The sequence below is a fragment of the Schistosoma haematobium genome, chromosome 3 (genome assembly GCF_000699445.3).
Source record: "Schistosoma haematobium chromosome 3, whole genome shotgun sequence".
In the NCBI taxonomy this organism is placed as follows: Eukaryota; Metazoa; Platyhelminthes; class Trematoda; order Strigeidida; family Schistosomatidae; genus Schistosoma; species Schistosoma haematobium.
Window position 1 is genome coordinate 19,083,513 of NC_067198.1, and position 144,179 is coordinate 19,227,691.

Sequence of the window (144,179 nt, forward strand, 5' to 3'; positions counted from 1 at the left end):
GTACAGCGGTATTATATTTAAAATATCTCAGCAGAAAATATCCTCAGTTGAAAGTGAATGGAATAAATATAATACATCACTAAGATTTTTAGGCTTTGTTAGTTCATTAATACTAAAAATCACTCTATGTACAACATTATTAAAGTAGCTGTTGATACTGATTGTATTTGACCAAACATAAGTTTTTTTATCTGTCCAAGGTTTGTTAATCTGGGCTATAACTTGACAAGTTGGTTTCTATTTTATAGTGAGTCTTTAAATATATAGTTTTATTCTGCATTAAACATATATATACCAGTTACGAAAAAAATATATCGAAATATACATAATTAAACTAAATTACTGAACAAATTGTTGAGTTTACTGATTAAGAAAGCCTAAATTTTACTGGAAAAAAGGAATTATGCCAATTGTTACAGGCAAGTCTTATAAGAGCATAACTAAATTTGAGGATGTATGGAATAATTATCTTGTTACTTAAAAGCGTAACCATAAAAAAACTCTATCAGCTACTCGTGAATTAGATCTAAATCGAAAAATAGTCGTAAAAGTTTACAGAAAAATAAATATTTACGAAACTTACTAAAAGGAAAGTAAATAAATAAGCAATAACCCATTCTGTTAAAGAATGTAAATAAAAATTATCCTTAAATAGTATGTAAATGTATCTGTTCATTGTTCATTTGATAATATTGACATTGTGATGTACAATATGATGTATGATATTAAAAATACTTAAGTGAATAGACTAAAGTCATTTGCAAAAATAATATTACGGAAAACTGTCTCAACCATATGATGGCTAATGTAAAATAGGTTACTACTATGAACTTCTGCTTACATTTCAAGGTAGTGTAGTCATGTTGTTCGAAACAATTTTACAATTCACTTTCAGATAATTATCTATAGCTAGTGTTTCAACTTTGATCTGGTATGAATCATTCATATCCAAGTGTTTAAGTATAGATTTAACATAAATGGTCATTATTTTATTAACTCAATATATATCTTAAGGCTTCTGAAATATTTTCAGTAACTATAATTAACTTGAGTTTATTTTACATATAAATGGTTGATTTTTCTTAACAGACTAAACTTTTAGAGTTTACTTTCATTTGATTTTAAGTTAAAATATCAGGGTAAATGAGTAAAGGTAACTGAAAATATCCTAGTTACAATTTAATACATTTTATTTTTTACTAATAATAAAGAAATATAATACTGCAAAATCTTGTAAAATTCAATGATTCAAACATAGGACTAATAAACTTCTCAATAGTTGAAATCATGAATCATTTGAAGCTAGAACACCATGGAAAACCTGGAAGCAGTGGACGGCCATTTCGTCCTAATATAGAACTCCTCAAAACTCCTGGTAATAATTATCTGCTCAAGAGGCATTTCCTGGAGTTCTAGTGACAAGCTCTGACCAGTGGAGTTCAATCAGGTCTGTTGTGAGGTAGTGACTCACTGATGACAATGGTGTATGGTGGCACAACTTCATGGATTGATTGAGATTAGGTGTTAACACCATTGGGTGCTGGATCAGTGGTCTAGAGATTAAGTGTTCGTATGCGAGACTGATAGGTCCTGGGTTGGAGTTTTGCGGGGAGCGAGATCATGGATGTGCACTGCTGAGGAGTCCCATACTAGGACGAAACGCCATCCAGTGCTTCCAGGTTTCTCATGGTGGTCTAGCTTCAATTGGCTCATGAATTCAACTACTGAAATTGCTAAAATCTCCACAAAACCCCATACGATTATAAACTTTTAATAATTAAGTAAGAAATTTACCTTTCATTAATAATTTTAATGTAGAAATACGCCTTATTCCAGTGAAACTTGAATTTCATTTTCATAAAATAAATCATGGTAAAATATTTAAACTATTCATTATACATTTGAACAAAAGAAAAAAATAAAGTTTTCTATTTGTTTAATGAACTTTCTTAATAAAAACGTTAATTTACTTCTACATTATTATTTCTGATAGTAATTCGAGTTTAGGTTAGGCTAATTATATTATCCATATTTACTATTTTATGAGAAAACAATAAAGAGAAGTATTTATAGTTTTTTTGTATTTTAAATAAATAGTTGTCTACTATAGAGAAAAAGAAGGTAATGAATAGAAATTTGCTGACCAATAATCTTATGGTGAACAGTGAATTCAGAAGCTATTTATAAATTCAGCTTAACACCTGTATGTTTATTATAATATTATCTAATTCAGTGTTTATAACAGTTTTGTTTTAGCTATTTATATCACTGAAGTATTACAGTGAGATATGATCGGAAATAATGTCCAAATGATGTTTATAAATGATTTTTAACTTATTAATGTCTTAATAATGCAGATAAATAAGACTGTTTGGTCAAAGTGTTTGATTGATAAGACGATATTTATTTTGCAATAATAGTTCAAGAAAATTAATCAAGTATTCAACGAATTATACTAGCTGACGGTATTTTGCATATTCAATCCTAAGTGAACAAACTTACTCAATTATACTAGTTGGATTTCATATATGAAGTGGATTAGATAGATTTAAGTACTTAAGTGAAGTCTATTAACGTTTTTTTTCAAGCTCAATGAAAGTGAAAATGAATAGCATCAGTTAATACCTATCAAAAGTTATCGGCTATGGTAGTATTCAAAGCGAAAATAAAGTTTAAAAACATGATACTTGAGTTAAGGAAGAACAGTATAATTTCACTTGTATACGATGTTTAGTAATGCTCAAATCAATTCTGTAGTTGATATAAAGTCGATTTCAGTGTTTTCTTACCAAATATACAGTATTCTATAATAACTTAGCCTTCATTTATCACGTTTAAGTCTTATCTTGTTTTCCTAACTAGCGAACTGTGAAATGTTATTGGAATCACCTTTGTTAATTGAATGTAAATCTGATTAAACAATTTTTTCTTAAGTTTGGTGATCATCTAGAAGGACCAGCGAAATCTTAGAGAACGCTATATTTTAACAGCGTTTTGTCCCTCAGTCACAACTTCCTTCAATTGTGATTATTTTTTATATTATGATTAAACATTTTTGACACGAAATAAGATTCATGTGGGTTGATTGTGTCCTGTAATGATTTTATTTATTTAATCAGAAAAAATTTCATCAAAATACTAAACAACTACAACGTACTAAGTTTGAAATGAATGTGCTTAGTGAACACTTGACTTCAGCAAATGATACCAGTAATCGGTCATTGGGACGTGACTGATTATCTAGTTCATGGTACTTGTGAAATTCACCCTATCAAATTAGAATATGTTCAGTAATTTAAATATCTAACTCAGTGTTGTGCAATATTGACTGATATTACATTGGTAGGTAGTTTTCTAAAATTTCATAAGTAACAAAAAAATTCTCTAAATTTTAACATTTTGATTTAAATTTATCCCGTTTGGATACTGAATAGTCCATGTGACCGATTCTATCGCTTTGCAAAATTCATGATCTTTCGACAGTACTTATGGTCTTACTCTCCTTATTGGTAAAATTAGTCATTGATAAATGAGTTTATTAGTTTTCCTATTTTTTTACCCGTGATATTAAATTTCGAAAGAAAAACTAATGAAAGAAATCTTAGAGAATGTTTCATTTAGTTTTGAAAAAAAGAGATAAAATGCGAAAAACGTCTGTTATATAAGTGACAATTATTTCCACTTGACTTATTTCTTTTTACCTCATTTCTTCTGCATTCATTAGGATTTTGTCTTTGAATGAAATTGTAGCCAAATTTTACCCAGTCTTATGTAACAAAAAAACTGTACGTTGAAAATACGTTGCAGTAAAAAAAATTATAAATCTATAATTGGATGTATATTTATCGAATAAGTGTCAATGTAATTACACAAAAATGCTTTATATTACTGAAATTTTTATAACTTAGTCGAATAATATGCCTATTGTTCATTGCAGTGAACTAACATTAACATCATGAACTATACAGACTATGTGGAATAATATAGGAAATAAATCGGTCCTACGTTTAGCAACCCAATTGATAATAAACAGTAAAATAATTGGAGTTATAAGAAAAGATTGACAATCTGAAAATCATACATCGTCCAAACGATAAGTTCTTGTCACTCATGAGGATGACATCGTTTCGTAGAAACTAAAACACAAGCTGTTGGTTGGACACGTGGCTCAAATCTCCAAAGGACATATATATATATATATATATATGAGTGTACAGACATCTCTCAATTCGGTTTAGCTTATAAACCTTTCTTCTCACTCTTCATCTTCTCGCTCAAGTACCTGGTTGAGCTTCTCTATAGGAAACATGTTTATGCCTATCGGAACTGAACACTATAAAACATAACATGGTTGCGTGACAGAATGAAATGAAATGTTGAAATTAGAAGGAAACGAATCAAGTATGGATTTGGAATCAAAATTAATTTAGTTATGGGTCAAATCTCAATAGGAAAGGGTAGGGGTAAGGTAAAGACTTTGGAAAACTAGAGGTTCATATCACAGTTATTACCCTAATACTTAATTAAGTTTTTAACTCCTAATTAACTTATTTCTGACTCCATACTCTGATTGCGATCCATTTTAGTCATAAAGCTTTATATTATTTATCATCAAAAAATCTACTTTTCCAAGAGATATTCAATTTTTTAAAATTTCGTTCTATGTATGTTACTAATCTTACTGCAATCACACTTCTTTTTTTATTCTTTAACTTCCTTTGACCTGTATTTAATGAACATTTTTTAATTTCCCCTAAAAAGGGCATCGACTGACGTTAATCTGGTGAAAATTTTTAGAAAATTCATGTCATCTGATCTGCGATCGCAATAATTTTCAACAAGTGATATTATTTGGTTCAGATATACGTTCCTAAATATTTTGATATATAAACCATAAGTTTTTTAAAAATTCCTATTCCTTTGGTTGTAAAAGCATTGAAAGGATTCCAAGAAGTATATTTATGAAAGTGGATCATAGAAGCAGAAATACTAGTTACATTGTGATTACTTATAAAAGTAAAGTAAAACAAATAAGAGACATTATTACTCTTAAAATATCAAACAAGTTAATTATTTCACCTCGAGATTAGTACATTATAAAGCTAAAAAAACAAATCCACGATTTTGGCCAGTGAAGTTTGAAAAATCTTAAGAGTTTTCTAGAATTATACCCTTTAGATCAAGCTGGGACCAGTAGACCTACTGAAATAGAGCAAGATTATAAATCTATGCTAAAAAAAGTCAATCATTCATGTGGCTAGAGGTCAATGAAACAAAACGATTAGCAACAGTTCAATGACAAATGAAGTCCAGATATCTGAGAAGACAACTTGTCACAAATAAAGCATAATGAAATGGTTTAGTGCACTCAGAATAAATTAAAAGCCTATTTATACCTGAAGTGGATGAAGTTAATTTTGTTCGGAACTAATTTGTGAATTCACATTTAGATCGTACAACTCAAAAAGTAACAACATAACATTGTGTAACGAAGTTAATGTGAGTCGAATCATTGTAGGGGTTTGTCTATAATTTTTCTATTAGTATTATGGAACAGAGCTTTATGAATGATAGCATGCTATATGGGTGAAATAGGTTCCAGTTATTACAGTATTTTGTCAAATATTTATAGCGAGGTTCCACAAAAATGGTGATTGATAACATTCAAATATTCTACATAAACTTTTGTTAAGTTACCTGATATCGAACTTTTATAAGAGCGTACCTTGAGTTTAAAGTATGTGACCAGTGGAGCTAAACCGTGTCTGTTGTGAGACAATTACTAACTGAAAATAATGGTGGATGGTCTCACAATATCGTGGATTAGTTGAAACTAGAAAGTGACACCATTGTATGACAGCCAGCTTAGTGGTCTAGAGGTTAGGAGTTCGCGCACGCGATAGAATGTCTTCAGTTCAAGCTCCACCTGTGCAATCATGAGTGCGCACTACTGGAGAATCCCATACTAGGACGAATCGACAGTTCAGTGCTTCCAAGTTTTCCATGATAGTCTAACATTGATCTATTCATGATATTAAATTATGTTTAGCAATCTCTAGAACAATATACTGATATTGTAGGTATCATTATAAAGGTTTGACCTGATCATTTCGAATAAAATGAGCATTGCGTAGATTGTTATAAATAAAATAATATATTTGTAATATATCAATGAATCACAAAACTTCGGAAAATCAAATTTTACTACTCATTGCGATATTACAAATATATTATTTTGTTTATAACTATGCTGATATTGTTTTAATACTTACTTGAAAAGGATCTATTTTTTAAATCTTTCCAAGTACAACATTTTTTGTTTCTTCATTTTGAAAAGTTGTGCATTATGAATTGACTATTTATTGCATAGTTGTTGTATATCTAGTTATGGATCGTAGGTATTAAAGTTATACACAAATAGATTACGAGTTAAAAATTTACAAATAAATATATATTCAATCAGTTTAATCAACATATTCTAAACCATGAAATGATATTTTTGAAATATAGGGAAGGTTTTTACAAAATCTTTGGTTTTCATAATAATAATGATATGTACTTAATATGAAAATTATTGATCCTAACGTAATAACTTTATAGACAATCCCATAGTGTCTGTAGTAAATATACCTATTGTTCAACTGACTTGTTCACATTTTACCAGTTAAATAATAGTTCCACGTATAATGTAAATAACAACTGAATTTATTGATTATAGTGGCGTCGGTATTAATTTCATTAAAACATTACTACTATGTTTTCAGTCAATGTTTAAACTGACTTTCAGTTAGAAAATTATAACATTATGTCTATTTCCATGTCTACTAGAAATAATTAGAAAACGTTTATCAATTTTACAGTTTTTAAGTTGCGGAATATTCCTTTATCTTTATTTAAAGATGGTACATAGAGTATGCTTCATATTTCTAATAATCTTAGTCTTTTGATCATTAATCTACCTTGTATAAATCAACAAAATTCAGTGTACTTTTTAGACAGATGTCTCTAATTCCAACAAGTTAAAACTAGTGTACATTGGTTTTTCTGTATGTTAATTTAATGGATGAAAATATTAGTAAGATATAATATTTGAAACTTTTTTCTCCCATTAATCCCACTCGTGAAAATCATTGTGGGTAGTCAAGGAAATTTCAAAAATTTCACAGTACTATCTTAATTTATTTATAAGCATTAATGGTTACCCGTAATTGTGTTTAGCTTTTTAGTTAGTTAACTTATATCACGAAATCATTTATGTAATTAACTTAATAGATATGCAAAATGTGGTCATGAACATTTAATTCACAAGATTTAATATCTATCAGTTCATAATATAACCTGTGCTAAAACGAAAAAAGTTGATGTTTTCATTTCAGCTTCCAAAACTATTTGTATTATATAAACATTATTGGCGTTAAGAAATGTAATTATGTATTTAGTTTTATTACCTCAAAGTATTTTAAGTTAAACTGTAAAGGTCTGAAAAGTAACTACAGTTTACATCAACTAGGAATAACTTTTACACAGCTATTATTTATAGATATCCTATTTTGTTGTTATGATTCTATTTGGTTTTGTCGAAAAAAACATTTTTCTTGAAGTACATCAAGTGAAAGTCTGTGAAACTGTTCATAGATATGAAGTGTTATAGCGTGGGAATTTACTTAAAATACAAAAAAAAACAAATATTACAATTAGGCGTCAAAAATAACTTTCTGTTGTTTAATCCAAGAAGACCATATGATAGAAATTAATACTAATCATAAACAGGAACATTTTTCTGTCTGCTAAAAGTTATAAATATCACATCATAAGATATCTGTTTAAAACAAAGTGTATGAAACTTTCTTAGATTATACAAAATCTTGATTCATACATTTTTTTTGCGAATGAAATTATCAGTATGGGGTTGTGATGATTATTAAATTTTTGATTGAGATTACGAATCGATCGATGTTAGACCACTACTGAAAATCTGGAAGCATTGGACGGCCGTTTCGTCCTATTGTGGGGGCTCCTCAGCAGTGCGCATCCACGATTCTGCTGGTGGGATTCGAATCGGTACATTATCCTAATCAAATGAAATTATAAGGACGGAGGTGTCATTCGTCCAGACAATTATAAATTTTAATATTTAAGTCAAATTACATTTATTACGTAATTTAGAAACTTGTTTAAATGTAAAATGTAGAAAAGTGATAGAAAATGCCCAAATGCATTTCAGTTAACATTTGCCATTAATTATAATCCCTATTCTTGACAGATTATTAAACTAGAGATGTCTGTAATAAAACCTACTTGCTTAAATAATATAAACTGATCTCCGGCAAGATGAGTGATTAGTAATAATAATATTTCATAGAAAGTGAATTTACAGAAGATTTGGTGTAATCTCTTTCGAAATAAAACATATAATGAAAATTTATTATTCCACAGTTTATTTACATTTTCATACAAAAGTAAAAATTCTATAGTTGCTCTTAAGGAATACTGCTATTATTGTTTTCAGAGATGATTTGATAATTAACCTTATTTGTTCAGTGGGGTATTTGAAGAGCCAACATAAATTTTGGACAGTAATCATTTAAATGTTGTATACAATGAGGAATAATAAACCTTTTACTTATAGACCCCAATTGATTATTAAAAGTCACTGGAATTGGCAAGGTGTTCTTCTGTGTGAAACGATGGGTAAATAATTGACTACAAGGACAACCAGTTGTTTTGGATTAGGGTTTTAAACTCGTCATTCCAAACTATGATTAAAATACTAAATAGATTGAATACTGTAGTGATAACTTATTGCAGAAATCAAGAGTATTTCAACCGATTGATATTATCCTTATTGTGGAAGTATACTTTGATGAGTTATCTTATAGACTACTTTTAAGATTGATAACGATTATTCAATACACTATCGAAAAACTTTTCGACTGAGATACACATAAAGGAATTCACAATTAGATCCAAGCAAAACATTTTTAATCAACTGGAATAGTGAAAAAAACAAAACAATTTTTTCTTACAAAATGAACGCTTTATGCTGCAGAAGCCGAATTATTTTTCCGTACACACGTTTTTCACAGGTGAATGATAAGTTTTCTCATATAAATAAGTTCTTTACAAAGTTTACGTATTTTGTCAGAGTATTATGAAACGGTCGTGGTAATTGAGCAATTTCGTTTCACTTAGTTTCACAGATAAGCGGATAAAACGTTTAGTACTTCATACTATGAATATATGATTATTTCTGTACCGATTGACCAGCGAGTAGTGATTAATGCTATGTTTGGTACGTTCATAATATTGACAGAAATAATGGCACTAGTCACATTTCAGTGATCAGTCAGTGCAAATATCTCAGTTTTAAAAGGTGTTAATTCTATCCAGAGTAGCTTAGTCATAAGTTATCCGATTTAAATACGGCTAGAGTGCTACCAAAAGACATTGATTCTCGCAAAATTGAAGGCATGCTATGTTCACGATTGCGATGTAGTGCGAAATATACGCCAGTGGTATTCTTTTGCCTTCAACCAACTGATTTGTAGTTTTTGGTAGTTCAGAGATCCGACAAACTAATTTGGTGCATCTGTCCCAAGTTCTACATGGTTTACAGATTGACTGACTATCATATCCTACTCAGTAGTCCTTACTCCATCGTTTTACTCAGTAATCATTTGTTGTTTAAAAATATTAACTACTAATTCATTTATCACACCTAGCTCTCAAATTATGAAAACTATTATCATAACTAGAATTTCGTGACCTTTACTTCCGAATTGAATAGCTTTTTTGTTAAGTTACTGTAATGGTGTATATTTTGAAAGTTAGTATTGTTGATTTAAAAATTCTATACCATATGTTCTACTGTTTTACGGATTGACGGAAGTCATTAATTCAAATAGTTAGTTTTAGTTATTCAGTGGTAATTGAATTTTATTATTGATTATTTAGTTATATGGAGAAATATTAGCTGATAAATTTATAAGCGTTATAAGCTGAGATGATGGTGGCTGGCGACTCGTCACCTGAATGTATATGCACCTCAAACTTGATGTTCATTCCAGGACTCAAACCCATTACCGTTCGCTTCAAACGACATCACATCATCCACTTAGCTACTGAGTTAGATAGCCACTAGCTTGTGTAATGAGGTGAAGTTTAATTCATTTTTGTATTAGTTGCCTGAAACTTTCCATTGATGCAGATCCAAACAACAGCTTTTAATCTTAAGTCTTCTAATTGCATAAAGATATAAAGAAATGTTATTTACAACCCACTGAAAAATGAATCATTTTAATCGATCATTTGCTATTGATATAATCTAGTATTCATATGTAATCCTGTATTGTTTCTTGAGTAGTTCACCCAAGAAAATGATGATTAATAAAATATTCAGAATTAGGAGAGGTATAGTGTAGAAGAAATTTAGACATGATAAGTTACACTACATACAACGAACAATACATATTTATTTGTGCAAAAGAATTAAGTATCTTCAAATGTCTAAAATTTAGCCATTTGAAACTGAAACTAGTCCGGTTATAAAAACAATTTCTATTACAAATTATGAAGATTATAATTTGTAAGCTTGGTAAAATAATGTAACTGTAGATTCAGAAGTCTAAAACCAAATGAATTTAATGAAAACTTCAGTAGAAACTAAGACACTGCTTCAAAAGCACATTTTAGATCGAGGTTTCAACTATGAACCAATATTTTCAAGCTTAGTGATTTGAGGATATCATGAATAATATGATTAGTAAATAAATTGGGTCCAATCCCATTTAGATTTTTAATTATACATAATTCATTATCTTCAAAATGGAACGAGATAATACTTTAGTACTATTATGTTTACAAAAACTTTTCATTTGCTGCCATTTCTTAGTGTATACTCTACAAGGTTCTCCATAAAATTAATCTAAATAAATTTCATGTATTATTATCCAAAGGTAATAATTAGTACATTTATAATAACTCAGTTAATGGGATGAATATTACTGAGATTCCAAAATTACATATATATACTGGTGTGAAATTTACTCACTCACTATATTCTTAGCGAAAAGTGGCTCAATATGAAAATTAAAAAAATATCTGTATTTTATTTTTAAGAAATTAGTAAAGGCATGAGGTCAGGAGTATCTTGTTTGTACTGTATGTATACTAACAGTTCTATTAAATTACTTTTCTTTTTTGTAATAACGCTAGTGCACCTGTTACAAAATAATACAATCTAGTATCATGAATTTTCTAGTTCATATTTAGGTCGTAAAAGTACAAGAAGTTCGAGTGACAAACATTTTTTTTCATTATTATTTCAAGTGTTCTGACTTTATGCAATAAGAAAAGACTGAATTTGAAATGATGTTTGTCTGATGTAACTATGAAATAGAATGTTATAAAATTTGTTCTTGTTTGTATGTTTTAATCAATTGATTTATCTATTCAATTATTTGTAAGAGAACTTTTCAGTATTCTGTTTTCTCTTTTTTTCTTCTATGGATAGTTTATAACAACTGTGGTTGCACTAATGATCTACCTGATGTCAGTATTTAACGTCTCCTTAACATTTTATCTCATTCCAACTTAGACATCAAGTGTTTGCATGTGTATGTAAATCCCTACACGATAACTTTGTTGAGTTAACATTTATATTATTCGTATAACTTTCTTTCGAAAATAGTTTATTTATAAACAAAATATTACTTGTGTTTAACACTAAGTAATATATACTTTGTAAACATACATTGCGTTGTAATTTTTTGTTAATAATTCATCAGATCCAAAAAAAGCTATCTGTTGCCACAATTTCATAACATATATAGGATATCTTACATTAAAAATTCACTAAAGTAAAATACTCTGAATTTATACAAAGATCTTGTGGTATATACAGATGATATTCAAAACTGATTGATCACTGGGTGCTGATCAATGTCATGTATGTCACAGACCCTTCTTAGTGCAGATCGAATCTTATCGACCAAGTTGCAACATAGCCAGCAGTCTAGGTGACTCGACATTGTGTGTACTATGTTGAGATAAGATGGTGGTTGGAGGTAGTCAACAGGCAACACTCTTCAGCAAGGTGTACCTGTAATCTTGAGGGAGCTGATGCTCCCTGACGGATTCGATTTCGTGTCACCTTGTTGACGAGTGCCAAGTAGTACGAAACCTAGGTCCAGGGTTTCCTGTTGATTACCTCTAACCACCATCATATCTTAATTAAGATGATATTTTCATATTTTCAGACCTAATTAATAAAATACACTTTGTAAAAAACGATGTCTTTCAAGATTTAACTAGGTGCATACTATATTATGATTTCACTAAGATTTTAGTAAATTAACATTTTTTCTTGTAAAGCTGTTATCCTATTGGTTATTATCTAGTATTATTGAGGAAATATTTGAAAAGGATTTTTAATTTTTCGAATATGATAATTGAACAACAAAAATAATGAGTGAAAATATTTTTTGTTCTGATAAGCAAAGTTAGGTGAAGGGAGAAGACAAATTTCGCAATTTAATATTTTTACTTAATATAACTATACATCTCTTTATTTTTTCTGGTTAGCGTTTTTTTAGTGAGTTGGTTTTCTACGGGATGGGGTCGCTAACCCCATACCTAACCCTCCTACTTTACCCGGACTTGGGACCGGCTGTAATTCTAGAAGAGCTACAGGCGGAGTTTTGAAGGACACTCCAAGTAAGGACCGGAATCAGACAAGGCTCTTTACTCTTTCCCTTCCTCTTTCTTCTGGTGGTCGACTGGATTATTAGTACTTCTGAGGGAAAACACGAAATACAATGGACAGCTCAGGACCAATTAAACGATTTGGACTTCACAGATGACCTAGCCCTCCTATCGTATACACATGAAAAAATGCAGATAAAGACAGCCAGTGTAGCAGCAGTCTCTGCATCAGTAGGCCTCAGCATACACAAGGGCAAAACCAAGGTCCTCAAATTCAAAGCAGAGAACAGCAATCCAATCACACTTGATGGAGGAACTCTGGAAGATGTAGAATCCTTCACATATCTGGGAAGCATCATCGGTGAACAAGGAGGTTCAGATGCAGATGTAAAGGCGAGTATTGGCAAAGCAAGGGCCGCATTTCGTACAATTGAAGGACATATCGAACTCAAAACTACTTTCAATCAATATCAAAGTGAGAATCTTCAATACGAACGACAAGGCAGTTCTACTGTATGGAGCTGAAACTTGGAGAGCTACAACAACCACCATCAAGAAAGTACAAGTATTTATAAATAGCTGTCTACGCAAAATACTCAACATTCATTGTCCGGCCACCATCAGCAACAGCCTTCTGTGGGAGAGAACACACCAGCTTCCAGCTGAAGAGGAAATTAGGAAAAGACGATGGAAATGAATAGGACATACATTACGCAAATCGTCAAACTGCATCACGAGGCAAGCTCTAACTTGGAATCCTGAAAGGAAGAGGAAAAGAGGAAGGCCAAAGAACACATTACATCGGGAAATAGAAGCAGACATCGAAAGGATGACTAAACAACTGGAAGGGGCTGGAAAGGATTGTCCAGGATAGGGTTGGACAGAGAATGCTGGTGAGCGGCCTATGCTCCTTCACGAGGAGTAACAGGCGTAAGTAACTAAGTAGGTAATAACTATGCATCACTTAGCTCTATAATGGTGTATATTCAACAAATGTATCGAATTCTATTTAGTCAACTGATTTTAGATTGATTTGATGATATAGAACAAAATACACCTAATGTTTATACTTCTACACTGTGGGACTATTAAATATCTTTACTTTTTTGCAAAATATGCCACTTGTTTATAACTGTACACAAAATGTTTATACATCCTATTGTTGAAAGTTGTACTTAACTTCCAATAATTACTGTGATTCAACCCTCAACTATTAAATGGTATTTTCAGGCATACGAATAGATTTGCTATTTTGTTTGTTTTCATGAATAAAACTGCTGGAGTAAAACTAACAAAATCGTATTTTTTAATTGAGAAAACAGTAAAAGATAAATTATTATATGTTTGAATTCTTCTCAGGAGTGAAATCCAGGGCACATTTCTCGTTTTATTTTATATTTCATTAGCTGGGTTTTTCAATATTCTGGTGTTGATATTTACATAAACATTCGAACCGAGTACCTATGGTTTGAAATATCAATGAGTTATCTACTGAGTGTAGATATTCCCTAATTTATTTAACGAGTAAGATATGTTTCGATTGTGAAAATGGAACAACAACGTATTATATTTGGTGCCTTACTGTTTGATAGTTATAAAATAGTATCTGTAATCTAGTTTCTTTGGAAATATCGGCCATTTTTCAGTTTTGTTTTTACTCTTAGATTATGAACAACGAACATTTGTTATGACTACTTATTTTGTTAGTTTCTGTTACCATATTAGATATTATCATTAACAAAATTATTATGCATTTTCGTTCCAGTAATATCGTGTAGTCGCGCTTAAATAGGCATGCGTTTGGAATTATCAAAAAGAGAATATTTGATTGAGCCACCTTTTGGCTTTATGTTCCCGTGGAAAGTGCAAAGAAAGATTTAAAAAGTATATTTCTGGCTTCGAATTAAGATTCTGTCATGATCATACATTTATTTTCCGTTAAGTTAAGCTATTATATGAGTAGTATCACTGAATGAATATATATATATATATATATATATATATATATATATATTCTAGGTAAAAATGACCTTGTCCTTGTTTTTGTTAATAAAATAATAATAGTTTTTTAGATCTTTTCAACAACATCTCGCAAGATTAGCGAATTTATTTTTTTGTTTTCAGTGGAAAACAAACCTTAGAAACTTTATGAAATTATGGTTAGAGAAGAAAAAGTTTCTTATGCATATTGAGGTCAATGAGAATGAACTAAAAAATTATAAGTTATTATTTTTTATTATTTGTAGACAATTTTCCAGTGAGTTTCTTATGGTTAGTGACATTCTAATATCCAGCTTAAAATATAATTAGAAACCTATTCTTAAAGATTATTGGATAAGTTCTCAAATGTATATAGAAATAATAGTTATATGCAAACAGGTTGTCGAATGGCTAGTGGAATGGACATTTATACCTAGTGGTCAAGGTATTTCAGTGAAGAATCAGAACTTTATTATACTTCTGGTTCGAAAAAAGCGAATGGACTATTTAATAATAAAAGTCTGGAAATTAATTGAACGTTTAATTAATGAAAGTATATGTTGTTACTCGATTTCTCCTAGTCAGACGAACTGATACATTGTTTCACGATCCCCGTGAAATCTATTACATTCTTGTTGGATTTAAACAAATATTTATTTACAAAAACTTCGAATAAATCAATATCGTAGAATATATCAAGCCGAATCGCTTAATGATATTCGCTCAATTTTACTAATGGAAGAGATAGCATGAAAATATTGCATCGATATAGATTAGATATACTACTTATTTCAGAATATCAGATACATCCTTCCCAAACTACTGGTTCAGCTCTTAATATCAAATTTTATTTGTTTATATCTTATATTTATACACTATTTTAGCTTTAAAATCGAGCAAATAACCGTTTTAATTATTCGATAGCTGAACTCATGAGTCCATTGAAGCTAGATCACCATGGAAAACCTGGAAGCACTGGATGGCCGTTTCGTCCTATCATGTGACTCTTCAGCAGTGCGCATCCCGTCTCGCAATATTCGAACCGATCCCTCACACAGACGCTTAGTCTCTAGACCACTCGGCCAGCATCCAATGGTGTTAATGTCTAACTTCAATTATTCAACAAAATTGAGCGACACATCCACCATTGTCTTCAGTGAGTTACTATCTCACAACAGACCTGGTTGAAATCCACTGGTCACGGCTTTTCATTAGAAATGCAGGAAATACACCTTGAAGACCGTCACTAGTGAACATATGCTGATTAATATCAGAAGGGGTTTTTTGTGGATATTATAGTGATTTCAATAGTTGAGATAATGAGTCAATTGGAGCTAGGCCACCATGATAGTCTAGCTTTTTCTCAAACATTTGAATTTAAATAGCGCTATCAAACACTATTTGTGCTTAAAAGCACGACTTACAGAAATTCGCATACCACAGGATTTGTCATTGATAGTAGAAGTTATGTTGGTTTGCAGGTGGATTTCATTTTAAAAAGATTTAACATTGTTGAAAATCTACTGGTTTCTGAGAAGGAGTTCTACTGGTCGGAAAATTGCAATTAGCAGGTGTTACCATTAATTAAACGGTGAGATGCAAAAAGCAGAACTTATTGATGAACTATATGCATACTATTCATATTTACTCAATAGAATTCGGGTGTATTAGCATTTTATAAACCTGAATTATACAACAGAGACGTTCGACAATGGCAGTTCTAGTTATGAGCACATTTGTATTAAAGCTTCAATAGATATGTCAAGAATTCAATCAACAGAACATTATGTAGTCAATGGTCGACTTTTTCTTCACAAATTTAGCAATAGTTGCTGTGATAAAAAATGGTAAACATGAAACATTCATAACTTCACTAGATATTTACCTTATGATTAAGTATGCAGTAACGGATTGTAAGAACTTGAACAAGCATATCCATGTAAAAAAGGTTTACGGAATATAACTATGGAGTTTTGTCAGAAATTTAATCTTTTTTACAATTATGTTACGTAATATTGTTTCTTAAAAACAGACCGATACAGCCTGAAAATGATTTAAAGCCATGAGGGTTCACACGCTTTCTGATTTCATTAGATATTCATATACACAATGAATGGAATTCGATTAGACTTCATTTACCCAAATTTTTAATATCATGTGTAATATTCTTGATACATTTACGCAATATGTTCGTCATCCAAAAAGTTTAGACTACAGTATTTTATATGTAATAACTTCTGTATTCCACCTTTCGATATTCAGGACTGAAATCGGTCAGTCTGTGTTAGCGTATTTGATTATTTATCGGACTGCCTCAATGTTATAAGTTTTAGTATACTTGGCATCTATCTAGTACTGGAGTCCAGGACGAGCTTTCGTCCTAATTTGGACCCTCCAGCTAGACGATCCTGCGTCCTAGTGGTAATGTTCAAACTAGAACTCAAAATCTGTATCTATTACTTCAAATGTCAGCAATAGAAAATCACAAACTGCTACTAATATCTTTATTCCGTTAGAACAAACAAGTGGCTACCTGAACTCCATAGCTCAGTGGACGATAGGTTAAGCGTTTGGAGTGAAAGGTGATGAGTTTATTTTTTAGCGCGAAAACCAGTAATAAAATTAATCCAAGTCCAACTAGCGTGCAACAAATAACATGAAACGCATCTACCGAGTTTCACTGATAGCTACAAAGAAATACATTAATACAGTTTTTTAAAAATTGATTTATTTATTTTACATAAGCATTTAATAAGTTTCCTTATTGTTTTATTTATATATTAAATAGACAAATAAGTTATTCTTTATGCAAATGTTTATTCAAGTATTAGTAAGAACAGCTATTAATCAACGTACGCATGCTTTTAATAAATACTTCGTTTTAAATAGCAAAGTACTTTTTCCTTCATTTACATAAATTTTTAACTGATGATAAACTGTAATCGATTCACTTGGTGTTATTTACTTGTCTCTTCCAATTGTTATTTAAGACTGCGATTGATCATTCTCTTGCTGGCATATGTGCATCCTGTGCGGACCGCCTTGATATTGCCTGAAGTCACAAGCTTTAGAAGCATAGATAGATAGTGGCTAGCCGCGGAATCCAGAACGCGCGTTTCGTTGTATTTTGGACTCATCAGCTGTATGTACCTACATCTCAGAGTTGGTGTTCACTAAGTGGATAACACGATGGCTTTTCAGACGAACGGTACTGGGTTCAAGTTCTAGAGTGAAAATCAACTCCAAGTTGGAGGTACATCCAGGTGACGAGTCTCAAATACGATAAATCATGCATCACGGATTCCACTGCTAGCCACTATCCATCTTTGCTTATGATGATAAATTGTTTTAAACTATTCAGCAGTTGGAAAAACATTTCTAATTCTTAAATGAAAACGTTATTTTTATGATAAAATAATGTTTGGTTAATAACAAAAAATTCTGGGTTTATACTTTTTCTGACATGAAATCTTTTCAATTTATTTGCATCATATTATCAGTAAAAGAATTTTACTTGAAGTAATCTTAGTCTGTAATGTTCTTATTAATTTCAATTTACAGTAATTTAAAGGATATTAGTTTGTAGAATAGAAAATACTGAAAATGAATACCTCCAGGTTTTATGTTTTAACTATAGGCTTTGTTTTTTGTATCATAATTCCTTTTAGATAATTACTAAGCATTATTATATCTCACTAAGGGGTATGTTTTTTGGTTACAGCCTTGTTTTGTATCATGTTATTCTATAGAAATATTAGCTGTTTTAAACAAAGTAGCTGCAGCAATGAAAACGGAGTTTCTTAAGTTCATGGTTAAATTAAATTGTCTTTTTAGAGATCTTAAGATTTGGTTAATAAGCACAAGGATATACTGAATTAAAAATTGGTTTCTAAAATATCACACAAATTTAATGTGTACATCATTTGTTTCATATAATTTACATATTGTTTTAAGGTTTCAAAACTAAACTACTTTTCAATAAGACAACTTCACATGACCAGAGATCAGTCTAACACCAGATGCTTCATAAGGCCGTAAACAACATTTAACATGACTATACTTAGCTCCTACATCATCTATGTGTACAATCGTTAATGAGGCAAGGAAATAAAGTTAGTGGATGACAATTTCAACTAATAATATTTATATGGATATCGAATTCACTAATATTATATAATGTTTTTGTCTAAATATACAAGGTTTGTCAATTTTCTTCGAGAATAATTCTCATGGTTACACAATTGTACTAATATGTTTGCTGTCAATTATCAACCAAGTTAATAATACTTACAGCTGAAATAAACCAGATATAGCATAGTTAAACTTAAAGGTGTTTTTAAAGACTATTTAAATAAGACCCGGGAGAAGACTATTTTTCTTTATAATAAATGGCGTTTTTGTTGAAAAAGACTGAACATTAAAGATATTGAGTCATCATGGTGTAATCTTGGTCATGAATACTTGACACTTCAACAAATTGTATACTTAAAGTAGAACAATATCCTGAGTACTATTTTTAAAAAAATCAAACATTTAAATTGGTAAAAATCTTCCTGTACAAGGAAATAAACTCGACATTTTAAAGAAAATGTAGAAAGCAGCCAAATTTAGTTCAGAAACCAATTCCAATTAAGTATCTACAAAATTGTTCCTAATGTTCAACGCTAAACTACTATTCCAAGTATTTATTATAAACTTAAATAAAATATTTTCTCATTAGAACAACTTTATTTTGTAATCGTTACTTTAAAGATGTCATGATTACTTTGATTCTCATCATTATATATATTTACTTTATTTGTTACAGTGTAGAAAAGACAAACAAAAAAAATTACATAAATCACACAACATGAAACTATACTCGATTGAAGAAGAAGAAGAAGAAAAAAGAATCATAAACATATAGACATTTCCAATTATTTGAGGTGAATTGGAGAAAACCCAACTACTTATAGAATTGACTAGAGAAAATCTAATATTTTATTTTCTTAAAATTTTCCATAACTTCAATCAATCTGTTTTATTAGGTCTTCTAAAAAGAAAAAAATGTTTTTTTAACCATAGATATTATGTCCAAATCATTGATGTGGAAAATGCAAAAAGCAAAAAAAAACAGAAAAAAATACATTTATGTAGTTAAACACGTATTTAATGACTATATATAAATTAATCTGAATATGTAGTTTGGAAATTAATTAAACCATTGTATATTATGTAATAAATTAACTAATTATTTTCATCAATCAACTTAGTTGATTAGTGACCTTAAAATTAAAAAAAAAGAAGTATACAAGGATTCATTTTCATATATGATCTTTTATTGTTTTTAATGTTTGCTAATAAATGGTTAATTGAAATCTGTTCAGAAAAATAATTGAATGTAGATTCTTATATATATATATATATATATATATATATATATATATATGGTAGCTATGTACATTCACTGTGTATATGAGGTAATTGATGAAGTAACAGTATTTCTTTATGATTACAATAATTAAAAATTAAATTAATAACCATGTTTTTACTAAATTTTGTGAAGTGAAATGAATTGAATGAATCAATAAAATGAACTATGAAGATGTAGTGTGATGTGAAACATATGTATGTATAATGAATCTGTCAATTTGAGTGTACGAAGAATAATGTTATATGCATATATATATGCACAAAATGAGTGATTATACATATTAGTGCTTACAAGAATCTACATCTGAAATATCACTTGAAGATAGTCTTTGATTAATATCTGTATTACTATTGATAATTTTATTATTACTATTATTATCAGTATCATCAGTATTATAATTAGTTATAGTGATAGTAGTACAGTTGGGATTTATATCACTAGACTTTAAATTTGTTACATTTGTATTTGAACTATTACATGGACTTATATCTTTTTCTGATGGTTGTAAATCTGACTTTTTGTATCTATTAATTTCACGTTCATTGGAATTGTCCGGTATAATTTTAGATTTTGATAAATTTGGTATGTTTTGTGTTAAAGTTGTAAAAACATTTGATGAACTACGTTTTTGTCGCATAAATTTAGGTAATTTCAATTTATCTACAGATGTAATTTCAACAAATGAAGATTTACGTTCAATATCTTGTAATGTTTCATCTTCTTCATTTGTTTGACCTAACTTTGTCACAGTGTTATCAAATAATTTATTACGATTAGATGGTTTGCGTTTACGAAATTTTAATAATTGTTTTAAATTTAAATGAGCTTGATTTTCTTCATTTTCTGTTTCAGGTCCACTAGAACTATCTTCTGGTGTAACAGCTGAACTGACAATTTCTTTAACTAAACTTAAATCTTCTTTTAAATCTTCACGATTACTAACAATCGACGGATTTTGACCAATTTTATTTAATCGTTCAGCTGCTACTGATTCCATAGTACGTCGCATTAATGGATAATTTTCTAATACTGATAGAAAACTTTCTCGATCCAAAGAATACAGATTGGAATAAACTACAGCTTTAACACTGGCTGTACGGCGTGTATTAGTTAATAATGTAATTTCTAAAGTAAATATATAGAAAAATAATTAAACGTAACATATATAAATTATATATCTACTGTTTTAAAAGAAGCAAGAAATGAGTCATGACCTGAAAAATAAACGAAGCACTTCGGATATATTATTATTTTATAAGGTGGATCACAGAATAAACATGTATTATAAAACTCTAGGGGATGTTAGTTTTTAAGCAGAGAATGATGGTTGCTAACAGTGGAATCCAGGATGGGTGTTTCGTCCTATTTGTGATTCGTCGTCTGGATGTGCCTGCATCTCAGAGTTGATGTTTACTCAGGGATTTGAACCCAGTACCGTTAGCTCCAAACGCAATAACATTATCCATTTAGCTATCCGCAATCAGCGATTCGCATAGGATGCACATATACCAAAAAGAAACTGATCATTTGAAGTCCGAAATATCAATGGTAAGATCCAAGTATTAAAACACAATTGTATGAACGAAGAATATTCTTTTCAATAATTTCTCATCAGGTTCTACAATTATAAATCCAAATTAATAATCCATAAAACTGGCCAGATTTAAGGCAAAATACATCATTTGGAAATTGTAATATGTGAATCAGGAACTGTTTGTTATATAAATATAATCGTTAATGTTGGGATGATCAATATGAAGTGTTAACTTGAATCAGTTTATAAGCGAAATGAAATTGAGATAAATTATCAGAATAAATATGGTCAATATGGGGTAAGAAAGAGAGAGAGAATACTGTGATTACAATTATTATTATTATTACTATTATTGTCTTTACACTTGATAACCCCCTTTTTGAGGAATTTATTTAATATCCACCCCTGAATCTACTATATTTGACCTAATTATTTTAATAATAATAATAATTGTAATCACAGTATCTCTCTCTCTTTCTTACCCCATATTGACCATATTTATTCTGATAATTTATCTCAATTTCATTTCGCTTATAAACTGATTCAAGTTAACACTTCATATTGATCATCCCAACATTTACGATTTTATTTATATAACAAACAGTTCCTGATTCACATATTACAATTTCCAAATGATGTATTTTGCCTTAAATCTGGCCAGTTTTATGGATTATTAATTTGGATTTATAATTGTAGAACCTGATGAGAAATTATTGAAAAGAATATTCTTCGTTCATACAATTGTGTTTTAAGATCCAAGTAACTAATATATATGGATTAAAATATATTTTTAGTTTAATGTTACACACAATCATTCCTTTAAATTTAAAAATTGTAAAATTTAACTATCACAGTGACAAATGTTAACGTTCGTTTACTGCATGAAGATGGAAAATTTTGATATCTCAGTTTATACATCATTTCATTATTATGTTGCACTCCTAATATCAAGGATTAGTGAAGATTAGTCGTACCAGTTCTCTTTCTGGTTACCCATTTTTTAGATAGCCCGCAATTGGTCAGATTTATTTGTTGTAGAATATTGTTCTGAGAAATATTTATTCTTCAGAGTTCAAGACCACTTCTTCAGATATCCATAGAAATCTAAATAGTAGAATTAATTCGAATTCGGACAACTTATTTATTTATTTGTATCAGAAGGGTTATTTTGTGAATATTATAGAAGTTTCAATATTTGAGATAATGAGTCAGTTGGAGCTAGACCACCACGGAATACTTGGAAGCACTGTACGGCCGTTTTCCATAGTGGTCTAGCTCCAATTGACTCGTTATCTCAACTATTGAAATCACTATAATATCCACAAAAAACCCCTTCTGATATTAATCAGCATATGTTCACTAGTGACGGTCTTCAAGGTGTATTTCCTGCATTTCTAATGAAAAGCCGTGACCAGTGGATTTCAACCAGGTCTGTTGTGAGATAGTAACTCACTGAAGACAATGGTGGATGTGTCGCTCAGTTTTGTTGATTGATTAAAGTTATGCATTAATACGGTTGGATGCCATCTCAGCGGTCTGGAGATTAAGTGCTCGCACGCGAGACTGAAAGATTCTGGGTTCGAATTTCGCGAGGCGGAATCGTAGATACGCATCACTAAGGAATCTCATAATAGGACGAAACGGCTATCTGGTGCTTCCAGGTTTTCCATGGTGGTCTAGCTACAATCGACTATTGATCTCAACTATTACAATTATTTACCTATTTTAGTCAAACGACTACTTTTTTACAGTCCCATATACATAGTAAAAATTATTTGATATTTTTCTACAAGTATGCTTCACAAACATCAACCATTCTAGATAGGTTGAAGTATATGAACAATTTTTTTAATTTGCATTGACTGAAAATTAATTGTTCTCTGATTTGTCATATCACTTTGTATACATTAAGAATATTTTGTCTTTGTTAAGCGTTGTCTAATAGATAATGCTGTGAATCATCTGAATACAGTTTGCTAGTTCATATAAAAAAATATACACTTAGATCAACACTAATGAAACTTCTCAAAACAAAATATTCTTTAGAATATCTTTTAACTTGATTGGTTATTAATTAATATGAGATGGGTTTTGTGGATATTATAGTAATTTCAATGGTTAAGACCATGAGTCCAGATCATGAAACCAGTAGGTCCTGAGTTCGAATCTCGCACAGGGCGGGGTCGTGAATGCGCACTGTCGAGGGGCCCCACAATAGGGTGAAACGGCCATCCAGTGCTTCCAGGTTTTCCATGGTGGTTTTGCTTCAATGGACTCATGATCTTAACCGTTGAAATTGTTTATTCGAAGTTAGTTTCTCCTGTTTAGTATATTTGAAAAATATAACAAATACAAGGATTTAAACTAATAAATATTTTTCAATATGAGTTATAACTAAGTTTTGAGATGAAGAGAAATGAAACATTTCAATAGTACAAATTACAATATCCAAACAAGCATTTTGAATTCTAACACTCCTACCATTGAAAATGAGTATAAATTCTGTTTCAACTGACTGATCAAAAATTTAAGCAGATGAATCATATACGACAATTGCTCGATAATGAAAATGTTGAATCGATTGAAGATTGGAGAAATATGCATCGGATAACTATTAGGAAAAGTATGTTATTTGTATAAGGAAAAGTAATGCTTACTGATTAGTTGAACATTCAAGAAATGACAACGGGAGAGTATGAAGATTTCGCTTATAAAAAATATTATTCAATTAAATAGATGAACTATGGTTATCAGTGAAATTCAAAATGTGCATTTTAATCTACACGGAGCTCGCCAGCTCGATGTAACTATATCTCAGATTTGAAGTACATGCCACGAATCGAACGCAGTACCCTTCCTTCCTAACACTTAAATCGTTATCTACTGATCTATTAAGTTCAGATAGCCCCTTACTTGTGTAATGGTCTGGAATTCAATTTACATTTTAATAGTTTAGGGATTATCCCTTTACGTATATTTTTCTGAATTTTTACTCACTTTTTACTGCCATATGTGGATCATCTGAAAATTACCTATTTATATCAGTTATTTTTTAAAAGTTGTTTATTCACATAATTTAATATTTCACTTTTGGGTAGACTAAAACAAATATTTTCGTAATAAAAATTCAAGTTAAACATATAGTTTACCTCCAAAATATGATCCATCTGAAAGACTTGTTGCAACTTCACCATCTTTGGTTATAATATCAACAATGCCTTCTTGAATAAAATACATTTTATTACCGATTGTTCCTTCTTTAATTATTAGATCACCAGGTTGAAATACTTCAAATTTTAATTTTGTAACAACTTCTGAGACAAAATCTTGGTCAGCATATGTAAAAAATGGAACAGCTGCAACTAAGGCACGACAGTTATAATTGATAACTTGCTTTAAATAAAATAGAAAAGAAAGGACAACGAATGATGAGTTCATACGAAATTTTCTGTTATAGAAAATTAAATGGAAGATATTTGTTCAAATGATTGAATATAGTTTTGTGGGAAACAATGGTGACATCATATTTGTCATGAATTTTTATAATGAACAAAAACCTAGTAATAAAATAGACTGAAAAAAACCAAGATGATGACTTGTTTAGTGTGTTGTTATCTGACTATAACATTTACATATTATTTGTATTGTAACTAAGTGAATTCACAATGTTCTATTGATTTATCAACAGAAAAATCACTTACATGGTGGCGAAAATGTGCAAAATATCAATTACATTCTTTTGAATTTTTCAATAAACTTTGAAAGGAATTAAAATTTAGCAATCGTCTATAGAATCTCGTATTTTGTAAAGCGGAATGAAATAATGTATCCTGTTAACTACTCCACTTTGTACACCTCTAAACTCTAACAACTCTTTTTCTTTTTTGATGGCAAGACTGACCTTTTACGAAAGTGAAATGTTGATTATTAGACGACGACTTTACAATTAAAGGTTAAATCGCTGTTATGAAATCACAATGTTAAGTATGATAAGATAATAATAATATTTGAAAATATAGTATTCTGATATTATATACACAGTAGTAGTTCAGGTAGTTTCTATTTTGGGATCGGTTAACTCTCGAAATTTTCCTATTTAAATCCTCTTTTGTCAAAGTCGAGCATGGAGGACAGCTGACAGACGCATTTTAAGTGAGAACCAGAGTTAGAAAAGGCTACTTACTCTCCCTTTTCTCTTTCTTATAATGGTTGATTGGATTATATAGACTTTCATATCTGAGGGGACGCAGAAAATATAATGGACAGCTCAGAATCAGTCAGAAGATGCAGACTTCGCAGATGACCTAAATCTTCTATCCCATACACACCAACAAGTGCAGATGTAGACAACCAGTGCAGCAGTAGTCTTTGCATCAGTAGGTCTCAACATACACAAATGAAAAAGCAACACCGAGAATACCAACCCAATCACACTTGATAGAGAAACTTTGGGGGATATGCAAACTTTCATGTACCTGGTCGGCAGCGTCATCGATGAACATGGAGGATCTGATGCAAACACTAGCGCGATGAGTGGCAAATCGAGGACAACACTCCTACAGTTGAGGAACATATGAAACTCAAAACGCATGTCTTCAAGCAAATATCAAGGCCAGAATCTACAATACGGACGTCAAAACAGTTTGGGGATGAAATTTGGAAAACGACCACTATCATTAAAACAGTACAACTATTTATAAGCAGTTGTCTATGCAGGATACTCAATGTCAGTTGACCGGATGCCATGAGCAACAGCCTACTGTAGGAAAGAACAAACCAGCTTTCAAAAGAAGAGGAAATTAGGAGAAGACTGTAGAAATGGGTAGGACATACGTTGAGGAAATCATCGAACGATGTCATGAGTCAAGTGCTAACCTGGAATCTTGAAGGGAAGCGGAAAAGACGAAGGCCGACGAACACATTTCGCTGAGAATTCGAAGCAGATTTGAAAAGAATGAATAGCAATTGGAAAGAGTTGGAAATGATTGCCTAAGACAAAGTTAGATGGGGAGTGCTGGTGATTGGCCTGTGGTCCTTCATGAAAGGCAACTGGCGTAAGTAAGTTATTATTGTAATAAGACAAAGCCGAAACTTGTCTGTATTGCCTATAAAGCAACTGTGGGATTGTAAATTATGCTACATTTAACTAATGTGATGAAACATTCCTAAATTGCCTGGCAATTTCGGTATTTTAAAACGCCTTGGATAATTGACTCTTCTAATTTCTATTTGAGATTATTTAGGATAAGAAGAAACAGCACATTTAATTTTTTGCCGGTTCATTCATTCAATAATAAACAAAAAGAACAGACCCATAAGGAATTAACCATATAGAAAATCTTTTAGATGAGAAAGAAACTGAAAAACTTGGGAAAGAAAACACTCGGAATCCTAGAAAACCGGGCATTTTTATAATTTTCTCTGAATCTAGTGTACCATATAGTTAATGTTCAACATTTGTTGTGTGATAAAAGAATCTCGATTCTTATTGAGAAAAATGTCAACCTCAAAAAGTATGCTTTATGGGTTATACTTAACCTTCCAGACATTTGTTTGTGTGTAGATTGATAATTAATGTTGATTTGAACGAGATTTATAGCAGTAAGACTTCAAATATATTATGAGTCTACTCAATTAAATAATTTGTATGAGCGGTCAGATATAATTTGTTGAGAAATAACTATTATTTCTAATTATCTTTCATTAGTAATGTTGGACAAAGTTTAGTTTCAAAACTGATTTCAAAGAAAAAGACAAACAAATAATAATTAAGAACATCATTAGGCCAATGTAAAGTAAAAACGGATGAGAAATAGAACGTATCAAGATGAAAAAAAAGAAAACTTAATTTTCCTTTTCATTTGTTAAATTGTCCATTTCATCAAAGGGATTTACTCACATAAAGAATAAAAAGACATCGTTTCTTTTCCTAGTTCATTATTCAATTTCTATTCGTGTTATTTATTTTTTATAAGGAGATAAAACTGACATGAACTATTTTGTTGTGGTTTTGTTTTGTTTTGTTTCTTTCTTCAACAAAAACGCACACTCACATTTAAAGTATATATTCATTTCATTTAAAGGACTTAAGCAATATGTTCTGTCGTTCTAGTTTTTTCTCTAATAAGTAAGAGAAATTTACTGTTTACTAAGACTGAAAGTTAAGAACATTATTATTATTTATCATAGAACATTATCTATTATCTCATGACTTGATTAAGACACATACATGAATAAAGGAGAACAGTTTAAGGTGAAAGTTTCTTTTGTTAGTTTTATTAATAATAATAGTAATAATTCATTATTGTTTTTTTTGCCCCCCCCCCTAGAACTGTTTTGTTACTGTCCAGTGCTAATAGGATAGTTTTGTCTTAATGATTATTATTTTTAAGAAAAATATATAATCTTATCAAGTTAGATTTTATTCAAAAAACGGTTAAAAAAATTTTAATATTGTAGGGAAAAAAAATCAAATTACATGAATAATTATTATGAAAAGGAGTAAAATGATATTTTCCGTTCTTTTATGTTAGTTTATAAGTGAATTCTTTATTTGTTTTTTTTGTTCTAAAAATGATTAATAAATAGTTCAGTTCAAGATTATTTATGATCGGATACAATATCAATATTATTCATAATTATATGATTATATTAGATCAATTAAGTGCTTGATTAATTTTTAATAGTTATGTAATTTTTAAACAATTCACAATACGATTGGTGTACATTTGAATGATTGTTTTATAATGTATGCATTTTCTTTCTTCAAAATAATATTTATTGGTACTTATCATAGTGGATGTTATTTTTTTAAGCAATGATGGATAGTGGTTAGCAGTGGAATTCAGGACTCGTCAGCTGGATGTAACTGAATCTCAGAGTTGATGTTCACTCTGGAACTCGAACCCAGTACCATTCGCTTCAAACGCCATCGCGTTATCCACTCAGCTACTGAGTCGTGATAGCCACTTGCTTGTGCAATGGAGTGAATTTTAAATTCACCTGGTATTGTTTTGGCTTTTATCTTCTCATTGAGATATAAGGCTGCAATTGATCAGTCTGTTATTGGCATATGTGCATACTGTGCGTATGCCTCGATATTGCCTTAATTCAAAAGCTTTTTTAAGCAGTGATGCACATACGCCAATAACAGACTGATCAATTGCAGTCTTATATCTCAATGAGAAGACAAAAGCCAAAACAATACCAATTGAATAGTGAATGTTAGTTTAAAATCAATAAAATTAGAGTATTCAATATAAATTTGACTTATACTCTGTTTATTTTAATGAGTGATAGGAAGCTATTTTGTTCTACTTTAGAATTCTATAGTAATGTTCATACATGAATTTACATTGCATAGATATTACAATTATCAAATCGTCTAAAGAGAATAGTTCATTTGAATGATTATGCAGTTTTTGACTGAAACAGGATGCACGAATTTCTTTATTTTATAATGGTTGTGTCATTGAGTAATTCCGTCCAGTACCTATACTTATTCAGTATTATACTATTATGTCCATTTAGGAAGAGATAAACAGGCTTCTATATCCTGATTTAACGATTGTATCTTTTATGATGCACTTGACAGTTATAAAACTTAGTGATGAAACCATTTACGACCATAAGTAATTTTAATATGAAGCAGGATTTCAAATTCATTATCAGATTTCATTAAAGTCGTCAGTAATTTAATATCGAACTTTTGACAAGATATCTGGTGACTAAATGGAGCAATCGTTTGCAATAATCTATCGTGTCAACAGCAGTCTACCTAATTCCGTCAGACTGCGAATCCTACAGATGGCTGATGCAATTGCTATTCGGATCAAAATGCCAGAGCTTTCTATCCAAAAGAAGTATGTTCAGCCACTCCTTTTAGCCTGGCCAACTAGCTAATAATCAATCTTATAATGTGGTGACGTAATCTGATTAATGTTCATTTTATGTCCCAAACATATTATTATTATTACTGTTATTATTACTATTATTATTATTATCATCATTATTATTACTATTACTATTATTGTCTTTACACTTGATAACCCCCTTTTTGAGGAATTTATTCAATATCCACCCCTGAATCTACTATATTTGACCTAATTATTTTACATATTACGTAATTTCCCATTTTTAATCACAGTATTCTCTCTCTCTATTTCTCTCTTTCTTACCCCATGTTGACCATATTTATTCTGATAATTTATCTCACAATTTCATTTCGCTTATAAACTGATTCAAGTTAACACTTCATATTGATCATCCCAACATTAACGATTATATTTATATAACAAACAGTTCCTGATTCACATATTACAATTTCCAAATGATGTATTTTGCCTTAAATCTGGCCAGTTTTATGGATTATTAATTTGGATTTATAATTGTAGAACCTGATGAGAAATTATTGAAAAGAATATTCTTCGTTCATACAATTGTGTTTTAATATAATGGGAATTTTTCAGCGACTAAAATCTATGAAGCTTAAAGTTGATACATTAAAATAATGTGGTTATAGACGTCTCATCGGAATATAAGACAGTTTGTTATAAAAGTCGTTAAGTTGAAAAAATATATAACAAGAAATCCGATTGAGTATTCATTTTGTCTATCTAGTTTTGAATATCTTAGGTATTTAGTTGACGGTAATAGTTTTAAACCAGATATAAAGAGACTAGTTCCACTAACAAATGAACAATCTGCGAAAAATCTTACGGATTTACGTTCACTATTAGGTGCTCTTCAATACTATTCCCGTTTTATTCCTAATTTTTCTTGTCATGCCAATTATTTATTTAATATTTTGACATCCAATTCATTCAAATAAGGTGAGGAACAAGTCATACTTACGAAGTTTACTAAAGTTCCTTCAAATTGATGCTGTTCTTTGGACTTACTCGACTAGTGTGCATTCTATACTTATTACTGATGCATGACCTTTGGATATTGGCGCAGTTTTGAAGCAGGAAGGTAGACCAGTTACATGTGTTTCACACAAACTGACTGTTACTGAACAATGTTATTCATAAACTCAGCGAGAAGCATTAGCTGTGTTTTGGGTTGTTAAAAGACCATAAATATTTGTTCGGAAAGAAATTCACTATAGTAACTGATCATGAAGCTTTAAAGTTTTTTCATCATCCTGAAAGATCTTTAGCACGTCCCTCAGCTGCTATGGTTCAACAATGGAGAGTTGCTTTGAGTGCCTATGACTATACGGTTCAGCACATAAGTGCCAAACAAATTCAACACGTTGACTACATTTCTCGACAATCATTACAAGATAGACCTATTAATTCTTCAGACTGTTTGTTAGTGCAACCTTTGGGAGTGAGACGTCCAGATCTGATTAGAGAAACTCGTAGATACTTTGGATTTATACTCAGTGCTATATGGAAAGGCTGGAATGCTAATCTGAAACGTAGATTTCCTGTGTTTTTCAAAGCGTGATGAGTTATCCCCTACCCCTGATCGTGTTGTTATTTCTCCTTCATTGCGTAAATCTGTTCTTGAACATCTTCACAGTGGACATTTAAGTGTTGATGAAATGAAGTTCTTGGCAAGGCTCACTTGTTGGTGGCCAAAGATGAACGCAGACATATGACGTACAGCAAACAATTGTGGAAGATGTCATAAGTCGAAAAATCATGCATCAAAGTAGACTCTATGGCCAGTATCATCCGAGGTCTGGCAGAGAATTCGTGCAGACTATCGCGGTCTATTTCTTGGCAAATAATATGCACTTGCAGTCATTGATTCTTTTTCGAAGTGACTTGGAGTTCTTTCACAATTTCACTCAATTCTGACTTCACAATCCAATCATTAATTAGGGTGTTTAGTTGAGAAAGGGTACTCATGGTGTTATTGACTGATAATTGCTACCATTTTGCTTCAGAAGTAGTAACCACCTGATTGAAAGATATATGGTGCAGACATCTGTTCACTGCCCTTAGGCACTGTTGTTTTTATGGTCAGGCAGAAAACTTCATCGGGATGTTATAAACTGCTATTGGTTCCATCGCTTCTTCAACATTTGACGGATTCGAGAGCCTAGTAGACACATTTCTACTGTAATATATAGATGCAAAACATTTTGTAACAAGAGACTCCATCAAATTTATCAAAAGGAAGGATTCTCCGTTCGATTATGATGTGTTTAGAGTTTGCAAAAGTCACATATTATCGTGGAGATGATCTTCGACTTGCCATGGGGATTGTGGTAAAGAATGTTGAAAAATCTGTGGTGTGATTTCAGTACACACAACCGACGTGTCGATCAAATACCAATCCAGGGGTTAGGTGAGTCTGTTCCAATTTCAGTTGTTAATTCTAATGCTAATAAGTGCATTCGAGATCACACAGAGTCTACATCCAATACACAATAGGACGGACACATGAATTTAGTTCGTATGATAATTAGAAGTATTAGAATTAATGGAATAACTAGTGCAATTTGAGACAGAACTAAATGAGCACGAATGAACATATAATATTTGGAAATCGTAATCAGCGCGCGATCAAGTACAGAAGAATCATTAGTTCATGAAAATACCACAATAATATGGCTACAGTCATCATAAGCATAATCTTTAAAAATAATTATCGGTATCTCAGCCAAAAATACTCGAAATTTTAACTCATTATTACCCTTATTCATTTGAAGAGTATTATGCAATATAATTGTTATAAATCTTTAATTTTGACTTTAGGGTTACGATGAAGCATCTAACTTAAGTGACTCAACATCAAGTCGTTATTTGCTAACTATTGAAACATGAATACACCTTACTGCTAAATGTCGATTGATAACACTGGCAAGAATGATGATCAATAGAATAATACCATGAGTATTTTTGATGAATTAATGGGTAGAAATCTATATGAATTAATTCAGGGCAACAAAATGCACTGCTGATACACTTTAGTATATTTACATGTATTTGTGGTGAGATATCCGCCTATCAATAAAAGGACGAGTATACTGCGCGGCAGTCCGTTCTGTTTTAATTTACGACAGCGAAACATGGCCATTAAGAGTAGAAGACACTCGTAAGCTACTAGTATTTGACCACAGATGCCTCAGAAATATTGCTGGCATCTGCTGGGATCACCGGGTAAGTAATAGTGAGGTTAGACGCAGGGTATCAGGAAATGATGGTAAATCAGTTGATGAGGTTATGAATCTTCATCGACTGAGATGGTTGGGCCACGTGTTACGTCTGCCTGAACACCGATTACCACGTCGTGCAATGCTAACGGGTGTTAGAGATGGTTGGAAGAGAATTAGGGGCAGCCAAACCAAAACGTGGCATCAGTGCTTGAAGACACTAACCTCTAGTCTGAGCCATGTTGGTAGATGCAGACTACTTGGTTGGGGTCCACGTGACTTTCGTAACCAATGGTTGAAGACTCCTGGTGATATGGCTCAGAATAGATCACAATGGCGTAGGTGTATACACTCTCTGTCTTCGCTTAAACTAAGAGATTAAAATTGCTTCATGTCTTTCTCTCTACGAACTAATTCTTTCTTGCTGTACTGTATCCTTATTGCAATCTTTCTTTTATATATTGCCACCTCCGAATTAACTACTTTTATGAATCTGGTGTCCATCTTGTTGTGTTAATGAGGTATGGCAACTTGGACCGATGCATAAATGTGCTTGGTCCTACGTTGTAGCTGACTGACTGACTGACTGACTGACTGACTGATGTATTTGTGTTAATCTGAACTAAAAAAATTATTTTTTAAAGAGCAATTAATCTTTGTACTATTCATGAGCTAAAGCCATATAATTCAAAACACAGAATTTCTCATTTTTCCTAACATTAAATGACTAAATAAATTCATTTAAGTGAGGCATAGTCATCTTATAGAAAAATAATTGCAAGCACTCATTAACCACTTCAACCACATAATGTAGACAAAATTTTCGGTTGAAAATCGTCGATTCTATCTAACATTTAGTTACTGTTGAATGTAAAACAAAGTATGAGGTTCCATAGTTAAGTCTACTACAGGTAATATGAACCCATTTATACAGTTATTTTACCTTATATCTAATTTTCTAGGTATTTATATTTTAAATGATTTTCATTAACAGACTGACAAACAATTCCAAATGTGATGCTACCTGGTCAAAAGTTTGCAGTGACCAGATTTCAAAATCACATAAAGTAATTATTGTGATCTAGTGTGTCACAGGAGTTAAAGAGAATGTTTAAGTGAAAGTATAAACTAAAGCTTTAATAGACTAATCACCCTACCAAATCATAGTTTAATGTGATCAATGTAAATAGGTTGGTGTTTTGAAATATATAGATTGTGAATAGAAGTAGAATTCAAGATGCATGTTTTGTCTTATTTAGAACTCGTCAGCTCTGTGTACCAGCATCTCAGATTTGAAGTTCACTCCTGGAATGAAACATATTACCCTATGTTCCTAACAGTCGACTAGATGTCTACAATATAATGAGTTCAAATGGCCCCACTCACTCGTGTGGCGGAAATTAGTTCTTATCTAATTTTTAATCGCTTTTGAATTATCGTATTGTTGATGTTTTTGAGTGAATTCTCATCAACCATAAGTTGACATATATACATTCTGTAAAACTTGCCTTGATTTAATTATTTTGTGTGAATACCTACTCTGGGATTCATGTGCATTAACCTGATGAGTCCTAAATGACCTGAAACTCAAGTTCTGGATTCCACTACTAGCTACAATCCATTTATTTTATAAAAAATTGTAAATATTGACTTCATTGAGGTAATACGCACAGAATGTAAGTATGTCATCTAAGACTGATTGAAATTAGGCTAAGATTATTAGAAACTTGACACCTTTAGGTTATAACATCTAAAACGTTTCAATTGAACTTACTTCTCTAAGACATTCAGAAAACTCATTCAATATTTGTGCTTCATCAAACATTTTTCCCTGATATCGATGTTCATAATAATTTGCTATTCTTTGACGTAATGCTCTTGGAAGTTTACGATAAGCCATATATTCTTCAACTTGTTTAAACTAAATAAATAATTAAAAGAAGAAAAAAACGAGATGAACATAAAACAATCGGAACATTTTTTATAATAAATGATTAATTTCCATCAAAATAAACTTCTTAATCTTATGAACAATTAACACTTCTATGTAATATTCACTTGAACTAATCCCTACAATAGTAACTTAGTTGTATATGATGCTTTTCATAGTCCAAAGAAACTTAAGGGTTTACAAAGTATTAACAATAATTTGAAAAACAAACAAACAACAGATTAAAGAATTATGTAACCGTAATCTAACTACTTGAGGTAGATTTTTTGAAACATGATATTAAACAGTACAAAACGATATTATTGTTATTATTACTATTACTATTATTAGTATTATTATCTCAATTAATTAGAGAATTGAGATGGTGGAGAAGATTTGTAGCTCAGGCGGACGATTTTCGTGGAGATGAAAGCTTCACGACCAAACCATCCAGCTCAGAGAACAAAACTCCACCATATATAGAGAATTACATTACCTTATAAACCATTCATTTAATAAGATAATAAATTATCTGAATGTTTTTTAGATAACATGTAATAAGTGCTTTAGGTATTAATTATAAAGAAATTTACATTTATTTGAATATACATAAATATATATTCAGTTTTATTCTGTACTAAGAAATTAATCATTTTCAACTGTATCACAACATGATTATTAACAATAACATCAAAAAGAACCAGAATAATTTGGTATTTATAGAAAATCAGTTTTCGTTTAAGTATCCTTATTATTATTATTATCATTATATCAATATTATTACTATTATTATCATTACTAGTATTATTATTATTATTTAAAAGTAATTACATTGAATGAATTAACACATTAATAAAGACCTTTTAGTCATGTAGAAACTTTTTGATGAAAAAATTATTTTTTATTAATTGTCAAGATGTCATAGGAAATTTTGTTTATATGATGTAATTTAATGTAATTTGAGTGTCGGAAAGATAAACAAGGTAAGTAAATGTAGATTTAATAAAGTTATTTTTTCTAGATTTTGATTGAATGTTTTTTCTTTTTCTTGCTCTTCTTCTTCTTCTTTAAAATTATGTTTATAAGCGCAATCTCATAAGAGTATCATATTTAACAGTATTATTATTACTATTATTAATAGTACTAAATTTGAAAATAAATCTGATTCTTTATCAAGTTTGTTAGTTTAGGAGGAGAAAATTTTTACTGTTAGATTTAGTGGAGTAATTAACAAAAATAGTAAAATTGGGAATATAAATATTTGGGAAGACGATACACGTCTATCGAAATCACATCAACAGTATTTAAAGTGTGCTATACTAGTAAATTAAAGCCGAACCACTAATACTACTGATGTTTTATGAATATATATGTAGAAATCACTCATGACTGACCTATAAATCTCCAATATTACAACTTTACTAAATGAATATTGATAATGTTTGTCCAAGTCGTACTTGATAAATTGGACCAACACAATAAAAATTGACGGTTTTATTAAGAACATTTTGAGATCATTTCAGGTAACAAACTTTTAAGATCTTAACTCAGTATTTTTTTACACTAAGGAAAGTGGCGTAATGACAGTGAAAGTGTAAAATTTAGTTTTCTTTATAATCCGACGTAATGAAGGCTTAAAAAGCTTAGAGAATAAGAAAAATCTAGAAAAAAACTAGAAAAAAGAGTTCATTATTTATCAGATAATGTATTATATCGCGTTATGATGCGCATCGCAAATCAAGGTGAAAATAAATACACAATAATTAACCTAGTTACCTCATGACTAGATATACAGTGACCCCTTCTGATAATAAAAATCTGCTAACTAGTAACTGACTTCAAGAAGCATTTCCTGGAGTTCCAGTGAGAAGCCGTGACCAGTGGAGTCCAACCAGGTCTGTTGTAAGATATCAGCCCACTGCAGACTATGGTGTACGGTAATGCAGTTTCCTGGATTGTTTAAGGTTAGTAAGTAACATCTTTTGATGCCTGCCAGCTCAGCGCTCTAGTGGCTAGGCGCTCGCGCGCGATACTGATAGGTCCTGGGTTCGAATCTCGCGGGGAGTGGGATCGTGGATTTACACTGCCGAGGAGTCCCATACTAGGACGAAACGGCCATCCAGCTCTTCCAGGTTTCCCATGGTGGTCTAGCTTCAATTGACTCATGATGTCAACTATTGAAATTTCTAAAATCTCCACAAGGCCCCTTTTGATAATCATTAATCATCAAACAGAAACCACTATACATTGCACAGGCTCTAGCAATTATCACGATGTTCATGACAATATATTTAGTGTTTTTTAGCCCAGGATTGCATATAAGTATCCTGTTCGTAACTAAACAATGTGAGCTATTATAAAAGCTTAAGTTAAACCACAACTTAGTTGACTTCTGGGATTTCAGCATTTCTGTATGAGAAGAGACTGACTATACCTATTCGTCTATTTGCGATTCCAAAACCCATTGACAGTATAAATCTCAAACTCAAATTCAACATGATTCTTTATGTGTTTACATTCTGATATGGATTTAACTAAACTTATAATCACAAACCATCACATGTATTTGTAAGTTAAATAATTATTTTATAAAGTTGAGTATTAAAGTGAATGTCATTTTAACTCTGTTTTGATTTGAGCCTTCTTTTTTTTCTGTCAAAACCTTTTTATCGCTTTGAGTTATATAACGTGAAAGGAACAAATTTAAACGAATACTTGGTAACTGTCTGTTTCATTTGTAATAAATAGATTTTATGCCATATAATTCAATGAAAAATAATTGCCTTAATAAACTATTTCTGTTGGAAGGTATAATATGTATTTTAAATTTAATGGTAGACAAAATATTTGTGAACCATTAACACAATAGGGATAAACCGTTTGTTTAAGCTTCTGAAAAGAAAAAAAAAGAGATGTGTGATTTTATGTTTGTTATCTGGAATGTTTTTTAGTTTTAATTTTGTTAACACATATTGAAGAACATATGTTTGAAGAATGGTTATTTTTTTCTTTAATAATGGAATGAATTTTTAAATAAACACTTGGAAATAGTTCATCTAATCTCCTTTCAAGCATTTATCTTTGGGTAGTATACGCTGTATGATATACCTTTAAATAAAACAGTATATTTTTCAAATGATTCCCATATGTGTTTTTTTTCTAATGGTAATCTCAAAGATTAAAACAAAAAAGAAGTTGACTAATGTAGTTCTATTATTTCAAGTTAGGTTGTAAAATATCAGTAGTGTTTAATGTTTGGTACTACTGTATATAACATTTTAAATATGTTCAAAACATGTGATTAAAACATTACTTCACAATAAGATAATCGTAAATTTGATTTGAACCGCGAGTCTACTAGATGATAGTTAACCATTCAAATCTCAAGCTTCATAAAACTCATGCTAGTAGTGTTGTTTGTGCAAATCATAGAGGTGATGATTCACCTAAATTTCCTATATTAGCATCCATCATTTATAGTACTAACGTTCAAAACGTTTACTTTGTTAAGTAATAAGAAAAAAATTCGTGTAAAAAAAATTTAAGCAATAAGTCAGTCAATGAAGGATTCTCTGCGTACATTATTATTAAATTGTTGTAATTCAGTAATTGGATTTTAGTAAGCAAGTAAATCAACAAAATATCCTACATTGTATTTTAAACATCCAGTATTATTTAGTTGTTATTCATATGATCACTGAACTTTTTCCTGAATCTCCTGACCTATTTGGTACATTTCAATTTCTATTAATTTAGGTCGATTTTTAATTTTGGAGTTAAATCAGTACATTTATTGTGACTGACCTGGTTAGGAAGTTTATAAAAACTTTGCTCCTCTTTGTGTTATCCCTTTTTAAGATTTGACAATTTTCACTGTCAAACATATATCCACAGTTGTTTACATGTCTTATTACCTGAGTTAGAAAAACCAGAAAGAACTAAGCCAACAACTAATTCATTGAAGAAGTCAATCGGAATTGATGTGTAAAGGATGAAAAGACAATAACCGATTGAATTACATTTGACAAAACAAGCTTTCAGTGACTCGTGATGAAATTCCAGTTGCTTACTTCTATCTGACGTAAATCTCGATAACGTTGTCTAGGAACAGAATAATAACTTCATTGTTAAACTTTTTATCTCAGAGAAAGCATTTCCAAATTCCCTAAGTCGCACAATCTCTTGATTTTTTAAATGATTCCTAACGTTTCTACGATATACTATTATAGTTTCTGAGTTGCAACTTGTGACCCCGTATTATGACGTCAAATAGTTGAGTTTATAATATATATATATACAAAAGTCCTGTTGACTACCGAATCATTCGTGTGTTGGTAAATCTAACTTTTCTAATGTGAAGTCTGTTTACATAAATGTTATAGTAGTTCATTATTTCTTAATACTTTCATAAAGCATCATCTTAACTCAGGAAAAAAATAGTCATTACACTTTTATCATATCCAAAGCAAAATTCTAATCGATTCATCGTTTAGCTTATATTATTTCTGTTGTTAATTTTATCATTTCGTGATCAATTTACTCGATACAATAATTTAGATCATGCAAAACAACACTGTTATTTAGTTTTTAAGTTATATCATCTTACAGATTTTATATGTAGTTATTATGAAACTGTCGTTATTAATATATTTGTAATGATGGGTTGCGCATGATCATGGATCGATTGGAGTTAGACATTAACAACGTTGGATGCCAGCTAGCTCAGTGGTCTAGAGATTAAGCGTTTACACGTGAGACCGAAGGTTCTGGGTTAGAGTCCAACATGCTGGATCGAGGATATGCACTGCTGAAGAGTCACAATTTATTGATCACTGAGTGGTGATCAATGTCATGTTTGTCTAGTCCTTATTAATGCAGATCGAATGCTATCGGTCATGTTGCAATGTGGCCACCAGTCTAGGTGACATGACACTGCGGGCACTATGTATTGGGATTTTAGATGGTGGTTGGAGGTAGTCAACAGGAAACCCTGGACCCGAGTTCCGTGCTACTTGGCACTCGTCAGTAAGGTGTACCTGTAATCTTGAGGGAACTGGTGCTCCTTGACGGATTCGATCTCGTGTCACCCAGCTTCACAGTCAGAGACGTTACCACTGAGCTATCCGAGCCGTGACTAACCTCCTGTAGGACTGAGATGTAATCACAATTGATTGATCACCACCCAGTGATCAGTCAGTCGCGGCTCGGATAGCTCAGTGGTAACGTCTCTGACTGTGAAGCTGGGTGACACGAGATCGAATCCGTCAGGGAGCACCAGTTCCCTCAAGATTACAGGTACACCTTACTGACGAGTGCCAAGTAGCACGAAACTCGGGTCCAGGGTTTCCTGTTGACTACCTTCAACCACCATCTAAAACTGCTGAAGAGTCTCTTACTAGGATGAAACGGACATCCAGTCCTTTCAAGATTTCAATAGTGGTCTAGCTTAGATCAAATCATGAATTCAACTATTAAAATAGTATTTATAATTGTCAAATAAACTATGTAAAAGAAAAACAACTGAAATCTTATTAATGATGGAATATTTTTGCATCAAACGTGTTCATTTGTGTTCATTACCACAAGCCTGTTTGGTGGTTGTTTTCATCACAATGGAGTGTTGAAATCATGAAAATTAACGATATTTTTAAATGTAAATTAATTAAATGATTTATTTGTTGATTGTTTATAGAATTTTATCTCTCCATCCTTCTCTTTATTTCTTGTATAATTACAAAAAATTTCACAAATTCATTTCATCTCATTCGATCTGCGTAATTTTTATTGATCTTGAAAATTATAAATTACACTAATGCATTAAAAAAATTACAGTTTGATAATGAAATAACTAAATCTTTCTATTCTGTTCATTCAGATCGGCAATCTGTCCAATCATTTTCCTGTAAGTCTGTTTTAAGAATAATTATTTTATCAGTCAAGGATCATCTCACGTGAAATTTGTATCGACAGGATCGTAATTATATATATATATATATATATATATATATATATATATATATATAGACATTAGTATGTTTTGGAAAGAAGGCTTATTTAAGTGAACTATGGGTTCAATAACTTCACCACGATGCTCTACAATTATAAATTCATAACTGCCGTATTACAGTGACGAAAATAAAGCATACATATTTATATTGTGATTGAATTTAATTAGAACGTTTGTTTAGATAGTAAAATTTAGTATTGATTACGCCCAAAATAATATGTCCAAATATGTCATCTGTAAATTTAAAGGGTCATTTCAAAGGGAGTGGAAAAATGAGCTGTTAGGTATCGAGTTATAACAAATGTAGTGAAACAAATCATGTGAATATGATCCGAAATAGGCGAATTGCGATTATGATTATGCAGTTCGTTTTAACGACGTTTATCCTATATGATTGGTGATTATGTTGTAGGATAGTTGAGAAAAAATCTAGCATAATCAATAAATAGCGTTATTTGTTCTGAACTTGTAGTTAGCCAACACCTAATCAAAAAAACTAAACAATCTCAATTTTTAACTAATTGTATACCATCATGGTGAAGCTGTTGAACGCTTTGTTCTCACAAAAATATTTATTTCTAAGGACTACTTTATGAGAATTTTGAAATTACCAAAGTTATATAAAGTACATTATCCTTCAGTTCACAGATTTTGTTTTTTTCTTTATTTATCCTCAACGCGCAATAAAAATTTAATTGGTTATACAACAAGATACAAACATAACACACCTTCTCCCTATAAAGCCTTTTAGACGTATCGAATGACTGAATTAACGCTGCAGCATGACCAACAAATAATGCATAACAAGTTGCACCACTCATCATGCTAACAATTGTTATCCATGCTTCACCAATACTTGTAGGTGGAAAACGACCATAACCAATGGAAAGCATATGCGACATAGCTTTGAACAATGCCCATGTATACTGTTGGAACCAATCTGCATTCTAATATGAAAACAATAGAATTAAATAGGTTGCATTTTTATTTTAAATAAATCATGAGAGTAACAAGGTGATTAAATTTTGTTTTATTCAAGATAAATTTGTGTAAACATCTGAGAAATTACCCATGATATCTCAGTGAACACCTGAAGATAACTAAATGTTTATTTATAAAATGAATACTGTAAAGCTCTATACTTTTAAACTCGTTTAGACGAAACAGTAATGGAGTGACACAATTCAAAAATTTTAATCCTTTCTGTAGTTGATGACTCCATGATAACCTTCATCTAGTGTTGATATTATTTAGTTTTCAACCCACTATACGTTTCATCAGTTATTTTACCGTAATTTCCAACTATCCGGTAAAACAGATTATTTGCCTTTAAAATGATCTGATCTAAGATGATACTATGGTGTGTGTTACTGTTGTCAACAGATAAAAGTAATATGCGTTACCAATGGAGAGTAGATTGCCTGGCGGTAGAAGGTTGAGAAAATCGAAAAGAAGAGAACGATAACAGAGAGTGATTGGTATGGAAACGAATGAACAACAAAGTCTGAGACACTGAATGAAAATTTTGCAAATGAAGTATTTACAGCATGTTTCTCAGATTTTACAAAGATATTCTGTAATGTATTAAAATACACTCAGTTTCCCCCACAATACTGTCTCTGTCATACGTTTATTGGCATCAGCGAACTATTTTGTAACGAGCTTAGAAAATATACAGTTTTTTAATTGTATTTGATTATACATAAAAGATTTGGCTTGTAAATCGTCAGAACACATGGTTTGAAATGACATCTTAAAGCTCGATTTGTCTGTGACATCAGTAAAACTACATAACAGTGTAGGATCAATCAATTTAGAGGTTTATGGGCTTCTTAAGTCCGCAATTGACCAGTCTCTTGTTGGTATATATGCATCCACTATCCATCTTTGTTTATAAAGCTTGTGATAGAAGACAGTATAGAGGCAATCGGCACAGTATACAAATATTCCAACAACAGACTGATCAATTGCAGTGCAAAACAACAATCAGAAGATAAAAGAAAGCAACACCAAGTGATTTATTTATTGTTATCATCATTAATGTTTAAACGATAAAAAATAGATTCATTCTCAAGCAAATGCAATTTTTTTCAGACAGGTGTTTTGACACTTGATATTGGAGATATGTGTAAAAGAAATTTTATGTTCCAGTTTATTAGTATTAACTGCCTTATCAATCTATTTATACTTGATTACATGATTTGTAGTCTAAGACTAAAGTAGGAAAGCTCGTCCTTCATGTTGTGTCTTGAGGAGTGACTTTCAGTAAACTCATAGTTTTTCCACAGATCTTGATCCGCCCTATATTTATCAGATATTAATAAGTATTCACTATATTTTACTAGATTAGTCTTTATTTCAATATGTTGTTAAGCGGAGCATAAAATAGAACGTTCATCAAACGATGAACAATCTCCGCTTATAATGAGACATCGTGCTGATATGATTACTATTTATGTAAGTTACTCAAGTGTCTTAGAAAATGACTTGATGTTTATTATTATTTCCTTTGGAAAGATTAGTGTTGGAAGGTATTTAAAGTATGTATTAGTAACCTGGGGACAAACATAAATGTATATTTTTCTACAGAAAGTAGTCTGTGGAATTATGAACCTTAATTATGTCTCAAGAATGCAACGCAGTTTTTCAATGCTGGTTTAGAGATATGACTATCTCACAGCAATAACCGATGGAATAACATTTACGTAAGATCTAGCAAATTTGTATAATGAATATAGTGGATAAGTATTCACTTATAATGCACATGCATACAATTCGATTATTCAATTTCTTAGTTTTCAAATAATCAAGTCAGATGTTATAACCATAGAGTGAATCACAAGATATTTTAAGTTTTATTTAAACTAAAATATATATCTAAGCAATGAGTTTACTTTTCAAAATTCCCTAAGTTTATCAACGTTTACTGAATGACAGTGTTCTGAGCAGTTCATTTATAGAAGTGATAAAGTTTCCAATTAATCATATCTTACATTACATTACAGAAATAATAAGCGAATAGAACTTGATTATTATATTTGAAAAAAAGTTATGGTTATGTAGTTGACAAATAATCTGGCCTAAAACATGTTCAAATATTAGACTCAAATTGAAACTAATAATTAAAATTACAACATTAAGTGGATCAGTCATGTATAAAACTCCATATCAATACATTAGTCATATTGATTTTATAAAACTTCTATAAAGTAAACTATCCGACTGTCCAGACCTATGTGATTAGTTAGAAATTTACCGACAGTGATTTCCAGCTTTATATGAAAAAAAATATTGATTTTTTCTAAAAAAGTATATAAGTACTATATTGATGCCGAGATGTGATATTCACACTTCTTTCATCAAATCTCTTAATAATAATTTATAATACAATTTAAGAGTATTGACAAATTAAAAACAGTCTAAATAATGTCGGGTGGAAAAAAACATACATTTGAAGTGAATAAAAAAATGACTTTGAAATGTCCTAAATACATTTTATACTTCACTGATAAAACAAGACATACACACACACAAAAAGAAACAACATTATTTAATACTATTCCATATTCAGTAAACATTCACTTGAATTAACAAAAAAAATACGAAAACATTATATTACTCACTTCTAATTTACAACGTTTCACCCATGAATCTGGAGGAAAATCCATAAGCATTGGAATTAAATATTGTAAACATGCATTCCAATGTCCAAGTAATAACATTAATAAAACTAAATTAAATATTCCCATAAATTTGCTTGCAATATTTAAAAACTAAAAAAGAAAAAATAAATTTTTTTATATAAACATTTAATTAAATCAAATCATATTTCTATAATTTAAGCAAACATTCTTATGTATTTTTCTTGAAAAAAAAATACTGTGGTGTGTGCTACTTATATTGACATAAGTAGTATGTGACGCTACTCGTGAACGGAATGTCTGGTAGCAGAGAGACAAGAGGATCGAACAGTAAATAATGGAAACAGAATGCAATTTACATGAAAATGCAAAAACAATGAAATCTGAGTCATTTTGAGACAATTGATGGAGATTTTGCAAATTAAGCATTTACATTATGATTGTTAGATTTTATTAACGAGTCCTATAATTTTTTGTTAAACACATTTGATTGTCACCACCGGTGTTCTTGTTCACTACAATACTACTTATATAAATAGATTTCTTCTCCTAAGAATCTTTAAAAATTAATTCAGTAGATTTTTACAAATTTCATATGATTATTTAGTATATCTTTATATACTTACTATACATTAAAACATATATTCTATTGATGAATGTAAATTTTAAATATATTTTGAAAAAATATAAACAATTATTTAAATGTGAAATATATTTACAAATAATTGTAAAATATTTTATAATAAATACAAAGATGAACAGTGGCTAGTAGTGGAATTCAGGACGAGCGTTTCGTCCTATTTGAGATTCGTCAACTGGTTGTACCTGCATTTCAGAGTTCATTTTCACTCTTGGACTCAAGCCCAGTACCGATATCCACTTAGCTACTAGAGTCCTGATAGCCACTCGCATGTACAATCGGATGAAGTTTTATTTCACTTGATGTTGTTTTACTTGTATATTCCCATTGTTATTTGGGACTATAATTGGTCAGTCTCCTAATGACATATGTGCATACTGTGCGTATTGCCTCGATATTACCTTAATTCGCAAGCATTATATGCAAGGTTGGATAGTGGCTAACAGTGGAATCCGGAAAGAGCGTTTTGTCCTATTTGATTACCAGAACTCAATAGCTAAGGGAACAACGCGATGGCGTTTGAAGCGAACGGTGCCGGATTTGACTCACAGAGTGAACACCAACTCTCAGATGCAGGTACATCCAGCTAACGAGTTTGAAATACGACGAAACGCGTGTCCTGGATTCTACTGTTAGCCACCATCCATCTTTGCTTATAATGCTTGTGACTTAAGGCTATATCGAGTCAATCCACACAGGATGCATACATGCCAATAAGAGATTCATGAATAGTAGCTCTAAGCATCAATGGTAAAATTCAAACAAACAATACCAAGTGAATTTATTCCATATTAAATTGGATTTAAAAAGATTCTATGAAATCCAACTGACTTACATAATTGAAATAGTTATACAATTTTCTTTCAAGAGTAATTAAATTAAACCTTTTCTCTTACTATAAAATATAGTAAATTTTATAGAATACTTTCTCAACTAAAACGTTTTTAACTAGATTTTATTTTTTGAAATAGATAATTTCACTTAATATTTTATGCTTTGACTTTTCAAACGTTCATTTAATCTGATATAGTCTCTTTTCTTTATCTAATTTCTTTAGTTTTCATATTTATTAGTGAGATGGTAGGAAAGATTTCTAGTATAGGTCAATGATTTCAATGTAATTTCGTTCATTAAAAGTATTTATTAGTCTTTAATAAACATTGTTTTGTTTTCTATGTATTTATATTCGTTGGTCATACAATATTATTGGATTGTATAATAACAAGATCTTTAGAAAAAACGATAGTGGCTTGTTCTGAAAGAAAATTTTTATATATAAATACATATATCTAGCAAATTCCTTTCGTTTTATTTGAAATCATAAATAAACTGATTGTTATTATAGCTTTACTGAGTTTTTCAAAAAGATAATACAAATGACCATTCTTATAATTTTAAAATAACGGTAATGATAATACCGAGAAGGTTATATGTATGTTGTTTACTGGGGTGAAACAGTCGTCCGGTGCTTCCAGACTTTTATTGGTGGTCTAAGATTGATCGATTAATGATTTCAACGACATAAAGACGATAGTTTGATCTATTGAAATCCACTGCAGAATATAATTTTTCTCTCAGTACATTATATTTCTAATGAGAACTTTATTTCAGTGAATTGTGGTCATGATCATGATTTTTTATTTTAATATATAACTCGATTGAACAGTTATTAAGTATACAACAGTTGAAAGGTGATTAAGTTCTTGATTGCCTATGCGTTACTTATATGCAGATTTATTTAAATCTGATATTTATGGTTCTACAATGCACTTCAATCTTAATATGATGTATTGTTCCATTGAGATTATGAAATAGCCTAAATTAGGTCACAGACGGATACTTGGAAACAACAAACAGCTGTTTTGTCCTGGAATGGGGCTTCACATTGCTGATCATTCGAGACTTACTCATTGTGACTAGAAATAAAGTACTTCTTCTTGCGCACCAGCGCTTGTCCTATCAAGCATTGAAATGGTGTCCAAGACTGCAAATCCCTAATTTCAATCAGTTTGCGACAGTGAGTAACTATCTCTTTTTGTGATGTAACCCCTGACCACATGTAACATGGTTAAAATCTAGTCCCAGTTATTCCTTAGAACTCCGCGAGTTTCCTCCCGAAGTTAATGACTAGTGATTATATGATGATTTACAGTAAATGGTTTATGGAAATTATTGAATGCTATGAAGATCACGAAACAACCTAAACTAGACAATTATCCAAAGCCTGGAGGCATTGAGCAGCTATTTCAGTAATCGTCTAACTTATTTGGGTTTGTCATCTCAATAACATTCAATGTCAATTACACCCCCTTATGCTGATGTATTTTGCGTTACTCTAGACAAATGAGCCTAACTTCTAAAGTAATATAGCTTCGAAGGAAATTTCTATTTTTTCTTATGTTGCAACAGATTAGTTCGAAAATTTAATTCACGAAAACATGAAATACAATATCAAATACTCTTTACAGTAGTAAACAATTTATTTGCACATCAGATGTTGCATGATAGATAGAATAATGTTTTTAATCCGTTTATACAGTTATACTTTTTAATTGTTTTCATGTAAATAGTTTTAAAAGCTTAAACACGATTGATCATTCATAGAGTTTCTTTTAACCGGGATTTTTACATTAACTTCATTGAATTTATGATCACAGTAAAAACATATCGCTCAAAACAAAATCAAAGTATTGAAGATAATTGCTTAAACTACTAATACTCTTAAGCTATTATTAAGGCTTCTAAACATTTCTATTGTGTAGGTTGTTATGAAATCGAATTCCAAATGTTTATACAAATATTAATGGATATTTGTAATTTATATTTTTCGGTATATGACAGAAAACATTTTGTAATTTGTAAACATTTTTCATTTGGATATGTATATTCATAAAGTTTTATGAACAAATAACCAGATAACTAACGCCAAAGAATAATATACATAAACAGTTCATTGAACGTTTTTCTAACATTAACTGCTTATATTATCAATAAAGATTAACTAGTTGAATCGTGATTAAAAGTTGATAGTTACAACATCAAAACCTAATTATTCACTATACATATATGAATTTAAAGCAAAATTACATGATCGGATTAAATGGATCCATATATCCATCCAATTGATTATGTAATCTTATAAGTTTATTAAAATAAAGAAAATTTCTTTCAATCATTTTAATTCTTTCAATGTTAGAAATTTTTTTTAAAAAAATGCACTAATTACAATAACAGATAAATTAGAAATTTTTGAAAAAAAAATTTCTTACTTCTTCCCATTGACTGACATATCGTACTAAACGAGTAAGTCTTAATAAGCGTAACATGCTTAGTAATTTAGCCAAACGTAAAATTCTCAATGTACGCCCTATGATTTTATAATAAGGAAAATAAAAACAATACTTGTTTTAAACAAATAACAATTATATATATAAAGAAATAAACTATTAACCTATTCAAACTGTTTTAGATAATTGAATTAATTAAAAAAATGTTTTGTAATCCAATTTTATATAATCTGGATTGAATAGATGTTATGAAATTATAGAATAAACTATGGTTAGAAATTTAATTTCAATCATATAATTTGTTTGTTTGCTCAGTTAAAGTTATGATGTATATTTAATGTTTTATATGATTTGAATACATGTAATCTGTTATAGGTTTATTCAAGATATTGAATTTACTTCAATTACAAACATGGTGATATAAAATAACTAACAATAAAGAACAAACATTTGTGTAATGTTAAGTATCTGTTCTTTATGATGAGTAAGCAGTTGGTAAACAGTAGAGTAGTACTGGAAAAAACATAAGATATAATCATAAATCATGTAAAAATGTATTATACCATATTATGAATAAGTTCGTATGAAGATGACCAGAGAGTTGTTAGATGAGCGCCTTTGAATAATAAATCATCATATATTCAGAAGAGCCATGCAATTTTAGATTGGGTTTTTAATTTTATTTTCTCTAAATCTTGGTTGCTTGATTTGGTTAGCGTTCTTATTTTTTTTCATTTGTTCTAAATAAGTGGCCATTTTTTACCGTTTGTATAATTGAGAGACTGGGATACTTATTTTTACATATAATCTAATTTAAACGTGATATGATGAAAAGTCAATTCATGATGGATTTACTCATTACGAGTTTTGTTCAAGATTACATCCCCTTTTATTCAATGTAATGATTACTCAATGTAGTATTTGTTTCCTTTTCTCGTATGATATTTTATTCTGTATAATATATGTTATTCTTGTATTCCATTGACATGCACTATGCTCAGTATGTGATTTGTTATAACTCGAAGTATTTTTAATATATGTGATTTCATCCTAATTATTAATCAAAATGGGTGTACAATCAATATATAAATGAGTGTATTTTTTACTAGAGTTGTTGTCGTCGTCATATCTTGGGTTCAATAAATCATCACTTATACCAGTCTTTGTGTTCTTACTTGCGTGTCGTGGGAATTGCAGAGGTCCCTCGTTCGGAGTATAAGTGATAAGCGTTTCCGACATAACAATTAGCGACGACCAGATACGAAAAGTGGCATTAAAAGAGTCAATACAAAAAGCATTCAGACGACAAATTATAACATAACCATACACTTTATTATTATTGCTGTTGTTATAAACTTAAACTATGTTTAGTTTCATTTACAATTCAGTAATGTAGTCTGTTATATTATGAATGTATAGTCTAAAGTTGCTTATATTACTTATTTCAGTAGTTTTCCATTTTTTTTAAATTTAAAATAAGTATATGTGTAATTTAAATACTCATTTACTTTATACAATAGGAATACTTTATACAATGTGATTTAAATGAACAATATTGAGGATATACCTTCCAAAAATAATAAATAATGAATGATAAATAAACAATATAAACCTTACAGATAAATATCAAGATTAAGATCATTATGATACCATTTAAACTGATTTATTCTAAATAAATTTTAATTATTAATTATTGAATTTATTTTATAAAGTAGTAAACAATAAATATGCCTAAAAAATGATGAACTTTAACGGTGAAAAAAGTATTTTGAAAAGATATATAGTGATAGTCTTTTAACAGATTAACGATACAATTCACTTTTGCTATAGAAAAAAAGAACTATAAATATATATTCCAGTGCCAAGTGATATTATCCATATAGTTTATATTATTGATCAATATTTAATAAATCATGATCTCAATTAGATATTTTATTGTAACCTCTGGTTCATACTGTACACTTTCAATATGATTTATGGTTGAATGTTCAAACAAACTGTGCTGAATATAAGTGAGAACAGGAAACATAGATGAATAAAATGAATCTATTTTATTTGTTCATTCACTTCACAGACACATAATACTGAAATGATAGTAATAATAATTTAAAACTATTGTATATATTCTGTATAATTTTTCGATGTTTATTGTTCTCTTATTCATATTCATTGATACTATGATATGTAAGCTGATTTGAAATAAGTTTCATGAATTAAACACGATGAATTCATTGTATTTTATTGCTTTCTGCGAAAATCAATATGGTTATTCTCAATTAATAACATAATTACTAATAAGAAAAACAATGATTTAACTGTTGTGTCTTCCGACATAGCAGATCTTTGAACTATATTTAGGCTTGTGTTATTGAGATTTTTACTATGGAGGCAATTGTATTGTTTTATATGATTACTGGATTTTTCTACAATATATTATCTTTTACCAATGATGCCGTCACCAATATTCTAATGACGTAACAATAAGAAAATTTTAAGAGTTTATAAATATAATTGACATGTGAGTTTATACTCATGACTATTACAAATTTTATTTTACGTAGATATAAGTATTATATAATCTGGTAGTTTTTATATCTTAGAAGTTTAATTTTAGATTATATTTCAGTAATAAACTAAACAGAACAGTAATTATACTTTATGATCGCCCTAAAATTATATTTTTTTTGAAAAATTATTTGCAGTAGATTTATTATTTATTTTTCATTTAGAAAACTATTTTTCTTATCCATTATTGAAAACAAAAAACTCTATTGTAATCCGTTTTTGTTTCCAAGCATTAATGTGACAATTAATTAACCTATGAATATACTATAATGAATATATTATATAGTATTTCATCGATTTCATCACTGTATTCAATTTTGTTTCTTTATTTTTTTGTTTTTTTTGATGAAGCAGATGAAATAAATTCTGAAATTAGGTCAAGTGATCAAACGTTCGTGATATTATTAATTTATAATTTTTTTTCTTTCTTTTACTAGAAGCTGTCTTCATGTAACATTTAACTAGTATCACATTATTCATAGTAAATTAATCACTATGGAACAAAATGACAGAAATGACTACGATTCTGTTTGTTTTTTGTTCTTTCTAACTTACAAATAAACAATAATCTGATTTCAATGATCTAAAACAGTAAATATAGTCAAGTTAATTGTAGGATTACTATGTACTCTCTTGAATGCAGTAGTATGATTCAATGATAGAGAATCAATTGAATTCAAATAAGTTGGATTAAAAATCATAACTGCCAACATTCTTAAAGATGAAGAATGCATTTGTAAAATCTCAGCAAAAGAATTTGAAGTAAATCCAACGTTTCGCTTGGCAATCTGGTTCAAGCTTTTTCAAGGAAAATATATTTGACTTAAAATTCTTTCGCTGAGATTTTGCAAATAAATTCATCCTCTTTAATGACTCACATTAAATCGGCGCCCAAATATTGTGAAACTATTCGTTCAAATTGATAACATTCTTGCTTAGTAACTTCAAACTTTGTTCCCCTAAATAGTAACATTTTTACAATTTACTTTTAAACTTTTCTTATTTTCCACAAATGTTTATTATGAGAAACTTATTTTTTCTCTGACAATTGTTAAGAAATTTTTGTTTGAATTTTTTTACGATTTCTATTTACCGTTCAATGAAATTTTGCTCTTTTTTTGCTTCATTAAGCAGTTGTTTAAAATGTTTGTTCCCATGATGTATTTCAGTAGGTATCTGTGAGACATGTAATTAAGTGAATATAATAGTCTTTTTTCTATTATTTGATGCAATCAATAATAAACGGAAAAAAGAATTCAATCACAGCAGGTAATTGAAACAGTAGTAATACTATTAATCAAAAAGTAACGCCCACACAGTTATCAAATAGATGATCAATGTATGATGTTTAATTGGCAAAAACCGAAAACATTTAATTTATCTTTAAAAGTGATAGACTCTTAGATGCAAGTGATTTATAGCATTGAAGGAACTGATGACTTTGCATAAATCCACCTCTACATTACACTGATGAACAAGAAAAGAATACCTTTGAGATATATAAGTACATATTGATGAATTTTGTGATTTTACGAAGCGCATCTACTCCATGAAACATACAATATAATCTTATTTTTGAGCGTTGACTAGTCGTAGATATCGTATTAAGTTACATTAATTAGCTAGACACGTACTTGACTATAGATTGATGAACGAATATCGAGAGACTGATAAGACGGTAAAACAAGCAGATTTTGGAATATTTAATTTTTAAAGTCCTCACATTGATCTATTCCTTGACATACTGGGTTTGGTGTATGAAGTTTGTGTAATTACTTTGATTGAATGTTTTTGTAAGTTAAAAAATATCTGTGTTTGCAATCTAAGAGATCGATCCTGAAATATTCTATGTTAGTATTTGAATGGAAATCCAACACTTGTTTTATCAAATAAAATATGATAATGTTTAAGTGATGTTTATAGAACAGGACATCGTAAGTCACCTTCTTTCAGTGTTTTGGGGTGAATGTGAAAAACGCTGTCTAGACAAGTTAGTAACCATTCAGTTACAACATTAGCATTGCACAAAAAGCCGTTAGGGTTTTAATGCATATCTGCTGTCTGATTTTATTTCGTAAAAGGCATTCTTTGAATTTTTCTCACTAAACACATTGATCGTTTGATATGCACCATAGTTAAAACACATTGAACTAATCTAATTTTATCGTTTACCACAAAAGTTCCGTCACATACACTGCTAGTGAAAGTCATAAAACCCTGAATATATGTTTTGTATGATTTTAAAACGAATATTTATTAATATCATTCATTTGTAGAAAAACAATTTGACAAGATAATAAAACAGAAAACATTTGGATTATTATATTCTCATTGAACGATATCAGACTCAACATATGATCTTAACGTTATAGTTAAATAAATTATAAAGTAGAGGCTTTTCCTTTAAAATACATTTGTGCAAACAATCCTCATTTATGAAAAAAAACTCCTTTTTCCTCCTTCAACACAAATTAATTAGTCTGTTGATTTGATAATATCAGAATTTAAGTTCTTTTTAAAGAAAAAAAAACCATTTATTCCGTATGATAAAAATCATCCAAAAATAAAGTAAAAATTCAGTCAAGCATATTTAAACTTTGAACAATCCGTTTGTCATTAAACTTAAATATCATGCGATATCAATCAACCATTTATATAATTTAAGCATCATTTTTTTAAACTGGAAAAATGATGTTTATATAAGCGTAAACTAAATATTCGGATAAAATCTTTAATATTTCATATAAGTAAGAATGAAATGTTTGATTCTTTTTCAGAGTTGGGTTTATATAAGCTTGATATGAACACAATAATTATGATGGTCAAAGCTAGATGTTCTCCAATAAGGTATATGTTATGTGCTTGAAGGTAGCCGATGGAAATCATGGATCTAGAAATATGTTATTTAGCTTTACAGTTTGAAACGTAACCATTGAACTATTCAGGTAGTGGCTAATCTTTTCTAGGACCGAAATATCCGAATATGAATTCATCATTTGAAATAGTGCAGTAGATTGTAATTAAGAGAAGTCATATATATATATATATATATATATATTAAATTAATGAAGATAATTTCCGACATACTTCAAAACTACGTTTAAAATTGCTATTAATTTTACGGTAACGTTAATTATTACATTAATATTAGAATCGTTTTAAGGGGCTATATAAAATATGGTTATTATTTGACTATAAAAACGAGGAGATCTAGCTTTCTTTGTTGCTTTATAGATATCATTATATACATTGATTACGTGTTACGTTTATAAAAAATAAGTTCATTATTAATCGGTTTTAGTAAAACAAAAACAACTTACCAGCACTGAAAAATTGATTATAATGGTCTTTTTTATTAAATATTAAATACAAATAATCCATTGGAATTGAACTGATAAAATCTAATACAAACCATGATTTTAAATAATGACGTGCTATTTCTCTAGGATTTAAAATAATTTCATCAGCATAATCATTTGTGACAATGCCTGTAAACAGTTTAATAGAGAAAAGTATATATGTATACATATGTACATACACATGTATTGAATAGATGTAAAAGTCAATTTTTTAAATAAAGATCAAAAACTGACTGATCGGTTTATCATTTTGTAAGCTAAAGATATCAACTGGAATCGTGATAAAATTTGTAATTAAAGACGTCATGTTAGTAATTGTGGATCAAAAGAAACTAATTACCAAAACTATTTGTTTGATTGAATAACAGTGATCAGTCACTCATTTATTCTGCCATGGGTTACAAAATTCAAATTTTCATTGTGATAGATAATGGATGTGTCGTACTGATGAGTCTTGCGGCTTGAACTCTATGTTCGTTTCCTGAGCTATTCTGTAACCCCTAAGCTAGAACTATATAGCGACCTGAACAACGAGAGAGAAGACGCAAAGTATGCGAGTACTTTACTCCAAGGTTCATTCTAACACAGAAAATCTAGGGTTTTTATAATATTTTTAAATCTCCTTGGGTTGCTCGAAGATTCTGGAATGCTACTAAACATAGTAACAGTGTAGCAATCAAATAATCAGAACCTCTGCATATGACGTTTTACTTCCTTGATATTTTGACTAAAACTTCAAGTGAACGCCGATTGGACGAAACGCTTCTTAGTGTTTCCTGATGCTTGCTTGTCTTTTGCAAGCAATTTTCAGGATCACTCCAACACGCTCACTTTCGTGGACTGGTTGAAGTTAGACATTAATACCACTGGATGCCGAATCAGGGGTCTAGTGGTTAAGCACGACTCTGATAGGTCCTTGGCTCGAATCTCGCAAAGCGGGGTCGAGGATGCGCACTGCTGAGGAGTCCCACAATAAGCCTTTCAGTGTTTCTAGGTTTTTCATGGTGGTCTAGCTTCAATTGACTCATGATCTCAACCATGGAAGTAGATAAAATCGATTGTATTGTATAGTATACACTTTTAAAAATGCACTGACTCCTTTTATAACGTATCCGCTGACAAACCTACTTAGTTCACAGTGTTATATAGGTAACATTTCTGCTTCCCCCCCTCCGGCAAGTAAATTGTTATTTGATGTGCACTGATGTAACTGAAGATAAAACACATACGAAAAAAAATAATGGAAACCTTCAACTAAGGAAGTTTATTTATAACCTGTTTTATTTTTTTTTTTGCTTTTTAATAATCTATATTTCTATTGATTTACAATTTTGTTAAACGTTTGAAGAAAAACTTATAATCAAATTGATAAAAAAAGAAAGAAAAGATGTCACATTTATAGTCAACGATCAAATTTGTACTTTTACATTTTGATAAGAAATGATAATCAGTTAGGTTATTGTTTACTAAATCATCTTATTTTATACAAATATATTAAGTTCATAAGTTCAAATTTATAAATTCAAGAAAAGAAATTTCTATCATTTGTAATATTACGTTTTAATATGTTCATTTAGTTGATTTCTACTAATGGTAATATAGGCTTGAATTATTTATACATATGATAACAATAAAAGAATGGATAAAATATTGTTTATATTAAAATGATTTTGTATTAATGTATATGTCATATCTGTCAAAATCAAATAATAAATAGGGCAACATAGTGGTTGGTTATTAACTTTTGTTGTACTTTAAAGATGTTTAGATAAATTTGGTTATAATTTAACCTCAATTATTCATTTGAATATTGAATGAATAAATCAGTTGTTTCATCATTTGTTTTATTGTATTTGGTTGGTAGTTATTTCATACAATTCGGTCTTAATCACATAATTTGAGTAAATAAATACCATTGAAAACATGGAAGCATTATACAGCAGTTTCTTCAAGTGGTCTAGAGATTAAGCGTTTTGAATAGTGATCTAACTTAGATTGACTCATGATCTCAACTATTAAAATTACCATGATCTTCACACATCCTCTTTCTGATAAATAAATTTCATCAAATGTAACGTTGATAGGTAAGATCGATAAAATTTGAATAAAGGTGAAAGCGAAAATTCCTAATGTAATGACTACTTAAAAAAGGTTTGAAATGGTTGTGATGAATAGTCAAGAAGTTAACAGCTAACAATGACGATATGACATTTTCTTTGAATCAGTTTATTATCTATCAGTTCTACAAAGTTCTGACATTTCTTTTGTTAGTTAACTAACATAACATATTCTTCTGATACATTTGAAATCTATATCGTGCTTTTCGCTAAGAATATAAGTTAGTGCGTTTAAACTAAGGTTAATAGAGCTAAGCAAAACAAATCTGTTAAACCACTTGACAATGAACTTACCAGTTCGAAATTTTACAGCTATATCGGCAATAAATACAACATCGGATATAGAATTAAATATAATCCAATGTATACTGAGATCGTCGTTGAAAAATGATATGGCTACTGGCAAAATAATCAAATTTGCAATCAGTAACATGAGCATTAATAAATCCCAATAAAACCTGTTAAACACAAAAAGGAAATACAAAGTTAGTAGTTAAATATGATTGAATGTGAATTAAAGTTTATCGAAAATCATGAGCAAAATTTATGATCATTGTTTTACTATGTGACATTTCAAATTTATTGACTGAGTTTTCTACTTGTTTGTGAATGACTTGTAAATGTTAACTGTCAACCAGTATATCGACAATAAATACTTGAGGGTTTAGTACGTTGATCCCATATTGATTGGATTTTTGTCTTTGAATCACTAAAACCGACGTTGTGGTACAGTGATTATGTGATCTTGTAACCTTCAGGTTTCACTTTCAGATTATCGGTGATGATGACAGAAATTTCCTTATCCATGGTAAATGGCTCATCAGTGCATTCTGTTCCTAAAAAATTGCAAATTTCGATGAACCCATTCTGAAAAGTATCTTTCAATAAAAATACTTCTAATTAAATATGCGACAAACAAATGCTACTCGTCTAAGATAAAGATGAAAGCAGAAAGCACATCTAGTGGATGTTTAACACTACACTTCCCAAATAAGCTACAATTTATTCTTATAAATTCGTATGGATTTCCTATTTGATAAACTTGAAATTATTCTCATAAAGATAATATATTAGATAAAAATGCCAAAGGCAAAATCACATTATATTCCAAATTTCATTAATTTTCAGAATATTCAGCGAAATATTATTTCAATTTCATCGAAATCATGAACTGTTCAATGTTATACCACTATTGAAAAAGTGGACGGTTGTTTTGTTCTAGCATGTGACTCCTTAGCAATGATTATTCACGACCTCACATGCGGGATTCAAACCCTGAAGCTTTGATCTCTCACTCGAACGCTTAAAATCCAGACCATCGAGCTGGCATCCAACGGTGTTAATGTCAGGCTTTGACCTATTTATGATGTCATTGGCTATTTTCCGTTTTCTTCTGTGGGTAACTGTTGTCATCACTTGGACTTCGTAGTTTTGAAATAAAGAAGTTATTGAGCTTGTTTCAAAGGAAGAAATCATATGGAATACTTCTTGTGAAATACTTTTGTTGGATAAACTGTAAAACTAATTGGAGTAAGTTTTTATATAAATGAGGAACACTATCATGATTTTCGTCAATAACAGTTTTGAGTCAAAGCAAAATGCCTTAAAATCTCTGGTTCTATAATGTCTCAACAGCAGAAGGTGTGCAAAAAGACGCCTTTTTTGAAGATGTGGAACCGTGAAAATCCTTATGAATTGTTTTCAGTTATTTAAGTGTAATGGGTAACCTTTTGGCTTGAACATTATTCTGTTTTGTAATACAAGAAATATGGTACTGCAAATTCTTCCACTTAAAACCCATGAAGTTTTCAATTAGCAAGAAGAAGAGTAGCACTACAATATATCAAATAATTTCGTTACTGACATGTGCACTAATCGTAGTTAATTCCTCCCGATTTATTGTATTTGAGGATAGGTCATTACTTCTAAATTTATACCTCTTATCGGTAGATCTGTGTTTATTAGCCATGTATTTATGGTCTTGTATGTATAGTTTGTTATTTAAAATGCCAGGTTTTTTATAAAATATCTTGCGTTTTGTTGTTACTATCACTTTCATTATAACTATGATAGTAGATGGTGATTACGATCCCGTAAGACACTTGTAATACAAAAAGATTTCTCTGGAGAGCCATGAAAAGGATGTTTATTGATATTAGTTGAGTGAAATCCTTATAAACAATATTATATTTTGCTTATAAAACCATTAATAAAAACATTCCCAAAATGATTTCATAGCTATGCCCGTTCAAAGAACAAAAATTCCATCTTGAAAACAATTTAATAATTTAGTGAAACTTTTGAGGTCAAATATTTATCTATGAACGTTTAAATAATCTTTTTTAAATAGAAAAGCTTCAAAGTATTAATGATCGATTCCAAGTAATTGAAAGTTCATCAATAATGCAGAATTTTGTAGAATCAATAAGGTTGCTTAAAATCAAGAAATTCAGTCACGGAAATTGATTTTATTTGTAGAACAAAATTCCTCTTATCTGTCTTACACCTTCCGTTATTGTAGTGAAGTATGTAATTATAACCTTATATACATAATTTATTTAGGATACTTTTCCAACTCCTACAAAGCTTATTACACAAACTTCATGGATGATATGAGTTTATTGTTTAGAAATGGGAAAAAGCGAAATACAACGAAGAAAAATGCATCCTGGTAAACTTTTGATTAACTACAGTACTCTTGGTTTATGAAATTTACATGAACATTTAATGCATCAAATGGAAAAAAATCATCTCGTCATATATAACTTAAGGGAAGATAAAAATATTCAGGATAGCACTGACAGGTAGAAAAGAATCATCACATTTTACTTTGTCATTTATGATTATTGTCTTGAAAAAATAAGTAATCAAGAATGTCTCACTAAAGTGATACAGAACAGTTACGCTTTCTATGAAAATTAGAAATAACGATTGGCTGCTTTGATATATAGTAGTTGTTAACTTTACATTGCAGTGAATGGATAAAAAACCATGAGACATTATGTTCTCCAAAACAGGATATAACCGTAAACATCTAACATCAAATAAAGAACTCTAATGATAAATATAAGCTTTGATTAATACAAACACTAATATTGAAAATTCTACGACTGATAAACTCATAGTAAAGTACATGAGGAATGCATGTGGCATTACCTTCCCTGTGAAATAATTTGACGTGCTTTAAATCATCACAGCACTGGAAATCAATCACCTTTCATGTAAAGGCTCTATATTTCCATAACGGCAGTAACGGATTAGGTTTTCGAATTAAATTGTGGGTTTTTTAATAATTATCGGCTAGTCGTGAAATTTATCATCTCAGTTACTTAACTGCAATCTACTAGTTTATTACTTCATATTTATGCATAACTCATATTTAATAAAACATTACTTGTTATCTGTACTCAAAAGGATTACTTTACTGCTAAAAGCATACAAAAATTTAGAAATAATGCCTATCAGTAACTGGAATAATACCCAAAATCTGTATTATTAAGGTCACGTTCAAAGCATACAATTTCAGTCATTCATCTATAATACTCTCATATTATCTCATAGTCTATTTGTAACTAGATACTAATAATTTTGCTATTGGTTCAAAGTTGAGATAAGATTATTGTTTAATTGTCATATAATTGCCATATAATATAAACTATTTCAAATTCTTTTTGGTGAATACGCTATTGATAAAATTGGTGTTCATCAAGGATTTAGTATAATTACATAAAACTCCTGTTGTGGTCATTTACACATGATTAGTTCCGTAACATTCTGCTCAACTATTCATCACCGATAAATATACTCTAATGTCATATTTTATAACCAAAATAGAAAGAACAGAACGTACACTGAAATCCACAGAAATATCTAATTTATTTAAAATTGTTTACTCCTATGTGTTACTTGTGGATACATTCAGACGAAAGAAAATCGCAACAATGTTGATGCTTAACTTCAATTAATCCACAATATTGCGTGAATACATACAAAGACTTCAGTGAAATTCAACAATATCCATTATGTCAGATGGGTTTTGCGGAGATTGTAGTAATTTCAATGGCTAAGATCATGAGTCAGTTGAAGCTAGACCACCATGGAAAACCTGGAAGCACTGGACGGCCGTTTCATCCTATTATGGGACTCTCCAGCAGCGCGCATCCACGACCTCGCCCTCTGCGAGATTCGAACCCAGGACCTACTGGTTTTGCGCGCGAGCACTTAACCACTAGACCACTGAGCTGGCCGGCATCCAACGGCGTTAATGTCTAACTTCAACTAATCCACGAAATTGAGCGACGCATTCACCATCCATTATCCCATACTGAAAATTGTCATGTGCTCACTAGTGACTAACTTCTAAAGAAGCTGTGACCGGTGGGGTTAAAGCATGTAGACTGTGAGGCAGTTACTCACCGAAGATAATGGAAGATGGCTGTGCACCACTGTGAATTGTTTGAAGTCAAACATCAACACTGTTGCATGCCAACTTAATGGTTTAGGGTTTAAATGTTCAGGTGAGACAACAGAGTTGCAATACTTGTTTGTGATTCCATAGAATTTTGGTATTTTGGATAACATTGACAAGATATTTGTTGCATTTTGTCCGAATAGAGTATTAAAAGTCATAGTAAATGTTTAATGAGGATTAAAATGTCTCCCCAGTTTCTCATAGCATAGAATAATCAATATTTACGGTTGAAAACTAAGGTAAGATAAACTACTCTTTTGGAAATTCAAGAGAAAACCAGTTAAAACAGGCATATATTATTGGTCATCTAAAAAAGGTTTGCTTTAATGTTATCGTATGATTTACGGGCATTTTCATATCATTATATTTATTGAGCGCAACGCTTAATATACATCATTGTGTTATATCTGATAGAAGAACTTATAATAATAATAAAACCTAAATGAAAAATAATGACTAGTGTTGTTTATTTTTATAATTATTATAACAATAAACCTTTTTGAGATTATATATGATGGAATGAATTTTATGGAAAAAATTTATAGGGAGGAGTTAAAAGTCTTTCAATCAATGGTAAAGTTATCGATAGTCACGTCAGAAAAAATGTTGTTTTTCTACAGTTAATCGATATTTTTGCTAATGCAACAACTCATCTTAAACTGTGAAATATCTATATTCAATGAAGAAGTATACATTTAAAGCCTACGACTGTCTTCATTTTTATTTCTTTAATTCTAAGCATATTAAGCACTACAACAAGTATTTTCCTTTTCACCTTCCCCGGAATGCGCTAGTACAGCTGAGGGTGAAGAGAGTTCACTCCCCTCGGAATACTGTCACATGGCCACGCGAACACAGCCACTGCCCGGGAAGTCTTACCCACCACCTTCTAGTGGCGGGGGTGTTGATTACGAAATGGAAAGGATCAAAAGAAGATATCCAGTGCTCTAACCAAGTTGGTAGATAAGGAGGATCCACCTAGAAGAGTTGGAAAATCCTGATTCCAAATCAATAGTGTGCATGTGAATGGCGTATGAACCAATTACTGAACACCGGCTACCATAGAAGTGCATCTACTAACGTTGCACTACTGCTTCGTGGACTAGACATTTAGGTCGAAGATTTCGAATAAGGTCCACCTAAGATAACTACTTGCTTCAGTCTGGAGAGCCAGATAATATCACAGTTCACACATAAATCAAGTGACTTGTGTGGAGCATATGTTTTCAGTGCCCCTTTGTATTAACATTTATGTGTTCAAAATGCTTCATAAAAGAGATCAAAACTTATTTCATCATAATTATACGTGAATTTAATTAAAAATGATGAAAATCTTATTTCATTATTTGATTGATATTTATGTCAAATGACCTTATATTCCTTTTTTTGCTCAGTTATTTTTTATGATTGTTTATCTTTTATATCGAGTTATTTTAGTATTAAAACAATGTCATCATATTAAAGTATCTTAATTTATTTGTTTATTATTTGTCCAAGATTGTTTTGAAAGAATGTTCGATATATATTGGATTATCAAGACATTTTAATGTTTACTTTTAAGGACATATCGTGACAGATTTTATTGGATTTTAAGTTTCATCCTTTCTTTAATTATCACTATGTAAGCTAAATGATCATAAAATAAGCGTTAAAAAAATGTTTACTTTCATTATTAGTTTACATTTGCTTAGTATATAAGGCAATATGTTTAATTGAAGACATCTTCACTAATAAACAAAATCAGAGTTTTCTTAAAAAAAGTTTAATAACAGTAATAAATAATGACCATACAATTTTGGGAATGAGCTAAAATAGTAAACACAAACTAATCTATTTTAATATTTGTCTTCTACTTCCGGGACAAAAATATCCGACTGGGTTGGACGAAATCATTATAATGTTTTTTCCTGGTTCTCACTGGTTATATATTATGAGTTAAGCTTTACTGTAAAAATGAAAATTCTTTAAAACTCTGAATATATAGTTCTTTATCAATCATGCTTCTAGAAAAATGTACAATAAACAATAGTCACTGTATATCTACATTTTGGATGCTTTATTTGTAATTACTAAGTTTGTTTTTTTCAGATTAATTGATAGAATTTCCATTTAGTTAATTATTACTTTAATAAAATGACCAACTAATGCAACATATAAGATTTGTTTGAATGAAAAATGATACTTAATTAACCCATGCTGCAACATTTTCATGAGAAGAAAATAAACTGGACGAAAATCAATACAGTGATAATTCTTAAATAAAGTACTTAGATCCATTATACATCAATTGTATATTAATACCACATTCTGATGGATTGACTTCTGTCCCAGTGATTTTGATTTCTTTGGTATGCTTATATACAAGTCAATAAAAATATTTTCTTTTCTACAATGCTTTCTTTGTTATTTTGGACTGATCTTAATGAAAATGTAACTATGAAGTTCATTCATATGGATTTTATGCTTATAGATCGGACTCTATAGAGAACATGCAGCAACACGGAATTTATGTAATTATCAATCTTTACATTAAAAGAAGGTTGTTGTTCAGTCAATATTTAACTTTTACAATAACTGAATAAAAGTCCTGTATCTTGTGAAATGAAATCACTCAATAAATCAATCTTAAAGATAGGAAATAAAAAACAACCTGATTTTAATGATCTGTCAATGATAACTGTCATACAATTCAAAATTGAAAATAAAAAAATAATGATAAAAGATTACCTTTATTTTCCCCTAATTAAAACTGATTGTCGGTTAAAATGATCATTAGTTATTTATTCTCGAATACATTGTTGTGATGCAATCTTTCCTATCCTTCTATAGACATACATTTGCCATATAACTATGTATACTAATGTACAGCTTAAGTAAATGATTTCATCGAAAGGAAAGTTTTCTTCTCTAAATTCCCTTTTTTTGATTATATTATGTATGTGGATATATGTATTAATTCATTTCATTTCCTAGTTATCTTTACTTTGATGCAAATGTTTTGAAAATTTATTTTTATAAATGCTCTATTCTTATTGTTTGTTATGAAACATTAAGATTTATTTTATTTCATCTATCAATGTTTTTAAGTTCGTTAAATAAATCTTATAAGATTTATAAACAAACATACTTAATTATCTTCTTATGCTTGATAGTCCTCGTAGAGGAGTATAGGCTGCCCACCAACCCTCGCCATCCAACTCTGTCCTAGACAATCGTTTCCATACTCAATTTATATTTAAGTTTAATACTCAATAAACACCATAAAGAACTGCATATTTTTAAAAATAATTTTTGTGAATATCACTACTTAATTTTAATTAGTCAATTTCATTTTAAAACAAATAATTCAAATTAAATCATCAAGATATCTATATATATAATTTAGGAAACCACTTATAGAATAATCACTTCCGGTTTGTAATTCTTCAAAGTTCATTAATGTATTTATAAAGATTATAATTATAAAACAAAAAATTTAGAAAAAAAAAGAAAAATCAATTTTTTTTTCTAAACAGAAATAAAACTTTCAGAATTGTTTTGAATTAGTGATTAAATTTTTCGAAAATTGAAAGTAGATATTTTAGTTCAATCTTTTGTCAAAGTAAGACATTGTTTTAGTAACCATAGATTTAAACGAATAATAACTGAGAACAATTTTAACTAAATAAAGTTTAGTTAATTTTTATATGGTAGTCATTGAATCCATCTGTTCATTAATTATTTCTTTATCGATTTAAAGAGTTCGTTGATTATTGAGTCATTTGATCTGTTTATCTTATTATATAACATTTAACCGGTTCATTGATTTGTTTTATTGTTTTGGCAAGCTGAATAATTTAATTTTAAAATTAGTTATCAATGATCTGTGCGCGACTATTTTACAAACTCACCTAAGGCTGATAATTTAACTATAAGGGTTATAACTCTGTGGTTAACTGAATATCAGTCTTGGGTTCGTTGATTAAATAACTCAATAGTTATATCATATTACAATAATAAAATATCGTGATTATAGTTTGAGACTTCATTTGAAGAGAATATGAGAATTTCCAAACACTTACATATCTTTGCTGTTGATATTATTATATCAATTGATGAAAACAATTTAATCACAAAGAGGTTTTGCGGATATTATAGTAATTTTAATAGTTGGGTTCATGAGTCAATTGAAGCTAGACCACCATGGAGAACCTCGAAGTACTGGACGGATGTTTCGTTCTAGTGTGGGACTCCTCAGCAGTGCACATCCACGATCCCGCCCTCCACGAGATTCGATCCATGGTCTATCAGTCTCCTGCGCGAATGCCTAACCACTAGACCACTGAGCTGACCGGCATCCAACAATGTTAATGTCTAATTTCAAGTAATCTACGAATTCGAGCCACCGTCAACCATTATATTCAGTGAGTTACTACTTCACAACAGACCTGGTTGAACCCCATTAGTCACTGTTTCTCATTAGAACTCCAGGAAATACCTCTCGAAGCAGGTCACTAGTGATCATATGATGAATATTATCAGAAAGGATTTTTTTGGATACTATAGTAATTTAATAGTCGAGTTCATGGGAAAATCATTCGATTGCCAGTTCATTGAAAAATGTCCAGAAACCAGTTCGTTTCACGAATTCAAACAAAGGAAGAACAGTAATATTTGTTGAATACAGTGAATTCATTATATTTCATTCCCTTGCTAATTTGCATATAGCTTAATAGAATCTAATGAAATGAAATGAATTCATCATGTCTTTCAAATATTATCATTCATCCTTTATTTAGACAAATTACTTATATGTCCTTTCATCAAATAACTTTGCTCTCCAGTTTATATACATTTATTTTCTGAACAGGATGAATGGGTTAAAGAAAATGAAATAAATGATATATTTTGAGTGTAGTTAGCAAAATCGTAGCAGAAATAATGAATATACCATTTTCTTGTTACATTTGTTAACATTTACACTATTTGTCATTTTTGATAAACGACATCGTAAAAGGCAGCTTTATAATTATGATACGAAAATTCTTTGACATATTTATGTGAATACAGAAAACTCGGAGTGAAACGTACAAATATGCATATTTAACTAAAACCAATTATCTGAAACAATTAGTGTTTTAATAATATGCATGGTGTATCAAAATATCATGATGAACATACAGTTAGTGAAGTTGGACTGTAAATATTATTTACAGAATTTGACACATTATATTGCATTGTTTTATTTTTAACTGTCTAGATACCAATTAAGTAAATGATCAATTATATTTATTTGAAAGAAACTTAAATTTCATCTAAAATTTCATATCACAACTTTTTTTGGGTGTGTCAAGTAGTCGGAAGTGAGGATGGATTAATGAAATCAAGGATAATATATATATGAAGACATCGACTGTAGCATTATTTAAATGAGAAAAGACGTATGATAAGTTTTAAAACGTAGTTCATTGAAAAAATGTACTTTTTAAAATAGGAAAAAAAACATTCTGAAGTGCTGAAAATGTTCAATTTCGAAAGAAAATACCCACATATATATACGGATTTTATTAGCTGGAGAAATTTCTATAGCTTTCTGATTGTTGAATCACAACTGGTTTATGTTATCATTTTAACGTTGCAATTTATGGAAAATATTCTTTATTCTTAAATCAGTTCGAATAATTTAAAGAAAAACGTATTTCACAAATTTCAGTCTCTTGTGTATTACAATCATACAAGTCTGTATAACATTTCTTTGTAGAAATACAGTTTATTATGTGTGTTGAATTATTCGATAGTTTTAAAGCTATATTGATTGACATTGATCATTTAATTCAATTTGAAGTAGTTTTGACTATCCCGTTGTTGATAAATTTGACTGAAATTAGATCAGATTCTGTATATATTAACTCAATATAGCCATTATGATACAAGTTGATATAGACTTGATGCAACCAACCTTGATTAAGTTTCAGTCAAAATTATCAACAACGGTATAATCCAAACCTTTTGAATTAAATCGCATACCCATTGCACAAGTGTTTGGCTAACTGAACTCAGTAGTTAAATGAATAACGTGATGGCCTTTGAAGCGAACGGCACTAAGTCCGCGTTCCTCAGTGAACAATAATTCTTGGATGTAAGTACATACATCTGGTGAGTCTTAAATAGGATTAAACGTGTATCTTGCATCACACTACCAGCCCCATCCCATTTAATATATATCAGTTCTGTTCATTGATTTAATTCATAGAATGAATGTGATGTATGTCGAATTACATGGCCAAAAAAGCAACCGAATAGTAAGTTGCCATTGTTAAACCGTGTAAAATTTATCTAAGCGAAAAGGTTTATTGTTTATGTAATGTTTCTCATGCCAACATAAAATTATCTACAGATAACTTCTATGCCAGAGAATCATCTGAAATTTTGACGAGAATCGAAGTATTTCTAGTCTACTTAGCTTGACGTAAAAGTTAAGAGTCTTCAAATTTAATCAGTTGTAACAGTATATACTGTTTTAAGTAGCTATCAAGTCAATATTAGAAGTAGAAAAATAATACGTAAAGGTTTTTCCAACTGGAGTAAGAGACGTGTACCCGAAGCTTTTCATATATAACTAGACCCTGCTGCTCTCAGTCGAGTAGGAGGCCTTAGTATATATAAAATCTGGACCATTGATTAAAGCGATCCTATTAAATTTTGTCCACATCTCCTATTTATATAAATTTAACTTTATTCTTTCGCATGTAATGTGCAGGTTCACATTGAGTAGAATAGTATGACACTGACTTGACTAGATTTGTTTTGACTGTACTAACTATTTACCTTTGTTCACTTAGAACCATATAAGTTTGTGTTAATTTCCTTTCCTGTAGAAACTACTATCACTAAACAATAAAACATTGAAAATTCAATTTGTCACACACGGGGATATCAAAAATACATCATTATTTTTATTATGAACAATTTACCAACATGATTAATTTATTTGAAATAACCAAGTTTAACTTTGGTAATGATATCAAATTAGTATTTAATTTTTCTCATTACTATAAATAGCGAAATTATTTCTGTATAATTTTTATCCACTTATTTGGATGGTTTAATCAATCATATCATTCAGCTTAGAGAATAAAATTCTATCAGGATCATCTATCTGAGCTAAAATAAAAATCTTCATCATTTCAGTGAATCTAATTTAATAATCACTGTTTATTTTCTCATAGTGAACTCATGAAGGGACAAAACAAAAGGTTAACTTTTTTGGATCATAAGACAATTATTTATAAATTTAGAAAGTGATATTTCTATTAAACTGAAAGGGTTGTATTTTCGGAGGAATAATTTACAATGGACTTAAATAATAAGTGTCATTCAAAGAGTGTTTTTCTAGTTTCTACTGGATTTATTGCAGAAATAAAGTTTTAATCTTATGAACATAACTAGTTCACTTCACAAACACATGAACAAATAAATGCATGAATGGTTTGTATGTGAAATATTCATCTTTTTACTTATCATTTAAAATTCAATACATTTCTACTTCTGCCTTATTTATAAAAGTCACTATTATGCTTAAGATTATATTGTTGTCATGTGATTATTGCTAGGTGATGGAATCGGTATACTGGATTTTATAGTTATCTACTAACAAAGATGACTTTTTATCTTTGTATTATGTCTAGACAGAACGTTTTTTTACGTCATAAATTCTAAAAAGAATTTAAGGATAAACCTAACTGACAAATCTATCTTATTTTTAGATGAATAGTATTAGAATAATAGATTACATGGTGTACTTGAAAAAATTCAGCTGGCAAGTTTACCTTTGGTGAGTTTATCAACTACTTATTGATTTGTGAAGGTCAAAAGTTTACAAAACCAAACGTAATGTTTACGGTAGAAGTAACCATGTATTAAAATATACCAATGAAACGTAAAATAGATTTCTGACGGTTATATAACCTCTAATGTAATGATTCATTTTACTCATAGAGTTATAACAAATATGTCACCAATTCATTTTTTGTATCGGTTTTTTAAATCTCCCCATTGATGTTTAGGACTGCAGTTAATCAGTCAATTATTGGCATATGTGCATCTTGTGAGGATTGCCTTAATATTGCCTTAAGTCATACGCATTATAAGTAGAAATGGATGGTGGCTAGTAGTAGAATCCAGAACGGACGTTTCGTCATATTTGAGACTTTTTGGCTGAACGTACTTGCATCTCAAACTCGATGTTCACTCCAGAACTCGAACTGATTACCGTTCACCTCAAACACCATCACGTTAGCTACTGTGTGCCACTAGTTTGTTCAATGAAGTGAGGTTTTCTGGATTGATTGTTTGAATTTTTGCATTGATATTTAGGATTGCGAATGATCAATAGGTAAGTGGATGACGTGTTAGTGTTTGAAGCGAACAGTACAGGATTCTAGTCCTGGGGTAAACATCAACACTGGGATGCAGGCACATCTAGCTGACGAGTCGCAAATAGAACGTAAAGGGTGTCCTGGATTCTACTGATGATCACCATCATCTCTGCTAAAGATTTATCACTAATTTATCTATAAAAGATCTACCCAATACTCAATCTTTCTGAAGTTATCAAGTCAAACATTGGCAATAATACTTACAAAAGCATATTGTTCATAATTCAATGAACTACTGTACGTAAATTTAAGAAAATTATATTTCGTGATCATCAGTTCAAAACTAAATATTTTGGGGTATACTAAAATATATATTCTATTAATCTGTAGTGTATAACTCGATTAATCGACGCAATTTAATGCCGAGCGTAAACGGACTTATGTTTAACTTAAGTAAAATTTACTGAGGTAAATTTATACACATATCCAAAGAACGGATATTTTGTAGATGTGATACGTTTCATCAAGTTATAGAGGACAGTTAAAAGTTTGTATAGCAATATTTTACTACCTATTATCTATTTGGGAAAAAAATACTTAGAAATGTCTTGTTACACGATAACTCAAAAATGTGCCTCGGATAATACTGTATTAAGAAATGTGTTTATGGAGAAATTTGAAAAGGTGAACACCCACTTTTAATAAAAAAATGTTCATCCTTAAACAGGTAAACAGTTTTTGTGAAACAGGCTTTTCTGTAAAATAAAAAATGTCCAGTGACATTTTCAAATTAAATCAGTTAAGTGGTTAATTTTTCGTGCAAATGAAAAATAATTGTTTAAGCTGAGCGATTGATTTCCTTTTTAAAAACATTTATAGACAGAGTGAAGGGATATTTTAAAGTATCACATGCATAATATGAAACTACATAGTCTACATTTCATATGTAATTCACATTACAACCATTTGCCAATACATTAGACAAACCGATTCAATTATAAAATAAAAATACGAAATAATTATTTTTATCCTTAAACCAATCGAAGTAAAAAAAAAACAATAAGAACTGAACTCGTAACGTAATTTATGATGTCATAGTAATAATTCGCCATTTCAGAAATGACAAATGAGAAAATTCATGGTGGAAAAGTTTTACTTACAACTATCTTTGTATATAAACTGGTATTTAACATGTTTGGATGTATCATACTGATGACAAGAACTATTTTTATTTATCCTTCCTGTTAAAACAATGTTGTTGTTTATTGAAATATAGGAACGAACTTTAAATTGACCATATTTCATAGAAAAAAATGACAAATTGTTCAGAATAGATATGAATAAAATAATCATCATCTCAGTAGACAAGATCAAACCCATTTTAACAAAACTGAGATGTTGCTAAGTCATTTGAATGGTTCGATCCTATACTAAATAGTTAACCTGATGTTACTGTATTTCATTGAGTTTATTTTAAGAAAAAGAAAAAAAAGAAATAACACTTCATCAACATTTGTCATTAAACTTTAAAAGGAGTTCATATCTGTTCATAGTTATAAAGGTAAACAAATTGGTAGATAAACAAATCGATCAGTAAGAATTTAATGTTTCCATACTGTTTTTTTTTATTGTTTTTGAATCAAAAAAAAATAATGAACAGATAACTGCCTACACAATTATTGATTGAATTCATTATGATTATGATGATTATTGTTGTTCTTTAACAAACAAAATCTTAAATTATTTAACAGATCACGATTTAATTTTTTTTATAACTTATAAATATTTTCCAAGGAAACTTCTAATCAGAAAACAAAAAAATGTAGATAAAATGAAAAAAGGAATAGTCATACGTACAGTTTTGTATCCAAACAATTGTAGAAAAACTTTGGTCTTGTTTCGTGGAAAAAATTTGTTTTTTTAAATGGCAAAAAAACAGTGTGTTCTCTTGATGTATGTATGTATGTATGTATGTGTTCTTATGATTCAATCAAAATATAAGGTTGGCAAAATGAGATATGATTTTAAGTTGTATCTTTAGAAAAAAAATACAAAGCGATATTGGGATTGTGTTGTAGTCTGTTCTGTTGTGGTGTGTGCTACCTATATTGACATAAGTAGCATATGACGTTACTCATGAACAGAAGGTGTGGCAGCAGAGAAACAAGAGGATAGAACAGTAAAGAATGGGACCAGAATGTAATTTGTATGAAAATACAAGAACAATGAAGTCTGAGTCATTATCAGACAACTGATGGAGATTTTGCAAATTATGTATTTACTGTTTAATTGTTAGATTTTATTAACAAGCCCTGTAATTTTGTGTTAAATACATTCGATTGTGCTCACCCGTTTTCTGTTCAATACACTGTTGGCTATTTTATTATGACAATAACTGTATTGTAAAGTTTAATTATTGGGTTATTACACTGGATTACCTGTAGACCAGATACTTTCGTATGTTACCAATGACACAATCATCAATCTACAATAACCGAGATCTTAACGCCTATCAGTCCTCGAATTACTTTCAGTCAAGTATTCAATCATCAGATGAAGCTAGTACACAGAATAAATTTCTACTATACTCTTTTCGTTCATAACTCAAAAGTCATGAAATAATTTACTACATAGTAACACAAATAAGAAAATACACTGTATACACAGTTTTGCCGTAAGTGATACAAAACTAGATCAATCTCAAAATAATTATGAATAAATATGGAACAATAAGACACAACAACGGTTCATTATCAAACAGACGTTTGAAAACATGGAAATGTAAAAAATATAATAATCGAAGGATCTGTTAATATTACAATAGAAATGTGGACAATAGTCTCCTATAAAAAGATTTTAAAAGCTTATTCGTTCAGTCTTTGTTAATAAGTTAGTGTGATTTAGCAGATGATAAATGTTTGTGTTGCTTAATATTCAATGTTTTAAAAATCGTTTAAGATAATTAGTCCAACTTCTCTTAACAGTTAACTCAAGTTCTTGTTTTAATTGATGTATGTGGTTTCTACTTCGAATTTATATATTACGAAAAACATGATAACAAAAACATTTGATAAAAAACTCTTTTTAAACTGGTGACTACTTGTAATAACTGGTACTGATATAACTTGAATATTTTCAACTATCATAAATCATCTATCTAGTGGTCCACCGTTGTAATGAATCTCTTAAATGAAATCACCCCATAGTAAAACACAGTTTGAAACTAAAATATTTTTTCCAAACACCGAAACATTTGACAACGAAATCTAGAAAATAAACAATTTCATTTTAGTATCAGAAGACGTTTTGTGAAGATTGTAGTTATTTCAATAGATGAAATCATGAGTCAATTAAAGCTAGACCACCATGGAAAACCTGGAAGCACAAAATCCCTCCTGATACTAATTAACATATGATCACTAGTGATTGGCTTCAAGAAGTATATTCTGGAGTTCTAGTGAGAAGCGGTGACCAGTGGAGTTCAACCGAATCTGTTGTGAGATAGTAACTCAATGATGACAATGGTGAATGTGTCGCTCAATTTCGTAGATTAGTTGAAATTAAACATTGACTCCGTTAAATGCCGGCCAGCTCAGTGATCTAATGGTTGAGCGCTCGCAAGTTAGACTGATAGGTACTGGGTTCAGATCTCGCAAGGCTGGATCGTAGATGCACACAATAAGATGAAACGGCCGTCCAGTGCTTCGAGGTTTTCAATGGTGCTCTAGCTTCAACTGACTCACGACCTTAATTATTAAAATTTCATTTTAACTGGTATTTTTGTCCCTAACCCATGTTAGTTCTCCTTCATTGCTGTTTTGTGAAAAATAGCTATATTCAGTTAGGCGTAGTGAGTTGTTTATTGTCAATCCTGTTATATAGGTATATTAAATATTTTGTTTAAATAGTTTTTGATTATTATATAAACTTGAAGAAGATATTGACTAATTAAGTATTTTACAATAGCTATTGGTTGTACTTTGATATATTTTCTACCAATTTTAAGTAAATATGTCTGATTCTCAAGTACATCTCGGAATTCTCACAAGCACTGACTTATTCTATAATATGTCGATGACTTTTATAACCAAAATAAACCAAATAAGTCTTTGTTTTTTTAGTTATTGATAGATTTGGTTAGAGGCATTTTACGAGGAATGACAAAAAGTTGTTCTATTGGGTCAGATTTTGAAATAATGTAGCAGATCATTATGCATAACAATATTCATAAATTGGACCAGATAGAGAGTATACTTTTATTTAATAATAATGTGAAAAATGATTTATCCAATGATTCAGTAGTTTATTTCATATTTATAAATGAAACCAATCGTGACCTATTAGTTTTCGATAAAAGATACTTATCAAATATTTGATTCTTTTGTACCCGTTTAGTTAACTAAACAACTTGTCCATAGATCTGTTTACACAAACATGAACATATAAAGTTTTTATAAACCAAATTATCAATTTCGTTACTATTGAATTTTTTCCCACATATACAAATGTTTAAAAAAGTTGCTAAAAAACATGGTAGTTAGAGAAGGGTTTTTGTGGACATTGTAGTGATTTAGTAGTTGAGTTCATGAGTTCATTTAAGCTACATCATCATGGAAAACCTGTATGGCCGTTTCTCCCCATTGTGGGACTCCTCAGCAGTGAGCATACACGATCCTGCCTCGCGAGATTCGAACCCAGGATTTATCAGTCTCTCGCGCGAACGCCTAACCACTAGACCACTGAGCTGGCCGGCATCCAACAGTGTTACTATTTAACTTCAACTAATCCACGAAGTTGCGTAACCGTCCACTATTGTCTCTAGTCAGTTACTATCTCACAACAGAACCTGTTGAACCCCAGTAGTCCAGGTTTTCAATATTGGTCTAGTAACAACTAACTCATGAGTCCATTCATTAAATATGGTAGTGTGAAAGAAATGCTAAAATAGTAAAATCTGACTAGCTGGTAAGTTCATAAGACTAACTAAACGAGTTCTCTTTTATATTACTTGCCAAATTAATTAAAATTACTTTTTTCTTTGTAAAGACTCATTACTTTGATTATGTAATAGTGTATAAATTAAACTATACATGGAATAATTTTTTCACTTGTCGAATCCAAAATTATTTGGATCATAAATATTGAATGTTATAAATTATCCATCATAATTATATTTGATAAAATGAACTTATGATCAATTTCACAAAAAACTGATCATGAAAACTCATTTTCAACTTGAACTACACTTTTCTGAAAAAATGTTTTATTAGTTATAAAACAAAAAAGCCAACCATTTTTTAAGTATTTGTTACTAAGAAATAATACTGTATAAATTGAAATTTCGTAAATTATAAAAAATAAATTATTAGATAATGAAAGATATTTAGAAGAAATATAGACTTTGATATTCTTTTCATCTATACATTTATAGCTCACAAGGGATTCATGAGAATGCATGAATAAATAATTTCTTACTTAGCTATTTTAAAATGTGAACATTTTTATAATCTCATCAAGACTCTATATATCATAAGAAGTATTCCCAATGGAAATGTTAAATATGCCATCATTTTATATGAAATGATCAGAAATGTTTCCATTTAGAACAATGTGTAAATATATGCTTAAAATCAGTAATATTTTAGAGAGATATTAGAGTAAAAGTTCTTACTTGTGTAGTACATATTGAACACTTATAAATTAAATGTCGTTGTTCACATAAAAATAGATTTTAAAGACATGCAAATACAGTCTAATCAATGTCATTCTCTATATAATAAAAACTCATGACCGTTTACTAAAGTTTCATTAAAATTATGAACCGAACTAAGTTAGACCATCATTAAGAAACTTAATGCAGTGACGGCTATTTTTCCTGTATGGGACTCCTCAGGAGTTTGCATCTATGACTGCGTCGCAGTTATCGAAACCGAAATATTTGGTCTTACGCGAACTTTCAACTGCTAGTCTACTGAGCCAACACGAAAAGCCGTTTAATTTATGCCAGTTTATGAATATTTTGCTAAAGTTAATAAATCTCCACTATCCCCTATTGAAACTTATCATGTGCTCACTAATAACCAGCTTCGAGAGGAAGTTTTTGGAGTTCTAGTCAGATGTAACCAGTCAAATCCAACTGTGTCAAGTGTAAGTCAGTTATCCATTAAGGACAATGAAAGATGATCGCACATATTGTGGGTTGGTCAGTTAGAATTTAAGCAATAACAATGTTGGATGCAAGCTCAATGGTGCAGATTTTAAGCGTTCGGGTGCAAGACCAAAGGTCTTGGTTTGGTTGTCGCATACAGGGTTGTTCATGCGCACTGCTGAGAAGTTCCACAATAGAACAAAATGACCTCTCAATGCTTTAAGGTTGTGAATGAGAGTCTAACTTAGATTGTTCCATGATTTCAATGAAATTCAACAATCCTTACATCTCCATACTGAAAATTACCAATGTTCGTTTTGATATGACCGAAATCAAAACTGTGACTAATTTACATAGACAGTATTCATTGAAGACTACTGAAACGGATAGTCAAAGTTATCTCTCATCAACACAAATGTGCTTAAGGATATCTATCTAGATATGTTTAAATTTGTCAAGAACTGCACATTTTGACTGCTTGTTTTTTTAAAACACTGTTTATAGCATCCATACTTCTAGGACTGAAGAGATATTTCACTGAATAGTCACAAATAGTGTGAAACATACGTTTAAGGTTTTCTTATCTATTACCATCACTAAACTAATACCAAATAAATTGAGTCATCATATGATATTGATGAGATTAATGGACATATTTCAACTCAGCTAAATATTCTCGATAACTATATACAACTAAACTGTACAACAATTTGTTAAACGTCTGTTCACGAAAGTTTATAAATATAAAAAAAGATATAAAGAACTTTGTAACTCCTTATTTAATAAGTTGAAATATTTGTAATAAAATATAAAAAGTAAATTTCTTACTGTTTCAATTGTAAACAGAGATGGATAATGGCTAAAAGTAAGAACCATGTTGCCTACATCTCATTCGAGTCTCGGAATGAAAATCAACTCTGGAATGCAATTATATCTAGATGACAAGTCTTAAATATAACCAAACATTCGTTCTGGATTACATTACTATTATGTTCATGAACTAAATATTTTAAATCTATACGAATGATTTGTTTGAAATGATCAAAATTAATTTGACCTTAATGTATTGATTTCAATATAATATAAAACATTGAAAAGCTATTAAATTTTTGAACACTTTGTTTTTCCTTTTTATGTTTTAGTTAAAACTTAAATAGAAAAAAAACAACATGTTTATCATTGTTTTAATTGTTCATCTTTTCTTTTCTTTTTTTTCTCTCAGTCACAGTGAACTTTATTTAATTGAGTATGTTTCATCTTTATTTTTGTTTTTGATCTTTAATGAAGAAATATATCAATCAAATGCTTATCTCTTATTCTTACCATGTGGTATATAATTATTAATTTTTGTTGTTGTTGTTGTTATTGTTGTTGAATTCTTGACCTTAATTTCCACTCTTCTAGAAAGAAACTTAAATATTAAAAAAAAATTTTTCGAATTTCTACAGAACTGGTTATTTTATATTGAATTTTCATTTTACACGGTAATAATTTCATATTATACCGGCTGGAATTGATTCTTGGTCAAAATGTTTTAATCTATATCATATGAGCTTATGATGGATAGTATCTATGATTAAATTGAATTTTATAAACATCAGTCAGTGAAGTCATAAAATATTGAAGAAAGCTATTCTAGCAAATTCAGACAATCCTTAGTATGAGGTTGTGGAGACGGTTGAATGTGATTGTCTATATTAGATCAGTTCGGTATTTCAGATAAGTATGTTATGATCAATAGTTTGATAGCTGAAGTGACATAGATTTAGGTCGGTAGTAATCAAGTATATTTACTTGCTTTTAATATTATTCTATACTTTACTTCTATTGTTTTTTTAAATTCACCATATATAGTATTAATAGTCTGTCGGAATTCAATAACCTATGAAAGTATTATTCTAAGAGTTAATTAAAACTGAGTATCATGTGCATGATTTAATTTAGCTATTTGAAAAAATAATGAAATCACGTTTTAATCCTCTTACAATTATTTACATTAACTTTAAGAATGAACCCAGATCTAGCATAGGTATTGTTACTAGTGATTAATATTAATACTTTTATTTACTGTACAATTCTAGATTTAGGAGGTATCATTTTCTATCGTTGTTTGGTATTACTAATGAAGAAATATGGGGTGTTTTCAATAAGGTTACTAGTTAATGGTTGGTTGATGTAGCATTAATTGATATACACCTTGTGACATAACTATTAGATTTCATTTCCCTATTATCATTCACAAACATTTAAAGACGACTTCCGGTAACTGACGTAAGGAATAACATAAAATTTATTTCTGAGTTATTCCCACAAGATTACTGATCTTCCATATATTACAAACTTTTGGAGAGTATCTACCCACAGAAATATGCTTATTATTAGTTAAAGAAGAGACCTCCTGATCAATAGTAACAGTCATCTGTTCAATTAAGACTGAAGAATCTTTGTCACAGTTCGATGCGGAAAACACTGAGTAATGAGATATATAAAGAAAAAAATCATTGATAATCATATATATACTGCCAAACTCTTAAAGACCATAACCGATACGAATAGTTTTAGACAATTTTGTAAAAAAACATTCAAGACAGTTACTTCAGTCATAGTTTGGTCGAGCAGTTCCCTAATCTTTATACCATATTTGTCACTAACATAAACCATAAAACTGGATTACATAACATCCACTACGTTTACAAATTTAGTTTATCCGATGAAGCTCATCTATTTCCATGCTTAATTGCTTTTTTAATTAAGTGTTTAGAAAACTCGAAGTTATATATATATGACTTGATTCCCCAGGTCTTTAAATTGCTGCAAGAATTTTGCGCAAACTTTACATAAAAATGGAATAACATAAAGAAGGATTTTCGAGTATTTCAAAGTCCACAGTTAGTACTTATCATGTTGCATATAGAAATTATTCGTGATTTCATATGATATAAATGTTAGTATCCAATCTTATACACTGAGGTTTTACATTGTTTTCAAATTTTAATCGCTGATGAATTATATTCTGCATTCTAAACAAATATCAGATGACTGTACAATTTTATCTAAATTTAAAAGATCTTCATAACATTTGATTTATTTACACTCAATTAAACTTGCATAGTGGACTACATAAAATCATCAAAAAACGAGTTGATTTTGTCCTGATAAATATGAGTTTGTTAGTTTCATATGACACAATAGATTAAAAACAAAAAGGTTGATATTCTATGAAATAGATCATTCGCTGGCGTCATAATTTGTTTTTTTCCTTATAATAATCAGTTATATAAAAAAACAGTAAGATTCAATTGTGTTGAAGTATACACATACATGATCACTGTATTCTCACCTAGTCCTATGTTGTCAGAACGCATCTCATCTCTTATTGTATAACTTTCGTCAATAGTTCAATAACGACTTGTCATATGTTTATAAAACCTACTCTTGACATTAAGAAAAACTCAATATACCGATCGTAAGTTTTAATGAATTCTCGTATCATTGATTATCGATTATTACATTTTCATTGAAACGTGTTACTCCAACTTGAAAGTAGTATGATTGGTTGCAATACTAATACATTATGAAAAGTGAGAAAATGATTCAGTTGTTTATCATATTAACAAGAAGCGGCGATTACAAGAAAATACATTAAAAGAATTATTCTTTTTACAGATGAAATGATCACTATATTCAGATAATTGGAATTTTCAATAATAAACTAATTGAACAAATAAAAATATGTTATTTAACTTGTTTTCTAATATTCATTCAATCCATTAATACCACATACGTTGGAAAATGCAACTATCAAGAAGTTTTAATGAGCAATTATCCAATAAAATGTAATACAATAAACATTTCAGTGTAAAACCTATAAACTGTTCAGCTTATCTTTGTTATTTACAAATGTCTATATTATGAGAACTGAATTATGTAATTTCTTATACACTTGAATTCATATTTATGGATTGAAACGTGTCAAACATGCAGTTAAATTATATTCAATAAAAAAATTAAAATTTATGATATTGAATCAGTTGTAACACATTCTAATTAGTCTTTTAAATTTTATGTAGTTTTTTTCACAAGGTCCCCTTGTACTTCAAAAGAATACCTTTCTAATATTAATGTATCTATGAAAAGAAGACTATAACTGTAATATTCAATTTTATTATTTAAAAACCCTTAACTATTTGTTGTTACGAATTTTATTCCCATCTGGTAGAAATAATTCAATTTTTATTGAAACATAATGGAAATTGTCCAGTTCTATTCTTTTATTGTTAAACAATTAAAATTCAGTGTATAAAGCAATAAACTATACAAACAACACAAATTCATCTGGTTACATCCAGATGTTCATAAATAATTGTACATCAAGATCAAAAAAGTATTAAATGATGTATATTGCTAAATTTTTACATACAATTTGTTTGTAACTATTGCCACATGGCTTAAAACATTAGCTTATGCCAGTGATAGCTAGTTCGAACATATTACTCTTATATGTAAAGTGTTCACAAAATTTAATATATTATTTAATTAAAATGGTTGATGCATTACAATTTCTAAAGAAGTAATATCATAATAACAATGAAATGCAAACCAAGTGTTCATAGGTAGCTTGAAAAAGAGTTATATACAGTTAATTTATCTACAGTGACAATGAAATATAAAAGCTCTCTAAACAATCAAGCTACTAGGAAATAAAAAAAGATAAAACTATGTGCTTTACTTGAAGGAAATATATCTTCACTGCTTTCAATCTGAAAATGTTAATATGCTTATTAATCAGTAGTGAGAAAATGACACTTGTTTTTATCCTGAGTTTTTATTTTATTCCTTTTTCCTTCTAAAAACTTGGATAAAATATTCTGAAAAATGAACTGAAAATTTGGAGAGAATTTTCAAATTTTAATAGTTGAATTCATGAGTCAACCTAAGCTTGTTCACTATTGAGAAACTGCAAACATTGGACGACCATTTCGTTCTAGCATGCTACTCCTCAGGAGGGTGCATCCACGAATACACATGCGGGAGTCTAACCCAAGAATTCAGTAACGCGTGCGATCGCCCAACCTATATACTACTGAACCACTGGATGCCGGCTCAGTGGTTTAAAGGTTGTGCGTTTGCACGTGAAACCGAACGTTCTGGGTCAGATTCCCACATGCGTGATCTTGGATGTGTAATTTTGAAGAGTATCATGCTGGGACAATACGGCCGTCCACATTTTGCAGGTTATCAAAGTGGTCTAGCCTAGACCGACTCATGAAATCAACTACTAAAGTTACTACAATATCTACAAACACCTCTTCTGATAATAATTTTTAATTGTCCAATTTTTCGTGAATAATTTACCCGATTTCCTCACAATTTATTTAAAATGCATGATCTCAAACAGCTGCATATTACCCACCAATTGTATCTAGTTCTAAAAATCGTAAAAAAATATCTTATATTTTTTAATGAAAATTTGTTATAACCTATGAAAACAGAACACAGTAAAACATTTTGTAAAAACTGATAAACTCTGCTGTGAAGATTAGATGAATGTTTAATAAAAAATTGAAAGTAAATAAACCACTGCCTAGTTTACACTTAAAAATTTTTAGCTAGCCAAATAAGTGTAACAAGAAAGAATCAGTAGTAGTTTTTCATCGCGACTGAATGTTAGCAAAATTACCATTGATAAGATTGAAATACAAGGAAGTTTTTATAGATTGTCTACAACTGAAATATGAAATTTCAACTTAGCAGTGTGTCCGACTGAAATACAACAAGGATGAAACTCATAAACATTAACCAACTGAATACTAAAATTTTCTATAGCGAATCGCCTAAAAGATAAATAAGCATCCAGTAGTGACTGAGTTCCGATTTATACTTAAAGATCAAAACAATTATAGTCCAAATGATTTGACAATGATATAAGTAGAACGGATGAAGTTGACCCATAGAAATACTAATGATGAAATTTTAAGTAAAACACTCGTTATTATACCTGATTTTTTAAGTCTCACCTTCTTGGAAGATCATGAGTGTATCCTACAGAACAATTACTCAATCTTAAACCAAACAGAAACTAAGTGTTCGATAGTCAGTCCTCTTCATGAAGTTCATTTCTAAGTGAAAAAAAATCAACTATCCCATTTAAATTTCTCAGTATAATATACAAATCATTATCAGATGAATATATGTAGCTGATATGAGATAAGTTAACAGTTATTAAATTAATTTCAATTGTTATGAAAACAAAAATAAATAACAAAAAAAAAACTATATCTATATCCTATACGAATATTCGTCAAGATTTGGACGAATAGTTTAACAGAAATTGGGCGACGAGTATAGAGAAGTCATTATATGTGAAAATTATATTTGAACTAATCATTCCAACGTTTCGTCCATCTAACTTGTCTGAACTTCTTCAGGGTAACAATCAAAATTATTTAAATTTTTAATCGCTGAGATTATTTTAAATATAATTTTCACATATATTATATCTATATCCATTGATTATTTAAACCAACTTAATTTTACAGTTTTCACATAGTTTCTTTCTCATCTTTATACTTACTTTTAAAATGAAACACAATTTACATATATATGTTGATGCTTCTCTCTATCTCTCTCGCTCTCTCGAACAAATAAATAAATGAATAAATAACTTCGTTATTTGTATTTATTTTCTGAATTTTGACGAGTAAATAACTTTTTTCTTATTCACTTTTTCTTTTGTCTAAATATGGTGTTCTCATTTTAAGAAAACAAAAAAAACGAAAAAAAATTTTTTCTTTGGAAAGATTGAACATTTTTATAAAATATAAACAATTTTTTTTGTAGCTTTTATTTATTTATTTTCTCATTATTTGAAGCAGGTAGGTGTGTTACAGTTTTTTTTCCACTTTTGATATGTTTACAATAAATATGTATTTTTATTTATTTATTTAGCCTATCATAAACAAAATGATAAATAAATGAATGTTTACACCTGATCATCGAATATTGTTATTATTTATTTATTTTATTTTATTATAAAAACTATCATTTCTGTTCTGATCCATTTACATATTCTCCTTCAGTTTGTTAGGTTGAAAAGATAGTATAACTTTACGAAATTGTATTTTGTTTTATTAGTGCTTATTTAGCTATTTATTTATTGAAAATAATTGTTAAAATTATCATAAATTATTGTATTACTGGGCATCAAGATGGTGGAGATGGTGGTAAGCATCGGTAGATTTACAAAGTTTTAGAGATAAATATTGAATTCTAAATTGTTATGTCGACAATTATTGAGATTATGTTTAAGAACCATTTTTTATTTGTTATCATTTTCCATATAGATAACTATAATCATTGTAAATGGTTCGTAGAAACTGCTAGATTTTATAGTTTATTTCTCAAAAAAATGATGTTAATTAGGAAACCACTGATGCAAAATATGTATCATAAAACAAGGAAGTTATTGGATACTGTCTCAGTAGTTTAATTTCTAAGTGCTTGTCATGAGATCTGAAAGTCTTATGTTCGACCATAGGTGGACTTCAAAATACAGACTACCACATATCAAATATTTACTGTTTTTTTTACTTAAAACTTCAAATAGGTACCTAAATAAAGTAGGTATGTAATGTAAACTATAAATTAAAGCAATATGTTCTCTAAGATCTTCATTTCTATGACTATTCACCTTTAAAATATGAGACTTGTAATTGATTTAGTACAATATCCAATTGAAATTAAGTGTAAAGATATGCGCTAAACAAAATGCACATTTGTTAGTAAAATATAGAATTGAAAAATCAAACAGCATATATTCATCAGTAACTTAAAAATTGATTCACTTAAGAATAGATTGGAAAAATGGTTTCATGACAAAAGATAAATGTTTTGTTTAGTGTGTTCAGTAATTTGTCACAATTTTCTATTATAGGATCTGGAATACATTTGTATGGATTTTGATAGTTTTAAAAGTTTTCAACACATATTATTTCATTATTTGTTGATTAGTTAAAGGACAAATATTGATCAGTGATTATAGACTATACTTTCAATAAAATTCAATAAAACTAACAACTTGAAAATGTCCTTAAACAAGTAGGTTGTTTTGAGAAAGTATGTATTTGTATGAATAGTTTTGTTCAATTATGTTATTTGTATAGTTTATGACATATTCGCTTCAAATAAACAAAGATTAATGAATTTAAGTTTTTAAATTCGAAAATATTCAATTATTTTTTGAGAAAAGTTTGAACAATTCGCCATTTAATACGATGTTACTTTTACGATTAGATTCAGCCTTGAAAGTGTTACCTAACTAGAAAGTAGATATTGACTGTTCGTATGTTGTGAACATTCACAGGGTATTTAAAGGATAAGCTAGATTAAGAAAGTAAACGTTTATCTAAACGTTTATTATAAATAACACGGTGAATTTCAGGAATCCATGTAAAACATATAATGCTACAAATCTTTTTCACAAATTACATAGGTCCTTGTGCTCTATTATGTTGTGAGTTGCAGAAATTACTAAGCAAATTAAGAATACTACCAAAAGGGAAATCGGTTTGTATATATTTCTCAAACGACGTTTCGTCGTAAGTAGTTCAATACAAAGAAAAACATAGTAAAGAATAAGTTAATTAACATTGTCTTCATCAATATGTTTTGCATATATCATACACTTGGATGTAAATTATTTGAAAATGTTGAAATATCTTATAAAATAATCCTCAATCTCATTTGAGTACATAAAAAAATTAGCGAGTCTATTATTTATGGACGAACCAATCAGGTATAAGATATCAGGTCTAGGATTTTAGCGCGAAATTCATTCATCCACCTGGCTAAATAGCGTTTTGACATTTTAGTTCGTTATAAAAAAATCTAAATCTAGTTCCGAACATTAACCATCAACTGTAAATCATAATTCTAATTCCTCACATTGCTTTATAACTGTCATTTGGTTTTAGTTAATAGGTGGACATTCTCAGAGTCACTTTAGGGCCGCTCAAAGATCGTCCATACATTATGTCACAACAAAAAAGCTAATACTACTACTACCAATATTTGAATTGTATCATGACAATATTTTATTTTCAAACATAAGTCTTAGAAACTTAAATTTGAGGGTGCCTCCAAGAGTTAAAAAAGAAATATGAAGATAAATAACATCTCAGTTTATTGGACCATTTAAATTTTTATATTGTCCGAAAATTGTTATAATTTGTCGTTTGAATGCTTATTGTCTTTTCTCTTTTAATGCTACTTTTTGTATCTGGTCGTCGCTGATTATTACGTCGGAAACGCTTATCACTTATACTCTGAACGAAGGACCTCTGCAATTCTCACGACACGCAAGTAAGAACACAAAGACTGGTATAAGTGATGATTTATTAACCCCAAAATATGACGACGACAACTCTAATAGAAAATACACCCATCTATATATTGATTGTACACCCATTTTGATTAATAATTAGGATGAAATCACATATATGCAACATACTTAGAGTTATAACGAATCACATACTGAGCATAGTGCATGTCAATGGAATACAAGAATATCGTATATTATACAGTACAAAATATCATACGAGAAAAGGAAACAAATACTACATTGAGTAATCACTACACTGAATCAAGAGGGATGTAATCTTGAACAAAACTCATAATGAGTGAATCAGTCGAAAATTGACTTTTCTTTCCATCATATCAAAAATAAACATAACAAATATGAATTAAAACACCATACATAATAAATCGATTCAATTAAAACTGAATTATTGAATATTGATTATATACTTATATTTAAAACTATTTAATTGATATTTTATGGTTGATCAATACATTCATTTTGTTTAAAATATTTGTTGAACTCATTCTTATAGATAAATAGATGGAAAATGAAAAATAAAATCCTTTAATGTTATATTTGATAATAAAAATAGTGTGTACTTGAAATGAACAAATAATTTTACCTTCAAGAGATACTTCTTAGAGTTCTAGTGAGAAGCAGTGACCAGTGGACTTCAACCGAGTCTGTTGTGAGATGATATCTCAATGATGACAATGGTGAATATGTTGCTCAATTTCGTGGATTAGTTGGAATTAAACATTGACACTGTTGGATGCCGGCCTACTCAGTGGTTAAATAGTTGAGCGCTGGCACGAGAGACTGATAGGTACTGGGTTGAAATCTCGCGAGACGGGATCGTGGATGTGCACTACTGAGGAGTCTTATAATGGGACGAAATGGCTGTCCATTGTTTCCTGGTTGTCCATGGTGGTCTAGACTCAGTTGTCTCATGATGTCAACTATTAAAATAATCTTAATTGATTAAAAAGTTTAACGTAGTAAGTTTCAAAATAGCCTTTAAATTAGAAAATATTCACTTGAACACATAGTGAATAATATTATTCAAGAGTAATAGATATTGAGGTGAGACTATAATGTATGGACGACCTTTAAGCGGGGCTAGACTGACTTTGAGAGTGTCCATCTAATAACCAGGACAAAATGAAGGTTATCAACCAGTGTTATGAATTGAAATTGTGATTTACAATTGATGGTTAACGTTATGATCATGTGGAAAAATAATATTTGTAATTAAGGTTTCTCATTTGTTATTACTATGAATCCATTCTAGACTTGCTTAATCAGTAAACAAATCCACCATAACTGAACCATTTTACGCTAAACTTACACCCTTTTAGTCAGTAAGTTACAATTTCTTATATTTTGTTCATTTGTTAAAGTATACACTACAGTTAAGTCACTTAAATATTTATAAACTCGAACAGGCTATTGTATCCATAATCCTTAATTGATCTTCTGTATTTAAAAATAATGTAAATGTCTATGGACCGATCAATTTGTTTAAATCACTAGTTTAACTTTCAAACAGTTGAAAATAATACAAATTAATTGGCTTAAATTTTACTTATTTTTGCCAACTTCTTATAAGGTTTAAAATATTTGAAATATTTCATAGTTGAATTCATGAGTTAATTGAAGCTAGACCAGCATGGAAAACCTGAAAGCATTAGACGGCCGTTTCGTCCTAGTAGGAAACGCCTCAGCAGTGCTCATCCACGATCCTGCCCCGAGAGAATCGGACCCCGGATCTACCGGTCTCGCCAATGAAAGCTTAACCACTGTACAACTGAGCCGGTTCCCAACGGTGATAATATCTAACTTCAACCAAAGACGTATTTCGAAAAGATTTCGTTTTGTGATTTTTTCAGTTTTATATATTAATCTGTTCAATCAAGAACTTTCTAAATACAATAAACATTATCTTTACAAATTTGTCTAGGAAAAAAACATCTTTTTTAAAACGTCTCTTTCCAGTGCGTAACTCTACAGCAGTGCACATCCACGATCCCTTATTATTTAGACCACTAAGCTGACATCCAACAGTGCTAACGTCTAACTTTAATCGATTCATGATCTTGCTTAACCTTTCATCCATTGTCTGAGGTGGATAACTATCTCACACTCTACATGGATTGGACTTCACTAGTCACAGCTTCTCACAAGAATTTCGATTATTACCTCACGTTTAGTTTTAACCACTTTATCATTAGGTCATCTTTAGTTTCATACCCAATCTACTTGATTATCTTTGCATAAACTAATATTAACATCAAAATTTGATATTCAATCAACAATAAAACACTTCATATAACTCTGATATATTTCAGTTCATTTTAGCATCTTTAAATTATCCTATACATATTGTTCTCCTGTATAGTTGATTTCTATTAGCTCAAAATTAACTTACTTCAATTGAGAATAAAATACTTAACATTCACGGTAGATACTAACTATTAATGAAATTTTAAAAAAAATCTTTTGACAAAGTACGAATCACTGGTTACTAATGGCCTTTTTTTGATTATTTTATTCATCCAAGATGCAATAGATATATCCTTGGATTATTTGTGAATAAATAGTTTTGATTAATTGGATTAAGTGAAGGAGAAAATTTAACTCAATAAAATGCGAAAAACAAATTGATCCAATAACTTGAAGAATAGTAATGAAGAAGAAAAAGTTTTTTTTGGATTTTGAAGAGTTTGTTAGGTTATATCATACTTTTTATTCAATTGAATAATTGAATTGAATAATCTTCTATAATCAAAAAAACTTGTTGATTGTTTGTGAAATATTATTTTGTATGTTGTCAGTGATAACTAGCTAGTAGTCGAATAAATATGATAAACAATAATTGTTTTTCTAGTAATATTACCTCAATGTAGTAGTATTGTTGTGTGTACTACTGATGTTGAAAGATATAAGTAGTATGTATCACCAATCGAATATGGAATACCTGGTGGCAGATGGTTGAGAAATTCGAAGAGATGAGAACGAGAGTGATCAGTATGGAAACGAGGGGATAACAAAGTCTGAGACATACGATGGATATTTTGAAAATGAAATGTTTACTATGTAGTTCTCAGATGTTACTAAGAGCTTCCGTAATTTTGTATTAAATACATTGTTACCCCCAACTAGTGTTCTCGTTCACTACAATATAACCATTTAGTTTAATAAAAAAATAACAAAACATGTGTGGTAAACCCACTATTGCGTTGTAGTACTTGATTGCAAGTAAGACACAATCATAAAACTCAATCATTTTTGGCATTAACGTTTTAATGAATTAAATACTGTCATCATAAACGTTTTTGAAAAAAAATGATTAGCAAATACAAATTTATCCTAGTACATGATCTTTTCATTTTATTATGTTAAATTTATACTTGCCTGAAATTACTACAAGGATGTATTACCCATTTTCCCTGTTGTACTTGACGTCGTTTCTCTTTAAGTAGTGCATTTTTACTTCCAAATAATTTCATAGCTAATTTATTATCGGATGGTTGAAAAAAAGCTTGAAATTGTTCTTTTAAATAACTTGATGTACTTTGTTTTAATGGATCTACAGTTGATTCATTTACATTGCCATTAGCTAAAGCGGTAATAACTGTTGTTGTCGGTGTTGTGGATGTTGTATTGTTTTGTAGAATTATCATTGTAGAAGTATTAATACTCGATGTAAAAGTACTCTTATCAGCTAATGTTATAGGAGAGTTAGAAGCACCTACTCCTGTATTAATAAGCGTTTGTTCAACGCCAATATCATTTATGCATTCAGGATTACGTGTGCCACTTGAAGAAGAACGATAAAGAGTTGTTGCTGGCACCGGACGTGATTGCATAGAATCCGATCCCAATTCTATAGAAGAAGAATCTAAAAGTTTATATGCAGACGAATTGATATTATCCTGACTTAATGTTCCATGTGTGTATTTTTTATTAATACATGGATAGTTTTCATTTTTTGAGCCACTCGGTTGTTGTTTAGTCTGCTTTCTAAAATTAAATCGTTCATTATTACTGAACGGGTGATGCTGTTCCACTGCAGTTGTGTTCATTCGTCTAACTGCATTCAAACGATTAGATCTTTTAGGCACAGATTGTACTACAATATTTGTTTCATTATTATTTGTTATATTTTTATTCAAAAGTAAGTCTCTTTCTTTAAAAGTGTCACTAGACGTCATTTCATGTAATCTGCTTGAATGTATTGAATGTTCAGAATCTATTTGACTGAAATCACAAGAAGGCCAATTTTTTCTTGAAAATGCATCATCTGACATACTTTCACCATATATATCTACCGGAATCTCTAATATACTACTATCAAATTGTTGTGGAGTATTGTACACTTGTTCAAATGTATTTGTGAATTCATTTATTCTGTAAGGTTGTAGATATGGTTGGCTGGTAGCAGTATGATAATTTAAGGGTTGAGCAGAATGCTGGTGACTGCGTGATGCCGGATGGGATATTAATTTTTTATGATGAAACTGCTGTTGAAGATGACGATGTAATTTATTTTGAATCCGATGTGAATGATTTTGTTGTTGCTGTTGTAAATGCTTTTCAGTTAGTGAACCTTCTGTATTGTCTGGGTTATATACATCTTTTACCTCGGATATTGCTCGTCGTAAATTAGGACGAAATGTTTTATTAAATAATCCCCGTAACGATATATGATTATCATCATCAACATCAATACTTTTCGAAAAGGTGAAGTGGACTCTGTTAGGTGTATGTGTAAGAAAATTACGTGAATTATTCCACCTTGTTTGTGGCGGCTGAATTTCCTGATTACTATCACAGTTTATACAGCCACTATTATCCTGATCTGATTTATTTACATTGCAATGTTCATTATTACTAACATAAGTGAATAATTCCTGTGAAGTATTAATTAAGGGAGAATTAGTAGGAGTATTATTGTTGTTAATATCATCATCATTTTTATGCTTATTACTACTATAGTTTATTTGATTAGATGATAGTGAATGTTTTGGATAAGTTAATTGTTCAGATTCCATTCCTTCATTTTGATTGGCTATTGTTGTAGTCGTGTGGGAATGTGGAATATATTTGGATGGTTTTGATTGGTCAATACTACTTCTTGATTCAGATTTGATTAATTCATCGGATTTTGAGAAATGAGGTTCAGAACCTAGGTTATTATAAGCAAATAAGGCAAAAAAACAAAATTCATTTATATACATACATATATATTCGTTGAGAAAAAAGTTGATTATCTATTACTTAAAAACATCAGGAATATTTGTATTTCTGTTGTTCGAGTCACAAAGGGATAATAAAAAGTTTGATAAATCCGAAATTTTGTAACGTAATTTTCAAATTATAAAACATCATAACAGTGAGTAAAATGAACACTGAATAGGATTATTTTGTTAGATTTCATGGTGTATATTTTTTAGGTTAACATGGCCTGATATCTCAATGATTTAATTAAGCCTAATTGATTATGGTCTCACCGTACCATATATAATAATAACTCGTGAGAAGACTGATAATGAGAATAAACTTTTTCGATCATCAGTAGTGCATAATTTAATTTTATATGGATTTCAGATAGATTTTATCATAGGGTACTATGACATGGACTACCTTAAAACAGATAGTATTTAGTGTGTTCTGTTTCAAATACAGAGTTATACGTAGATTGAACAAAATAATAATTATCGACTAAAAGATAAGAAAGCAATTCTGTTTCCGAATTTAATAATTAACAAACATCAACTTGATAAAACCAAAGGCGTTTAAACAATTTTTGACAAAGACATATTTAAAAATTGCTACATTCACGTTTACGTGTTGTCGATTAAACGATTGAGGTAAGAAAAATCTATCAGTAAAGGGTTATGCAGACTAGTGAGTTTAATTTGATTTCACGAATGTATCAGTGTTAGGACACCAGTGAAAACCTAGAAGCACTGGACGGCCATTTCATCCTTGTACGGTACTCCTCAGAAGCGTGCACTCACGATCTCTCATGAGGGATTCGGATCGGGTAGTTCGATCTCGCATGCGAACTCCCACCATTTAACACACTGAGGCGGTACACAAGAGTGTTGATATCTAACTTCAGCCAATCCACAATATTAGGTGGCCGTCTACCATTGCCTTTAGTAAGTAACCACCTCACAACAGATACGATTAAACTCCACTATTCACTGCTTCCCAATATAATTCCAGGAAATAGATTTCCTGGTTAAGCGTTCGCGCGCGTTCGAAGGCCCTGAGTTTGAGTTTTGCGAGCGTAATCGTAGATGAGCACTGCTAAGAAGTCCCATACGCAGACGAAACGGCCATCCTGGTCTTACAGGTGTTCGATGGCGGTTTAAGATTGATCCATTCATGATATCAATCCAAATATTTATAATATATTTCAACTATTTGTGATTAAAAGCAATAAAATTTTCTACAACTTTTGATAGTTTTGCTGCAAATCTATTTTTAAAACTGACAGTAGTCAAACACGATTAAATACGAAAAGAAGGAAATTTAATTTCATTGCTGATAAGTAGATCAGTGAATAATTTCAAGTGAATGGGAAATTATAAACAAATGAATTTCTAATTCATCTTTCCAAAGCTAAATGAATACAAACCAAGTTGCAAAAAAGAACTGACTGAACATAAGTCATTCAAAATATACTGGTCCTAACTTTTAAATAATAAATCAACAGAACAACGGTAAAAACTCAAGATACGAAGAAGCAGTTGCAATTCGTTACCTTGAACAAGACTAATGTATACAGAAGAACATGTTTCTTACTTTATGAAAGGATGATAACTAATAACTTGTTCAGCTTCCCTTCCTTTAATTTCTCAGCTTCATTTGGTTAACTTCATCTTTATTTTATCACAACATTTTCATTGATCATTTTTGCGCAGTTTTCATGGTATTTCTAATTTATGATTACGATGTCCAGTCTTGTCATTTTAATAAAATATTTAACCCGTTGTCGATTTAAACTTCTAACTACTTCCATTTTCTTAGTAGTATTATAATCACATTATAATTGCCTCATTAATTTTTGTTGTTTATCATTTTTATCATTTTAACCACCGTAATCATAAAAGCTTAGAAATGTTTATTATAGTTGATTGCGTCATGGTCTTTATCTTATTTTATCTCTTCCCTTATAAATTGAACACTTATGATTATGGAAAGTAATTATAATTATCTCTTTTTTTGTAAACTAAGTGGGATTCTTACATGCTTCAAGTAAGAATGGTATTATGAGACACACAACTTATTTGTACGAATTAGTAAGTGAATGACGGATGAACTAGATGCTGATCTTCACAAATAATGTTTTGAGCTTATTTCAAAAATTATTTAAAATGAACATTCTCTTCAACAAACATGAATTTCTATATATATATGACCGATGCATTCAGTACCTCAAGATTATCCTTCGTTTTAGTGGAATCGAAAATGATGTGATTGATTCAATGAAACATACATCAGTTGGGTTAAACAGAAGTTGAACATCACTCATAGTGTTTACGATAAGGCTATTTCGTAAATACGTTACTTATCTGAATACATCTACTCATTATTCTTGAAAGCACATCCATTCAGTTAACATATTTTGTAACTCACAGTAATTGGGTGCCGAAGCTGTCGTTTGAAAATGAACGATTTAAATTTATTGCGTAACAATTTAATTTTTTCACCTACCCGTTGCATAGATATAGATGTCATTAGTTGTGCGATTTTTTTTATTGCTTGCTCAGGCTACTTTAGTATGTTAAGTAGTTTATCTTTGAAATTCTAATAAATACTTATTTCATTAGCAATATAGGGTGAAATGAACTATAATTGATAATGTAGGGGTAATATGTTCATTTTAACAATATGGTATAAAAACATAAAAACAGATTGCTTCGTGAGATGAAATGACGCATAGAAACATTATAAACACCACATTTTATTCTTTATGATCAAATTCTAAACTACATTTTGTGACTAGTGATGTAAACAAGCAATATTAATAAGGGGCATTATTTACGTTAACTTGTTACGTAACGCACCAACTATGATCTATGTTCAAATGTTTAACTCAGAAGAACTGGAGAAAATAGCAAAGTGAACTTAACAAGTAATGTTGAGTATTCATACCATTGGAAATAATGAATGTCACATCAGGTATCCATATAAAATTACAACGCTGAAATTGGATAAATGAAAAATTGTATTGAAAAACATGCGTTCATTAATGACTTTCTGGTTATGTATTATTTTGGTTAAAATGTGCAGTGGTAAAATATATATCTGTCTGTGTACTTAAACTAAATATCACTTGATTTTTCTCAGCTCCTAAAATTATGTGGCATGGCAATGAACTAGTTATTCTGGTTCATTTAAAAATGTTTTCTGTCTTAGTTATTGACTTCTGTTTTACTTAAAACGCCCTAGTTAGTATGAAAGGGTTGTAAAGGTACTCATTTTAGAATGAATGTTGGATGGAATCATTAATATAATAATTTGATTACCATATATTTCTTGTTACCGGTTTAAGAGGAATTACATATGAGATTTTGTTGATGAAAAAGTTACAAGCAAATTCACATTCAGATTGACCTATTTATATGTCCAATAGTATAATGAATATTCTATGAAGCATTCAACAAATTAAGTTTGGAAAAACAATGAAGTTACAGCGATTTCTATTACTAGAGAAACTTGGATTTCCTACGTTGAGATAGATATAATACGCCTTTATATAATCAATGGCCTTTCATTATTTTATAATTGTTCCTGAAAAATAATCAAATAAGACGTATTCCAAATGTATTTTCTGATAACAATATATTTTTTTACTCGGACATGTTTGTATTTCCAAATATTCAATATATCAGCCTTACTAGATACATTTGAAGAATTCATAGTCATGCCACTCTAAACAGATGTCTCGATAATTCCCAAAGCTACAAATTTAATTTCGTATTTTGCTAGGAAACAATCGAGTTTCACTGTAAAATCAACCCGGTTACATTTTCATCCAGATTTTAGGTCCAGCATAGCACGAAAATTGAATTTCGGATCCGAGTACTGGCTACATATAAAATAATTACCAATGTCCTTCTTCAAGTAAAGATAGTAATTTGAGAATAAGCAGAAACCATGGAGTTCCGAACACATTTGTGGTGATGAGGATTGCTAACTAAGACAAAAAAGAGTATCTCCTTGCTTGCCATGAGCCCGTAATGAGTGATTTCACGAACCACTCTATTTAAGTACAAAATATCTACTCCAAAAGTTACCCATTAAATTATTTCTAATTTATTATTCCTTTTTATATGTGGGAGTATAAAAATAAACTAAGAAATATTGTCCAGTTGACTTTATTTTCTAGAAAAAAAAATCTATGTAAATACTGATAACTATAATTCGTTTACATTGGATGCTATGTTGTTCATTGTAGCTTTGATTGACAACCAAACACGGTAACAGCTTATATCACTATATATGTATTCATGGTTTATCTCTTTTTAGATGAATATCGAAAATAATTTTATTTAGAATACTAAACTTAAAGTTTACCACTTCACATAAATAGATAGATTCAAATTGATTTGTATGTTTCCTTAGATACGATACATGTATCCAATAAATGATAAAAACATACACTGAATGTAGTAAATCCTGTCAATTTATTTAGTTTTCTACGTTTCTTTGGACTTTGTAATATTGTGAATTTCTAGGTTTTTTTCTTTCATTGTCTTATCTATTGAATATTATCAGTGACAGTTATAAATCTTATATATTAATTATATTAAGATATAAATCCAACAAACAAATCTCTTTTTTATATTTAAGATTGTCGAAAGTGACATATTTCAAAAGTGAACTGACGTAATTGATATTTGATATCAGGAGTATTTTGCAGATATTGTAATAATTTCAGTAGTTGAGATCATGTGTCAATTGAGGCTAAACGACCATGAAAAACCTGGAAGCACTGAATGGTCGTTCACTGCTGAGGAGTCCCACAATAGGACGAAACGGCCGTTCATTACTTTCAGGTTTTCCATAGTGATCTAGCTTCAATTGACTCATGATTTCAACTATTGAAATAATAAATATTTTTTATCTACATATCTCTAAGTGACTTGATAATATTTCAATTGTTCTATGATAATTATGTGTAGCCGAATATCGTATTCAATCAAAACAGAACAATAATTTCAAGTTGACTTTATTCCATTTTACCGAGACCAAATAGATCTTTCTTGAAAATGCCAAAAACATCTTTTTTTCCGAAAAATCTGGAATTATAATAAATTTTTTCAAATCTTTATTTACAATTGGAATATTTTCAATATGCTGTAAACTCTTTGAATGATTATGAAAATAGTTAATTATTCAGATGAATTGCCATTTGACTGACTTAAGAACAAGTAAATTTTATTTATTATGAAGTGTCATTTAGGAAACAACTAAGGAATAATTTTAACATCTATGGTAAGCAATGAGTAGACAGGAGGAAAGTATATTTGTTGTGTTGAATATACAAAATATTTACATAATACATATATATAGCTTTCAATTTTCTATTAGCATCTTTTGGTGTGTTCTGCCACCAGAACAGTTTTCTCGTCTGATACCCAAGTGTTCTACCAATACTGTGCTTTTGATGCATTAAAATTCTCCACCCCGTCTGACAATTCTTACAACTTCAACTCCAAGTCCAGTTCCATACTACTTACAAATGATTCAGTAAGTAGCGTCCACTACAGCATTTTGTTTTGGAGTATTGCGACCACTAGAAAACATTATACACTAGTTAAAATAAGTAGCAATTTTAACTAGATGGACCCAAGTTTTCCACATAAAAAGCTACTGACTATCAAATTACTTACTTTGTTTGCAAATATTTTTGTTCCCACCACTGTCAATTTGCTCAGATAAATTTATTAAATCACCAAGACTTCTGTCATGTTCTATGTTTGATGAATCTCTGTGGTTATCGCCAACTTCTTCATTTGTAATCATATAGAATGACGGGTTAGCGCGACGACTCCAATATTGTCTAGCTTTTGACATTTATCCTCTATTTCAATAATTAATTATCAGTGACAATCAAAAGTTGAAAAACACTAAGAACATAGTTGTTTAGCCAAATGACAAGACAAATTTCAGTTCCGATTCTTATTTCTCCTAAAAAAGTAAAAGAAAAAGTCGGATATATTGCTGTCTTGAAAAAGATATTAAGAAAATTACCTTTGTCGATAAATTTCAAAAGCTCAGACTCAATGTACCAATCAGCTGTTAAGCACTTTCTTTAATTCAATTATGCACAAAAGCGGCATGAAATATTGTTCAACCTAATTTGAACTTTTCAGGTTAAGTTTATGATTAATTGGTATTTGTTCCCCAACTTCTTTACACGATCACTCGAAACTATGCTAGTTGTGCAAAGATATAAATTAAATAATGCAACTTATTATGGTTCAAATATCAATCGTTATTTTTCAAAGTTAAGCATGTTTTCATACATAAACTCCGTTTACTCTTTCATACTCTCTATAATCTCATCATAAGTGTAACTTTTACTAGGAATTTATTGTTGACATATCTGAAAATACTGTCCAGTATACATCTATTTATGACCAAGCTGAGTTTACTGAGCTCCATTGTTTAATTTAAGCACTTTTATTGTTGTCATTTAGCGCCGTCAGGGCTTACATATTCTACTTATCCGTATTAATGCTGATTGAAGTAATCACTGTAAATATTGTCGATAAAGGAAAAGAAAGGTTAGTAATTAAGCCATTCAGCTCAGAGAGCTCAACAAAGCTATTAATTTCCTCCAGTGTACTAAAAATGATTCAGATAATTATTGCTGTGAATACATTTTAACTACGACTGACTGTGAAGATGATTCATTATACGTGACTCAGTATGGGCATGTAGTTATTTATTCATAAAATTTGGTTATCGAAAGAAAATGTAAATTATTTGTCATTAATAATTCAGACAATGTTCATTAAAGCAAAACATGATATGAGAATATATGGCTAATGGATTTCTAAAAATGATTACTCATATTAACAATTATCAATCCGTACTTTTTTAAATAAGTGTCTTTGTCGAAAGCGAGACTGGTTATACTAACCGCAGAATAAATATCACAAATTAGTGATTCCAAGTATAATGTTACATTCGCTGGATAAGAGTATGCTTTCGAAACACCATGGTTACGTAAAACTATTTACTAACCTTGTTCACTCACTTATTTAAGATTTACTTTGTTAGCTGTGAATCAGAAAAGAAGACCTTTTGTAATAAGAAACATTATACCTTGTACTCCACTTAACGTACAAAGAAATATATAGATGAAAATTAAATTTCCTAGATATAGAGAGATGATAAAAAGCTAGGCACTATGAATAACGCATTAAATCAGAATAACAATTGAGGTCATAATAGTGTTATTTGCTTCAAATGTTTTTAAAATGAGACATTTAGCTCAGTTTATATGATTTGATATAATAATGCTGTAAAAATTAATAACATTTATAATTCATAATCCTCATAGCTCTCTTATTTGAACATAAATAAATATCATTATGGGAATTTATGGAGGTTGTCGTATTTTAACGGATGAATTCACAAGTCGATCTAAGCTAGACCACCATTGCAAACCTTCAAGCAATGAACAGTTATTTCGTTTTAGTTTCGAGCTCCTCAGTTGTACAAATCCACAAATCTGCACGCACGAATTAAACTCACAACCTTCAGTCTCGCGTGCGAACATTTATCCTCTAGATAACTGAACTGGTATCCAACGATGCTCATGTCTAAATTCAATCGATCCATAATCTTTCACAACCCTTTACCTATTTTCTGAGATGAATAACTATCTCACATTTGAAACAGTTTAGTTTCCACTGGTTATGACTGCTCACTAGAACTCCAGGAGTTACACGTGCTCACTAGTGACTAGCTTTATGATGTTTATAATTTGTGTTTTACAATTCGTGTGATTTAAGATTTTTTTCCAGTGCAAAGTAAATGTAATCAACAACCAATCAAAATATTTGATTTCTTTTTATGAATAATAACAAATGGAACAATCTAAATTTATATATTCTTAAGCTACATGAATGGTGACAGATAATCTCGATAGTAACAATAAAAATTACATCAACCAAGTTAGGAGAAACGCATTTCTATCTTTTTTTAATAATAATTTAATCATTACTCAGTCAATATTAATCATGTAATCATTCCTACTTAAATCAAACGAAATATTCATATATTTTCACAATTGAGCATCTATGTAATATTGTAAAAACATTATCACCTTCATTATTCTAATGCATTCAATACTATTAGTTTGAGTCGAAATTGTTTCTAGGTAATTAAAAAAACACAAAAAAAACAAACAAACAACTATTAATTATACTAATGTGATTTTTTAAAAGTTTTTTCTTCCTCTTCTTGTTGTTGTGTCTGTTATTTTCTCATATGAGTATTCAGCTGATTTATTCCTTTTCATTTTATATTGTACGAAATCTAGATCATTCATGAAATGTCAAGAATAATTTCGTTCACTTTGTTTGTTTTTTCTCTCTTTCAACATGCATATGTTTTTTAAATAAAAAAATTATTATTATCAATAATAACTGTGACTTTTAGTGAATTAATTAAAATTAATTATTACTTTCTTTTAATACAACGAATATATACATTAGTTGCATAGTTTGTTTCTTTATATATTTATGAAATGGAACATTGTACACAGTATTCATTAGTTAAGAGAGATTTAGGATTTAAAATAACTACTTATATAAGTATATTGAACTCATAGTTCATAAAACGATCCTTTATTGTTTATTGATTATGTGTACCACTGTCTAAAATATTTTGTGATATACAGCTATAAACATGTGTTAGTAAACAGTTGATTAAATATTTGAATGAAAGTTAACCTTATATAAACATTGCTTGTTAACAATATGTGTGTATGTGTTAAAACGTGTTGGATAATGTTAAGTCAACACTGTTTATAGATTTATTTGTAAAAATAATAGTAATAATTAATGACTACTAACTAGATTCAAGAGATAATCATTGGAGTTCTAGTGAGAAGTCATAGTCAGTGGAAACTAAACTGTTTCAAATGTGAGATAGTTATTCATCTCAGAAAATAGGTAAAGGGTTGTGAAAGATCATGGATCGATTGAAGTTAGACATGAACACCGTTGGATAGCAGTTCAGTTATCTGGAAGTTGAACGTTCGCGCGCGAGACTGAAGGTTGTGAGTTTGATTCGTGCGTGTGGATTCGTGGATTTGTACAACTGAGGAGCTCGAAACTAAAACGAAATAACTGTTCATTGCTTGAAGGTTTGCAATGGTGGTCTAACATTGATCAGAACATGATCTCAATTAAAATAGCATTATATTCCACTTCAGTGACAAAATTTTTCATTTAGTAGACACTTGTTTACTCATGACTAACTTAGCACATTTTTATATTATTTTTGGAAAGTTTATATCACATGTGAATGTTGTTACCATCGGAACACGAAATAAAGCGTTTGGTATTTCTACATAAGTTTTCATGTGAATGGTTCAGTTTTATTTGTGGAACTCCTGTTGAAATTTATTTTTTTATTTTTTTATTAAAGTCAGCTGAATAACAAACCTACCGAATTAATATTAATAGTTAAATTACGTTTACGATTATTTTAATAAAGAAAACTGAAAGTGGGGGATCTTGTTGTCTAACTCATCGTTTATAATATTTTTATCGGTGGAATATTTTTATCTTAATTTAGAATCATATCAAGAAACAAATTGTAAAACAAAATACCATTTACCTCAATTTATTATCTGATAGATCTGCTACATACTAAGTTTTGTAATTTAGTTTAGGTATGGTTTACAAAGTGTCAGTGAAACTAGTTTTACTTCATATATGTGAACCCAGAATTTCGTGAGTTGCAGATGTTCAAAAACATATTGTGTTTGATTATAATTGCCTATGAACGACTACTTACATCCAGTGGCATCACCGTGTTAGTAACGAAGAGGTGTTGTGTTCGAATGCAGTGACGATAATTCAGTTGGTGTCATCATTTTGAAGCACCGAGTATAGTGTCGTCGACATGTATTACCAATGTCATTCTAGCCGTCTCCGCGATGTGGATTACTTGCTGAAACTGAAATTAGAAGGGCAATGCAGGGTGATGGTGTAGCGTCTAGTTTTATTTAAACTTTTCTCTTGAGGGTTTTTCTAACTTTCTGACCGACCAGTCTATTTATTCTTCTTGAATCACATCTTTATCCTTTCAATTATCCGCATATAAGTCTCACCGTTTTCATATGACTGTATGTGCATGTATCGTTTACCACACTCATTACATGACTTTAGCTTATTATTTTCTGTCTATGAATACTTAGTCGCATTATCAAACGAGTTAGCACACTTACCTTCTCTAGTCTGCTTTTTTGCTTCGCTTCCTTGCTTTTTTTCACGAATGTCTGTCCTGAAATAAATTCACCAAACTCAAACCGTTCCTGGCTTTTTATTACCACTTTCCCAAACAAAGGGTCAGCCTAGGTGTAATGCACTGGGTTAAATGGATGGTTTTTGTTCGTATCATGTTCACACCTTCGTCCAAGTTGGAGTCAGATGAGAGTGCTCAAAAGTGGTTGCCTCTACGTGCAAATGTCGCACACTTTCTACGGTACGATTTCAATTCCAAAACTCAACAAACTACTAACGTAGTCAGTTTAACACAATGTTTATATACCAAAACTAAACAGAGCTGGAAGCTGCTTGTCAAGCACAATGACTGGATTACAGTCCTGGAAGAGATCAAACCCAGTGGATTGAGGCTTTGCCATATATTCTTCACAATAGAAGCTAATGAAATAAGCTTCCTGAACTGAAAAAAATCTTCCTTGATAATATTTTTAACCAAAGTTTATCTCGTATTATGTATCATTCTCGTTCATTTACTCTTCTACTTACTGTGCTCTCATGTGTAAAACTAACATCAACACAATAAAGCTTTTCTTCAGAATAATTTATTCAATAGAACGTGTTTAACGTGATATACTATTGAATAATTCATGCCACAGTTTTTTTAAATTAAATTATGTTTAGATATTTACAGTGAATGTTACATAGTCGTTGCTCTTTCTGTTATATCTTATGTGATGAAAACTTTCTTATTTATTTATTGTTTAAGTCTTGCGTAGAAATTCAAATGATTAAACACATGGTTATAATAAAATTATATGTTCAGGTGTTATCAGAACATACTTTTGTTTCCATAGACAATCACTTACTGATTTATCAGAACATAAGCAATTACTCCTTATTCATCAATGAAATTAAAAGCAGTCATGTATTACCATGATTATTTGTTACTTTTGTATAGAGGAACGTTTACAGTGAATGTTATTATTAGCAATATGAACTTATCAGTCAGGTATAGATTTGTCTAATTACTTTGAGCTATACACCAAATATAGGTTTTAATGACACTGGGTACTTACACAAACATAAAACAAACGATAAAAATGTTCGAACCTGAGACTTTATGCCTAGAGATTGAAGTCTTTAACCACTAATTCCACACTCCACTATCAATAAGGGTCTATTATTCCATGGTTTAAAAATAAACTTGTAATATACTGATTATAATGGGCACGTGATTAAATCAAATATTATTCGAGCATGTTAAACTGAATTAATTCTACTTATATTAAATAACAAAATAAGAAACAATTGAGAACAATTATAAGTGACCTGAATAATAAATATTTATTCTTAAGCTCAAATAACCATGTCATCGATAGTAGTAGTATAATTGAAAATCATTTAATCTATACTTACATTTATTTACAAGGAAAAAAGAAAACATCTTTAGTAAATTTTTTAATGAATTTTTACTAGTTAGGGTTTATTAGTTGAATAGTATAGAAAAAATATTCAATTAAAATGATTCAGTTCATTATTACTTAAGCTTACCTGGAAAATTGTGTCATGAACTAATGATAATAATAATAATAATATTTGTATTTATATTTATAAGTAGTTTTAATTAAATTTAACATAATTAATAAACATAAAGTTATAACTCAATGAATAAACAATTCTTCATTGATAAACAACATTTGGAATGAAACAACAATTCATTAGACATACAAAGATTAAAGTAGTATATAAATATATATGAAAATAATTAAATATGACTAATAGATAAGTATCAGAAGGAGTTTTGTGGAGATTTCAGTAATTTCAATAGTTGAAATCATGAGTCAACTGAAGCTAGACCACTGTGGAAAAGATGGAAGCACTGGACGGCCATTTCGTCCTAGTATGGGACTCTTCAGCAGTGCGCATTCACGATCTCGGCCCCCGTGAAATTTGAACCCAGGACCTATCAGTTTGCGCGCGAGCGCTTAACCATTAGACCACTGAGCCGGCATAAGCGTTGAAATATATTGTCCGATTTTACAAATGTTCTATAATTATAACAATAACACTCAAATCTAACGTATATTCAACTGTTAATCTTTAATTTCATTTGAAATTACTAATATAGGTTGATAAAGTAATTGTTTGATTCCTAGTTTATACATCAGAGTTGATTTTAGTTAGATAACCGTTAAAAACCATAAAGTAATAGATATTTGTTTTAATCTAATGTAAAATATTTTGGTTTGTAGAAACCAGGATAAACTTTTTAGAATATATATATATATATATATATATATAATAGTTAAATTCATGAGTCGATTAAAGCTGGACCATCATGGACAACCTGGAAGCACTGGATGACTGTTTCGTCTTAGTATGGGATAACTCAGCAGGATGAAATGGCCGTCTAGCCTTAATTAACTCATGAATTCAACTATTATATATATATATATATATATGTTTAGACATTTTATCAACCTTATATGCACTTTTGTATAACAGACAAAAGTATACTGTATTCATATTGTTGATTGTCTAATTTACTTAAAACATTTATATTCAATTAAATCAATTGATTAAGCGATTTTGTTTAATAAAATCATTTTGTTGGAAATAATCAACCTTTTTTCCATAGATTTTATCAGACATATATTAACTCTTTCATAATAATGGCATTATAAATAATGATGGCATATATAACAATATATATATTTACTTGTCCATTCATAATGTTATAATAATAGAGACTTTATACAGAAATTATATAACAACTAAACAATTATTTGGATAGAATTAAGACATTCATATTCGTAATTATTATGTATAATATCAAGATTAATTAGGGTTATCTGTCTTGGTTCAAAATAAATAAAATAACTTCATGACACTGATTACCACCTAGTGATCAATCAATTGTAAATATATCTCTGTCCTACAGGAGGTCAGTCGTGGCTCGGATAGCTCAGTGGTAACGTCTCTAACTGTGACATGGGGTCGAATCCGTCAGGCAGCTTCAGTTCCCTCAAGATTACAGGTACACATTGCTGACGAGTGTCAAGTAGTTCGAAGCCTAGGTTCAGGGTTTCCTGTTAACTGCCTCTAACCACCATCTTATCTCGAAACAGTGCACACAATTTTGAGTCACCGAGACTGGTGGCCACATTGTTACTTGGTCGACAGGATTCAATCTGCATTAAGAAGGACCTTACATACATGACACTGACCACCACCCAGTGACAAATCAATTGTAAATAATGTCGGTCTATAATATTTTATTTTCTGAATCCTCTATTGATTAGTTTTCTACAAATGAAAGAAAAAATTACGTTTTCTTTAGAATAATAAATTTTGATTTAGTTTTTTAGATGAAATTTAGGCTTGATTGAATTTAAAAAATGTATATAGAGGAGATTAATATTCGCAGAATAGAAATGCATACTATATATGTTTGACTAAATTTTTATTTGATCTATATATTTGATGTAAATGTGTACAACAATACTGTTCACAGTTATTAGCCTTGCTTGATAATAAAATTTATATTCACTTGGTGTTGTTTACTTGTATCTTCCCATTTTTATTTAGGAGTGCAATTGATCTGTCTCTTGTTGGCATATGTGCATCCTGTGTGGAATGCTTCGATATTGCCTTAATTCACAATCTTTATAAATAAAGATGGATGGTGGCTAGCAGTGGAATCCAAGACTCGCGTTTCATCCTATTTGGTACTCGTCAGCTGGATGGGCTTGCATCTGAGTTGCTGTTCACTCTGGGACTCAAACCCAGTACCATCCGCTTCAAATGCCATCGCGTTATCCACTTAGCTACTGAGTCCTGATAGCCACCTGCTTGTGAAGTAGAGTGAAGTTATATACATTTGGTGTTGTTTACTTGCATCTTCCCATTATTGTTTGGGAGTGCAATGCACAAGCAGGTGGCTATCAGGATCCAGTAGCTAAGTGGACAACGCAATGGCGTCTGACGCGAATGGTACTGGGTTCGGGTCCCAGAGTGGACATTAACTCTGAGATGCAGGTACATCCAGCTGAACAGAATAAAATTTAGTTGTTCGTTCAATGAAAAGTTAAAGATTCAGCTTTCATTTTACCGTATAGTCTGATCGCAAATAAACAAACATGCTAGTAACAATATAGTATGTAAAATTAGATTAATACTGATTTTATATTTTCTGTGGTTATGAGTTGATATCGAAAACATAACAGTTTTCTTATAGATTAAATATTTCTTGATCTCCGTAAATAGTTTCACATATAGCCATTGGGTTTAAACAATGTCATATGAAGGCAAGTAGTTGGGCACAAGTGGTATTTTATTCTGTTTTGTTAAGTGAAGAAAATGTTTAATTTTGTGTCTTAAATAACTGTTCAATGAACATATGGATGCATTTTGCATACGCTACAATATAAATAAATAATAAAGCAAACATTTATATGATTTATATTGCTTTGATTGAAACAATAACACATCCGTGACAGCTTTTCATTTAGTAAAGCACATTATTCTTTATGGTTGTTCAGTATAATACAGTTTCACTTTTGTTCTGACTGATTTTCACAATGATTAGAACTCCAGACTTCTTAATTTTAGCTTACGTTGAGCCACATTAATAATGTATATGCATACTGTCTAATTATTTGCATAATTTATGTGAATCTTGAATAATTCCAGAGCAGCGCCTTATTAAAGATAATTCAGTGTATGTCAACTAGATGAAAGAAAAAACGATTATATCTAAAGGAATTGATAAATAGAGATATCAGTATAGGGTTTTAAAGATTGTTGAGTTTCGAATTGATATCATGAATGGATCAATGTTAGACCACAATTGAAAACTGCTAAGGAGTCCGGTAATAGGACGAGACGGCCTTCCAGTGCCTCTAGGTTTTCAATAGTGGTTTAAAATTGATCCACTCATGATATCAATCTAAAATTGAAATAGTTCAAATACAATGAGAATTAATGTCATTACACAAGAAAGATTCAAGGAAAATTTGCTTATTGAAACATAGATGACTTACAAAATGTAGTGATACAAGTAAGTTAAGTCTGGTGACATGATAGGATAGATTATAAGTACAACTTTCTGATTGCAGCAAAGTAAATTGGTTAAGCTAATTACCATCAAAACGTAACTTATAACCAATCCACAATGGAAGGTTCTGAGTTTTAACTACCTATCCAATTCGATAGTTTATCAGCAAAAAGCGATTATCTTAGTCTAAATAAACCAAATGTTTCATTAAAATACCCTACTGATTTGCTAAGCCTGAGAAACGTCTCAGTGTTGTCTTTATTAAATGTTAAACGTATTATTATTTCTCATGTTACAATTTAAAGGTAAAAGGCTTGCTCATTTTAATGGTGAGAATTCTGCTTTTAATGCAGACCGAATGGTCATTGGCAAGTAGATCAATAATTTGAATTCTAGTGAACATTGATAATTTGTTCAGAAAAAAGGTCAAATCATTATTCGTTTTTGATAAAATTAGTTTGTGGTCAACAAAGGACATCAAAGTATGGTTATAAAAATACAGTGAAAGTAAATGATAAAATAGCCTCATTTGTACAAACAAGATAGAATGTTAGATTAATTTCATCCAAATCAAAGTATACTACCCGCATTTAACGATACAATGCCTCCATCCAAGAAGAAATCAATAACCCAATCATGATTTCTTACAAAAGCAATTTTTCACATAGTATGCTCTGAAGTTTAGTTGGATAACTTCAACGTAACGGTAAAAAGAAATTTCAACATATTTACTCAATATATATTCGTAAGAAATTAGGTTTATTGTGAAAAATATGAAACCTAACTAGAAGATATGGATTGAAAAACCTTGCTTTATTTCAATTTTTAGACTAAAACAAATTGAAAAGAACCATGGATAACGAACAGTAAAAATTTATTTTAACTGACGAAATTAATTAAGATTATTTGAAGATGATTTCTAGAAGAAACTTTATTTTAAACCAATCGACTGTTCATTAGTTACTAGTCCTGGCTATGAATATGCATAACTGAATGATTAATACTATGATATGTGTTATTGTTATCGACAGATAATAAGTAGTATATATCATCAACAGGAGGTGAAATGTCTAGCGGCAGAAGTTTAAGAACATGAAAGAAAAGAGAATGAGATCAGAGAATAATTGATGTGGAAACGAAGATTAATGAAATATGAGACGATTGATTGGTATTTTGCAAATGAAGTATTAACTGTATGGTCCCCAGATTTTACTAAGTTGTTCTGTAATTTTGTGTTCAAATACATTTGATTGTCCAACTTGTGTTCTCGTTCACTACAACACCAGGTTAGATTCAAGTAACTATACATGATCTCAGATCACTTTTCTTGATTTACTTATTCGTAAAAAGTTGATTTACCGATAATAAATGAGCCTATAATAAATTATGAGTCGTCAATATCTAAGTTATTGTTATTGACTAGTAATAAATTCCTGAATAGTAACTTCAAACAGTCCAATAAATTTAATGGATAAATTAAGCATAGATTTATTTGTGATCAAATAAATTAGTTACTTGTAACATATTATTCAAATCAGTTGAAAAGATACTTCAAAATTCAAACAAACAATGTTTTGTACTGTATCTTCTCCAAGTCACTCTATGGTTTTAAGTTTCGCCTACTACTATCACCACAGTGGGACCATTAATAATTCACATAAATGAACCTGACTTTTGAATACAAAAACTGTTTGTGAAACCAATTCTTGTAATATAATCACCTAATTAGTTTCAAACTTATCAATTCGCCCGTTTACTGTTGTGTAATATTGAATAGATCATCAGTCAAAATTTATACATAAACACTTTTTAAATCTTTCTTTCATACATAATTTCTTTGAGTAACCATTTGATTTTCAAATACAATTTCTATCTTTTAAAGCAAAGTACTCGCTTAAGTTTGTTATCCTTTACTTTATAATGTTAGAGCAGTTAAGTGTTTAGTAAATATAAAAACCGAAGGCTGGATTTATCTAAAGCTTACATCAAATGGAAAATCAACAAAAAACAACAAGAATCAAATAACGCTTTCTTTTAATTCGATTTGACACTCGCTAGAACTGTAAAACCGTGTTCAATCTAACACATATGGGTTTCACAGTCAGTATGTTATTATCTTATCACTTTATTCAACATTACAATGATCAGAAAAACTGAACATTTTTATTTAATCCACACTAATGATGAAATAATAATTATTTTTCAGGTAAAATTCTAAACTAGAACTATCGAGTTATTCACAACCATATAATTTCATTCTTTCATTTCATGAAAAGTTCGATTTATTCTGTTTTAAATGAATGAAAAAGAACTATTGGATTAAAGGCTATCTATTTGCATGTCCAGTAATTTCTTTCAAGTTCATAGAATCAGTTTTATTTTGTTGAAATACTTTATTAAGTTGTACAAAAATCATAAAAGTAGGCAATATTGTATGCCAAATGTACATAATTATTCAAATGTCAATTTTCATAACCCATTCATTAAAAATTCGGATGTAACTAGCATTATGAAATGCTTTTTTTTGTTGAGTGAAAAATAGTATTCATTAAGCATTTAAGTATCAAATTATCATTTGAAATAAATCCCTATCTATTTCTATTCAAAGAATCCTTTGTTCTGTGTAAATATATATCTATATAATGTTAAATAATCGTTTATTATTATCCAGGAACGACAACAACAACAACAAAAAAGAGAATTCTGGAGCACCGACCATTTGAATAAATATAATGCTATTCAATTGTCTCATCTATTGAAAGCAAAACAAAAACAACCCAAAAAGCAAACGATTAATTATTCATTTAACTTTGATAAATTAATTATATTATTACCGAAAATTTAACATTTAATTATTTATTATTAATTAGCTTTATGATTAAAATTAAAATAAAATAAAATAATCAAATATATATTTATATTAAAGAAATCTATATACTATCAAATCAACCTGGATTCAACTGATTTGTTCATATTGAAAATGTTTATTGTATATTGAACTGTTTACATATAACTTTATGATTTTGAGAAGAAGAAAAAAGAAGAAACAAGTCTATTTGTAAAAAAGAACATAATCACTTATTACAATTGATTGATCACTAGGTGGTGATCAATGTCAAGTGGGTTATGTCCCTATTTAGTGTAGATCGAATGCTATCGACCATGTTGCAATGTGGCCACCAGTCTAGGTTACTCGACACTGCGGGCACGATATATTGAGATTAGATGGTGGTTGGAGGCAGTCAGTGGTAATGTCTCTGACTGTGAAGCTTGGTGACACGGGATCGAATCCGCCAGGGAGCACCAGTTCCCTCAATATTACGGGTACACCTTGCTGACAAGTGTTAATTAGCACGAAACCCGGGTCCAGGGTTTCCTATCGACTACCTCTAACCACCATCTAATCATAATCACTTATTATAAGAACAAATTGTTAATTTTTTAAGTTTTGGTTTATTCTAATGGAAAAGAATTGAACAGTTAAATGATTATTTAAACACCATTGGATGTTGGTTCAGTGGTCTAGTGGTTAAGTGCTCGCGCAAGAGACTGACAGGCCATGGGTTCGAATCCTACGTACGAGATCGTGGATGTGCACTGTTGAGGAGTCCCATAATAAGACGAAACGGCCATCTAGTGCTTTCAGGTTTTCCATGGTGGTCCAGCTTTAATTGACTCATGAATTCAACTATTGAGATTATTTAGACTTTTACTATCTATCTAATGTTAATTTTAAAAACACAATTAAAAAAAGTTTATGTGGTAGTGGTAATGTAATAAGTGAAGTATTTCACAATGTGTGTTGAAATATGGTTTAGACTGTTGCTTATCAAATGAAATTTGTATATATTCAGTTGTGATAACTGTGTATTATTTCTCGGCTGCGTGTGATACGAAAAAAAGGGTTATTATTCCATGAGTAAGGAATATTTGGTCTGTACTAACATTTACAGGAAAGTCGAAATTCATCGAATGTGGACACTTCATCACATAATTTCGTATGTAAGACGAATAGCTAGAAAGGAAACCAGAAATACTTAATTATACATCTTAAGCTCACTTTCCTATTATTTGTAAGCTAAGCTTTTGAACAGTACCCCCAGTTTTTTAGCTATTCAATTTGTCATTACCATTACTAGTTTTTTTAGTTATTGTTTAAGGTTTTAGATTGTTCATACAAAATCGTAGAAGATGCCCTTTACAAATAATTTTATCTTATTGAGTTCTAATGCCTGTTTTGTTAGTAATCTAGAAAAACGTATATTTACATTATTCAAACTTTTAAATATTTCAAATCTAGTTATATAATATATTCCCTTAAACCCCTCCTTCAGATTATTTTCAACAAACCAATAGATTTCTTTCCTTTTTTATGAACTTGAATGTGTATTCTTATAAAACAAGAAGAAAGTATACATCAATAATTTATTCAAACAAATAATGTAATGTATTGTTTGTCTAAATCTTCCCATTAATGTTTAGGACTATAATTAATTAGTCTCTTATTGGCCTGTTTGCTTCCCGTACAGATTGCCTCGATATTGCCTTGAGTCACAAGTAATATAAGCAAAGCTGGTTAGTGGCTAGCAGTGGAATAATATGATGTTTCCAGATAGGTGTAATATAAGCATTATTATATGAATTGAAACTGATATTTTAAGACTTACATTAGTAACTTACTATTTCCTCCTAATGTCAACAGGAAATACGACTTTGGTTAGTTTCGGTCAAACTACATTAATCGGTATTCAGGTTCTTATTAAAGTGAATATTTCTCATGATTCATTATTTCAAGGTCAGTATAATCTTAACATTTAATAAGCTAAATACGAAACATTTTGTAATGCGAGACCAAAAATTTCCATGTAATGAAATGGTTTTATTTCGCGAGCTGTTTCATTTCTGTGGTAATTCAATAAAAAACAAGATTTACAAACGTGATTTCATGTGGAAAACCAAAAAAATAAATTTATCTTGGCTTGCTGATTTATAATGATATTATATAATATGACGAGAGGACAATGGGATTTATATTTTCCTATTTATGTTTAATATTCTTATCTCATCATTCTTCTAGCTTAACTTTTCACATTCTCATTCAAACATCTTAACGTATCAATGTAATTAAGGTGTATGAAATGTACTTCGCTTATTTATGACGTATTATAACAAATCGTGGACCCCATGGACTTGTGGCACGTTTTGGTCTGGCCGCCTCTAGATTTCTTCCAACCTACTCCAATACCATTGAACATCGCACGTCGAGGCAGTTGGTGATCTGAGATACGTAACACATATCCCAGCCATCTCAACTGATGAAGTTTCATTACTTCATCAATTGATTTGCCATCCTTACATAGTACCCGTTTCCTAACAACTGCGTTACTTACTCGATGGTCCCACGATATACGAGCAATGTTTCGATGACACCTATGATCCAACACTAGTAACCTATGAATATCCTCTGTCTTACTGGCCATGTTTCACTGTCATAAAGTAGGACGGAGCGAACTGCTGCACAGTAAACACGTCCTTTGGTTGATAGACGGATATCCCGCCTACGCCACAAATGACGCAAGTTGGCAAAAGCTAGTCGAGTCTTCTATATCCGTGCTGAGATTTCGCCACACACCAGACCACAAGGGCTGATGAGACTTCCAAGATAAGTAAAGCGGTCGATACGCTCAACTACTTCAATCCCTATCATTAGTTCAAGTGTCGATGCAACCCAATCCTGAAGTAACATTTTGCATGTCGAGGGAGAGAATCGCATGCCGATCATGCTTGCATTGTTGCTTATGGTGGTCAGAAGACTGTGTATTTCGTCAGCGTCTTCACCAAATAGAACTATGTCATCGGTATATTGTAGGTCAAAAGTGAATCTCCCGGTAGAAGTTCAACCCCTGGAGATTTAGATGAGTAGAGTGTTATCTGTAAAAGCACGTCAACGACAAAGTTAAACAAGAATGGATAGAGTGGACAGCCCTGACGAACACCACTTGAGGTAATCAATTCTGATGACAGTTCGCCATAAATTCTCACTCGACCAGTTGTGTTCGAGTAGAGAGCCTTTACAAGGTTAATGTACTTTCTTAGTACTCCTTTCAGTGACAAACACTACCATGGAACCTCACGATCAATAGAGTCAAATGCTGCCTTAAGGTCGAGAAATACTACGATTGTGAGGAGTCCGAATGTGTGTCTGTGCTCTATAACCTGACGTAGTGTGAATATCTTGTCTATACAATCGTGTCCAGGTCGAAAACCAGTCTGATTTCCTCTAGTCTGTTCTTCACGAGCTTTAGTTAGGCGTCGAAGTATTATTGAAGCTAATATTTTAGACACTATATTAGTCAAACTAATTCCTCTGTGATTGCCGCTGCCTTTTCCATCCCTCTTGCTTTCGCTACTCACCACTGTACACGATCATTGCGTGGGCTTCTTGCCGGCCTGTGGTTAAGCTGACTCCGCTCTTCGTTATGTTCAGAGCCAGATGGGATGAGCTTTCGAGCACCTGTCAGTGCGGTAGATGTTACTGAGATTCAATGTTTCTCCCTAACCTTGTGATTTACCTTGCTAGCAGATATCACTGCTGTTTCCACAGCTTTTCGGATATCATTCCATGCTGCTTCGGAGTGGGCATCACATACACGGCTGCCTAACTGTTTTTCTAGTTGTTTCTGAAATATACTCTTAGCTTGACTATCACTAAGTAGGGCCCTAAGAGGTTTCCTTGCAGCGTCTTTCCTACGTCCAGTAAGATGCAGACAAATACGCACTCGTACTAGAGCATGATCTGAATCTAAGCATGTGCTACAGAATGAGCGACAGTCTTCTATCGAGCCCCTTCATCGGTGGCTGATAGCGATGTGATCTATTTGGGTCCAGCGTTGGGACGAATTAGGGGTTCGCCATGTTAAAAGACGTTTTTAATTATGCTTAAAGTTAGTATTTGCACGAAAGAGGCGGCTATCTGAGCATAGCTGCAACAGACGGTCACCATTATCTGTTCTTTGAGCCACGACACTATAAGATCCACCCAGGTGTCTTTCCCTTTCGCTTAGTTTACTTACTTAAAGTCACCAACAACTGGATGTCAGCAATCCTTCGGAGACAACGATGTTATTACACTACCTTACACTAATCTGGTCGTTATTGTTCTTGTTTTCTTTTACGCTCCTTACCTTTTTTCTCTCGTCCCATTCTCATTGTTTTGTGTGGCGCATATATATTTGGTACCTTCTTGTACAAATAAATATGTGTTCAAATAAATAAATAAATAGACCTACTTGAACAACCAAGTCATCAGCCAATATTACTACATCAGAGCGCCTAGCTTTTCGAAGAAGGTCGGAAAGCTTTCTGTAAAACCCATTTTTTACATCATCTGAGCTGCAGTCAGTGGGAGAATAGGCAGAGACGATGAAGAGGCAACGACGAGTGTCCCTAGCCTTCCGAGTTCTTACTGTTTCGTTTAGTCGGACAGCGCACAAATGACTGTCTACCGGGATCCAGTCTGAGAGGGATAGTTCTGCCCTAGGACTCAATGCTGTACCTACATTGGTGGGGCCACGAAAAGCAGCATCAGGGTTTCCAGATACATGAAGTGTGAATCGAGTTGGTTCTTTATTTTGACATGGTGAGGTCAAATGAATGACACTACTCGGATCCTGTATGCGCGTTTTGGAGACGCAGCACACATCGATGGCGCGGGATTCTAAAGTCCTAGCTAAGGAAGCCTGTTGTCTTATTTAGCGCAGTGTTCGTACGTGAAAAGCTCCTACGTGTAGTTTAGAGCGTGGTTTCAGGAGGCCGGGGATAACGTTCCGCGTACTCAAGTCGTTTGCTCTAGCGTTGCGAGGTGATAAAAGGACGTGAGAAGGGTTAGTCGTAGAGATAAGAGAGGTATTAGGAGGTGTAGGAAGGATTTGAATGTGACCAATTTGGTCTCGTGTGCTGTTACGGGTATCAGGGGTGATGTCACTTCCCGGCTGCCCACACTGTGAAAGGGCATTTCTTGAGGAACCTGAAAAGTAAGTTGGATTAATGTTGGCCTTAACGACCTGGGAGCGTGACCGCAGAGCCCAAAGGTAAACTTCTTGAGGCCGGAGGTTTTTGACGTGTTAGCTCCGTCCTTCAAAGGGCCTTACCGCCGGTGACGGAAATCTGTGAGGTAAGGTGAGGTGTGACATTTTTAGGGTCGACTTTTCCTATCCCCTTCCTTCCTTGTGAGAAGGCAGCATCACTGCAGATGCTGGTTGTCTAAGGGAAACACCTTACTGCTGTCACACCCTCTACAGTCAGCAGTACGACTTCGCCCTCAGACCTTGAGTTGCTGCTTTTAATCTTACCGTTCTCCAATCGACCTGCCTGGCATGGTAGAACCTACAGGAACATATTTTTTAGCCAATATGGCTCAGTTGGGTCATCACGATAGATAAGCTCAACCATCACGTCAAGGTAGCATCTACGGTCAAGAGTCAGAAACGTGACAACACACTAAATTAGATTATAATCATGCAATTAATAATAGAAACGAAATAAATCATCAGCGAAGAGAACAATAACAAAATATCTTTTCTTGATGTCCCATTTTCTGGATGGATGGACGGTTCAATGAAAAGAAATATACTTAGAGAGAATACCTGAACGTGTTGGTGTACACGTTATCATAGCTTTGCAGCTCTTCAATACAAAATAAATTTGGTTAAGTGCACAGAAGCAAACTATTATGTTCTACGGATAGTGTAGTTAGTGAAAGAGATAAACTCAAGAACACATTACGAAATAATGGTTATTCAGGCAGAAAAGAACTGAATCTGACATGGCCAGTAAAATAACTCTCTAACTGAAACCGGACTTTAAAGAGAACATTGTGAGTAACATTTTCACACGTCGACTCAAAAGAACTGTTGAAATGGCGTTACACGCCGCCAAGTTACATGTAATTTTCTCGAACAAACCAGGACTTACACAACAAATCGAGGATGGGTTATTGATGATGGGCTTCTCCATGTGTGTATACTAATTCAACTGCTCTTTTTGAGCTACCTACATAGGCCGTGCTTAGAAGGCTTTATCATTACGTGTTTGTGAACATGTATCAGCATTATTGAGTATAAGAGTTAACGAAATCTAATAACAGCGCCATTCATCCTCACTTGAAAAATAGTGAACATCATATAAAAGTGGATAAAACTAGCTTTGTTCTACATCAGACTCCAAACAATCAACTTAAAGCAGCTGAATTACGGCTACTCTACGTAACTGAATTCATCCGGATCACCTTCAGAAAACCGAACTCATGTATCTAGAAGAGATATAACCAGCCCAACTTTGGTTCACGACTAGAGCACCAAATACCTAGACTGGATATTATGTTATGTCTTTTTTAACCTGCACATTCATCTTTCTCAATCTTCATGAATTCTTTTTATAGTAATTACGATGATAACACCTCTGTTATCACATATTACATTTACATAACGTTAGTATTATTATTAGACATTAACACAACTAGATTCCGGCCAGTTCAATGGTCTAGAGGTTAAGCGTTCGCGAGTGAAACCGAAGGTTCTTGATTCGAGTCTCACGTGCAAGATCATGAATATGCACTGCTGAGTAGTCCCATACCAAGACTAAACGGTCATCCAGTGTTTTCAGGTTTTTGATAGATAGTGTAGCTTAGATCGACTCATAAATTCAACTATTAAAATTACTACAATCTCCATGAACCCTCATTCTGAACATAAATAGTCACTAGTAAAAATCTGACATTAAATACATTGACTTAAATTATAGATTATTCATAATGTTTATAGAGTGTATTTCAGCTTTAGTTAGATTTCGTATAAACTCTTACGTACGATTGATTTTATTTTAAAAATAACTAGTAAATTTTCCATGCCTGAGTATTAACTCATATTGTACTGATTTTATTAACGTATACACTACAGAATGGAGTAAGTAGAACAACCTTTGATCACTAATACTATAAAAGAAAAACTGAGAACATTCAAAATTATAACTATTCTAATTAAAGTAATTTCATTCCTTCATTTTAATCTTTTTATAAATCTAAACAAAATTAGAAAGAAAAAAACAAAACAAACTTGATTTCAATTAATATGAAAATTTATCAAAATTCATTACATCAATTATTTGATTAAAATAAATTATCAGAAGGGGTTTTGTGGAGATTTTAGTAATTTCAATAGTTGAAATCATGAGTTAATTGAAGCTAAACTACCATGGAAAACCTGGAAGCACTGGACGACCGTTTCGTTCTGATATGGGACTCCTCAACAGTGCGCATCCACGATCCCCCGCTCAGTGGTCTAGTGGTTAAGCGCTTGGAGCGAGACTGATAGGTCCTGGGTTCGAATCTCGCGAGAGGCAGAATCGTGGATGCACACTGCTAGGAATTCCCATACTAGGACGAAACAGCCTCCCAGTGCTCCCATCTTTTCCATAGTGGTCTAGCTTCAATTGACTCATAATTTCAACTATTAAAATAAATTAGGCTAAAATTCATTAACATATAAGGGAATAATAGGCAAGAAATATTGTTTTACAAATGATGGTTTTACTAAGTATAATTGTTTACAAAATACATTTTAAGAATATTTTACAGAGTATTAATGAAACTGTTTTTCTTTCTCCTGTGAAATATTGTTTGAATTTATGAAAATTTTAAGGGTAGACTACAAATATTGATAAACTAATTTAGTGTATATTCAAGTCTAGGTATAAAATACAGTAAATTTTAGGTTCAATTATTTATTGATGTCAAACTGAATATGTCGAATACGAAACTACTGACGAGAATCAAATGTTTGATTGATGAACAATTTGTCTCATCTATGACAAAATGTAAAAAAAAAGAAACAAGCAGGGAGAGGAAATTTCTTTTTAATTAGTTTTTCATTATGGCTCTAAACTAATAAATATACTATCAAAATGTGGATTCGTGGATATTGTAGTAATTTTAATAATTGAATTCATGAGTCAATCTAAGCTACATAACCATCTAAAGCTTGCAAACACTGGATGGCCGTTTAGTTATGGTATGGGACCACTGAGCAGTGAGTATCCATGATCTTGAAGGTGAGACTCGAATCACGGACTACTAGACCACCAAGCTGACTGGCATCCAATATTGTTATTGTTTAACTTCAACTAATCCACCATATTGCGCTATTTTCGGTGGGTCTACAGGTTAAGCGTTTGCGTGCAAGACCGACAGATTTGTGTTCAAACCTCGCCTGTGGGATCGTGGGTGCACACTGCTGAATAGACCGATATTAGAACGAATCAGCCGTCCAAGGCTTCTATGTTTGCAATGGTGGTCTAGTTTGAACCGACTCATGAATTCGATTACGCATATATATATATATATATATATATATATGTTCGATTTACAATAATAATACTCATCAAATATTCACGTTACGTAGTAATTACATAATATCACATGGATTACAAAATAATTTTAATTAATTGGAGGAAAGAGGATTGTGCTAATAAATGTAATTATTTGAAAAATTAAACATTCGCTACATTGCATGATATACAAAAAAAGACTAAAAAAATATTTTGATGAAAGGTCTGTATTATAGTAGTTATTTGAGAATCAAAAGACGAATGTTGATAATACGTGGAAGAATGATAATTGTTTGAATATTTTTAAAAGAAAGGGTCCAGTCAAAGTTGAGCTAAAAACTCACTCTTATACCGATGATAAAGGTAACATATGATAGATTTACAAAATTCCTTTAAATACAGAATTAACTTTCTGATTATTTTTGCTAGATCAGGCAAGTTCTTTGATGAGAATTATATATTATTTAAATATTACTCTTGCTTACATGATAAAATAGTACTCAAGTATACTTTTATCACGGTTGAGTATAATTTAATAGGATTAGACTAGTGACGAAATCATATTCAAGCTTTCTGCAAAGCAACACACGCTTTCAATAAAAGACTGAATCCGAAATATCGGATTATCATGGTCTAAATGATATCACAAATATGAACTAGAATTTTTGATACAACTTTTAACTCTTAATCCAGCCTTGGTAGGAAGTATTTTGTTACTAAGATGTGTTGATTATAGTTGCAATCTTAAAATGGAAGTAATCTCCAAGATCTCAATACTTTGATAGTAATCATATGATAATTGTCTTCTAGATGTAATTATGAGATTCTAATAAAAAACTGCTCTAAAGGAAGTTCAATAATTTTTTTGTAAACGAAAAACATGATTACTAAATCAGATCACTGTGTTGAATTAAGACAAATCAACTAAGGTTTGATATAAAAGTTGTAAGGTTCCGATTTCAAGCTAGTTTATTTGACTGTGAAACAGAAATTTGCAGGTTCTAATCCAGAAAGTGTCATCGTAAAGATTCCTGCAAGGCTACAATTTAAGTTAAAACAGTCGTCCATTCCTTACCATTTTCCAACTCTGAATTTGGTATTGCCAGTTTGCTTTAAAAAACTTTTAAAATCATAGTATTTAATATGAATTCCTCTACCAGGCGGTGAATGGTTATGGTACAGTATTTTTACTACATCAATTTGCAATTTCCAAATTGTTCATTAAACTCAGTAATATTCTTTTGAAATGAATCTCATTTTGTCGATCGATATAAGCCGTATGGAAGTTTAAACTTTTTATATTTAATTCACACTCACTGATATACAAGTCAATGTTTTATACTGAAGAAATTCAAAATATACAAATACATTTAGTTGCTGACTAAACACTAAGAACTGACTCGATTACAATTTATACATCAAATATTGTTTTATGAATTTTAGACTAAATAGCATATAGCATCATATTAAAAAAATTTCCATTGATTAGAATAGAATGTCTAGTTATCTATTTTACTACTCATCACTTAAAAATCTTAAAAATGTTCTATCCATATATTTCACTTCCATACAACTTATCAGTCAAATAAAACCTTAGCAAAAACTTTCTTTCATAGTAGAGTAAACATATAATTTATACTGACACAAATATTGTTACACTTGAAATATGGATCCAATCTGAGAATATACACAATAGTTCATAAGATTTCTTAACTATATTCATGTTTAAATCAACTGTGGACAACAGTGAACTGTTCAAAGAGGTGAAACGTTTAACTGTTTAACCTTTATATGTATCATTACCGAGGTTTGATTTGATAATTTCGAATAAATTGAGCATTGGGTAGATTGCTATAAATAATTAGTATATTTGTAATGTCCCAATGAGTAGAAAATTGAATTTTCTGACGTTTCGTGACTTAGTGTAAGTCACTTCTTCAGAGAATAAATAACCAAATTAAAATTGATCCAAGTTTAAATAGTACAACGGAACAATAAGAATAATATTTGATTAATCAAAAATAGGTCTGAACAAGTTAATGTCATATCATTTCGGTCAAGGTGATTCATAGGTGATATGTATGTAAATTTGTGTATATGAATGTGTGTACTGTTTAAGGATGAGAAATTGTGTGACATTTATGATGGGAAAGGATAGAGTTTAATTTGTAATATGGTAGTGTGAATTGTAAATATGATCAGACTGAATGGCTAGGATAGATGGTCCAAGTAGGATGTATGGTAAGGCCTTCCTTTATATTGAGTGAAGTAGAATTAAGCATTATATGGAACGCTTCAGCTACCCTCCTTTCTTTGTAGTTGGAAAAGCCTTTTTGCAATATTTTGATGTTTTTAAAATCAATTTGGTGGTTGTTGAAAATGGCATGAAATGCTATTGCCGATTTAATTTGTAGTTGATCCAATTCTACAGGATTGTTAGGAGGTTTTTTTTTGTACCTAATATGTTCTTTGGCTCTAGTCAAGATTTCGCGGGATGGCTCTCCAATATAGAAAGCATCACAATCGATACAACCTAATTTGTGGCTGCAGTTCTGTGTGGACATGAACGGGATTTTTTCTTTTAGGCGAACTAAAGTATTTCGTAGTGTGTTCGTTGTTTTGTAATATACTTTAATTCTGTGATGTTTTAAGATTCTTTGAAGTTCTTCTGTTGTGCCATGACGGTATGGTAGAACTGCAGTACCAATCCATGGCATTTCATTCGAATCATTATTATAATGTAATAAATTGTTTTGTTTTAATATGCTTTTAATAATCTTCATAGGAAAATTATTAAATTGTAAGATGCTAACTATATTCATTTGTTCTTTTTGTTTGTCTTCCTCTGGTGTGATGATCTTGTTAGCTCTTCTAAAAAGATTTAAGGCTAGCGAGATCTTAGCACTGAAAGGATGTGCTGAATGGAAGTCAATATAACGATTTGAGTGCGTAGGTTTTCGGTAAATGGATAGGTTTAGAATTCCATTTGGATTTCTTTTACTAAGCAACCCAAGAATGGTAGCTCACGTTCATTTTCATTTTCATTCGTGAATTTGATGTGAAATGAAAGTGTATTTATTCGTTTTGAAAAAGATCTTGGATGAGTCTTTTTGAAACAACAAATGTATCATCTACATATCTAAGCCGAATTCGTGGTATTATGTTTTGGGCGAAGATATTTGATTCCATGTATGCCATAAAAAGGTTGGCTACAATCGGGGATACGGGGCATCCCATTGCTACACCGTTAGTTTGTTTGTATAACATACCGTTAAAAGTAAATGGAGTTGAATTTAAGCAGAGTTTTAGTGATCTCATGATTAGACTGATGCTCAACGGACATCTGTCAGGAACAGTATTGTCGTCCTCAAGTAAACCACTAATGAATCCTAAGCATTTATCAATGTGAATACTGGTGTATAAAGAAACGACATCAAAGCTTATCATGATTTCATTCTTCTCAATGATTAATCCAGATAATTTTTATTTAGTCATATGTATCTTTAATCATATTATGTAAGTTGAGCTGTAGTGGTTTTAATATATTGCTTAGATATTTCGATAATGTATATGTTGGGGTGTTTGTGAAGTCTACTATCGGTCTTAGAGGAATATCTAGTTTATGAATTTTTGGTTAGCCATAAGCACGAAACGTCAGAAAATCTAATTTTTTACTCATTGGGATATTACAAATATTTATTTATATTTAACCTTTAGTTGAAACTCCTTTAATTGTTAGTCAACATTTGATCTCTCAAAAGTTTTTCAGTATAGAAATCAGTAAGAATACATAAACACAAACATAACAAATCTAATCATTTGATTTTTAACTAAATATTTATCAAGTTTATTATTCTCAACATTTAACCTGAATATAATCAAATTCAATAAAAATCATTCAACAAGTCGTTTTATTGATCATTATTTCTAGAGAATAAAAACTTCTATACTTAACAATACTACTTATTATAATGAATGTTGTTTAAAAGTTATTTTATCATTTGTTTATTTCTTCCATTCTGGTTGAGATTAAAATTTCACAGAAACAAAATTATGTATCCTGTTATAAAAAACTTGGTGTACTTCCTGTACATTGTTTGTTTTATTTGAAAAAAAACCTCTTGAGCGAGAGATGGAGTATTATGTACTATGTGATTCACAAATCTTAATATCTGAGGTAGATTTTAGGAAAAAAATTAATGGAAAATTACTGTTTTTGATTATTTCTTTCAATCGATGATTTTCAGAATGGAGTCTTGTAGAAATTTTAATAATTTTATAGTTCAGCTCATGAATCAATTAAAGTTAGACCATCTTGCAAAACCTGGAATCACTGGACGACTGTTTCTTCCTAGTATTGGACTCCTCAGTAATGCGCATTCAAGATCTCGCCTCCCAGTATTCGAACCCAGTATCTATCGATCTCGATATTTCCTGGAGTTCTAGTGAAAAGCAATAACCAGTTGAGTTCAACCAGGTCTGTTGTGAGATAGTAACTCACTGAAGACAATGGTGGAAGGTGGCACCATTGTTGAAGTTAGACATTAACATCGTCGGATGCCTGCTCAGTAGTCTGGAGGTTAAGCATTCGCGCGCGAGACCGATAGATCCTGGGCTCGAATCCCTCGAGGCGAGACCGTGGATGCGCACTGCTGAGGTGTTTCAATAGATATTTGTCACGTTGACTAAGTATTATTCGTACTGAAGGAATAAATAAATGTAATTGATCTTCATTGGGTGATTTAATAAATTTTTATTCGTTTTCTTTATTAGTAAACTGATTTTTGTAAGTTATCATGGGGTTTAAATATAGAAAACAAACAACTTGCAAGTATCATGTTTATAAAATTATGAACTTTGTTAATTACTCGACGGAGGAGTTATTTTCCAGTCGATAGATTTGATTTTCTCCAGAACATGATCGTTATCAATAATGAACGGTTAATGATCAGTGAGTAATTTTTTTAAAAAGCTTTTAGATTTAATGGCGGAATAAAACAGTGGTTGTAAGTATTGTAAATATATTTTAAAACAATAAATACAGGGGATATTTTTGGTAATCAATTTTATTCACAGATATATGAATACTTTTAAAGAATCTATTAATATCTAACTTCAACAAATCCACGAATTTGCGCCACCGTACACCATTGTCTTCAGTGAGTTACTATCTCACAACAGACCTGGTTGAACTCCACTTGTAACGGCTTCTCACTAGAACTCCAGGAGTTTTTCCTGAAGTCAGTCACTAGTAAGCTCAGTGGTCTAGTGGTTAAGTGCTCGCGCGCGAAGCCAGTAGGTCCTGGGTTCGAGCCCCACGTAGTGCGGGATCGTGGATGCGCACTGCTGAGGAGTCCCATACTAGGACGAAACGGCCGTCCAGTGCTTCCAGGTTTTTCATGGTGGTCTAGCTTCAATTGACTCATGATTTCAACCTGTGAAGTTTCCAAAAAACTCCCCACAAAATCCATTCTGATAATCTATTAATACTCTTTATGAATACAGCATTTAGAGTACACAGCGTTTAATTACATGTCAAACATTTTGGCTCGCTTATTTCAATTTCGTTTAACAAATGAATATTAATTGGCTAACTAGATCTTTTCATTTATTTTACACTAGGTTATGAACTGCTGAAATTCAATTTGCCTCTACTATTGTTAAAGTTTTTCATCTTTCAGGAGTTAGTTTTAGAATTTACAATGATGGCTATAACATGACAGATGATGTATTTCACTAAGTTTCTAATCTGGAAGTACATTTTTGCTTTACCATACATTCTTTCCCGTACTCCAAGAACTCTCGAGTACTAAGGGTCATTGTTGTAAGTATCTGCTAATTCAATTCTCACTCAGATAGTATACTCAATATTATCATGCATAACTTCGTTCATCAAGATATATACATTTATTTCATAAGTATAAACTGCTTACAGTTTGAAAAGGTTTACGGTTATAAGGTTTAGAATAATATCAAACTGTCCAATGTATATAATGATAGATTAGTCAAGTTTTTATTCAAAACATTAATTTATTTTTTAAAAAATCATTTTTATGTAAAAATAAAATTGAAACTGTGTTTACTAAAAAGCGCAAAGTAAATAGAATTAATTTTAATAAGGTTAAAGCCATTTAAGGTTTTGATAATATAAAGAAGAGATAAATGGTTACCTGGTTATATTAGCTTATTAACTAAATTAGCCTTTACCAATCACTCATGTGTATAAAGTACTTTAAACTTATTTTCAAAGACACTTCATTTATTTTTCATAAGAAACAATATTTCATAAATAAACAAAGTTAAATATTGAGGAACAAACTATAAATTGTGCATACTTTTTCATTTTTATTTTAAAGGAGAAGATACGGCCAAACTATAATTTATGAACGAGTCAATCAGGTATAAGATAACATATTTCGGATTTTGCCGCGAAACTCACTCATCCATTTGGTTAAATAGCATTTAGACATTATAACTGAAGTCAGTTCCTGATGAAAACCCTAAATCTAATTCCTAACCTTAACCATCAACTGTAAATCATGATTCTAATTCTTCCTACTGACTTGTAAACCCCATTTAATTGTAGAATGTAGGTGGACAGTCTCAAGGACTTTTTAAGGTCTCTCAAATGTTGTCCATACGTTTTGGTGTCACCAAAGATACTAGATAGTTCTTCATTTTAAGCCCACATCAGTAAAACCATACCATTAATAGCATATAATAGCCCAAACTATATGCATACAAGAAGGAGTAAGTTGAAGAAAACATGTATTAGTAGAAAACAAATGTTCAAAAATATTATTTTAATAAAAATATTTCTCATACATATCCTTGGTTGTTATGTTTTTGTTATAAACAGTAATTCTAATAGATGAATCAATACCCTCACAGTTATTATGAATAAAAGTTTGTAGTTGTTTACAAGGAGAAATTACTTCAACTGTACACTTTGACAACATAAATGAAGAAAGAAATTTAAATTTGGTATACGAATTTTGTTGCTTTTAAAAATTTAAGTAAATAAAAAAAACTGTTCTTCAATTATCTACTTGTGTGATTAATTCAATTTATGGCCCGGATAGCTCAGTGGTAACGTCTCTGACTGTGAAGCTGGGTGACACGGGATCGAATCCGCCAGGGAGCACCAGTTCCCTCAAGATTACAGGTACACCTTGGTGACGAGTGCCAAGTAGCGCGAAACCCGGGCCCAGGGTTTCCTGTCGACTACCTCCAACCACCATCTAATCTCAATATATAGTGCCCGCAGTGTCGAGTCACCTAGACTGGTGGCCACATTGCAACATGATCGATAGCATTCGATCTGCACTAAATAGGGATATGACCCACTTGACATTGATCACCACCCAGTGATCAATCAATTGTGATTTGTAATATCCGAAAGTTTATTATACGTACCAAACTAAATAACACCATTTTATTATATTATATAAATATTCAAGAATTTCGAAAATCTTGCTTTATTTGTTTTAATAATAATTAATCAATTTAAAATCTACTAGAAAGTTATCCATCAATCAGTGATTTGATTCCATCTGAATATGGTGAACAACTGAATGTTTTAAAGTGATTTGATTTAATTATCAGTCATAAGTGGTTTCCGTTCATGTTTTTTTTTAAATTTTGATCTGTTATCGTTTCCTGTTCGTTAACTGAATAGAAATGTTTCTATGATAGAATAATTGCTAGTTAAAAATATCATGGATTAACACTAAAACTATAAGGGAAAATTGTTTTGCAAAAACTAAGGTTCTATCGGTCAAAGACTAATTATGCAATCTTTTTCTACACATAATCAGTTCCAATAATGATAATAATCCAAATAAAGTTATACTTTGTGAAGTTAATCATGTCATACATCAATATAAATGCCTAAATAAATTTTAATTTCATTAATATCATCAATAAGTAATTCGTGAAAGAGTTGTAGAATTAAAAAATCAACAAATTGTTGCTTAAGTTAAGCATAAACAGTATTGAGATTTGATAGCATAGATTTATTTCATTATAGTGTAGTGTAGTGTCAGTTTTACATTGGAAAGATAACGTCTTAATAAGTTTGCAAATGTTATCATGTGCATAACTGAAACTGATGATAGCTTGTCAATATTCATTAAAAAGATAATCATTAAAATTAATGGATTTCAACAAACAATCAACAAAACATCGATAAAATAGTTTCTAAGATTTAAACAAATCATACATCTTTTTAAGATTAAATAATTTATAAAATGTCGTCATTATTCATTTTGAAAGAATAGTTGTAGTATATACTGTATTGATTCAATTTTCGCATCGTTTGTTTTCATATATTTTGATAAACTGTAAAGTGGATTGTTGTGCGTTACTTAGATTTTATAAGATAGATTCATTTGAGATGGCGTAAAAGATTCGTGGCTCAGATGGATGAGTTTGCTGGAGTTTTGTTCTCTGAACTAGATGGTTTGGTTGTAGGGATTTCATTGTTATTCTGAACGACATCACCAGCACGAACTTTAGGTAGAAGTGAAATGTTCGGACTTCTCTACATATGGCTCAGAGTTTTTCTTGTAGACCTCGATCTTGATTGGTTACTGTTGACCTTTAACCTGTCATTATTTACTTCTTCATTTTGATTGTATCTCCCATTTATTTGATTCTTGGTTTTATATTTGTCCGTAATGTTTCTGATCGGTTGATAAATTGGATCGATGTCAGTGTGTTTGTTAATTGCTGATTGATCTGAGCGCCAAGATTCTAAAAATTCTCTGGTGTTTTTAGAATTGCCTCTATCCGAGATTTCGACATTTTCCCAGTCGAATTTTTGCCTACAATTGTCCACAAGCATTGATATAAGCGACGATGTGTTTGACCGCTGAATGATATTCATGCAGGCGAAGATGGAGAAGGCTTCCGCTTTTTCACATGTAGTGCTTTTTGCAGTCAAAACAATTTATTTTATTTTTCTTCTTTTGCCATTTTTTCCTTTGCTTTGCATAAGATTGTTGGTTTGTATGCTGCACCTATTCCAAAAGGTTTCAACAATATGATTGTAATTTCAAATATGCCATATCAAGACAAAGAAATAAATAATGACAGGTTAAAGGTCAGCAGTAACCAATCAAGATCGAGATCTACAGGAAAAGCTCTGAGCCATATGTAGGGAAATTCGAAGATTTCACTTATACCTAAAATTTGTGCTGGTGATGTCGTTCAGAATAACAATGATCCCCTACGAACGAACTATCCAGTTCAGAGAACAAAGCTCCACCAAAACCAATCTATTTGTTTGTTTTTAGAAAAATTTGTTATGGAGAAACCCCATTGTTACAGACGAAGATATTTGACAGTAATATGATTAAAGAATTCACAGCAAATTATATAAAAATACTGGTTTCTTTCAGTATCATACAATAATAAAGTTTAAACTCAGTTCATGGACCAAATAAAACGTAAATACATAATTGTACTAATTGTTTGAATAGCAGTTTTTTCGGTATTTATGACATTCACAAATCGTATTGCCCTGACGTATGTCCGGAAATTCCATTCTGAACATTGGAAGCACTTGTGTCTCTGCATTACAGTTCCAAAATACGTTTATCAAGAAGTACAGTGAGCAGAAGGAAAACTCATATATTCGCCGAAAACAGAACTCTTCGCTGAATCAATCTTTCTTACAAAAATAAACAGTTAATTTCTTAATGCTTTATACATTTACTGATGTTTATCAACCCATCAATTAAAAAAAGAATATAAATGTGCTCTTCATAATGGAAAGCAAACTTAACTCAACATTCTGTCAGTTTCACCATAAAACAAAAGTTATAATCAATTTACTGCAGGTATTTTAATTTTGAAAACATTAATTTGAAATTCGTCAGATTAGCTACCTATCTTTTTAATAAAATACAACAACAACATTTAACAATTCTCGGCGAGACTATAATTCATGGATGTCCATTGAGTGACGCTAAAAAGACCCTCAGAATATCCATCTACATACTATGGTTAATGAGGGTTATAAACCAATATGAGAAGCCAGAAATTATATATATATAGGGTTTTCATCACGAACTGACACGAGCTATAATGCCAAAACTCTATTTAGCCAAATAAATGAATTAATTTCGCGCCAAAATTGAAGACCTATTATGTTGTACCTGATTGGTTTGTTCATAAATTATAGTCTGGCCCGATTTTCTAAACAATGAAGTATATCAATATTTCAATCGTTACTATTCATTTCATTCTCATTCAAACGACCTCTGAATAATAATGATAAGAAATATGATTGAAATGTTGAATTATCTAGAAACTACATACAAGATTGTTTATCATAATCATTATTTTAACGACTTTGATCAATATCATCTAATATAATCACATTTTACCATTATTTTGTTATATTTTTAAATCATTGTGAATGTTTATGTTATTAATAAATGATTGGCTTGTTACCTTCGTCACTTAATGGAAATATCCTAATTTCTTTAGATTAATTATATTCTTCATGAAGATAATTATCATTATATTTTGATGGAGTTTTGTTCTTTGAGCTGAGAGAATACTCCATCACTCAACACCACTATATCTTCCACTTGAGCTGCGAATCTTCTCTACCATCTCATATCTTTATATTTATGTTTATAAGTGTTTTAAACTAATTAAACGAAAAGTAATTTTTTTGTTTTATTCATTTGAATTATCATTGTTATTATATTTAAGAATATTTTGTAGGAAACTTAGGTGATATCTTGTTTTGTTTCCATTATATGATACAATTAGACAGAAAATGATAGAATAAATGAAATATTATAAACAAACTAAAATGAAAATTCCCATTTTGCCATTTGGTAAATAAAGAAAGAACGAAATGAGCGAAGAAATTTCTTTTCAGTTAGTTTTTCATCATGGCTCTACACTAATATACATATATGATTTACAATAATAATATAATACTCATCGAGTGGATACTTTACGTAATAATTACATAATGACATTTGATTTAACATTGAGTAATCGGAAGAAAGATGATTATTAATATTCAAAGGAATTATTAGATCACGAAGCTGCTACGTTGAGTAATATATGAAAAGAGAAGGAACAGAATTTTTTAATGGATGGTCAATAGGATAGTAGTTAAGTAAGAGTCAAGAGATGAATGTTGAGAAGTTATGCAGTTCAAAAGCAACAGAAACAAAATTACAGAAGTTAAAAAAAACAAATGGAAGAAGTATGAAAAATAGTTCTTTCGAAGGAAATCTTATACTGATGGCTAGGGCAGAGAAAGTGATTGTACGAATCACTTTTGACTGCAAAGGTCAGGTTAGTGAAGCCATCGTAATCCATGTTCACATGTGCACATGATATCGAGTAACTTAGATAGTGGTTATATCGGGAATTTATCGGCAGAATTCGATTACCACTTAGAGCCTAGACAAACAATACATGGCTATCACTTATTCATCAGTTAAATGTAAATAGATTTATGTACCGTTATTCTCATTCCAAATGACGTTAGACTCCATTGAAATAATTCGAAAGTTAGTAGTAGTCAATTTTCCTATTTTGTGAATTCATAGGATTATCAAGTTTTCAACATGTGTTGTTCAGTACAGAAATGCACGAAAACCACAGTGAAGTCTTTAGGTTAATTGAATCAAATATAAATTGGTCAACACAACTGCCTCAATAATAGGGTCATATCCGAAAACCAATTTCAAAATCATCATTCTTTTATATTAGAACATTGGACGAAAAAATCAACACTAAAAAATCATTCAAATCTTGAAGTTACCTGAGAAATACTTGGAAACAGTTCTGAGAATCATTATTATTTTGAAGCTTATAAAAAGCCTAAGAACTGCTGAACTCTTGGTGAATATGATAAAATTGAAACACTTTGTTGAGAAATGTTTTATAATCAGTTACTCGTGAAATAAGCCTGTTGTTTTATTATTCGAAAATTCATAGTCAAAACACGTATAGTTTTTAAACAACGTATTCTATCTGTTATTTTTGGTCTAACAGTAAGATTAATCTTTTATTGAAGTGAGAAATACACTGAGTTAAGTCAAGAAAACAGTTTTCCATGGTGATTTAGCTTCAACTGAGTTATGCTCTTAACCATTAAAATCATACTTTATTTGTTAAGATTTATACTGTAACAGTTTTAGTGCACTCAACTACCTTTTGGTTTCGATTTTAAAATTCTTCTGCTCTTACACTTGTATTATTACCAATCATTTTTGAATGTACGCGCATAAGTTATGTTTATTGTATCTTGTCGTACTCAAATTTAGTCACTAGTCCATCCAGTACACAACCTACATTCAAGCTGGATACAAACAGTCATATATTTGCATTTATTCAGAAGATTCACTATCATGGCATCTAGTCAAGCTGCACGTTAAAATCACCGTTATTTTGTATGTGCACCAAAAATTAATCGGCAACCCTATGTCACTAGGACGCATTGTAAATGTGTCTAAGTAGACATTGAACTAATTTTAAATTTCTATTGAATTCAATGGTAAAGACACAAAGTGAAATTATCTTGCAGTGTATAGATAATCTTTAAATGTCATAGATGTCATTCTAAAGTCATATAAAATCTGATTTTGTAAGTCTCTGGAGTACTAAAAATTTTTTAACTTCCTTAGATTAACTGACATTTTAAAATCTTTATGAAATTAATGAAGAGATTTATTATTCTACATTATTTATATCTGTCGCCTTGATGTGTATGTATCATTTCAGAAAACAACTTAAAATTCAGTATAACAGTTAGTTAATTAAAAGATTAGGAGTAGGTGTTACGAAGAACCCTGCGGAGAGTACTTGGTGCTATAACAGTCTGAAATTACAAAGTAGGAATATAAATGCATCCAGATGAGCGATAAGTTATTCAAATAATTTCTTGTCTTTTTTATCCATGAATTGCACGTCAACTGAAGTTGAAATTTTAAAATACGATTAAGCTGACATACTCTAATGCATTAAGAACATGATAATTACAAAAGTGTGTATTTTTACTATATGGGCGATAAGAATTGCGGTTATTTAGTTGCTTTCGGCATATGTGCATCTTGAGCACAAACTAATTGTTATCAAGACTCAGTAGATCAGCAAACGACAAGTTGAGTCTTTAAACGTTTTGGCTCAGAGTTTCAAAATAACCATCAACATTGGTTCGTAGGTACATTCAACAGACGAGTATCGAACAAAATAAAAGACGCAACATAGATTCCACTGAAAATAATTCAAAGTTTATCTGTCAATGTATATAAAGTAGGTATTACATAAATAAGCCAGAATTCTATTCGACAAAACAAATTATACTAATACTGTAAAAGTTTGAACAATTTGTCTAGTTAAATACATAGTCGGTGACTCGTTTCTATTTATCACACAACCTAACAGATTGTCATATTGGTTAAAGTCTTCAAATTATATTAGCATGAAATAAAATTATCAAAACAGACTACTTATTAGTAGAATTAGAAAAAATGTCAGTTTCAGTAGATGGATTAGCTATAAACGATATTATTGAAGAGAAAGAATTTGTTCATGAAACTCAAAATCTAATAGATGAAATAGGATGAATGCTTCTGATCCGTTAAGACGCATTCTGAACCATCACCTAACGTGTTAAAGCACCGGTTAAGATTATCGTACAGAAATCAATCAGGTAGTCGGCATGTAAACACATTCATTTGTCCAGTAGTCAATGACTACATGAAATAATGCAACGTTTTAATTTTTCAGTACATTGTTTTCGTCTAACTCACTTCTACACTAGCGGACACTGATTCGGAGAAAATACCATACATATGATAATAAGGTACAAACTAATTTCTAATCAAAACATGTAGTGTTAACAAAAACTGAAATTTTCAGCTTTCCATTGACATGTGTAAGTTTGACGTTTATTGCTTAATATATGATATTATATATCTGGAGATAATCATGGATTATTACAACAAAAGTTCAATAACTGTCTAAGATCTAGTGTCACTATAGCAGATTCAACTTTGTTATTTTAAGCATTTGGATTAAAACCGTGAATATTTTAATGATACTGTAGTGAACGAAAACACGAGTGAGTGTAACCGAATGTATTTACAGAATGTCTTATTAAAATCTGAGAATTATAGCGTAAATAGTTAATTTGTAAAATATCAATCCATCGTCTCAGATTTCATTGTTCCTGCATTTTCATACCAATTGCCTTCTGTTCCTATTCGTTCCTTCTCGATCTTCTACTAAAATATATTCTATTCCTGACTATCGTTATATACTACTTGTGTGGATATAAATAGCTCACACCACAGTACTAGTTAAACTCATTTGACATTTCTTTTTATTAAAATCTATCTAACAATATACAAATTAAGTAGAATTTTATTCAATGTAGGTAATGCATTCATTTCATAAGTATAATTTTTAATTCAATGAAGTACAAATATAATCTATCACATTTTCTCAACTATTCAAAAATATGTTTATTTAATTGTTGGTAGCAGTTATCTTTTTTTATCATTTTCGACAATAGAAAAATAATGGTGGACAGATTCACTTATCTTTTAAATCACGAAACTTGAATAATACATTCTGAAAAAACAAAAAAAACTATGCTACATCCATCATTCATTTAACAGTCACATCATTAGGAGAAATATTTTCAATATAGATAAATCTATATTCTGTACACGTATTTTGTAAAATGTGTTATCAGCTAAATGTAGTTCCTTGTTTTTTTTTAGATATTTTTATTAATTCACTTCATCTTTTTTTGGTAAAATATATACTATTTATTTAGATAAACAATCAAGTTATTCAAATTTTAAATATTTTTATTTATTAGATGGTGGTTTGGGGTTGTCAACAGGAAATCCTTGACTCATGTTTCGTGCTACTTGGCACTCGTCAGCAAGGTGTACCTGTAGTCTTGAGGGAACTGGTGCTCCTTGACGGACTCGACCCCGTGTCACTCAGCTTCAAAATCAGAGACGTTACCACTGAGACTGGTGACCACATTGCAGCATGGCCGATAGCATTCAATCTGCACTAAATAAGGACTTAGCACACATGAAATTGATCACCGCCAAGTGATCAATCAGTTGTGATTTCTATTTATCCTTATGTTATAACGGTTTAAATCTATCACTATATCAAATATCTTCCTTTCATTTAGTATTTTTCTTTTACAACGAACATTTTGATGCACTTTTGTTCAATGAGCTGGATGTTTTGATCACGAAGCTTTCATCGTTCTTCTGAACGACATTACCAGCACAAACTTCAGATAGAAGTGACGTGTTTGAATTTCTCCACATATGGAGCTCAGAGAACAAAACTCCATTAAAATCATCCACCTCAGCCACAATTCTTCACCATCTCATAACGAACATTCAAGGACTTCATTGATATCTGTTCGCGTCTATCATAATTACTTTGGTAGTAATTAACAATAATTCACAGACATATGGAGAAGAAATAAGAATAGTAGAGTCAATATCACGTATACGCTTCATATCGAAAAGTACTGGTGTTTTTTTTCACAAGTTAACAATGGTTTTAGTGGCCCGGGATCTGACCCCAAGTAGATGTATAAATGATTGTTATTGAAATACATATGTCGCCTATCCTCGTATATGATCATCGACTTAAATCGCGTTCGACAATAACGGAATTAAATAAGTCAAAAAACAGGGATTGACTTCTGAAAACGTATATTTTGTATGTGAAGCGAATGGAATAGAGCGGAGCAAAACGACGCTTAGTGAAGATGGCGAGTAAGCCAACTCCGTTTAACCAAGCATTAATCAATATTTATAGTTACACAAAAATAAGTTACATATAAGAAATGTACACACACATATGTGCTCATATAAAAACAGTCAAGACTGGCAATTGAATAATTACCAAGGTCAAAATCTGACCCAAGTAGAATGAATAGATTGGCCTGTCCGAAAGCTAGATAAGGTATATGGGCTTAACATAATAACCAACACTACAAGCTTTATGTTATACTGAATAAATCAGTTTCTGCAATCTCACGAAAATAGGAAGCAAATTAAGACTTATGCAACAGAATAACACTTACTGAAATAAATTACAATTTTGAATAGTACTAAACATTTTTATAAGTACTCACTTACACCTATTACCCCTCATGGAGTACCATGATCCGCTCACCAGCTTTCGCTAACCAACTATATCCCGGGCAATCATTTCCAGTTCTTTTTAGTTGCCATTCATTCTTTTGACGTCTTCTGCCTATTCTCGGCGCGGTGCGTTCTTTGACCTGCTTCTTACCGCTCCCTTCACGATTCCCAGTTAGCGCTTACTTCGTGGTGCAGTTTTATGATTTCCTCAGTGTATGTCCTATCCATTTCCAACGTGTTTTCCCAGTTTCCTCCTCAGCTGAAAATTGGTTTGTCCTCTCCCATAGTAAATTGTTGCTGAGGGTATCCAGTCAATGGATATTGAGTATCTTGCGTAGATAATGGTTGTAGTAGTTCTCAAAGTTTCAGCTCCGTACAGTATAACTATCTTAACGTTAGTATTGAAGATTTTGACTTTGATATTGGTTGACAGTTGTTTTGAGTTCCATTTGTTTTCTAACTGTAGGAATGCTGTCTTTACTTTGTCAATCTTCACATTTACGTCTGCATCAGATCCTACACGTGAAAGTTTCCACCTGTTTCAGAGTTCCTTCATCGATTGAGATTGGGTGCGATGCCTCAACAATTCTCACAGTTGCTGAGATCTTCCTTTAGTATCTTTATGAAGTATACTTCTTTTCAGTCTTTCGACACTTGTTCTTCCTCCCACATCTTCCTGAATAGAACATGGATCATATTTGCAGTTGGTGCTATGTCTGACTTTCGTGCATCAGCTGGTATATTATTACGTCCTGCTCCCCACCCACTTTTATTTGTCTGATAATCATACTGATTTCTTCGATCGTTCGTGGAGTGATAACTACGGGAAGGTCTGTGTGTCTTGCTTCGATGTTCGGTGGATTTAGTGGGGCTGGTCTATTCAACATCAAAATGCTCTACCCACCTATTTAACTGTACTTGAATCTCAGTGATTGGCTTGCCTTCTTTGTTCTTGACTGATCTCTCTGGTTTACCATATTTCTCTGCTACTTTCTTCGTAGTACCATATATTTGTTTTATATTTCCTTGTAGTAAACAATATTTTATCCCGAATATTTCACGTGGAATCCAATAATAATTTGTTATTACACGAACTATTTGAGTCTCTGAGGCTTCCTGTGAGATTTTATTCTCGTTTATTTCAGTTATATATCATGTTTTATATGAGATCACTTTCAATTTTAAGCATCGGTACAAACAGCACTAATAAATATTAATACATTTATTTAATATAACAAAGTGATTATTACCCACTGATAGGACTATCAAATATTTCCATCAGAATATACATATTTGTTACTTCTACGCCAAAAAAAACATGGTTTAATGATATACCCTGATTCATGATTCAACGTTGTTAGAATTTGAATTTCTATCAGATAAGTAAATAAAAGCATAACCAATTAATAAATCTATTTGCCGACAGAGATTACTAATAGTACAAAAACCTAATGACTTTTAAGACATTTTCAGTTACCTTCATATTTTACGTTTTTACGAGAGACCCTGAATTTATTTGCATAATCAAATATGTCATATTATTTTTCAATATGGTTTCTACACCCTAGACTAAAGCAGAACTAATCAGTCACTTCATCACCAATATTAAAAAAAATACATAATGCAGGTATCATTTGAATTCAAGTAAACTTTATAACTGAAATTTACATTAAGATACAATTGATAATCCCGAGAACAAATGATCAGTTTTATCTGTTATTTTGTTTTTCAAAGAAGCGTTATATTATCCAGTAACATAATGACACAAGGATAACTGGAACGAGAAATCATCATTTTTTTGTACTTTAGGTGTGACAGATATTCTTTTAAGTTGTAAGGAATTTCTCTCAATATACATCACTTGTTATGATAATAGGGATTTTATTTATTCAGTAAAAGATGTCATTCCACACTGATAGCCGCAAAATAAACATTCGAAACAACAGAGGTCTTAAAACAAAAAAAATTGTTCGTTTAATTTATATAATAATTTAAGTCTAACATTGATCTTTATCTACCCAAGTAAACTTATCCAGCCGTTGTTATAAATGTCAACTCATATACAAACCTTAATTCAAACATTTATTCCCTAGCTAAATATATGGTTATTCTATCCATGAACAGTGGATATGATAAACTAGTACAATACATTATTGTTTAGTCTGAAACAGAATTTTTTATAGAAAGAAAAGTCACCATTGTAACAGTGTCAGTTACATACAATACTGGTATTATAGTGTCGGTTTTGGTAATGTTGTCAATATAATCTACAAGAACACTGGTAATAATATAAGGTACAATGAATACAGAAAACAGATATTTGATTAGTTCCTATAAGTTAGTAAAGGGGTAAATAATATTTGTTTGACTATTACTACGTAACATTTTTAAATTTTATATTGCTATTTCTATATTAATTTTCAGTTAATTGTTAATAAAATTGTAAGCAAACAAACAAACACTTTACAATAAAAATAAATTGTATGTGAATTTGTGGAGATTGTAGTATTTTTACAGTTGAATTCACAAATCGATCCAAGCTAGACAACCATTGAGAACCTGGATCCACTGGATGATGGTTTCGTTTTAGTATAGGACTCCTCAAAAGTAGGCATCCATGATCTCGCACGCGGGACTCGAACGCTGAATGAAGGTTTACACGAGATCATGGATCATTTGAAGTTAAACATTAACACTATTGGATACCAGCCAATTGGTCTAGAGGTTAAGCGTCCATATACGAGACTAAAGGTCCTGAGTTTGAACCCATCGTATGGGGCTGTGGATGCGCACCACAGAGAAGTTCCATACTAAGACGAAACGGTCGTCCAGTACTTGCAGAGTTTTAATGGCGGTCTAACCTAGATCGACTTTTGAATTCAACTGTGAAAAAATAAAGTGCTTGAAACTTCGTGTTTTCTTTATATAACGAAGAAAAATATCTATCACTGATTTTGACATTCAAAATAAATCAGTGATTTATTTCACAATTTCTATTTAATTATTCATTATCTCTTTACTATCACTAACAACCTCACCCCCTTTTCCACTTTCTCGGATTTTATCTTCAGCATAAATATACTAATCGATTTTAACTATTATGTTATATGTTCTGTTTCCTCTTGTTTCTTATGTCGTTTCAAACTGAAATTTTCTGATCATAGTATTTAATGAGAAACTTTTGTTTATAATATTAATGGAGTAAATTTAGGCAGCTCATAGCTGACGAGAAGCCTTGAAATGTAGTGAATTCTGTTTATTCTTCTCGCTTTATTTAAATTTATCAAGGGACTTGAAATATAGGATTGATCAGTTGATATGGTTTGACAGTTTTAAAAAATAATGAAAAATGCTATGCTCAAGTCTAGTGAAGGGAATGACAAATAAAACTAGTTCTCCAAGCTCACATTTATCACATAATGCAAAAGAAACGCTTTTCATTTTCATTAAGCCACTAATTGAATTCCATTTGTTACTGCCTATTATTAAAAATTTGTAACCAAGAACTATATGTTAGTTATGTCCATAACGTGTTCACTCAAAATATTCATTTATTTCATTTTTCATAGTACGTTAAGAAAATAAATTAAATTCGATTATTATAATTAGTAAAGTTGACAAGTAAATATTAGTAGAATCGAGGACGTTCGCATCATTCTATTTGGTTTCGACAGTTGGATTTTACAACATCTTAGTGCTGACATTCATGCTGGAACTTTAACCCACTGCCTTCTGCTTTAGCGCATAACTCATTAACGAGCAAGTAACGATTAAATACTTATAATCAAATAAAACATTAGTAAACTACTATAGTCGAAATGAGAACAATTCAATAAAGAATAAAACGTCAACGTGTAATCCAAGAAAAAGTTGAGACTTGAATACCATAAACTCGTTGATCATCTGTGTTGAAGACATGTCAATAGAAATTCACTAGTTGTAGTTAAAATTGGATCCAATCGACTAGTTACTATGATACCCTGTTGAACTATATGAATATATTATTTAAGAACGTGGTGGTTAATAATCATGGAAAATTTATTATATTAGCCTGAGACATTATGAAATGAGATATTAAGTATGAAATTCAAATTGTTTTACGATAATGAACTGAGCTTTTGTAGTCATTAGTTTTTTCATTATTTCAATAAAGTAAACTAACCTCTGCCAAACACGTTCAGCTTTTGTGTCTTGCTACTTGATTTTAGGAGCGAAAGTTTATATTAAATACTAATATATATAAATCGTCGGTAGAATCGTCTTTACTATGAACAAATAAAAAAGTATATGCATCAATACCGTTGGAACATATTTAAAAATAATGAAAAACAATTATCATTTCTCCGAAATAATAATGAGGTATGCTTTAATTCATTCTACATAAAATGTATCACATAATGTACATTATTTACTAACATAACAGTCTTTATTACATGGGGATGATGTTAAAACAAACTAAGATAATGATACACAAAATACACTGTAGTGATTGTATTTTGACATGACAATTGTCACATCCAAACAAAACAAACAAACAAAGAATTTGATCGTTTGTTATCTATACTGTCATCTTTCTTGTTTGAGTAAATCTTTTATACAACTGTTGATTGTAATTTAAAATGAAAAGTAACTTTCCGAAACAAAGAAATCAGATTAGAATATTGAATTATGTCAATAATTATAAAAGTGTATAACAAGTTGTAATGAATATAAAAATAGAAAACATTAAATAATAAAAAAATAATGAATTTTAATGGAATTTTAGTGTTCATCATGATTGAAGTTATTCCGGAGTAGTTTTTTGTTTGTTTTTTTGTTTTTCTCTTTTTAAAAAAATATCTTTGTTCAATGATACAAGCCAAATATTATAGAAATTTAATTCACATAGCTTCAAAACGCATTCATTTTATGAAGGACATCATTTAAAATACTCAGTTACTAAGGTAGTTAGTCTTACCGTGAAAATACTAATCATTATTAATTCATATTAGAATAATAAATTACTTTGTATAAATGTTAATGTTTACAAAATGATATGAACATTGAATATACGACAAAGTGCAATAAACGGAGGACAATCATTAAGACATGAAATAAGAAAGATTAGTTCAGCGAAGAGTTCTCTTTTCGGCGAAATCATCTTCAAAGCTGTACAATCGCATATATATATATATGCACGAAATGTTATCGATTCTATTCATCCAGTATTGGAATTTAAAATTTCACAAAGATCTCCTGTGTTATATGAATAATCATCTAACGAACACAACGTTTTCACCAAATATGTTAACACAGTTATTGACAAACGCACGAAAAACATAATATCGGACCTCATTAAAAGTTAAAAAGCCACAAAAACACAGAATAAATTTTCTAACATTCCTGAGAGATATGTGTTTAATCATTCTTCAATATTCTTAACAAATATGCAATTAGAAGCCTTATCTTTGTAAATAAAATTCTGCGACATAAATGAAAAAATAAATAAAATCCATACACATTTTCAATTTGAAAATTTAATCAAACAGACAAATGGTCTTAGTCCAGTCTCTGATCAAGAATTCCAGCGTTTCAAATCTACTCTTCTCGATAGCTGTAACCAATATGTTAGCACAAACGTAACGGGAAAAGTCTTCTAACGAAAGAACATAGAAATCAGCTAAACCTACTTAATAAAAATAAAGACTTGATTATAACACGTCCAGATAAAAGTGCTGGTTTATTGCTGCTAGACTGCAAGATTTATGTTGAAAAAATGACAACGTTATTATCAGATGACACCAAATTCTCAAAACCAATCAATGAGAAAAACAGGACTGAAATTATAGAAAAGCAACTGATTGAAGTTCTTAAGAGAATGAAAAATGATCAGCTAATCGACGAACACGTCTTTGAGCGCACAAAACCAACAGCATCAATAATACCGAGATTATATGGTCTGCCAAAAATACACAAACCTGGCCTACCTCTTAGACCGATTCTCGATATTTCAGGATCCCCTTACCACTCTATAGCAAAGTGGCCGACAAATCTTCTAGAACCCGTCAGAAAACGCATTTGTAAACACTCCGTACATGATAATTTTGAATTTATCGAGCACATAGAAGAAGTGAATGTAAACGACAAAATTATGCTATCTCCGAATATCGAATCATTATTCACTAATGGTCCACTCACAAAGACCAATAATGAGAACAACATTGGGATACCAGATGTATATTTGAAGGAACTATTACTACGTTGCACTTGCAATGCACAGTTTACATTCAACGACGTAATTTATAGACAGAAGGATGCTATAGCAATGAGATTCCCACTTGGTCCATTACTAGCAGATTGCTTCATGGCCTGTTTAGAAAACAACCAACTCAAAAACGATTATAGGAAACCTCCACTCGTACAAAAGGTACGTAGAAGACATTTTTATCGTTTGCGACAACAAATCTGACTGAAGTCACATCTTAAAGACGTTTATTAATTGCCACGCAGCAATAAAATTTACACTAGGATTTGAAATCAGACAAAATATTCACTTTCTTCATGTGAAAATGACAAGAAAGTAAGATGGTACTCTATGAAGATCTATCTACAGGAAACCCATGTGAAATGGCCAACTATTAAGTTTTCATAGCTGGGTTCCCATCAGTAGAAAAAGAAACTTAATAATAACACTCGCCACAAGAATACGAAAAATCTATAGTCCCGATGTCATAGATGAAGAATTGAGCCTTTTAAGGGAGATACTTATAAAAAACGAGTATCCTTAGACATTCATTGATAAGAACATGAAGCCGAGAACTCCGAAAACACGAATAATTACAGTGGAAAGGAAAACGTTATACATGAACATCGAATTCAAGGGTGACAGAGCCACACACACCCTAAAGATGAGAATTTATGATTCCTTAAAAAGAACACTCTCCGTAGCAACCTTGCAAATAGTATTCTCCAGCCGACCATTGTTCACTAATAATCTGAAAGTTAAATTATCGCATCTGATCAACTCAGTGCGGAGTTACCAGTTTATTTGCTCATGTAGAGCTAGGTGTATAGGTCATTCGATGCGTACTTTATCCGAAAGAATTCGAGAACATTTTCCGGCGTGGCTAAAAACGAGGAGATAAAAGGCTCAATAAGAAGTTCAATAAACGAGCATCTTGTAAACAATGGTCATTCAATTAAGACAGACTCTGCGTTCAAAGTCATCCTTAAGGTAAGTAGAAGTCTGTATCTTCTTTGCATTGCCGAAGCATTAGCCATACATCTGGACTGGTACAACCTTTTCTTCTACCATGGTCTTAATGTCTTATAGCTTTTTTTTCTCTTCCTCATACTCTTCTTCTTTTAGAGCCATCTGCTTCACTTTCCATCTTCCCATTAAATCCTCTACCCCCAACTGGTTTATTTTGTTTCCACGATCATTCTGATTACATTTAATCTCAGTTTCAACATTTTATCTTATCATGCTGATCCATCCTTTTCCAGTGAGAAGTTTCCTATCATTAACAATCAAACGATTATTAAACTTTCCTTGCTTTATAAAAAATTCTTTTTAATACCTTTGTTTATTTAGCCTCACTGTCACCATGTCTAACAAGAGTTGATTATCAGTATTATTATTAATATACGATTGTATAGCTTTGAAAATGAATTCGCCGAAAAGAGAACTCTTCGCTAAACTAATCTTTCTTAAAATATAGTAAGTTTGTGATTGTAAACAATTAACCTAATGGATAGAAATATCTGAACTATATATTTTAGTAAGTGTATATGAAGAAATTATCCATGTATTTACAAAACATTTTTTATCTTTACGATAAATCCGTTGAAGACATAAACTTATATCTAATTAACATTATTTATTTCGAATATATTCGCTATCAGACCATCAAAATCCTAGATTAAAGCAATTAGATACAATGAATTTCAGCAATAGTAGGCAAATTTATTTAATCTATCAAACAGTGAATATGAAATTTTCTTAACGTTAATGTAAATAAGTTCATTTTGTGTCGTTTTTTCTAAATCTTCCCACTGATGTTTAGGACTGCGATTGACGAGTCACAAATAAGACGATACATGTATCCTGGATTCCTTTGGTAACCGCCATCCATCTCTGTTTATTGAACACAAAAGTTTTATTCAGTCATATCAAATCAAAGCAGACGAATGTATTCATGAATTATGACTTTCTGTGCTATAAATATATATTCAATTTGGTTAATAACAATCTTTTTAGACAATGTAATGCAAGTAAATCTGTTAAAGTATACGTCAAACACTGTGAAAAATAGACATGACACCTTCTTTAAGGGTTAGAGTACACAAAAGATATTTTAGTTTATCGTAAATACAAATCCTTTAGTCACTTAATTTCTACAGAATCACAACATGTGTAACATATTCTAATTTGGAAATTCTTTATTGTTATCAATAAAATTCAGGTTCATTGTAAATGTTCTTGTATCGGCATAAAAATTTCCATTCATAACCCATCAAATATATCATAATACATTTGATGATGATAATGATAAAATTTTATCTACATAATGGTTATTACCAGAAATAAAATACATTGTAAACCATTATAGATCACCTGTTATTCTAAACGTTCTTAAACAAAATAATTATGATAACTTTGATAATAATAAGAGCAATACTATTAGGAATGTATACCCACAGGTTGTAAATATTTCATTCTTGCCAACTGTATATGAAAAGTATATGTTTGTCTCCTAATTATAATGATGTAACAAACTAACAAGTAACCAACCATATTTTCGTATGGTTAGAAACAATAGTGAAGTAAAATTTAAGTAGATCAACTGTTATTCAACTAATAACTTCAAAAAGTCACTCATTTTAAATTGACCAATAACGTATATGAAACAGAAATTACAAACTAATTTAAATAACCATTATACCAAAACATGTTGTAAATTAAAATTTACTTCATTTGTATCGTCTACTATTGAAATTCAGTACATTAAACTATCATGTATAGCAATCAAAGCTTCTATCCAATTACACTTGATTCAGGAACATGATCTTTTCTATCTGTAATTTCAGTAGCCTAATGTTTGTATAGATTATTGTCAGATAGCTCATGACCGAACCAAACTTTTTCCCCTTAAGTATTTTTATAAATATATGTTGTGATGAAACTACTTAAAGCTAAAGGGAAGCTATCAAATAAAACTGTTTCACTTCATTCTTGAAAGTTCAAAGCTCATGTTTTTTAGAAGTATAGTAATTTATTATATTTACAAAGTCTAGAAACGAATATCTTTTTCATACTAATCGTGTTACAGGTAGATAAATTTGTACTCTTTTCGCTATCTCCTTTCATTCAAAACCGATTAAATATTCATTGACAAAGTAGGAACTTATTAATTGACAATTATTGTTAAACAGAGAATGAAAATTGTCCACGAAATGTAAAAAAAAAAACTATCAAACGTTTACCCAATGGTAAAAAAGCTTTTATTTTTTTTAAGAAAATGACATTTTATAAAAAAAATGGGGATTTGAGTTATTAGTTCCATAATATCACATGATGTTTCATGTGATGAATCAATTTTCTAGCTTTTGAGATACAATACGCCATAAATGTGGTCATTATATGTAAGATTTATGTTGAGCAAATTAACTTATGAATTTCGAGAATTTTACAGTGAATCAATTGCAAAACAGTAGAGCATCCTGTACGAACTGGAAATCGTTTCGGAATGTAAAACAGAAGTTTTATAAGAAAACATTTCGCCAAAACAGAAATCTTCGCCCATAGAATTTAGTCAATTCTGTGCTCTCAAGACATAATATAGTGTATTAACTTGGATAATAAGTGGAAATGCTTATACTTATATTAAGATAACTATAGTTGTTAGGTAATATCTCAAATCACTAATAAATAAATGGTTATAATTACGAAAAGGTATAGTCAATAAGTCACTTTTATTCATATCATTTAACATGAACCAATAACACTATTTAGCTATATAGAATTTGATAACTGACAAGCTATTTTTAGAAAGATACCAGCAGTATTCAGTCACGTCTTTAAATACGAACATACGCTGTACACGAACATTATAAATGAAACAACTTTTTAAAGCGAAATACGACAGAATACTGTGACTCTGAAACATGAGTATCTTAGACAGTAACCACTTGTTAGCAGTGATAGACTTCTCTGGTAGCATTATTGAGACGAGAACGTGAATCAGTTAAAAGTTTGAATTCCGGAACATTTATCCTTCAAAAGAATTATTTTTTTAACAATCACTTTTATAATCGAATAAATGATTTTGAAAGGAAGAACCCAAAACATTAGATACTATAGAGATAAATAGAATAAAATATTTCAAGCTTTAACTTTATGTAAAAGGATTACATGCTCCGTTCTACATCCTAGAATATTTCGAATATATATTGTTTAGTTTTTCATACCTTATAATAAGTTATTATTAATTCATTGACATATTTACTTACCTGTTAATTACTTAATATTACCAATTCACAGTTTGATTATTTTTTCTTTAGACAGGTTTCTGACATTTTCAATGAGTTACTATATGTTACATTGAATAACTATTTATAATATTGAATGATTTCAGTAAAGGATATTGTTTAAAATAAAATTTTCTCTGCTAAATAGTCTATATCTCTTTGAACAAAAGAATAATTGGGATGATAGGAATATTCACATTTGTACTAGTTGTAGTGTGCTATAGTCTGAAGTGTATATTTTTCATATTAGCCATCTTTTGAGTAGATATAGGAAATCATATAGTGATTTATTGCTAACAAATTTCATCTGAGACGTTATTTAACTAAATCAGTGACTAAACAATTTCAGCATAATATCTATCTTATTTGTGAATTCCATACTATACACCTTCAGTTCCCATGAAAAATTCCACAAGAATAAAAACACATACTACTGGAGTATGTAATTCTAAAACAATCTCAGTAATAATCAATACAAAAGGTTGTAAACGTTTCATTAGTGTCTGTGAATACACTATGAGACTAATATATACAACTATAAGTCTCAAATAAGAAAATAATTCCATTATTACATTGTTTTCACAGCTCGGAAATAAATGTTCTAATGGGTTGATTAAATTATTAAGACTACTGAAATCAATATCCTAATCAGTGATAATATGAATTTAAACATTGATTGTCAGAAACATTAAATATTGTCCAGTTGATAACAGACTATTTTACGTTTTATAAAGTTTACTTTGTATGAAAAAGTATTCTCAAAACTGTTTAATCTAAATAATATATACCCATCAACATCGATTCTATCACATAATCTGAATAGACAAGTATTACGTCAGTTTATAAATGAACCCGCTTTTAGTCGAACTGAGATACAGATATTAATAAAATCAGATTATTTGAAAACATTTGTTAATTACCAAACCCTACAATAGAGAAGTGTTTCATTTGAA

The 144,179-nt window shown here is 30.6% G+C and overlaps 1 protein-coding gene across 1 annotated transcript; it reads right to left on the minus strand.

Annotated features, from left to right (window-relative positions):
* Positions 1-20,375: 20,375 nt before the first annotated feature.
* Positions 20,376-95,716, minus strand: HCN1_5 (anaphase-promoting complex subunit Hcn1; the record flags this gene model as incomplete). Its single annotated transcript, XM_035731640.2, has 10 exons — positions 20,376-21,220; positions 24,779-25,022; positions 34,514-34,660; positions 41,405-41,623; positions 44,300-44,449; positions 48,227-48,324; positions 54,130-54,297; positions 56,580-56,743; positions 88,034-89,807; positions 95,533-95,716. 10 exons carry the CDS (start codon positions 95,714-95,716, stop codon positions 20,376-20,378), a joined length of 3,993 nt encoding a protein of 1,330 aa, XP_035585755.2.
* Between the last annotated feature and the right edge of the window lie 48,463 nt (positions 95,717-144,179).